General features: G+C 38.7%; 7 protein-coding genes across 9 annotated transcripts in view; 2 read left to right on the top strand and 5 right to left on the bottom strand.

The window, feature by feature from the left end:
- Positions 1–3747: 3747 nt before the first annotated feature.
- On the bottom strand, positions 3748–38143 carry LOC135477878 (transmembrane protein 98-like). Its single transcript, XM_064758088.1, has 7 exons — positions 38018–38143; positions 29987–30161; positions 13899–14119; positions 7620–7757; positions 6710–6919; positions 5488–5608; positions 3748–4421 (listed from the first exon to the last, which is right to left on the bottom strand). The coding sequence occupies exons 3-7, from the start codon at positions 14045–14047 to the stop codon at positions 4248–4250; spliced, it is 792 nt and encodes a 263-aa protein (XP_064614158.1). The 5' UTR covers positions 14048–14119; positions 29987–30161; positions 38018–38143; the 3' UTR covers positions 3748–4247.
- Positions 38144–38408: 265 nt separating this feature from the next.
- Positions 38409–63397, top strand: LOC135477933 (uncharacterized). Its single transcript, XM_064758155.1, has 13 exons — positions 38409–38637; positions 41999–42077; positions 44116–44303; positions 45165–45427; positions 46135–46369; positions 53436–53628; positions 54630–54973; positions 56291–56446; positions 57313–57407; positions 58249–58382; positions 59652–59741; positions 59882–60034; positions 60353–63397. The coding sequence occupies exons 2-13, from the start codon at positions 42014–42016 to the stop codon at positions 60502–60504; spliced, it is 2067 nt and encodes a 688-aa protein (XP_064614225.1). The 5' UTR covers positions 38409–38637; positions 41999–42013; the 3' UTR covers positions 60505–63397.
- A 19308-nt stretch (positions 63398–82705) lies between these two features.
- On the bottom strand, positions 82706–100745 carry LOC135477523 (glycoprotein-N-acetylgalactosamine 3-beta-galactosyltransferase 1-like). Its single transcript, XM_064757660.1, is given in 7 exon segments — positions 82706–86402; positions 86780–87006; positions 87985–88008; positions 88010–88028; positions 88030–88201; positions 88204–88656; positions 100500–100745. Coding segments are annotated over 7 exon segments (1236 nt in total). The 5' UTR covers positions 100738–100745; the 3' UTR covers positions 82706–86299.
- Positions 100746–103099: 2354 nt separating this feature from the next.
- On the bottom strand, positions 103100–114353 carry LOC135477658 (secernin-2-like). The gene is made up of 6 exons (XM_064757838.1): positions 114260–114353; positions 110888–111055; positions 109260–109447; positions 107939–108144; positions 106620–106853; positions 103100–106000 (listed from the first exon to the last, which is right to left on the bottom strand). Exons 2-6 carry the CDS (start codon positions 111029–111031, stop codon positions 105522–105524), a joined length of 1251 nt encoding a protein of 416 aa, XP_064613908.1. The 5' UTR covers positions 111032–111055; positions 114260–114353; the 3' UTR covers positions 103100–105521.
- A 5423-nt stretch (positions 114354–119776) lies between these two features.
- LOC135478063 (citrate synthase, mitochondrial-like) lies at positions 119777–130593 on the top strand. 2 transcript variants are annotated; one of them, XM_064758327.1, is made up of 9 exons: positions 119777–119874; positions 121950–122009; positions 122705–122812; positions 124435–124653; positions 125240–125410; positions 126557–126756; positions 127250–127481; positions 128163–128372; positions 128825–130593. In XM_064758327.1, exons 1-9 carry the CDS (start codon positions 119827–119829, stop codon positions 128987–128989), a joined length of 1413 nt encoding a protein of 470 aa, XP_064614397.1. In that variant the 5' UTR covers positions 119777–119826; the 3' UTR covers positions 128990–130593. The 2 variants fall into 2 exon arrangements, with proteins under 2 accessions (XP_064614397.1, XP_064614399.1); XM_064758329.1 differs by lacking the exon at positions 119777–119874 and adding an exon at positions 120460–120519.
- A 6441-nt stretch (positions 130594–137034) lies between these two features.
- LOC135477589 (mucin-5AC-like) overlaps positions 137035–144179 on the bottom strand; it is a 9720-nt gene continuing 2575 nt past the window's right edge. Inside the window, exons 4-6 of one of the 2 annotated variants that reach the window (XM_064757748.1) lie at positions 143055–143148; positions 140040–140805; positions 137035–138886 (exon numbers count right to left, since the gene is read on the bottom strand). In XM_064757748.1, the coding sequence (XP_064613818.1) occupies positions 137173–138886; positions 140040–140416 (2091 nt within the window). In that variant the 5' untranslated portion in view covers positions 140417–140805; positions 143055–143148 and the 3' untranslated portion in view covers positions 137035–137172. Of the gene's footprint in view, positions 138887–140039; positions 141516–143054; positions 143149–144179 lie in introns of those variants that run through there. The other variant, XM_064757749.1, reaches the window with a different exon arrangement.
- Positions 138604–144179, bottom strand: part of LOC135478275 (uncharacterized) — a 42461-nt gene continuing 36885 nt past the window's right edge. The window contains exon 5 of the mRNA XM_064758549.1: positions 138604–138725. The gene's annotated coding sequence lies outside the window, so the exon portion shown is untranslated. The remainder of the gene's footprint in view (positions 138726–144179) is intronic.

The raw sequence follows: 144179 nt of genomic DNA on the forward strand, positions 1-144179 counted from the left end.
TCACCTCCTTTTTGGCTAACTCTAGATTTGCATATCCTGTATGTAGAAATTAAATTTTTATTTTAAAAAAATCAAAGACAAAATATAGTTAAATGGCCTTTGAACAACATAATTCCAGTGGATGTTTTTTCTTCAAAGCTTTTTTTTTGTTATGTATGATCGCAGAGGAAATTGGGGACAGACCAATCTAAAATATTCATTTATTTCACTGGTATTTTACGCCGTACTCCAGAATATTTCACTTCTAAAACAATTTCAAAACCAGAATAAAAGATAGACTGAATTCGTTAACTGAATGGTGTGACATTCACTGTATACATAAATCTATTGTTAATACCATTGTATGTTCTCAGTGAAAACACTTGATTTTTTTTTCTTACTGAACGAAAAAGAAAACTAATCTTCTTGTGACACTTGATTAAAAAAAAAATAGTTCCATTTTGTGAATATGAACACACTTTACTCTATGTACAAACCAACTGCAAAGTTACATGTTTCAATATCAAGCCAATAAATAAAATACTTGAGGCCAGGCTTTCTCAAAGTCAAAACACCTACATGTGCATCTATACAAAGATAATATAAACGAGGGAAACGAGGGGAATGACACAGGGGAATGACACGCACATACGCTTGTATACAGATCTGTACAACATGGATTTAGGGTTCTGCAAGACATTTATAAGCTGAGTAATCTCCCCTTGATTGCCTAATACACTGTAGCATTGGTTTACAGCTTGTATCATGTACTCAGCCTGACAAAAGAGTTTAACCACCACAGTTAAGGGGTCCATCTCAGAAATCATGTGCAACACCATATGGCCGTGACAGTGTGATAGGTGTAATGTACATGTACACAGTGGTTAATATGTACATGTACTGGTGCATACCTGAGTGCCGTAAGAGTATTTCTCATCAGCTGATAGGTAGAATTTTGATTCTGATCTCCAACGGCGATCAGTCGCTTGTTCTGATAAGATGCAAGTGATCTGCCTCTTATCAGGAAATACTATACTTCACCTCAATTTTGGCGTGTAAAATGCATTTTTTTGAGTGCATGTTAAGGACTTTTACTGTATATCCTGCTGATGGGTATCTAACAGTGTAACAGTCATACAAATACAATGTAACCACAAGTTTTACACACCCTACAAAATGTTTTTTTTTAAAAGCTAACAATGTTATATACTTACAGTATTACATAAGAATCTTAAGACAGAACATTTAACTCAAAATAAAACAAACTTAACCTGAAAACACCAACTTTTTTCAAAACAACTGAATTTCTTAGCCATGCTGGAAGGCCTCAGTTACTCTAATAAATTCTCCTGTAACACAAAACTTGTGAAGTAAATCCATCATTACACATGCATTATAGGCCAACAGGATTTGGACTGTCACAGTCATAACAAACATGAACACCATGGACAGCACTTCACTGCTCAATGATACATGTACACAGTTTGGACACTTCAGGCATCAAATGATTTGAGATCGACAAATGAGTGGTGATGTGGAAAAAAAAATGCTTTTCCACCTTTAAAAGTCTAATCTCCTATATGCAGACCAAAACACTGATCAACATTTGTTCAAGGCTTTTCTCCAGTATTATAAGTTCACAAATTTTGAAAACACAACATTCTTTTTGTGGTTCATACACTGTGTCCCGAGAGAAAGTTTTTTGTTTTGTCTAAAATCTTTGTTCCAAAGCAAATTTTGATCTTATTCTGAACAATGCGAATAAGGAAACAATCCATCCATAAAACATTTCACTTTGTTCTTGGAACTCATGTACAATACTTTGACGTTTTTCGGAACACTGTTTGCATTGAGTTCTTTCATCACGAAGTACGTCCTCAAGATGTCTAGGCCAGCACCTTAGCAAGTATGGGAACAAGTCATCAGTAACTTTTTACCTATCTTTTTAACCTGTTCACAACACGCAGTTTTCATCCAGTTCTTGAACCTGCCCACAAACTCCTGATGCCAACATTGTACTGAGTTTGGAACAATCCATGGGCAACTTGTCACTCAGTTCTTGCACCTGTCCACAAAATGCCTACAGCAACACTGTATTGAGTTTGGAACAATCCACTGGCAACTACTCACTCAGTTCCTGAACCTGTCAACAAAATCCTGATGGGAACACTATACTGAGTTTTGACATTGGCAACTTTTCACTCAGTTCTTGAACCTGTCCACAAAATCCTGATGCCAACACTGTACTGAGTTTTGGAACAATCCATTGGCAACTAGTCACTCAGTTCTTGAACCCATCCACAAAATGCCTATGGGAACACTGCATTGAGTTTTGGAAAAATCCACTGGCAACTTTTCACTCAGTTCTTGAACCCATCCACAAAATGCCTATGGGAACAATGTACTGAGTTTTGGAACAATCCATTGGCAACTTGTCACTCAGTTCTTGAACCTGTCCACAAAAATTCCTACCGGAACACTGTACTTAGTTTTGGAACAATCCAATGGCAACTTGTCACCCAGTTCTTGAGCTTACCCACAAAATGTATACACGAACACTGTACTAAGTTAATCAATGCGCTTAACATTCTGTGTCTTCAGTAGTTTTGATAACCTTCCCCAAGGAGTAAAATCAGCATTTGCTGGTCTTGTCTGACACTACCACGAAATTTTAATTTCCATTATCTTGAACCATACCTGAATGTATAACTCCAGTGTAATGCCAGCTTTTACCCTTTGATACAGGAATTCTCAAAAATCTAGATATTCTAGACAGCTCGTTTGTACATGTAGCTTGTCATAAAATAATCCTAAAATATGCCATCTACATACATTTGAAAACTACATGACATGAATAAAATACTACAGCCACCAAACAATGGATGAACAGCTTATCTGACGCTTTCAATTTATACACAGCAGTGTCTTGCAATAATTATAACAAAGAACTTAATAAAGGTAATCATAACAAATTTGTTTGACACTTTGCTCACAAAAAGTTTTGTGAATTGCGCAACATTATCTCTATGCTGTCATGAGGGAAAATATGAAGAAAAAAATTGCTAAGAATTCGCAATGTGCTTTGTCAGGTCGTCTCCCCTATTCAACCTCACAATCCTACTTTACAAAGGTCCTTGACTGATCTGAAAATGAAATGCTAAAACAGCGAAACAGACAGACAACAATGACGAGATCTGAGAGTATGACAATCTTGCAAATAACTTCTGCAGATTAGTGATTTCCAGTGCATTGTTTTGCTAAATAAAATTACCACTCAACTTTCCACAAAGTATTCCACTTCCTTCACAAAGTCCAGAAAGGTGCTACAACACAACACAAGGGTATAATTCTCAGTCCAAAATAAAATGGAAAGTTTGAAGTGTATTAGGCTGAACTCACACTATGGGCAAAACATAAACCCATAAACTGATGGCATAATCTTTGAGTGTTCTTTGTGACTGTGCTCTTCCCATTGACGAGATGTAGGTAAAACTGACGGGTAGATGTAGTCTACAGTGCCTGGTTAAGGGTTATAAGAGGGATTCAAGTGGTAGATACCAAAAGTGGACCTTCTATAAAACCACCTGCAATGTTATCGCCATGTCACATGTAAATAGTATCTAAAAGTTGCTACATGCAGGCACTTGAGAACGCCGCAATATATGTTGAAGAACACACAGAAGGCTTGTGCATGCAGATGTAATGGACACCTGTCAGATGCCCGGCAGCATGAACTGAAATGTTGTTTAATTGAAGTCACAGGTTCCCTTCCCAGCTCATCATGATGACGTCATATATAAGACAGTATGGCGTTACAGTAGAAACAGATACGTTTTAACATTGTAGAGGTTGCACTACAATCTATTTTTGACGTCACAATGGCTTAAGGTCCTGCTTTACACTTGTGCCACATCACAGGATTAAAAAATACATGCCACCTTCCCATCATGAACATCAGCTGGCAGAGAGCCTAGAATTGCAACACAAGCTCTTATGTCTCCATGGTCCCTTATCTTTCGTAAATCTGCACGTTTTGTTTTCGTTCCAAAGACAAATGAACTACGAGGCACGATGTGCACAAAAGTGCCATCGGCAAGTTCTTGGCAGTCTTCTGGAATCCTGTACACGAAACACATACACGTAACATAGACCTTTATAATACTTCATCATCCTGCGGACAAAAAACATGCCAGTGTCACCACCATGAAAACTCCTAGACACACATCAACAGCCAATGCGCCCTCTTGCTATCCCACAATGCACCATCACTACACCTGTGATGAAGACTCGATCCGTTGCTGCGGCAAATTGGAATTATTGTTGTTGTTATTGGTGGGTGAATTCACGCCTCCGTTGCAGATGTTAGGCAAATCCCCTTCTCCTGATGCAGCAGCTGTGCTTGCCAGTGCACGAGCTTCATTTACGCTGGCTTCCCGTAATACCTGGAGAACAAAGAAAGAAACAGTTATTGCAGATTTATCCTTTAACTAACTTTTCTTTGAATCCAATTATGCAGAGCCGGAGGAAACCCAGGGCCATCCACACGTTACTGGCAGGTCCTCCCAGCAGAGCAGCAACTCACAGCTCACTGGGTTATTGTGCTGCACTAGCATGCTCACCACTTGGCCACAGAGGCCCCCGATCTAATTTGTTATTGAAAGACATATCGTCTTTCCTGCTATGTGCTAACTTAGCCTCTAAAACAGAAATGAGCCAAGGCCTGGAAGTCCAAAATGGACGAAACTCAAAGTGATGCTGGGAGATCTAATGGAGTGAGTAATAATTATAGCATCTCCTGTTTGTAATAATTTTCTCTTCAACATTTGCATTAAACTATCAATATTTAACAATTTTCTGATGCAATCTGATTGCTCCTGAAACATGTCAGGAAAGCCAAGATACTGCTCTAGTAAATTTAAATCAATCAATAAAACATATATTTTCCACTGAAATATGCTAAATAAAACCTCATGATAGCACATATTTATGTCATTATCCAAAAGTTGATTCATGAGTTAAGCCACTGGATTTACCTCCCTTTGGTAATGATGTAGCCAGCTTCCATACTACTTACAGTTTATGCTCTCTACTTTCACTTTACACAATTACCACCACATGACATGAACCTATTTTTCATGACCTCACCCCCTGAACCCCTAGTATCTTCTCGCCAAATATAAACCATTCATCTGTGAATCATGCCAAAACAGACATAGCTGTCACAAAGGAGAACACTAAAAGGACATTCAGAATAAAATACCTATATCACATGCAGCATCAGTTCACAGCTAACAGTAGATTAAACGGTATATTCCACGGCCAGCTTTGATCAGATAGCTTTTTATTAAACAGGTTTACCCCACCCACCAACAACAGCACAGGTCACCTGTATTTTTTTGTTTCTTTCTTACAGTGGAGGGAAAACAATTTATTTACTGAAGTTGAATAAGCAACAAGTAGGCTTTTTGTAATATGCGATTCTGCGGCTCCTTGCACGATTCAACTTACCACCAGGTGATCCTCCACATCAGCCAGTGATTGGTCTATCCAGTCCAGGCCACCAGACAGGTGGCAGGCATGTTTGGTGATTAACACCAAGTGACTGACCAAAAGAACCAGAGCTGAACACCTACAACAACAACAACAAGGATTGGATAATTTAATACAGGACAGGTGACAGGTGTGTTATTTGACTAACACCAGATGACTGACCAATAGAGCTGTACACCTACAACAACACCAACAACAATTGCGTTTGTTGGCTTGGGGTTTAACACTGTTTTCCTGATTATATAGGTCATCAAATGATGTTGTCTTTGTAGAGGAGCAATTGTCCCAAGGCTGAAAACAGTCAAACTCTGTATAGTAAACAGAGAAAGAGAGAGAGAGAGAGAGAGAGAGAGAGAGAGGAAGACAGACTCATTTCTCCTTAAGAAGGAGCAAGTGTACATGGATTTGACAACATCTGACAAACACAGATACAGACAGGCAACATACCTGGGTCTGAGAAGTCTAGCATCCAGTGAAGGGTGTACATGGATTTTGACATCTCACAAACAGACAGACATCAAACTTAGATTCAAGAAGTCTAGCATCCAGTATAGGGTACATGGATTTTCACAACATTTCACGAACAGACAGACATCAAGTCTGGCATCCAGAGGGTACATGGATTTTCACAACATATCACGAACAGACAGACATCAAGTCTGGCATCCAGAGGGTACATGGATTTTCACAACATATCACAGACAGACGGACGGACGGACAGACATCATACCTAGCCTCGATAGGTCAAGCATCCAGAGGGTACATGGATTTCAACAACATCTCGCAGACAGACAGACAGACAGACATCATACATAGCCTCCACAAGTCTAGCATCCAGTACAGGGTACATAGATTTTCACAACATTTCATAGACGGACAGACAGACAGACAGACATCCTACTTAGACTCCAGAAGTCTAGCATCCAGTATAGGGTACAAGAATTTTCACAATATTTCACAGACAGACAGACAGAGAGACAGACAGATATACGTCATACCTACCCTCCACAAGTCTAGCATCCAGTATAGGGTACATGGATTTTTACAACATTTCACAGACGGACAGAGAGACAGGCAGAAATCATGCCTAGCTTCCAGAAATCTTGCATCCAGTATGGGGTACATGGACTTTCACAACATTTCACAGACAGACAGACAGACAGATAGAGAGACGTCATACCTAGCCTCCAGAAGTCTAGCATCCAGAGGAGGATACATGCACTTGACCACCTCATCAACCCGCGGACTGACCCGCTTGGAGATACTGATGATGTCTGTCAGTGTTTCCTGGGTGCGAATCTGCTGGGAGTTCTCCATTGTCATGCCAACCAGACGCTCCGTCAGTTGATGACAGGTCTTCAGGATAGCAATACAGTGAGGTACCAAACCACTGCCAGAAAGAGGAAAAAATGTGTATGTTACACGAAATCTACAATTTGTCAAACCAATCATATTCAATACTTCAAATAACTGTCTCCAATGGTTAATTAAAAACTTTTCCTAAAAATCTCCTAAAGTAATTTTAGCTGAAGAAGAAGTGCCTTGTCGTCGCTTATTGTTCAAAGGATACTTGTCATATTCTGTTTGGCTCCTGGTGACATTTATTCAACAATACTTTTACGGATACTTTCGCATACTTCATTTTAATGAAGATCCATGGGTAAACTACTGTGTTTCAAATAAAGTTTAGCATTTTTCAAGTGACACAGTTTGCTTGATTCTGATTGATTCATCCACCTTATAAGGGAATTTAATGTTGTTTGTGAAGTTTGAGTTCTTATCAGAAAAAATTCAAGTGATGGCATCAAAAGCACTTCCACATAACAAATTTAACTTCAAATACATTACCTACCTTAATTCCTTAGGTTTATCAACGAAGAATGAGCAACTTTCATTGCTACATTGCAATTTTGGTTCGGTTTTTATGACATTGGTCAGGTGGTTAATTCAGGGCTTCATAAGGAGTATATTTTTCGCAGTCAAATGACACAGAATAACACCCTCAGAATAAGCTTCGACAGGCATCTTGCCAACAAGAGATCAGTAAACCTGATTGGTACAAAAGCACATTTTGATGATTAGAATCTTACGTCGCATCATCCACCCATCGCTCGTCTTTGAGTATCTCCTCCAGGTTTGGATTGGTTACCTGGACATCGGATAATTCCACGTCTGCCGTCTGCTCGGAGTTGCCCGTTTCCATAGAGTTGATTAACTGAACATCGGGCCTGCAAAATGAAACGATGATAAGTCATCAGGCAGCAATCAACGCTTATTTCTATAATAAACGCTTATTTCTATAATTAATGAAACTGTGTATAGTAAAACACCTATAATACAATAGAATGTTTCCCCAGGCTCTCACTGGTTTCCTTCCACCATAATTCTGGCTGCCATTGTATAAATGAAATAATCTTGAGTATGGCGAAAACACGAAGTAAATAAATAAATAAATAAATAAATGTGTTCTACAGTATGAAGTTGGCTGAAAAATCATGTGCTACATGATCAGGGCCATACATGTACCTACAGCCACTTTGGTTCCGGAAAACATCCAACTAATCTAGGTGTACTAAAACTAAGTTAACTGAACATGTGATGTTTTACAAATAAAAACTTCAAGTTTCATACAAATGTCTTTCATTCACATATTTAACAGTTCCCAGAATGCATCACTTTCAGTTGCTTTTTATAAAATTTCTTTATGCTAGAAACGTCAGCTTTGAAGTTTGGGATCGGAACCTTCCATTTTTGTTCTAGATATGGTCCTGGTGATTTACAGCAATCGCACGGAACTTCACATAATGAGGTCGCAGTTTCAAATCCTGCTAGTTTTTTCCTGTTTTGGCTCTTGTTTTTAGTGAGGAAGTTGGCCGGTACCTGGAGAAGGTCGTTAGTTTACACCAAGCGCTTCAGTTTCCTTTTTTTTTTTTTTTGTTATATCCGTCTGACCACTGTCACATACTTGAGCATGAAAAACTTTTGAACCCACAGAGTTAACACCAATCAATCAATCAGTCACCTGGGAAATATTCAACATTCTAAACAACAGTTTGTACAGCTGGGCAATGAGTTTGTTAAAAATACAATGAAGTTATGTATGTAGGTGACAGATCAAAGATTTAGCCAGAATTTGAAATCAGGTGATCTCACTTCCGATTTTTTCCTATGTTCCCTATCTCTCCCATGTTAATTTTGTCAGCATAGGGTGTCTGAAAGACATTGTGGCACCTCTCCTCTGGTCAAACCTATGCGGATAATACAGAAGTATTGTAACTCAGAAAAACGAGATAGCTCATTTTGACTTGATACTTCGGCACTTTATTTTTAAAACCGACAAAACTTAAAATTTCATGGTGAACATTACAATGGAAATACCTGTACTGGTGGTCACAACAGTCAGTTTTTGCATAGAGATAGATTATTTATTTTTCTTGAAATACTGTAATTGACCTGAAAATCACCTCAGAAACTCCATTATTTGAAGGCCATAAACAATTGATAAAAGGTCATAAAATATTACTTCTGGTGCTGACTTTCTTATTTACAATTGTCACCCTTACGAATAAACCTCAAACACCTATGTACGACGAACAGAACTTTCAGAATCAAGTAAAATTAGTATATGTATCATATTTGATGAGTTTTAGGTGAAACCTTATGTCACATGGTAAGCCATGGATACATAACGGTAACGTAAAAAGCCAACTGTGGAATTCATGCAAATACAGGCAAAGTTAGACCGTGGGAATAAATAATTACAGCCCGTTTACATTTATTTTTCTTCTAAATACACGCTACAGTGCCGGAGAACTCTCTAGAAGGTCAGAGTGCTATTACACATCATGGGACCCATCCATGTGTAACGCACTTCCTCAAACACAGGCCGAGACTTCCCCTGGGACATGTGCGCAATTAAAAACTTTTAAAAACTTTCATTTGTCAGGTGAAGAAAGGAATGCTCCAATTATCATGTGAGATGGGCTTACGCTCCCGTTATGTTGTTATATCCGTCTGACCATTCAAAACTAAGGCCATCTGGTACACTTGACTCTGTGGGGAAATCCTGAGGTGAATGCAATTTAATATATGTATTACGTATATGTCAATACACTTGCTTCAAAGTTGACGTAGATAATGGATTCAAGAAGTGCTTGAATGTGACATAATGTAGCTGTAAATATAACCAGTAACAGGACATCCTTATATAATAATGGCACATAAAGTATGCCATGCTTTTCCATTCATGCTTTACTGAAAGGTGTCCCTTCTCCTTTTTGTGGGAATATTTTTTTCTTTCTCTCACTTTATCTGAGAAGTGTATTTCAAGTAGAAAGTTTGATTTCTTTCACCAGATTTCATCATATCCATTCTGATCAAAAGTAAAAATGTTCAACAGCTTCCGTCATCTACATGTATATGTATTCACCCAATATACAGTACACATATATCAAACTTTACTCTTTCCACCTATCACAACAGAGAGCAATTTAATCTTAACAGAATGTACCCTGACCGCCATGAATGTAAAAATCATTATTAAATACGCCATAATACTTACACGCACATTTTCAAAATTTATACTAGTATCTCTTCACATTAACAATCTAATTTTGATTTATTTCTTAATCTGTTGGACTGGTGTTTTACGCCGTACTCAAGAATATTTCGCTATACAACAGACGGCCAGCATTATGGTGGGGGGAAACACATGACCATGCCACGTACTCCAAATGGGAGACTTAAGGACGAGCTACAAGGAAGGTCCACATGACATTGTTTTCTTCTGTGGCGTTGCAACGCATGTGCACTTCATATATGTTTTATGAGCATATGTACAAGGATATTTGAGACATAATAAAGAAAAGAACAAATAAGTCCATACTTTGGACCATCTTGATACAAGCAGGAAGGAGCTCTACGACATTTAGAATGTGGTTCAAGTTACTTCTATGTTACATATACATTTCCATGTACACTCTTCCTTGCTTTTCGTCTGAAGCGTCTTACTTTAAAACATTCAGAAACTTCTGGTAAACTCCTCAGTTCAAGGAAATATAACGTGCTTGTGCCTCATACATGTATATATTTAAACTACCTGCAGAAATCATCAATCAGTGTCAATTACTTTAGAAGCACGCTTAGACCAAACCCATTTACATGTATATATTACACATTTATGCATTTACAAGTTCCTACAACTATGAATCCTGCTCTGCACAGGTGACACGAGTAATGTATACTGACAAGAGATACATCTATTGTTTACAAAACCCAAGAGAATTTTAGTTTTTTAATAACGCAGGAAGTTTCCCCTGAAGCATAAACTGAACGCAGCAATACCCTAATTCTTTTCAAACCTTTTCTTAAAACTTTTCAACTGCCTCAGTTTGAGCAGCTCTGAAATTTCATTTTCTGAGCAAATTTTATGTCTCTAAATTACTCCTGTATATTTAACATACCTACATTTCGTCAACAAACAGAGATATTCGGAAACGATATCTGTAGTGAGCCTACCACAGTAGCATTTCATATTCAGACTCTTTACCTAAAACAGTTCTTTTGACAGCTATGACCGCTGACATCAAAACTGGAGACTACCTGATGTCCAGGCTGACTGCCAAGGCCGTAAGACAGCTGGGATTTAAAGCCAATTTTATGCCATCTTTGCACATTAACAAATTAAAACTACACATTTCATGTGTCTTTTTAGTGCAAAATACTTTGAGTCTGGTACTTTATCCCGGTGCATTACATTGTAACTAGATGTACATATATTAGAATACTTCTCAAATTTCACATTTCTCAACAAGTCATACATGAAACTCGCAATAATCAAGTACATGCACTACACTGTTAACAATGTTCCCGGTAATCTACCTCAAAAACCGTGAGTATTCAACCATAACTCTCAAAATCAGCACAAACGGGAAGTTTCAATATAATACTGTTTTTGTGAAGGGTAAAACGACTACCTACTTAAGACTCTGTTTTATTATAATCTTCAAGATCCTTTCACTTGAACTATATTTATTAAAACAGAATATATTGGTGAAAATCGGTCACATGCATTAAAATGATATTGCACAATTCTTGTGTAACTGTTGGTTTATTTTGTTTTTTCTATATACACAAACAGCAATAGCTTACACATACTACTGGTACACAAAAATTGGTTGAGTGAGTGAGTGAATGAATGAGTGAGTGCTTGAGGTTTAATGTCATACTTAATACTTTTTTAGTCATATGACGATGAAGGAATCCTAAGAGTGCATGTAGGTATGAAGTGCCTCCTTGTTGCAGGACAGATTTTCACTGCTCTTTTATCTAGTGCTGCTTCACTGAGACAACTCACCAAAGGCAAGTGAGCCGCACCGCCCAAGCCATTGTACGGATACTGGTCAACCGGTCGTTGAACCATCATGTATCCCCTTCACGCTGAATGCCAAACAAGGAATTTACAACTTCCTCTTTTAAGGTTTTAGGTGTAACCCTACCCAGGATTGACCTTGGATCTACCGCCTCTCAACGCAGGCGCTCTACTGTGCTATCGGGTCTGGTCACAAAGAAACTGAAGGCGACACGCACGATGAGCCCTACCCAGCCCTGTGAACTCTAGTGGAAGTGCTGGCTAGAAATGAGAAATTCAAAGGTGCCAACAACCTTTAATACAATTTTCAACCTTTTTCAACCTCTAAAACACTTTTTCCAGTGAAATTTATGCATACAGTCATTATGAAAATGACACTAACATGAAATATCAGTGTCATTAAAGATGCAAGCTTATTATAACAGTGAAAATTACACCCCATAGTTATCTCTCACAATAATGGTTGCAGAGTCGGTTGAGAAGGTTGAAGAATTAGGGTATGTCTAAATTATGTTTGAGGAGGCCCATGTATGGACATTACACCCATGTATAAAGACAAAGCTGACTGGCTACCTCATAAGGAATCAAAACGTGACATGCATTATGAAATTTTATAATTCTTTTTCTTACTATCCATGAATGAATGAATGAATGAATGAAACCTTTATTTTAAAAGGTCAAATTGAACAATTTGCCCTTCCCACAGGCCGTCAACAAGTACAAACAGGACACACAGTTCCGTTTTGTTTTGTGTTTTTTTTTACTTTTTTAACATACGGATACATATGGAGTCTCCGTGGCTCAGGGATATATGAGGTTGGTATTTTCTAAGGGTAACTTGGGCTGCCCATTTTTCACTCCCAAACTGCAGTGTAGCCTTTTTAAAGGCAAATGTAGCTAAGGTGAAGTCTTAAACACGACAATCAAGTTTCAGAAAAGAACAAGAAATTTGAGGCAGTATCCCTGAAAAGCATGTATATGTATATAGTTTTGTTTTGGCAAATTCTGTCTGTACTGATGCACCAAAGGTTGGTGGTTTTAGCCCTGGGCACTCCAGTTTCTTCCACACATCAAATTGACCAAAAAATCTGTGAGAAATTCTAAAGTGTGGCGTTATAACAACAATAAAAAAACAAAAATAATAATAAATGGAAAATCCCATCCCTAAAGTGGCATACCTAGTCTGTCTAGACCAGGATATTTTCTTAAATTCCAATAAATTCACAAGACGTCAAACAAGGTCATAAACAGGTTGAAAATGAATTTCGTAAGCATCTGATCTATTGTGGTTTGGTGTAATCTGGGCAAACCCAAACCACGATCTAAAACAGGTTCCTGAGTGGTCCACAGCTTTTTGTGTCTGTATCAGTGTTCATGTTTTTATGGAGTAAGACGATCTCTTACAAATCCTCCATTTTTCTCTGACCGTGAATAAATACCCCACCGGAGACATTTGAACTCCTATTTGCCAACAATATGTTAATCCTTAAAAGAGAACAAAGCATAAAAATGATGCCAAAATCAGATGAAAGAGCGTCAAAACTAATTTGCAAATATGATCTTTAATGTTTTGTTGGATTTTTTTCTTTCAAGAGAAAAGGGTATTTGAAAACATTTTTCATATGGTGGGTATTTGGGACCAACTTTTGGTATTTATTACTGTTGCATAATAATGCCTTAAATAAGGATGTGATGCTTGTCTAATAAATTTATTTAAATGTAAATTTGGTGTTAATCAAGACACAACAATACTTTCAAAATATGACAAAACAAAACCTTCTGTACTTTGGAAGCAAAAAGGCTGACTACATGTACTTTGTGTACAGACAATTTGAAATCTTTGGGACTTTAAGCCACAGTTTAGCCACTGCAAACTGTGTTTGAACTAACGGCCAACCATACAGGTACAGGCTGAAATATCCAGTAAAGTTTCACACCAAAGGTTCAGTCAGAAGATGACAATTTTTTAAGCTCAAAAAAAATTTATTTTTAAACTTACCTCACTTCTCTCTGATTGGCTGCTGAGATGAGGTCAAATTTCTGACAGTACTTCTGTCGGCACACAAACACCAGGGCCACCAGCGAAGCTACGAAGATCGTAGCTAGAATGCCTATTGCAACTGCTACTACAGTATCCATGGTTTCCATGGAAACACAGCACGTTCACTTATACATTGGTCACCTGGCTGGCGCTTACAGTCAGTACTAAGGGAGGTAAATCTGGAAGGAAAGTGAAAACGAAAGTAAATGTAATTTAATAGTAGCCACCATGGGATCCAAAGAAGCCACCTGCATCAATAAATAGTGATTCAATCATCAGGGATCATCCATGTGGCAATAAACTTGATGGCTGTCAAATAAAGTAAATATTTTTGAGAACCGTGTAAAACGTCATTAAAATAAAATAAATGGATAGTGATGACTCCCAGTATTCACATGCCTTTTCATATGGAAGAATTTGCCACTGAATAATTTCTGTAATGAGACATGCATTTCAGAGAAAAAATACAATTTTCTGGGTACATGTGACTGATTGGTGTTTAATAATGTCCTCAAGAGTACCCTAAATGACCATAAATTTCGTTCATGACTAACTTGCCCATTTTTCCTGACTACTGATTTTAGATTGATGTTTTGAGGTTTGCTAGGAACATGGGGTGATATTCTACTGGAAAATTGTAAGTTTGAGCACCAAAAATAAGATTTTGTGACATTTATTTGCCTCTAAATATGCACTTTTGTGGATGAAATTTTAGATCATTTAGGGTATATAACTCCTACAAAAACATTAGTGGAGGACACCAGAGGGGCCGCAGTCAGTCAGCAGCCTTTGGGAAGTAACTGACATACACACACACACACAGAGCGAGCTCAACATCTATGATATTGGTATTAAGAAATGAAGTTTCATAAATGTCATGTATGGCCACCTAACTAGCCCTGTCAACCATTTACTGTCTACCAACAAGGTCCCCATAACAATGTCAGCAGGCGAATACCAGAGGTTACATGTATAGACTATCATCGGACACGACAGATACACTCAAGACAATAATAACATTACCTGTGTACTGTTATATATAATAATAACACAGTTCATGTATCATAAAAATAACTCCAGCCACCAATATTTTCTCACCGGAATTTCAACATATCAAGTTGTACAGCAAACCACAGCTGCCTAAACAAAGCTCAGCTCTGTTGAGACATATCACAAGAACAATAAAACCACAACATCATAGCAGGATGTTCATGCACAGCTTAAGGATGTATTTGGATAGAATATATGTGAGTAATTCAGTACATGTGCACGTCCATGTGGGATGCCTAATGTACATGTATGTGTACAAATCCATGTGGGACCTCTAATGTATGTGTACAAATCCATGTGGCACGCCTCATGTACGTGTACAAATCCATGTGGCACGCCTAATGTGCGTGTACAAATCCATGTGGCACGCCTAATGTACGTGTACAAATCCATGTGGGACGCCTAATGTACGTGTACAAATCCATGTGGCACCCATAATGTATGTGTACAAATCCATGTGGCACCTCTAATGTACATGTACAAATCCATGTGGGACCCCTAATGTACATGTACAAATCCATGTGGCATGCCTCATGTACATGTACAAATCCATGTGGCACGCCTCATGTACATGTACAAATTCATGTGGCACCCCTAATGTATGTGTACAAATCCATGTGGCACCCCTAATGTATGTGTACAAATCCATGTGGCATGCCTCATGTACATATACAAATCCATGTGGCACACCTCATGTACATGTACAAATCCATGTGGCATGCCTCATGTACATGTACAAATCCATGTGGCACGCCTCATGTACGTGTACAAATCCATGTGGCACGCCTAATGTATGTGTACAAATCCATGTGGCACCCCTGATGTACATGTACAAATCCATGTGGCATGCCTAATGTATGTGTACAAATCCATGTGGCATGCCTAATGTACGTGTACAAATCCATGTGGGACCCCTAATGTACGTGTACAAATCCATGTGGGACCCCTAATGTATGTGTACAAATCCATGTGGCACCCCTAATGTATGTGTACAAATCCATGTGGGACCCCTAATGTACGTGTACAAATCCATGTGGCACGCCTAATGTACATGTAAAAATCCATGTGGGACGCCTAATGTAAGTGTAACAATCCATGTGACATGCCTAATGTATGTGTACAAATCCATGTGGCACCCCTGATGTACATGTACAAATCCATGTGGCACCCCTAATGTACATGTAAAAATCCATGTGGGACGCCTAATGTAAGTGTAACAATCCATGTGACATGCCTAATGTACATGTACAAATCCATGTGGCATGCAAGTACAGTCCATAAAAAAAACAGCCTCTCTCGTCATATGTATATGGTATCGCGTACACATGCCCAGTAAAAATTATCCATTTGTCCGTCTCTAACTGAAGCAAAAAATCAACAGTGTCGCATTGTGGCAATACTTAGACGGAGCTAAGCCTCCTTAAAAGAAAGCAAGATTAACTGACAATCAATTAAGCCGAATACATTCTAATTAGGTATTTCTAATTAACATGTTTGAAAAAGTATTAGAACTGTAATAATTGTTAACAAATTTATAACTGTAACACATGCTACATTAATAAATGACTTACATGGGTTTTATATTCCATGGTATTTATTTTCGCAGAAATGTGTTTGGCGCGAAATCCACGAATGTTAGTACCACACGAATGAAAAGGCATTTACAGTATTTGGTATAAAGCACCTGTTTACTTTTTCAAAATTATACTTATTCAGTATAATTAAGTACATTATTTAGTATATCTATTTTTTAAAACATATTTAAAATGTTTACAATGTGTTCCTTTAAGCCTGGCTCACACGGACAGCATTTGAAAATCAGATTTTCAGAACCCTGTGTCAAATAATCTGGAACATTGGTTAACCATACACTAGCAACATTTGTTGTCCATCTTTAAAGATTCCAGGTCCCATGGTGCATTTCAGGTCATGTGACCCTAAATAGTTGTGTCACAGCTTCCATTTTGTATGCACTCGAATGCCATTTCCATAGAAGTTGGTTAATGTAGACGCCAACGATCTCACAAGATCCAGATTGCCCGCAGACGAGCGAAATCTTGTACTCGGCTCATTTTGTTTCTGAAGTTTTTGTTGCAGAAAATTAAACAAGCTAAATCTTTGGATCAAGTGTTCCAGGCTCAGGAATTCTTGTTGTGGTGACCCGCAGACGAGTCAAGGATTTTTAGTTGTCTGGATCAAGAAATCTCGTTTTTCGACAACAAATGTTGTCCGTGTGCGCTGGGCTTAACATGTTAATGCAAGACTAGATGAGGTTTTCTAATTTGAGTACCATGTACCCTCTTTTGAATCCCTTAATTTGGGCCTACATTTATGCTGCAAAAGTGCTGAAATATATCTTAATTTAGAGTTAGTATGCAACTTGCTACCAAGGAACTGAAAAATGAATATAATGCTGTATTAATATACACTTCATTTTATTTTCATTTATTTCTATCATTTTTATCAAAATATTTAAACACAAGATCTTCACAATTTCAGTGTCTCTTTACGTTAGACATTTTGAGAGCACTGGCCATTCGAGATATGGGAAAAATCACCTGCATCAAAATGTTGACGTCAAAAATAATGAGTTGTTTTTCAAGGTCGTTCTGAGTTTTTTTCACATCTAACTGCCCTGTAATAGTGCCATATTGTGTTTTTTAAAATATCTAACTACCCAAGGCCAAAGTTAAAGAATTGTTTCTTGATGTTACAAATCCTTTATAACAAAACAGGGTAGGTAAATCTTTTGTTTTTTTTTTTGCATAAGGGAAGAACAATCATAAAATCCTGCTCAAATGATTGATCACAATTAAACTTTCTCAACACTGATCAGAACGTAGTACTAAGTTATGTCACCCAATATATGGCAATTCTCAAAATAAATTTTCTTAGATCTTTACAATAAAACTAACAAGTAAACATTATTTAAGCATTTTAACGAGTACAATTTAATCAACAGTTTGTGTGAGCATTTTCAGGTCCTGTACAAAGAGGGCGAGAGAGGATTATGTCCACGTTTTGTCAGTGTTGTAAATATAAAAATCAACAAGGTTATAATTCTCCTCCATGAGGTCAGCTTTGCTCAATAGCCGGAGAGGAAATTTTATATCTTTTATAGCGCCTGTCACCTGTAAACAGAATGAAACTTCAAACAATGGGTGAAATGGGTTATCATCTGCGCCGGTAACTCGGTAGAGTTTCCGCTTAGGAGCAATGAGATCCACCTTTAATCCAGTCAACTATTTATATAAGTGACATAATACATAAATAATATCAAATGTAATTTAATGATTAATATTTTAATTAACACTATTTCCTTGTTAACATTAATCAAACAATATTATTAAAAACAGTACATACATGTATAGATGAATCCCTACACATGTGAACAGTTTGGGGGTATCAGGGCACAAGCCGACTTCATAAGCTGGACATAAACATGTACAGTGTATCTACCTTAAGCTTCACCATGCGTAACTATACAAGTGTTTATTTCCTCCCCAAGTAGAATACTGAGGACTTTACACATACGATGACAGTACTGATAGTAGAAGTCTGTCCTACGCACATGTAGTACATGGACGACTCCACACGTGGACACGGGAATGTTTGAAGTCTCACCAGAGATCTCGGAACCATGCCACCCTACTGCTTCACACAAAACCCAGACAAAGTACTAGTTGAAAGGAAGAGCTACATACGGTGCACTTCCTCTGTTATCCTAAAAGTGTGTGTCGAGGGGGGAGGAGGGAGGTGGGGGGGGGGGGATTTTACCCCTGTAACCAGAGCTATGAGAATGCTTGAATTCCTTTTAAAAAGTCACATTCAACCTCATTGTTTTATCTGAATGGAATACACATTGCTTAAATGATGAAAATGGAATCCCACAAATCTGTTCACTTTTATATAGTATTAAAACCTTTCACCTGCAACCCTAGATTTGGACTACCTTCTGATGGACTCTCCATTTAAATTGCGGTAAAAAAACCATTAAAGTGATAAACATAGAATCCCCAAAACCTGATTACTGTTATAGGCATCAAAACCACTGAAACAACTTCCTTGTGGTTCATGCACTAGATTTGGACTGATTCTGGTGCATTCTTACAAACCAATTTCTGACCCCTGTAACAAAAAAAAGAGCTCTGACATGCTCTTTGTAAATGTGATACAAATACACATTTACATATTAGATAAACCAAATCATTTACTGCAGTCACTCTCAAAAACATGATGGTTGTTCTCTCTACACCACAAAGTCAAAGGGTCAAAGTTAAAAAGATAAGTGAAACAACTGACTTTGACTTCTGAAACAATAGTCAAAATTTGAAACACTTCCAACTCAGTCTGGCAATTTAGATGAAATGCTTGATAAATCTGTTAGGATCTATGTTTTTTTTCATGGAGTAATGACACCTACTGCACACATGTACACAATGTACTGTACTGTGACCTACTGTCCACAAGATCCATGTAATACCATGTTATCTTCTTGATATTACATCTTTTCAACGGTCAAAAAACTAGACTGAAACATTATTTAATATTACAATAAAATAGATACAATGAAACTTACAGTTTCTACAGTGCCCACAGTGTACATTAAACTAAAGTTTAATTATAGACACTTACCAATTCTGTGATTGGCTCAGTTTCCTCTTGTGGGTACATTTACAGTGTACATTACTTAAGTTTAAATTCATAGATTATTTATAGACAGCTGCCTATTTTGTGAAGGGAAGGAAAAAACAGATCAATTCCCTAGTCCAGACCAAAGTGTTTAACAAGAGTGTGCAGAGTCATCCGTAACGCATTCTTCAGGCCATTTTGACAAAACTTTTTAATCACCTACATACTTTTTCAACGGGAAAGACGATGTATAGGATGTAGCACTATACAGCACCAACATTTACAAGAAATATTAAAAAGACATATTGCCGACAGCTAAAAATTTGTGCTGCTACTTTTAACGTCATCTACATGAAATTAAGACTTTCAGATGTCTACTAACATCTTTGAGTGGACAATCTAATGTTCAGTTTTTTCTGGGGTTTCCCTTCGGCCATTTGCTCACTCCAGTCGCTAAATGACCAAAGACTGACTTTTTTGACTGGGTTACTTCTCCTTGTAGTGTAGACGACGGGAGATATTTAGTGAAATTCAAATGTAAAACACGGCACTGTAACTATTCAGCCAACCACGTAACTACAGTTCTGCCGTACAGATTGTAGGGAACTATAAATACTTCACAAAACATGACTGATTATAGAAAGGAAGGTTGTACTTGGTATAGCAGATTTATAAAACATGGCCGATTACAGAAAGGAAGGTTGTACTTGGTATAGCAGATTTATAAAACACTGCCGATTACAGAAAGGAAGGTTGTACTTGGTATAGCAGATTTATAAAACATGGCCGATTACAGAAAGGAAGGTTGTACTTGGTATAGCAGATTTATAAAACATGGCTGATTACAGAAAGGAAGGTTGTACTTGGTATAGCAGATTTATAAAACAGGGCTGATTACAGAAAGGAAGGTTGTACTTGGTATAGCAGATTTATAAAACAGGGCTGATTACAGAAAGGAAGTTTGTACTTGGTATAGCAGATTTATAAAACAGGGCCGATTACAGAAAGGAAGGTTGTACTTGGTATAGCAGACTTATAATTTGCTTTCAAATGTTATATTGTTTACATGTTGGATCCACATGTGAACGTTGCATTGTGGAAATCTCTGCTCAGCGTTATTTGCATGTTATCTCGTCAGACAGACAGTTTATGCTAGTGATGGCTTTTCCCTTCGTAACTCTCTTAATTGATATTTCCCCAAAATATAAGCCCAGGGAGTTTACTAAGGAGTCCAATGCAACTTTAGAAGCTGAACCAACTAAAAAATCTGACCTTTTTACAGTATGACGTACATGTACAAGGTTTTGAGAAATAGGTCCCTGGTTTACATCAATACATGTAGCTGATCATTATACCTGCTTCATTATAACAGACACTTCAATACTGTTATACATGAAGCATGGTCTTGAATGTGCCTCAAAAATTTTACATACAATGTTTCAGTTGCCCAGCGAACTTTTGTTTAGCATTGATTTACAGCCTCATAAACCATGTCATTATTCACGAAAGTCACAATATCATGCTGATTTGCTAAAGCCACGTTCACGTGGTCGTCGTCATATGACTGAAAAATTGTTGAGTACGACGTTAAACCCCAAGCACTCACTCACTCACATGGTTGGATCTGTCATATCAACTCAGCAAATTCTACCAGTGAAGTTATTTTATACGAGGCCAAACTCACATGCTGCGATTCATTGAATTCTAGCTACAAAGTGTACATGTATGATTGCACGTTTGTCCTGTTAACCTGCGACTGCTGGTGATCCAATTCATTGTGTCAGGTACACAAATTTTACCATGTGAATGTGGCTTCGAAGTTAACGTCTAGTATCAGACTGTGTCAATTCGTGTCATGTTACATGCAGATGTATATATGTACATGTATGTGACACATATTGTAAATCTAACACATTTTTGTATGTTTGTAAGGTGTTTATTCAAGCCTTTTCTGAAGGCATTAATCTGTGATGACTGATAAAATCATACTTTTTGTGAAGCCCTGAAACTGGCCAATCCAACCAATGTAGCTTTGCCTCCATAATCAAATTAAAAGTGTGCACAAAATGAACTGAAAGTTGCTCTTTCAAGCGAAAAAGTTGAAGAATTAGGGTACTATCAATAGCTAATAAACTTCATGTAATAATGAAGTTTGTTATCCTCATAAGGATTACTGACACCATATATCTGCGTATCCTATCAGTGAGTCACCATCAAACCCCATGCTGTGAGTTCAAGTTCACAGCCCCATGCTGTGAGTTCAAGTTCAGCTCATGCTGGCTTCCTCTCTAGCCGTGCGTGGGAAGGTCTCCCAGCAACCTGTGGATGGTCATGGGTTTCCCTGGGCTCTGCCCGGTTTCCACCCACCCCAAAGCTGGCGGCCGTCGTATAAGTGAAATACTCTTGAGTACGGCGTAAAATACCAATCAAATAAAATCATTGGGCCCCAACAAAGGGAGATAACCTGCTCAGTAGACACATTAGATGTCTGCAGGATTCCAGAATACTGTAAAATCCCTTTTTATTCGCAGGCATAAACTTTCGCAGATTTGGTAAGAAGGCACATTCACGGGAATCAACTTTCAAGGATCTTAAGAGAATTTTTCAAAACTGTTCAAAACTGACAACTGATCAAACTTCAATACAGAAACGTCAAGTAATAAAACAACTCAAGCATTCAAGTAACAATGTTGTCATTTAAACTTGTCTGTACCTGTAAGATGTGACAAAAATTCTATACAATACAGTAACTTGATCAGACAAAGAAAGTTAATCCTCCTAACCTTTTAATCCTTTGAAGACTGTTAGTCTTTATAAGGCGAAGCCCTTAACTGCTGTGTGAGTAAATATTCGTATCACTCACTCTGGGAGATGACGAAGGATTAAATGTGATATAAATAAATCCCACTGTTTAATTCTCATGCATCAGCAATGTGAGCGAAATTTTGAGTGAACTGTGATGGATTTGAGTAGATTTCTCAGAAATCATCATTATGAAAAGGAAGTTTGAAGTGCAGAATCCCCGAGCCATGTACATGTATCTGGTGCATTGAAAAGGTGATCTGACTGGAAGGCAAGTGCATTTGATAAAAAACACAGCCGCGGCAATAAATCAACAACAACAAAGTCGCATTGTGGCGATCCTTGAACGGAGCTGAGCCTCCTTAAAAGAAAGCAAGATTAACTGACAATCAATTAAGCTGAAAGCCAGAATACATTCTAATTAGGTATTTCTAATTAACGTGTTTGAAAAAGTGTTAGAACTGTAGTGCTTGTTAACAAATTTATAACTGTAACACATGCTACATTAATAAATTACTTACATGGGTTTTATATTCGATGGCAATTATTTTCACGGAAATGTGTTTGCCGCAAAATCTACAAATGTCAGTACCACGCGAATAAAAAGGCATTTACAGTATATCTGCACTCCAGGCAATGGACTTGTTGTCCATTGAAACACAGAGTATATTCTCACATGCGCGATAAACATGCATAGATGTATATAAAACCATTTACATACTGTACACAGTATATCCTAAATCACCTCAATTTTCGTCCATCATTAAGTCACTCATTTTTCCAGATTCTGAGAGATTTACTGACTTTATAAAGGTGCTTTGAGAGGTGTTTGAAAGGTAGGATTATATCCTACTGGGAAAAAGTAAATTTTAGCACCAGAAGTAATGTCTCATGACATTTATTTGCCACCAAAATGCTCTTTTGTGGTCGGATTTGGAGGTCATTTAGGGTACAAGTACATGTCTATTAAACATGAGGAAAAGCTCAACAGACTGATCAGATTGTGTGATCAAAACAGGTTCATGTATAATGTTATTGTTGAACACTAATCAGCCAGACAGCAAAAGGTAAAATGCAGAAGGATGGGTCATCAGTCTGGACAATCTACACATGACTGCTTCAGGCATTTAGTGCTCTTCTTTGTTTGAATAAAACTGTTTCTGTGGACCAAAGAAGTCACGTGTACAGTGAAAGCACATATTCTGGGTGGCCCAACTAAAGAACATTACTAAGGAGATACACAAGGTTTACTAAGTGGATTCCTTGTATGGGAGTTGGGAATGGCATAGCAGTTCACATGCTAGCAGACGTGTGTATAGGGGTGGCGCCAATTCAACATGTTCTAAGACTATCACCTATGAATTACTTGTTTTCTTTAAAGTCTTTTGAAACTTTTCCACACGGCAATAGTCATATAAAGTGTCAATAAATTGTTTAGATCACATGAAGTTTTGAATCGCTATGTTATTCACACCCCAACTTCCGCCACATACGCGAGTGCAACCACGTGGAACGCCCTTGAACTGAGGAAACCGCTTCAGCCCTATACACAGTATAGTAAGTCGTTAAATGACACTTCTGATCACTTCACAAGTTCAGCTTAATCAAAATGTAAAGCTAGATGAAGTGCAATAAGAGTCATGCACGTAAATGAGGTATATGGATCCAAACAGACTAATAAGCTGCAAACATTCTACAGGTATTATACCATATACAAGCTACTTAACTGTTACTGTACATGTTGATATAGGTACGAAACTATCCCCAAAATACCTGTGTACAAACACTTGCACTTTATATACAATATATGACAAATAGACCGGAAAGCTCATCAAAGTTTTTACAAGGATTTTAATAAGCACATGTACCTGGTCAATCAGGCGAAAATTTATGGCTACAAATAGTGGTGATGGAAAATTAATCTGTCACATATCCAAGCTCATCAGTGTTCCACAGTCGGTTATCCTGACTCCAACTGCCTCAGGGTGTGTGTGTGCGTGTATGTTAGTCTTGACTTAGGCTGTTGAATAAATGGATTTCTACATCAAGCCTAATGGTGATAAATGGGTCCTGCTTTACGATGCAGTCGCAACTTGCGCCCTGGAGTACTTTTCATGGCAACGTATACATGTATGTATACTGAAGATATACCTGGCTATGGTAATTGCGCTTGGCGTAGCCCTGCGACAACTTTGTAAAATGGGCCCCTGTAGATCTATTGTTGGATCTGCCTGCATCCATAAGAAAGGAAGAGTGATATAAAATCAATTAAAAATGTCTTTTTTTTTTTTTTTCACAAAAAGGAATTCAAGTTTCCACTATAAGGTGGATGTCATGAATCAATAAAATAAGTCACTTGAAAAAAGATTAACTTAAGGTAAAATACAATAAATACCTGACTGCACCTCCATTTATAGGCAATATTAATTTATTCTGAGCTTTAAATTTCAAAAAATGGAATAAAAATAAAACTGAAAATCCATCTTTTTATTTTGTCCCCCCTTGATGTTTTTTATGATTTTAAAGCTTTCTGATCATGCAAATATGTGTTCAATAGCAAAAATTACCACCACAGGCTAAATCATCCACAAAGAGACGATTTTCAATGCTACGTTTTATACCTTCCTCCAACACTGAAGAAAAGATTTTTTCTGCGTGTAAAACACAATTTAAAATTAGCGTAGCCTTACAGCATGTCAGATCAGCGTGTTTATGTCCTGATAGCAAGATGATTTCAATTCCCTGTAAACAGTGGACAAGCATGTGACTAGGGGAAACCAAGCAGACATTCCAATTTGTTATCTCAGATGTTGCCAATACACATGACTGGGAACTGCAGCTTGAGTTTTATCACCACATTACACAATATACCTGTACATGCAGGTTTACTTGTGACTCTTTGTAGAAAATGCAGAGCGCAGCTAAGAGCTGCATCACAATAAAATACAAAAGTTTATTGTTTGACTATACTCCTCGATGCGTTTGGAAATGTTTTATTGTTTACAGGTTTGCTCTTAACGCAATGATATAATGCCACAAAATGAAGATATGCAGACCATGTTTTGTTTGTGGTTAGTTCTTTTAGGCTTTCTTTCATTCAACCGTGGACAATTTGCCCGTTTGTGAAATGATATGTACATACATGTAAGTTTTTCCTCCGATCTCACAGAAATCAAAGCAGATGAAACCCATTCGACTTCAGTGTTGCAACTGAATAGGTACAGTACCAGAGTACTTGGACCCAAAATTCAGACAGCTAAGCCACCACAGATCTGAACAGGCAGTAGCCTGAATCATTGCTCTGAACTCCACACTGTGCTGTAGCCAACCACACCTACTGACACATTCAGACCTCACATATTAAACATAATGACCAGGTTCTCATATCAGTACATAAATGCATTTGGTGTGTAATATGCATGATACCTTTCCATTCAACAGTGTTCATGTCCACTTGAATATCTTAATGGAGATGCCTATTTTCGCCCTCAGTTTTCAATGCTCTGCCACGAATTAATTCTCAATAAAGAAACACGCTTTTATTACATTTCTCACATGGAACTTAGAAATGAAAGACAGAAATTCTATGTATTTCTAGAAATAAATAAATGTCGTAGAATATTACAGTTTTGGTTGAAACTGATTTCCAAAGAAAATGATCTAAAAAAAATAAAATGGGAAAGCTCCAGGTTAACTGCTTAGCTGTCACCACAAGCTAGCAAAGAGGGCTGAGGTCATATTCTTTTCACCCTAAAGACCCAACAAGGAGTATTAAAGGTAGAATATCAGCAAATGAATTCACATACCTGTGAAATGACTGACCAAAGTCTGTTACCTCAGTGCACTATGAAAATTGGCTTTTCACAATAGTACCAGTTATGTCTGTTTCCACCGGCTCTTCCAAAATAATCTCATATAAGTAATAGAAATTTTGCATTATAAAATAAACCACTGCATCTCACCAATGATCCGTCAGACATTGGTGAGCTGGATTTGAACTCGCAAGTGCACTGGTCCAACGCTAGCTCTCTTAGGTGTAGTACAGGCATCATTATCCTTCATGTCAAAATTTGAAAATGAAAGTTTTCAGCATTATGGTGGCAGGGAACTGGGCAGACTCCGGATGAAACCCACAACCATCTGCATGTTGCTGGCAAACCTTCCCACATACGGCCGAAGAGTAAGACAACATGAGCTGGACTTGAACTCACACCAACCACGCTGAAGGGACTTCTGGGTCATTACGCTGCGCTAGCGCTCTAACCAACAGAACCATGGAGGCCTCGTTATTGCCATAAGATTTTGTACATAAATATATATACCTTAAATAACAACATTTGCTTGTATGTGTATAAATCTCTCAGAAAACCAAAGATTGACTTTTTGACTGGGTTACTTCCCCTTGTTTTTATTGGGGTATTGGGTAATTTTTTAAATTTTTTTCTCTTAAACTTGCTAGCAGTATATGTGTCAGACTGCATGCCTTATAACCGCTGATATGATCTTGAAAACAGTAATTTAGAAGTACTATGGCTTGAAATCAAGCCAGCAAAGTCCAAGCCATTCTTAACCTACTATGTACATGTATGTAGACCTCCAAACTCTCTTTCAACATTAATGCAAGAATTTGAAACAAACTAAGAAAATGTATATTATGAACAAAAAAAAAAAAACTGGTTCCCCTGGGTGATTTAATATAGACTTCAATAATATATTTAATATAGTAAAATCACTCCTAATGAAAGGTGGACTAGTATGGCAGAATCTTTAAATCTGCCTCAACTGGTGAAGTCTCCCCCCTAGTCACTTCATCCACTTCAACTCTCATCGATCATATATGTTACTTCAACTGAGAAAGTCGTATCCATTCAAGTCCCTGTTCCAGCCATATTAAAGTGATCATTTTCCAGTCTGTATTACTCTCAAATCAAAGATTAACTACAGTATGAAGCATAACACTGTTACAATTCAGTAAAAAGCATGTGAAGATTTCAACAAAAATCTTTTCCAGCAAGACTTGATGGATTTGCCCTGGGAAACTATACATCCCATAATAAACCCTGAAGTGGTTGTGAATGAATGGTCAAACCCATTCCAAGATGTTCTACATAAACATGCCCACATGAAAACAAGACAAGTCAAATAGCTTTCAAAACCGTCTTGGGTTACAGGAGATATTCTAAATTTTATGCATCAACGAGATACATGTAAGTATAAACAAAAAAGGAGCGGCAATTTGCAAATGACTTATAAGGAAATGCATTTTCTCCTGACAGAATCTGGGAGATCTTGAGAAAATGTAATCCTAAGCAAAAGAGTCTACAACATGATGCTATCACTGATGAAGATGGCAATGTAATAAATGATCCAGCTGAAATTAGCCATATTTTCAATACCTTTTTCTCAAATGTAGCCCAATATTTGACGGATATTGATAACATAAACAAGGACAGTTTTGTCCAGAGTCTCCAAACACTCTGAACAAGTCGAAGAAAAATATCCTTTCACTTTATACCAAATATCTCCTATGTTTCTGTATTGTAATAACTTTTAAACCTTGATAAAATAAGACCAGTGGTCTAGACAATGTCAAAGCTAGATTTCTTCCATCAGCTGCCCCCATTATTGCAAAAAATATGACCATGTTAATAAACAAATGTCCTATGACCAGTTCTTTTCCAGATATGTGGAAAATTGCTTAAGTTATCCCTCTTCACAAAGATTGTCCAAAGGACAAAGTTGAAAACTATCTTCCAATATCTGTCCTACCTGTTGTTTCAAAAATCACTGAATGATATGTACATAACTGTTTATATGAGTATCTCTCAAACTTTAAATTATTGCATGAAAATCAATTGGGTTTTCGCTCCTTATATTCTTGTGAAACTGCACTTATGAAAATCGTTGAACACTGGCATAGGGCAACAGATAATGGGGAAGTTATTGGAACCATACTTGTGGACTTCAAGAAAGCATTCCATACTGTAAATCATGATATATTATATGACAAACACCTCATGTTCATTAACCCTCAAAAATCTAAATACATGATACGGGGCTCCAGGCAACGGCTGCCGTTTTAATCAAACATGTTCCTTTCTCTGTTATGCATGATGAAGTACACTCGAATGAGTCAGTTAGGCTGAAATGACGGGTATTTATACTGATGAACATCGTTCCTGGAACACATCAATCAAAAATTTGTATAAAAAGGTTTCTTAATTGTTAGGGATTCTACAAAGGAAGGGGGCTCCACTAAAACGTCATTGTAGTGGTATTTCCTGTAAGTGTTATGTTCTTCCTCAGTTTGGTCATTGCTGTTCAGTATGGGGAAACTATTCAATTAAAAACAGAGAAAGGATAGTCATGTTCCAGAAAAGAGCTCCTTGTTCAGTTCTACAAGAAGGCATTAACGCATCTGGAAAAACTTTACTTTTACGGAAATGTATGCAGTTTAATAAAAGGGTAAACTACAGAATTCCTTGTGTCATATATAAAGCATTACATAATCTCTGTCCAAACTATATAAAACAGCTTTTCCCTCCAAACAAACAGCTGCACAATACTGTTCTCAGAGCAACACAACATAATATCTATCTTCCAAAAGCAAGGACAAATTACATGACAGCAAGGTTTTCACTTTCGATAAGCATCAACTATGGAACTGCCTCTATAGCCCCTTCTCTGTCAAGCTTTCCATCATACTACTTAAAATCACAATTAGAGTCAGATAACAAATGAAATGTACATACATACATACACTGTATCAATTATATTTTGATGTATTACTATTATTATAGAAAATCTTTTCAGAAGGCTATGTCCCTGTAACACGCTTGCACGCATGTGCGTCGTTCAAACCAAACAGATGTACATCAATACATTGTATTCACCCTAATTCCTCAACCTTTTCGCATGTGAAAGAGCAACTTTCAGTGCAATTTACAACATAATCTAATTTCATTATGGAGACAAAACTACATGGTTTTAAATGGCCAGAATCAGGTTCCAACACAGAATAATGCCTTTGGAATATGCTTGGATAAACACCTTGCAAACATGCGAAAAGTTTGAAGAATTACAGCACGTTATCATATATGTATGTACATGTTTGTAACCTACTTCCTCAACACCTTAGCATATGAAAGAGAATCTTTCAATGAAATTCATGCTCATTTTTAAGCTGACTTGGGAGACAACACTGCGTTGGTTGCATTGGCAAATTTCGGGCTTCAAAAAAAGTGTAATTTTATCAGTCTGCACAAAATAATGCCTTAAAAAACACCTTGCACACATGCCAAAATGTTGAAGAATTACAATAGTACACCAAATGTCAATAACAAGGTCTACATGTATGTACCCTCAGAGTGATGTAATTACCATTTGACTGATCACCAGGCAAGGGAGAACAACTACCATGATTAAAATTAGAACTGAAACTAACATGACACACTGTAGTCCTCTAATAGCTGTATCGCTCATGATATAAAACGTAAATCTCCATCTGTAGATGTATACCCTTCGTATCTTTAGAGCATAATGAATACATTCTACAGACTTACCTTAGTATCCCCTCTGATGAACCAGCTGGCACAATTCATCACACAGTAAAATCCAGATTACAAAGATACCAGGCGGCACTAGGGCATGTATAAGATCCAGGTAAAAATCCTGGTAGTAAGTCCTTAACGAGAAGTCCTCCGCTGTGCGTTCACACCAGATACACGTAGCAGAGACCTTGAGAAGAGAAGAAAACAGGGTCAGACCAAGACGGTATGAGACAGGAATAGCCTTTGTCCAGTCGTTCACTCTCAGGTCAGGGTTTGATTCAGCGACAAAAAGGTCCAAACATTCCTCGTCTTAGCGAGGCCACTTGTGAGCCGTTTTATTTCTTTTCGGTTAAAGTGTTGTGTAGGATATGACCTCACACTCAGCTCTAACATAAACACATACAAAGTGTATATAACTCAGCTTACATAGTCCAGCCACCTGGCTAAAAACTCTTATAAATATAATTGTGTGTGCAGAAAAACTTTAGTCTATGGCTGAGTTACCTGGGTTGTACAGAATACCTGGAAAAAAATGAAGGGACCTGCACACACAGGTTAAGACACCTCTGCCTGAGTTTACCTGCGGTGGTGGTTGGCTCTATTGCTAGAGTAGAACAGCAGAACAGGTCAGCCACTGAACAGCTAAGAGCCAAGCCGGCAGTGGACTCATAGCCCAGGATTGGCAGGACAATAGAAAGCTAGACTAGGAAATGTTTACACAGTAATTTGTCAGAGTAGCTCAGCACTATCCAAATCACACCTGCCTGTTTTACACAGAGCTCTCTCTTTTTCTATCGCAACAAAGGGGCAATACTCTCTGTGTTCCTTATTTCTCAAAAAACATACATGAACTGTTTACTGTTACAGCAGAATTGTTTTAAATCTTGCTTTAATTCATGAACAATGTATGTGTCAACATTTAAATCTTGATTTAAAGGCCTATCATGTAATCCTTCAGGCACCTACTAATCAAAGTGATTCATACATGTGCATCAAATGAACAGGAAAACCCACAGACTTAAGTCTGAGATTAATTCTAATTGTCAACTTTGCTTTAAACGTTTTGGAAAACAGCAGTAAAACGCTTAGAGAGTTTATAAGCCTATTATATTTTAACAAGTATGGGTCTGGCTCGCATTTCCCACTGAAAAAAAATTCCATTAACTTCCACTTCCATTAATTCACTTTTCATGTTCTATCAAAAAAAAACAAAAAAAAAAAAACAGAAAAAAGGCGAAACACTTTCATTAAGTTCTGTATTTGCTACATTCTGAGCTGGGCACTAAAACTAGCCATATTTCAATACTATGCAAAACAAAAGTTTCACCATCATTACCATGACACCTACAAAGCCAGTCCACTTGATCAAACAGGCACTCATAGACACTAAATTATGATCCAAATAAGACAAGAAACAGTGACACCAATGAATTAGATACCAGAAAATTAACCACATTTAGGCATGTATAACAGGGAACGACCCTCTACCCGCACACCACATCAAGGCAAGCAGTTTTGACTACATCGAGGTAAATGGTTTTGACACCACATCAAGGCAAACGGTTTTGACACCATATCTAAACAAAAAGTGTCACTTGGAGCCTTTCCAGTCTTGCAAGCCTAACCATTGTATTCAATGTACATGTGGTGTCTAGCAGTGAACTACTATCTACTTAAATGCAGGAGTTAATCTTTGTACAAGATTACAACCTTTGATATCTAATGAGAAAACTGAGACAAGACTTGTGATAATAGCTGAAGTTGGGCATGTACCATAAATACCCTGCAAATATGTACACAAGGGAATCATTATTTATTTATTTGATTCGGTGTTTTACGCCGTACTCAAGAATATTTCACTTATATGACAGTGGTCAGCATTATGAGAGGAAACGGGGCTTGGTGAAACCCACAAACATTTACTAGTTGCTGAAAAAAACATTCCCACGTACTGCTGGAGAGGACGCCTGCATGAGCTAGACTTAAAATCACAGCAACCACATTGGTGAACTGCTCCTGGTTCAATGCACTATGTTAGATGCTAACCACTACGCCCACGAGTGGCCAGACGAGGGGGTAATCATTCCAGCTACCCAGAGCAAACTCGGTACCATTCCTGATGTCTGAGCATATCCCATGAACATGTCAATTTATGACGACAGTCTATTACGCGTCGAAGAAGTAAGACTTTGGGCGAAACAGACTCCAAGGGAGCTAACAATACTAGATAGAGCCTTTATAATTACTAGTTTGTCTGTTTTGTTAACGAAGGATGAAGTTTATTCTGCCTCTATTCTGATTGCGCTCACTCTTCACCACTTTCGACATTGTAGCTGATACAGGTATTATCAACCTTAATACTATAACAAGCAATAAAACAATTCAGCGAATAAAGTGAACTGGTAGGGTTTGAAATATGATGTTTCAACTCAGGAGCCAATTATCTATTTGATACCAATTTTGGGTAATTGGTATAAGTCCTTAAGTGAGACTCCTCAAGCTTTTCTAGGAGCCAACACTGATATATAGGAGAATTTGGTTCCTAAAATACCTTTATTTCCCTCTCTGACTGCTCGAGGAGAGATTATCAGTTTCAACTTTAACCACAACGGGGAAGGGATGAACTCAGTAAAATATAATTCTAGCCGAAAGACAATGATGACATGGTGCACTTGTACTCGTAACAGGCTTACCCATATTTCCTGATCACGTCTCTTTTTTAATGCAAAAATCATGAATCTTGACACTTGCTGATTGGCTGTCGATCTCAACATAAAATGCATACATGTACACGTATCCTGATGTAACTTGATCAACAGGAAATAAATGTCATGATGCACCTTCACAGAAACTGAGAAATAAACGGAAGTGATGGTTTTCATTTTTATTTTGAAATAAAGTCTGAATGAAATTATTCTATAGGGGCTTCAGTTCAATTTATAAAAATCCAATTTTAATACCGACAGCATTTTCAGAATATAAAGATATAAAGTTTAGACAATTACATGTACACGAAAATTTAATGCAGATAATTATGTATAATTAATTAAAATATCAAACAAAGCAAAATTAACAGAGTACTTTAAACTTTACAAAACATCGAAGACTTCTTTGCCTGAGAACATTTCAGTTCAAGCAAGCCTGCCATGCTGCTTTGAAGGGCAACGTGTGTAAACAAGCCCACACACAATCTTAATGTTTCTCTAATTAGAAATGTTCTCTCCTTTCTTTCCACCACCTTTTTTTTTTCAAAAATAAATACCATATTAAATTTACTTCTGAAATATTACTGGACATGTTATGTTGGTTATCTGTACAGGAAGAAAAAAAAACAAGTAATAACCCTACACCGGAGACACAGTACAGCATAGTAAAGAACACCAATTTAGGGCCATTCCTCATATGCCGTTATCAACCCTTCAAGAAACTTTGAATAGAGACCTACCATTAATTTAACTTTTCCTACCCCAGTGACCATCAAAACGAAATCAAGGTCACTGAAATCTGACATGGTTAATGGATATTAATTCCGTATTACCATCAATGCGTCGAAAGGAAATGGATATAACAGCTCGGATAATCTTGAAGAAAAGAAAAACTGTCAAGGGTTTTTCTTTATGACTATTCATGTTGATGATGAGTTTTGATAACCTTAATTGACAAGAAGAATCCAGGAGCTCAAGTTGACAGCTGGACGAACTGACGCTACCTTCTACAACAATACACTTAACACGAAATAAGAAAAAATAAATAAAACAGGAAATTACAGTTCACCTTGACATGCTTTAGGAACTTGATGGTATCTTAGGTGCTGACCTCCTTCTGTAACAATGTTTGGTCACACTTTACGAGTTGAGATCACAATGTACACTGTCACAGATCCTTCAAAGGGCCCCTTGTCTTCCCGTCATGAATAAAATAACACTGGGGTGTTACAATCATTCAGTGTCAATATTTTTGTCCTACATAACACAGGTATTGTAAAGTCTGGGGTCAAAGTACTTCCTATTTAATACTAGATCACAATTCAATACTTCACTGACACAGAGAAAGATGCACATTCACATGGTGCTACAATAAAACTCCTGGTAAACTGAGACACGAGAAAAAGCTTTTCATACTGTGACTTTTACAGTTTTTAAAACAGCTTGGTCAAAAAAGCAGGTTATAATACACACACCAATACTTTGCATGTGACATAAGACCTCAACTTTTGCAAAAAAAAACTCATAAAATATTAGTTTTGGTGCTGAAACCTATGGGGCAAAACTTTAGGTCATTTACTATAGCCTTTTAATAGTTTTGCGTTGTACTGGAATATCAGGGAAATTCAAAGACGGTAAATTTAAAGTCGTTACACACTACTGGCCTTACCTGTATGTAGAATTAAAGAAAGGGCTCCCATGTGAAAGGCAGGGCCACTAATTATTCAGGCCTTAAAACAATGTTCATAGCCCAGCCAACCCTCCAAAAAGAACCCCATCTGTTTAAATTTACAATGTATACTTGGCTTGTGACAAAATCTTTTTTTTTTTTTTTGCAGTTTTCTCTCTGGATATTAGTTATCTCATTAAAATCCATACCTTTTTCCTGGCCCCAGAATAAAAAAAAAAAATAAATAAATTGCCCTTCTCTTTTGACCCACCCTATATTTATTTTTTTCTGAACAGGTTGGCTCAACTATCATTATTTTTTGAGGATGGCCTCGGCTATCATATAAATGCCATGATGTAACTTAGCAACTAAAAATATACCAGAACATCAAGTGTGATTAAAACAGCAAACCTTGACTAATATCCTAATGTCCCATACGTATATATATATATATATATATATTTATATATATATATATATATATATATATATTTCATCTGATTCCTGAAAAAGCACTGCATGTGAATTAAGCAGGGCCTTCATAATGATTTCACTCATTCGCCTAGAACATTCCTTGCATCTTTGCACCATCACTGACAAACTGCTTCTCTTACATGTGGCATGATTCTGTACTAATACTGTTCTTTATATTCTTTGTTAATTCTTTGGTGGTTTGTGTAAGACATCATTTGGGAATTGGACTTGCGATTATTGACCTGGAAGATCCATTTTGGTTGATGGCTGGTACACGAATGTCTGTTTTCACGCGCAGATTTACTATATACATGCAGATCATCTCTTTCTTTAACAATTATCCACATTTCCTCCTAATTTGATAATATTCAATTCACAGAAGAATTTTTTTTCATTTCCAATGGGGGTAAAATAAACAAACTCAACGAACCTGCACATTGTTTTAACATGTAAGGTGGAAATATAACAGTTTGGCAGTAGTATAAACATGTAAAGATATACCCAACAGTGCTTACCCAAAGACTGTCTAAAAGTTACACATAACACATACATGGGCGCTAAACCAGATTAACTTTCAGTGCCTTCAGCAAGCTAGAATCCTCAAGACTTTAAATCTATTAAGCCTTATTTGTTCGCTCAGTCCCAAGCTGCCAGCATTGTCACAGTCATGTCCCCCTGATTCGGGGAATGTCACAGAGAGGGTGCATTGCAACCCCAATCTTCACTTGGAGTTGTCGAGCAACATTCTCTTCATTTACCGAACACACGCACTTTTAGCCGTCTAGTTCCGCTCAATGAAAATTACATAGTACTGGCCACAGGAAGCCAGACTTATTTTTAGACAACAAAGCATACAATTTTATCCTTTTAATGAGAACTTAGGATAACCCACACTTGTCCACCCAAGAACAAATGCCCAGCCAGGATCACCTCTGCACCCTCAAATATCTCTCCACCCAGAAACACCCACAAAGTGGTGAGAGCCGCCAGAATTCTGAATTATACATGGTACTAGCTTCTAAAACCACTCGCCCATGGAGAGATATACACCTGTACGTATATATATTAGCCATATTAAACAAGTCTGCATGTAGAACCGATTAGCAAGAAATGAAAATACGAAACCACATGGATGTAAATATATGTGACTTGTACAAAAACACAACAAAAAACAAAAACAGAGGAAGTACATGCTGAATGCAGTTGCCTCTCCCTGTTACACTGGACATGCTGCAAGCTCGCTATAAGGAGCGAGTGTGACATTCTCCAGTTTCCTGGCCAGTGGCTCCCTCGTGTTAGCACAAACAAGTGTTTACCTTTGCGGATGCTGAAAAACTGTATCCTACCTCTCTACAGGTCTTCAGCAATCCTGGTAATTTATACATTCTTGCTTCCATCAACTGTGCTGCCTGTGCATGCAGTACAGAAGCAAAACGCTTTCTTCCCAATTACACCTCTACATTTATGTACGTTTGGTGAATTTTCTCTTTTTTCTCTTTGTCTTCTGCCACAATTTTTTTCTTCCTTTTTGTCACCTTTTTTTTTTTTTTTTTTTGTCTATAATTTCTTTGAATTTTTCTGAATCATCACAAAGGAGATGCCATTTTCCAGTAATAACTCACTTTTGGCATTGAGAAAAGTTTACTTTGAATACTAAACTAACTTATTAAAAGCATTAGCATCACATGAGATATATTAGCATAGACATGCTGGATGTGCTGAGCTAGGACTTCAAAATTCAGTCATGTAATTCAGATACATATCACTTAAGTCAGATAAATTAAAGCAACAATAAGTCCAATAAGCTTAATTCCACTCACAAAGAAAAACAAAAAAAAGCCAAAAAACAGAGAGAGATAACTATCCTGCATCTTTAATTACCACATTCTGATTCTGGAGCTTTTCTCCTAAAAACGTTATATGCTTTACACGTGTACATCAAGATGAGAAATATTTAACCGCTATTACGTAAACTCGTCATGCTTGCCCTAAAATCCTTGTCCCTGACTTTTTGTGGGTTGCATGGTTTAAGTGAGGTCAAAGGTCACATCAGAAATAGCTTAGGTTGGAGAACAGGTAAATATCACACGCTTGAAATAACCTGGACATCACAGAAATGTACATGACCCAACAACAAAGGCACTTTCTCTTCCAAGTGGCGTTAGTCATGTTAGTAAATATAAGGAATGCCATGGAGTTCTATGTGGCAAACTTCCAAGTTAACAGCTATATATTATACACACACACGATGATCTATAGAAAACAAAACTCAAATTTAAAATGTCAACAGATCATTTCATCAAGCCCCTTAAAATGGAGAAGTAGACCTCAAGGCAGATTGAAAAGATGGTGCATTCAAGATTTTAGGTACAAATCCTTTTATTATGTTTACCTTAAACCTGATATTAAATATAATAGTGTAATTTGGAAAATACACCTTAAGGCAATTGGAGAGGTGGGGGGGGGGGGGAGAGGGTGGTGTGGGGAGATTTGGGTTAGAGAATCCTTCCAAAAGCTCCTCTAATGCTTACCATTTCCCAACGAATTTATACGATCATAAATGTATCCATACACATACAGGAAAATACAGCTCTATGACAGTCAGAATGGGCAACATACATGCATACTATATATGTAGTTCAAGTTAATCTGATAAACTTTGTTGTCTCATCTGATATCACACAAAACGACAACACTTAACACATATACATGTAAAAGATAATGTACACAGGCCTACATGTTTCATATAATAAGCCTACATAAAAAAATTCAAGCTATGCAACGCCAAGTTTCTACAAATAAATCGTTGAAATTAAACAAAGTCTACTATTTATCAGTGACTTAATAAGTTACCAGTAATTCAATAATTATCGAATAAAAATAAAAACTCTTTCGAACCTTTGAAGACAGACTGCAACTAAAGAATGCAAGATGTATCTGAGGGTACAAGTAACGACTACTAAGCTGGGGTACACTAAGCTTAAACATCAGGCATGACAAAACCGAAATTGGAAATTAACACACATAATATGGTTTTTATCATTACGATGATGTAGGCCTATGTACACTGTAGTTTGTTGTAATGTGACTTGTGTCAATGCACTGATACCCATGCACCGATACACGTAACTCTGTAAACAAAATTTGCACAAAACAAGGAGATGGTTATCTTAAATATCATCCTTAAAGGCTCACCCGACAAGCAGATTTCACGGAAGACAATGTCCGCTAATCTGCAGTAATCACCGGCGATCCGCGGATGCAAATCGCAATGCAAGCGAGAAAGTTTAGAAACTTTTTCACTGTGACCTGTTGATCCGATGAAAATGGCGAAGAGGGGCAGACTGACCTAGATTTGACAGCAAACGTCTTGAAGATGACCATCACCTTACATGCAAGACCACTGCTAAATTGACACACCTTTCTACAAAAGATATTATTTTTAAACTAGTTTTTTTTTCAAGTTATTCTATTTAGTTTACGTAATAACCTAAATTCTTACTCTAACGAGACTTCGTCTAGAGAGTAACAAAAGTTCTTTTCAGGTCACTAACTGTCACGTGATAGGGCTTCAAGATTTGCGGGAAATTTTGCTTTTAATTTGTGAAAATCATTGCAATGTAATTGCGTGGTTTTGTTACTTTAAGCGGTAGAGGAAGTGGTAGTTTTATTGTATACAGAAGGGTAATGATCAAAGCGGATTCATGTCCTAATTTTCGTCATTAAACAATTCGGGTGCGTTTCTTTCACAGCAGACGACGGATTTCTCAGTTGATTGAGTCAGACTCAAAGTTTGACGGGAAGTTCGCTCTGCGGTAAGCATTTGTACTTGCAGATTATTGGTGAACTTGTGATTTTAAAAAGTTACATTATGTACATTTCTGCTATTGGCAGCAAAGAGTATTAATTGTTTGCTCTTCACATAACCCTGGATGACTATGTTTGTTTTTTATTATATTTGAACTGGCGCTCGCATACAGCATAGCCTGCCTTGTTATGGGACGTCTTCCCTATTGCAGCAGTAATGTTCCGTTCAACAACGACGTATGTATTGTTACAGCTAGGATAAATGCTACAGTAGTCCAGGGGCAGGACATGATATTGGGGTAGGCCTACTACCTGAGGTTGCCAATCGTAATTGGTACTAACATGTTTATTGGGTCAGTAGAGATAAATTAAGACATGATAGTCTTTCTGCAGTGGTAGCTTTATCACACATTTTGATGAAAGGAAAAATGACCTTATAAGGTGTTGCGCAAAATACAAAAAGCAAGAGAAACGTCAATATATCGTGGGCTTGATGGTAATAGTATAGTTAGACCAACTTAAAAAGGTGGTTTGGATTGTTTATGAAACATTTTGTCTATATTTCATGTACACTATTAGCTGAATATTCAGTTGACCTGTACATTTATATGTATGATTTGCAAGGTTTTCAGCTGGGTTTGTAAGAGTTTATCAACAGTTTATATGCCCAGCTATGTATTTGTTTAATTTACACCCATTATTACTGTGAGTTAAGGCACATTAGCTCAGGTAAGTAAATGTTTGTGTCATTTCCTTACCTGTGATCTACAGGACTGAAAAATACAATGTTAGCAAACAAAACCCTTGATCAGATTTTTTGACTTTCCATCAAGACTGCTGTTAATTGAAAGTTCTGCCAAACACTAAGATTAAGGACTAAATTATTCTTTAATACTCTCTGCATAGTGTAAATATCTACTTTGAAGTTAGACAAAAAAAAACAAACAAAAAACAGGAAAAAACACTCTTATCAAGTGTCATTTGAGGTAACGCGCCTTTCTACGTGATCCTAAGGTACCAAGACAAGGCTCATGTATAGATGGGCACCATCAGCGCAGTGATTTCCCCCAAAACTTGGGGATAATTGTTGATAGAGGAGTATGAGATATTTAATAAGTATTTTCAGATTCCTAGAGCCTAAATCTGTTCCAATGGTATAAATATCAAGCAACTACCTGCATCTGAATTAATCAAAAACATTCAGAATAAAAATAACTATTTACTCACGTGTTAGCTAATGAATATTATGTTATTCAACATGGCAGCTGTGATAAAAGAAAGCGTGAAAAGTGAGTTCAAAGAAGTAATTGCGTATGCCAAGGCAAGCGATGGCTTTTCTGTATAGCTAAAGGCAAAGCAGGTCACAGCTTTTCATGTGGCATATAAGATGTCATTGCAATCGACTGGATGTGGTAAAAGTCTTGTATATCAGCTTATGCCTTGGGTCATCCAGCGTTGAAAACAGAGTGAAGAACTCATGATAACTATTCTTGTATCCCCTCTGAATTCTGTTATGCAAAATCAAATGGTAAGTGTGTAAATCTATTTAAATTGCTGTGGTTCAGCTTGAGCACGGACGGAGATGATAATAATACCCACGAAACCTGTAAATAGTGCACTGCTAAACATTTCGGTACGTTCTCCATCCTGTGCAGTTGTTGACATAAATGAGTACGAAAGTGGTCATCTCAGATCAGATGACGTAATGCACGAGCCTCGCTCTTGACGTCGCTGTTGTAGAAAGTATGGCGCCCAAGTATATTAGAGATGTAATCTCAAAGGAGGGAGTAGGTACATCTCTATTTTAGAATGATGAAGTGTATGTCAGACGAAATACTTTTTTTTTTTTTCAAATTTTTTGAATTGCCATTGAAACAGTGGATATTTCAGCGGACTTTCCTGGACATATTGTGAACAGTGACGTCATATAAGGTCGTTGCCACTTGATAAATGTAATCTGCTAAACTACTACATTAAAATACACAGATATAGTTGTATAAAGGATTTAATGGATTAACTGAATGAGTCCTGAAGCGAATTATTTCTTAATGGATATATCATTCATTGATGAAGACACTACTATGCAAATGGAACAGCCAGGCATCATTCATGGTTTTCATGATGAATCTGAATCCTTGATATCACAAGAAGATTAGGTTCGCGGAACATTCTACAATGAGGCATGGACATCAGGCAACAGGACTTGAACACGGAACAAATTTCCAAAAGGTAACATGACTGCCAGTTCAGTAACATTTTCACCATGATGAAGACTTGACTGTACTATCCAAAGGTGCTTGTGATTAACCTGTAACTATCGCTTGTAGATTTTTTTAGGGATACACCAACTACTTCCAGACCGTTCGACCCAAAGCTCTTCAGAGATAAAATTGTGCGCATATTCTCCCCCAGCAGTAAAGCAGACAAAGATGTTCAAGGATTACGAGATAAAGATTGTTCTTTAATGGACAAAAACAAACGAGCCTCCTATCCAGTTTGCTGTGCTTGGTGCAGATGGCAGCAGACTTAGAACAGCAATCCAAAAACTTGACTGAAAAATCTTTGCCCTGCATGAGACGGACCTCAGTGCTGCAGTTGTGCATTAGAAGCTCTAGATTGTACACAAACAGAAGTCTCCCTACAGAAATAGCAGTGTTAACCCATAATCATTGATTTATATCTCCAGAAGTAGTGCAGGCGAGAAACAGAAACAGACAGTAGGAGCTAATGAAAACATGCAATGAAAAACTCTTCTTAATATAAGGAATGTTCTTCTTCTAAATCAAAAATTGGTACGCTTGACAGATTTAACATCAAGGTTAAAACATCAACAAACAATCATGTGTCAGAATGAGTTGGATGAATCAGTCTACTTTGGTTTTCGGATGAGACGAGAAATCTTCTATGTCCAGACAGCTTGACCCTACAATGAACCAATCACTGCCAACACCCAGGGTTCCATAATTAAAGCCACCATGCAATTAAGACATCAAAGTAAGGAGCATGATATTAGTTAAACATCCATTGCACCGGCTGACAGATAAATAAGAGTGAAAGAATCAGAAGTGTAGCCATTTCCTTTGGTGTTCATGTGCCATTTGAATATTTAGACTTGAAAATTGGTAACAAAATTGGATGGTTAAATTTGCTGTTTAGCCACACATTGGATCCACACATACATGTAACTAATCATTACAGAGAAACACACACAAACCAACTTGTGGAACTGCCCAATTTCACTAGCTCTTATTTTGTTAAGCTCTCTGTTCATCTGTTTTTCAGTAGGAGAATTTAGTAACGTATTACTCTACGGTATCTTATATGCCGGTATTTATTAACAGATATGGGTTTGACATTCTTTTTCAATAGAAAGTGTGAAGGAAGATGGAGAAAAGCCTTTTGTTATCTACAGTAAACACAAGAAGAAAGACTAGAGAACTGGGAATAGGTAAGCACATTTAATTCACAAAGTTATGTTGTAGGGATACAGAATAGTTGCTGGCTGGCACTCTGGCAGAGATAGGCAAGCACATGTTACACCTAAGCTAAACCTAAGTTTACATGTATAGGTATGTTAGTGTCAAAAGATTTGTTCAAGCCTGACCAATGTGGATGGCTTTAACTCATAAAATAGTGTCTCAAGCATCGTCAATCAGCTTCAGTTCTTTAAGAAGATACATTGCATGACTTTTAGTTTCCTATGTAAAATTTTATCAAGACAAACCTTGTTTTGAGGACAGCTTTTGACTTCAAGATATTTTCTAAGTAATGGTGTCTTCAGGGACACGATTTTCAAAAACAGGTTTGTCATTATACATCAAATCATACATGCTTTATGATTCAGGCATGTTTCAGTGCTGCCTCAGTGAAACTCCACGTCTCGACTGACACCACGTCTCGACAGACACCAAACATGACACCCCACCCATTCACATCATGATGACACCTATCAAAATCTACCCCTTACATTTTCTTTTGCATGGCATGTAATTATTGTAAGGTGAAATCACACATTAAAGTCAAATTTACACGTTAGCTGGCTGTGTCAGTTGTATCATTCTGTTCAAAACTTGTGTTCAAAAGTAGGGATGTAACGATACACCGCTGTACCGGTGAATCGCGATTCGTTGCCCACGATACGCGTATCGATACACCAAAACACATATTGCGATGCAGAGTTCATATTGGTTGTTTTATTCTCAATAAACAGTGCAGCGTCAATGTATAACGTAGTTTGCGAAGGTGTGAATGAACTCACAAACATTTAGTTTGCCAGGTTTAAATCTGTCTTTCGGCTACCGGCTTACAGCGGAAGTCAGCCCGTTTCCAGAACTATTGCTCTGATTGGCTCTGGGTCAGCAGTACAGCTAATCAAATGACCGGTACTATGTCTCCTTGAAAGATCAACAACCAAAATGGCGTCGTGTAAAGAAGTTGATACCCCAAGCCATGCGAGTGGTGAGAAGTACAGATCTGCTGTGTGGAAGCATTTTGCTTTCCTGGCAGGTAACCGCTCGGTAACTACATGTCAGACTTGCTACATTAAAAGCTAGGAACAACCTCACCAAGAGCAAAATTAATTACCAAACAGTTTGGGGTGTTTATTGCGCTTGACTTGCACCCATATCCTGTGGTCGAAAACACTGGATTCAGGTGACTTTATTTATTAAGAATGACTCATTCACAGGTGGATTTATTTAATTTAACCAAAGAAAATTAATTATGTTTTATTTTTGGAGATTCAAAGAAGATTAATAGAGTTATGTTTCATTTATAAAATTGATATAGCTGTGATGTGATCTGTTTTCTTACCAAATAATGAAATATGCAGGGCTTCACCTAGCTAAAATTGAATAATGATTTATTCTCCAGCCCAATGGTCAGACAAGGCACTGTATAAAGCGGGTGTATCATGAACATAGTGTATTGAGACTCCTGTATCGTGTATCGTATTGTATCGTGACAGAACTGTATCATTACATGCCTATTCAGAAACAGGATTTTATATGAACTGTATGATATCCCCAGTGACCATGCTCCGAATTGAACTCAGACCTTTATTATGAGGAGACAGAGGCGCTTTGCAGCAATTGACAATTGCACTCACCATGATTTATTTATATGTAGTCAAATGTAATTAAGAATACAAGTGCCACAAATGATCAGGGAGAATGAGACTGACCAAAATAGTCTGATATCCATGCTGCCTTCCTCTCTTGCCCTACATGGAAAGGTCTGTCAGCAGCCTAGGGATGGTTGTGTTTCCTCCAACCATAATGCTGACTGCCATCATATAAGTGAAATACAGTGTATTCTTGAGTACTGCATAAAGCACCAAATAAATAAATAAATAAATACTAGGCTACATACTAGGTATATGCACAGAAAGAACATGTACATGGATGTATGTGTGTGAATGATATATATCATGTTTTTAAAGTGGCTCCTTTTTTTTTTCTAAACTAAAAGCACCGTAATATTTTCAGTTCTCCCCAAACTGTTTGAAGATGAACCTAGAGGTTCTTCAGAAAAAAAGCGATCAAAGCTCAGAGAGGAAGCAGAGAACACCTGTGACGAGCAGGACTGTAATGACAGTGAATATGATCTGTTCAGCACTTACTCAAGCATGACTGGGTCACAGAACTTTCTTAAGGATACAGAAGTTCGTCAGCAGGTAACCTGCTTTGATGTGTTTATTGATACATGTGTATATACCTGAGCTTAAATGTCAATTACACACCTGATATTTACCTGTTTGTTTATATCTAGACGAGCGTGCAGTCACGTAATGCATCCACCGCTCTTTTATGTTGTTTGCTTCTCCCTCTTTGGGCGTTTTCGTTCATTACAAAGTTAGAAATTTTATTGCTTTTTTATTATTGCGTTCAGTTGGCCCTAGAAAAATTTCATAAAGTGTGACATTTCTCCATTAACAGATTATTATTGGAACTGTAATTCTTCATCCTTTTAGCATGTTTGCAAGCTGTTTATTCAAGGATATTCTGAAGGCATTCCTGTGTTTGCTGATAAAATTACATTTTTTGTGAAGCCTTGAAACCGGCCCATCCAGACAGTGTAGTTTTTCCTCCAAAATCAAATTAAAAATGAGCATAAATTACACTGAAAGTTGGTCTTTTGTATACGAAAAGGATGAGGATTTAGGGTATTTCCATATCAGTGTAATTGAGTAATATTCAGTGTAAAAAACTTACTATGGTAAATAACCTAAAAATTTGCATTAAAATGTGGATTTTAGAGGAAAATAAATGTCATAAAACTACTGTTTGTGCCGAAGCTTACATTTTCCCAGTAGGATGTCATTCTGCTTTCTAAACAAACCTCAAAACACCCCTTTGTAAGATCAAACTTCCTTACTTATCTACCCAATATTTGCTGATATGGTCAAATTATGTCTAACAAAGAAGTTTTTTTGAGGATGGTCTTGAAACTTTGAAGGTTTCTACAGTGTGTGATATAACAGTACAACATATCTATTGCAGTTTTGGTATAATGCTTTTTTTAACTGTCCTATCAGATGGAAGATGAGACTTGGGTGCAGTGTGACAGTATACATTGTCAGAAGTGGCGACGTGTTCTTAACCACGAAATTAATGACATTGCCGCCAACTCCAAATGGTTCTGTTTCATGAACTCAGATCCTGCTCATAACACTTGTGAGGCATCGGAGGAAGATTACGCCTCTTACGACAAACTCGCGCGTAAAATTGGTTTGAAGTATGTGTTCTCAGAGCTGGAAGAAGGAGCATTGGTCTGGGCCACAGTGGTGGGCTACTGCAGGTCAGTTTTGTACAAGCTTACAGTGTCCGGAGGATTTGTAGCAAGGCTTTAGATACTAGAAAAGCCTGGAATTTGAAAGTAATACCTCCAGGCTTTGAAAACCATGGAAAATCAGGGTGTTTTATCTGGGCGTGGAAACCAGCCTGAGCTGGTCATTTAACATTGCCTTCATAGTGTATATTCTGGGGTCAAAATATTTTGTCATTCACTCATTTTTAAGAGCCCAAAATAAAATTGATGACTTTTGTATCACCCAAATATTGATAATTTGAGACACGTAAATGGCTCTTTTAGTATTAATTTTGTCCAGTTTGACCTTCTTTTACAATGTTATAAAGGGAGTGTAATGCATTTGAGAACTTGGAATGACACCAGATGATCTCAGTTCTGCCTGCATAGAACAATGCTGTGTGAATATATAGATTCTTGAATACATGCAAACATCTTGTAGACATGCAATGTGATAGCCCCTAAAAGATTGTAATAGGTTGGTTTTTGTCTTTTACTTTTATTCTTATCTACCTGATTACTTCGATAGGTCTGTTGCGCAGCTGTGGTGTAAATCATCCCTCTTTAGGAATGGCACTGCAGCCACCATCTTTGTAATGAGCCAATATCATCATCTCGTTAATTGCCAAAAATGTTGAAGATCAGTTTAATACAGTAGAAGTTCTTATCTGATTAGTCTTAATCTTCTCTTTCTACAGGTGGCCAGCCTTGGTGACTAAAGACCCGTCCTGTGGGGTGTCGATGGATGTGGACCAGGAAGAAGACCCGTTGTTCTACCACGTGGAGTTCCTGGGGGAGCCACGTAGCCATGGTTGGGTCCGCAGCCATTTCGTCACTGTGTACGGACACAAGAACCCTGAGGGCCCCAAAGAACCTGACTCAAGCAGTACCTCAACCTCAAAGAGCGAGTGTAGGAGTGGCTTACAGGCTAAGGTACATGGAAGCACTTGATTTGGTGAAAATTTCAAATGCCGATTTCACCTAGTCATGCTATTTTCAAGTGAGACATTTTGCTTCATTCTGATTGATTCCACCTAGAAAGGTCCCACCTAAAAGGTTTCTTGTAAAAATTTGAATAATTTCTTATCAGAAAAAATAGGTTTTGGCATCAGAACCATTCTAAGGCCTTTATTTGCTTCTGAAAGGTCATTTTTGCAGGCAAAACTTTAGATGAAATACTGTATACTGTACATGTATTTGTCCCAAAACTGCCCAAAATCCATGACTAAGATGCTCGTTTTGCCGGTTTCCGAGAAAAAAGCTCTTAAAAAGGTACCTGTGTAATATAAGGTTTATCTGAAAGGTAGGCGGATATCCTACTGGAAACAAGTTTCAGGACAAAATGTGTTATTTTTGCCTCTCAAAATGCATTTCGGGGGGGGGGGGGGGGGGGAGCGAAACTTGAAGACAGATATCGATTATGTATATATTGCATCTAGCCATATGTTATCTCTGAGGAATTGCTGTAGGGTTGACACCATCCAGCTGCTGCTCAAATATTTAGCCCATTAGTGATTGTATGGAGCCAGAAAGACCTCAAAAGTCCTTGAAAATGAAAACACGCATAATAATGCTAAGCCCTGGGAAAATGTTGTAAAGTATGGAATACGGACTCATTCCCGAATATTAGTTTCTTTATGATATTGTCATTAAATAGTTTATTAAATTAAAATTTTATCTAAGTTTCTTCCCCAGGAGAAGTGTATTACTCTCTAATTTTTTTCCTATTATTTCATACTATGTAGGACGGGAAAAGTCCTTGAAAACTCAACTAACTGGACCCAGATGTCTTTGAAAAATGTATCAGTTGCTCTCAGTGATCTCAAGTTTTATGGGTTTGGGGAATCATTCGGCCCTTGGGCCCAGATGTTCAAAAGTTTAGCCAGGCTTAAATCTTAACACTAGTCTCATTTTTATACAAAGTAATTATTCTAATACAAAGTAAATGACACTTCAGTGTGGACTAAAGTTAAGCAAGGCTTATGTCTTAATACCAGTCTCATTCTAATACAAAGTAAATGACACTTCAGTCTAGACTAAAGTTAATATCAGGCTTAAGTCATTACCTTGTTGAACAACTGGGCCCTTGGTAACAGTGTAGCCTAGTGTATTTTATTTTATATTTAGAGATACTGCAGCGTTTAAGTCCACATGTAAGTTCAGGAACAATGCAGTAGTTAAGTTAAGACTAACTTAGACTACTTTAAGACAACTTCTGGGGCCAGTTGCTCAAAAGTGTATTAAAGTTGAGCTAGGCTTAAGTCCTAAGAGCAGTCTCATCCTAATACAAGGTAAATGACACTTAAGTCTGAACTGAAGTTAATACCAGGCTTAAGCCCTAATATGCTGTTGAACAACTGGGCCCTGGAGCATATTTTATTTTAAAATATACAGAAGAAGCTTAACTGAACTACCTATTACATTCATAATATTAGTGGCGTATCTCCTCGTTCTTTATTGTTGTTGTCTGACTTTGAGTCGATTGACAACGCAAAAAGCACAGTGGCTGTCCACTGCCAGTCGGCGAACATGCAAGCTTATCTGTTTTCAAATTCGTCATATTTGCCTGACCAACCATTTGAAAAACTTATGTTTCAGTCTAGTGTTTCAATGTTGACTTTTTTTTTTATTAAAATACTTGATAATTCATTTAATTGTCCGGCAGTCACGTAATGTCAGTCAGCTTTCAGTTGGATCACATGACGTAAACCATCCAGTAATATTTTGTGTATGGATTTTCCCTGTCTACCAGGCATTTTTTTCATTTGCTTTAAGCTCTCTGATAACTGAGTCACAAAGCTGTTTTAACGGAGAATGCATCTATGTTTATCAGAGGGTGAGCGTGAAAAGAATGGACGTGACAAGCCCCTGATATTCTGAGTGTAGCTAACTGTATGCTCAAAAGTTTCTGACAGAAATATTAATATGCATGTACCAGAAATGGAGCCAAATGAAATGCACTTAAGCACTAAGGAATACCAAACTATGGTGAATCAGTCTTTCTATTGCGCTTTGTTTACTTCCTTGCGCTATACTCCATATTCCAGAATGACGACAATAGTATTTAAACATCTGGTGTGGCTAAACTAATCCAGAAAAGTCTTTGGTGAAAAAAAAAATTGTTGCCTTTGAGAACTAGACTGGCTAGTTGAAATACACGTATGAAATAGAGAAGGTTAACTTGTTAGGTTATATTTTCTATCACTCATGAATTGACGAGCATTCAGGTCTCTTGAAAAGATTAGTGATGTGGACTGTAAGCTTTCCTTATCCTGAGGGGTGAAAATATATCATGCTTGTTATTGTACTAATTAGTGCACCCGGGCATGAAGTTTCCCTCCCAGGCCTTGCTCTATACCGTATATACCTTACTTTCATACCTGTACTCTTAAAAAAGGCATTTTAAAAACATTGTGTATTTGTTGAAGAAACTGTTTTAGACTTGAAAGTGCATTTTAAGGATTGGTATACTTGTAGTTTGTTCAAAAGTGTAACCTACATATGCTTTCATAGCATAATATTTTTTTTTAAATGCAGTATGCCATTGCAACCTCTGAAATAAATATCTGTTCATAATTAATGGCTTTCTTTTTTTTTATATTTTTCTGGAAGTATTTAAACTTGTTTTTAAAAACTAAAAGGTATGCAAATAGGAAGTTATTTTTTTAACCTGTTTGGTGGGCCTGGTTATCCCTTAAGGTTAGATTTTATTGTCTGTTAAAAAAAGGCTATAAATAAAAACAATTGAGTGTATGTCCCTCTGTATAAATATACATGGTATTATCTACCTGTCCTGTATAATATTAATCAAGGCTTCTAATTATCTGTTTCTGATTTCACTTTCATCCCTGCATATAAAACACTTGACAGTTAAAGGACACGCTGCAATTTGTCACTAATTGTTTTGGTTTGTAGTTCTTGAAAAAATCATTAAACCAACTCAATTAGTGTGATAGTATCTACAGTAAATGTTCAACCTTTTTCAGGGGCCTCCATGGCCAAAGTGCCTAGCATGCCAGTGCGATGAAATGATCCAGGACCGTCTCACCAATACGGTCACTGTGAGTTCAAGTCCAGCTCATGCTGGCTTCCTCTCTGGCCGTATGTGGGAAGGTTTGCCAACAACCTGCGGATTGTGGGTGTCACTCAGGCTCTGCTTGGTTTCCTCCCACCATAATGCTGGCCGCCATCATATAAGTGAAATATTCTTGAGTAAGGCGTAAATAAATCAACCTTTTAGACCTTTCATCGACTTTCCTGTTATTATGAAAATGAAAGTAAAATAATTCATTTTAATCAATATAAAGATGCAGGCTTCATAAATCTGCGCAAATCATTTCTCTGCCCCCTATAGCTCTGTCAGAATTTGCTTCAGATATTGGTTGCAGAGGTTGTTGAAAAGCTTGAAGAATTAGGATACATACATGTATGTTTTTACTCAGTGAAATCTTTTGTTTAGACTAATTAATACCATATTACCTGTGAAGTTTTAAGTGATACCTTTATATTTCAAAATCAAAAAAATGCACAAAACGTGTTCATTTCTTGCCAAGTTGCCTTCTTCTGTTTTTAATTACCAGTACCGTAATTCACAGTAAGTTTAGGGTGTTTCAGATGACATATTTTGCTTACCGGTACCGTAATTCACCTTAAGTTTAGCATGTTTCAGATGACACATTTTGCTTACCGGTACCGTAATTCACCTTAAGGTTAGCATGTTTCAGATGACACATTTTGCTTACCGGTACCGTAATTCACCTTAAGGTTAGCATGTTTCAGATGACACATTTTGCTTACCGGTACCGTAATTCACCTTAAGTTTAGCATGTTTCAGATGACACATTTTGCTTACCCGTACCGTAATTCACCTTAAGGTTTAGCATGTTTCAGATGACACATTTTGCTTACCGGTACCGTAATTCACCTTAAGTTTAGCGTGTTTCAGATGACACATTTTGCTTACCGGTACCGTAATTCACCTTAAGTTTAGCGTGTTTCAGATGACACATTTTGCTTACCGGTACCGTAATTCACCTTAAGTTTAGCATGTTTCAGATGACACATTTTGCTTACCGGTACCGTAATTCACCTTAAGGTTAGCGTGTTTCAGATGACACATTTTGTTTGATCCTCAATGATTCATTTGCCTTATAGCGTCACTTAAGAATTCATGTGAAATTTAGAAAATTTCTTATCAGAAAAACGTAAGTGTTGGCATCAAAAGTACCATTTTAAAACGTTTATGTGCTTCTGAATGTGAATTATTTACATACCAAACATTGGGTGAAATACAGTGCACCCCATAGTAATTAATCAGCAGGTCCATGCATGTATATAACAAGGCACATGTTGATACAGTTATCCTTCTTTTTAATTTTATTTTGTGCATATGGCGGAGTAAAGTTGATTTGGGCAGTTTAATTATGACACATCTTCCATCTCAAAATACCTGTGTTTCTCCTAAAGTTTACCATGTAAAAACGTGCTTTCAGAAACACATAATGACTTTGTAATGATACTTTTGAGGCTAACACTTAAGTTTTTCCGATGAGATATTAATTAAAGAACTCTTAAATGTCCCTATAAGGAGGATGAGTCACGAGAATCAAGCAAAATGCGTGACTTGAAATTTAAGTGCTAAACTTCAGGTGAAATACTATTATATGTATTAACTAATAATGTTTAGTGTAGGAGCACTAATGTTTGGTGTAGTCTTCAGTAGGTTTTGTGTAATTTATTCCAGTATATCATGCTTAACAAAAGATACATGCTTTTTTGTCAAGTACCTAACTCTTTGAACAGCCTGAAGTACCCCTGAACCATGCTTAAGTAATGACAGTTTTTAGCTCATCTCCCTCTCTCTGTACTCACCCTAGGTTTAGCCAGCGAGGTGTCTCGGTGTCTTTGAGGCACCCTATTCTGACAAAATAAACTTGGAGAAAATAGGGGAAAAAAGGAAATGACACTGCCTGATTTCCAGCTCTGGCTAAATCTCTGGCACTCACTGGGCCCAGTTAGGAACCTTCAAAATATGCTCTCATATCCTGCAAGTATTAAACATGTGCCATTTGAACATACAAATACTGAAGTAGATGAGTTGCAGGACAGTGATCTGGAAGAATTGTGTAATGTGGATTTCACAGTTTGAACCTGTTAGACTGGATATTAAAGTTAGAGATTAGAGTTTTTGCTCATTTTGCCATATTAAAAGATCACAGTCATTTGTGAAACTTTCTGAAAGTATCAGCCTTATAACAGCAACCACCATCATCATGTAGTCAGTCATGCATGAAAATGTTACTCCGTTTGAATTTTAACAAAAAGGCTGAAGAATTTAATTGAACAAAAGTAACTCATGGTATTTATTTGATGGTGGACATGCAGGCCGCTTCATTTGAGGATGCCCAGATGACCAAGTACAATTTTTTTTATTTTGTATCATTTTATCTGTACTTTATTATTTTCTTTATTTCAAACTGATGATTAGCTCATCTAATGTTTACACTAAAAAATTATCTCAATGTGGAAGTGAATGTATATGAAGTGCAAGCCATATCATATATAGATTCAAACAAGTTCTACAGCTTTTCTTACTGACCTACAAATCTTATCACAACTTTTGTATATTTTGCTGGTGGAATTTTATCTTTACATTCTTCCTCATTTCGTAACTGGTCTTGCTAATTTTATTCATTAATTTCCTCTAATTAAAAATTTAACTTCTCAACCATGACCAACCTTCCTCTTTTGGGCAGCAACAATTTTACATTCTAGAGAACAAAGAAAAAAAAGAAAGGGAGCAAGAGAGAGAGAGAAAACAGAGAACATCTAGAGTGTATATATGTAGTTTCGAAATAAGCTGGGTTACCTGAACTCCGATCACAATATTTTCATAATACATGTATGTACAGACTTATTTTGATTTATTATATCTTCATTGTTTGTGTAGAATTGTGAATGGGGCACTAGAGGGGGTTAAAGACTTTTTCTTCTCTTGTTTGAATAAATCGAAATGAAATTGACATGCAGGTTCTGTGAAGTCTTAAGTTGGATTGAGAGAGCGAGTGAGTGCTTGGGGTTTAACGTCGTACTTAACAATTTTTCAGTCATATGACGAAAAAGGAATCCTTAGAGTGCATGTAATGTACCTCCTTGTTGCAGGATGGATTTCCACCCCTCTTTTATCTGCTTCACTGAGACGCCTTATTGAAGGCAAGTAAGCCAACCGTCCAAGCCATTAGGCCGATACTGGTCAACCAGTCGTTGCACTTTCCCCTCTTTAGTTGGAAGATTAACTTCAAGATAATGTGTAGAGATGTGACAAAGACATGATAATGCGGGGGGATATAGTATACATGTAGCTATCCTCCCCTGTTCAATCATCTATTCTTGTCATTGCATCTCCATGGGTTTTCATCAAACATTGCAAATGCACAGAAAAAAAGACACTTACCAGCAGATGTGAGTAGTCGTGCTGTCCCACAGTTACAATCTGTTGTTTATGTAGCAGTACTTTAATAATACCAAACGCTGTTGCAATTTATTAAGGCAACTTGAATTGATGTGTTATTGGTTTAGTAGACATGGGCATTGTCACAAAAAATGCTTGATTTATTGGTGCAGGACCAGAGGGGTTGGTTCAGGTACATTTATGTTCACAAAATAATTCTCTTTTTTTCTTTCATGAGTGTAGTTTTTTGATGAAAATGTGTGTATTTTTTGGATAGCGATTGTTTTATGAAATACATAATGAGCAAAGTTACTAAATGTTTTATAAAATAAACAGTAAAAACAGAGTACAAGGCAAATCTTCTTATTGGATTCAGTTGAGTGGAGATACACAAAAATTTCCCCAAGCCATTTTCCACCCACTATCATGCCACCATCACATAAGTGGAATATTCTTGAGTACAGCATAAAACACCGATTAAATAAATAAAGGTAACCTTGCAAAAAAATCTCTTTGTGTTACGTTAATTTGAATAATAATATATTTTAGTCCTTAAATAAAAGACGAGGAAAAAGGATAACAAATCAGACTCAGAAGCCCAAACTGAAAGTGTACAGACGACAGAGTGTGGACGTGGCTATCAAAGAGGCGGAGACGATGTTAGGATGGAGTGAAGAAGAGAGGCTGAAAACTTGTGTGTTTAAATGGTTAAGAGATGAGACCCAGGAGCACTCAAGGGCAGGTAACTATCAATTATTATTTTAGAGTTATTCCCCCCTGGTTGGTCCAACTGTTGCAGTTTGTTTAAATGTGGTATATTTGTACCACAATGGTGAATCTGAAGATAGTTTGTTGTCCCTTGAAGAGAACCACTAGGGAGTGTTGGGATTTGAGCTATCCATCATTATGTGGTACAAATGATGTCCAGAAAATAAGTTAAGAATGCTTTGATTGATTGCTGATCATGTGCACAGTGGTGTGACATCAATAAAAGGACATTTGGGATTGTTTTTAAGGCATGGATGGCCTTCGCTATCATCTTAGTTTTCCATTGCTTAAAATTACCAGGACAACAACTCCAGTGCATGATTTGACCGGATTGGCTTCAAACTAATACGCGGTATAAGGGGAAGAGCTGACCCCACACCTCCACTCCACACACTACACTCCACACCCCATCCAACTGTCCCCTACCCCCAACACCCACACACGCACTCACTGAAATCTTAAACTGTTTTGTGTAACTGTGAAAGTTCTGCGCACTTAATACCCTCATTACTGGGGGAATTGATGGCCTTGAAATGTCAGTTTTGTTTATGTCCTCTTTAAGTAAATATACATTGTGTTCCTGAATGTTCAAAATGTGACATTCTCATAATAATGCTTGTAGGAGTGGCTAAAAGAACTAGACACTGATTTGGGATTCTATCGATAGTTCATGGTAAAGTTTTAATCTTATGTTATTGGGCTCTAATGACAGAAAATAAGGATGACTTGTTTTAAATCGTCTTTAAGATGTTTTCATGCTGGTTAATGTATGTGTTTGTGCTTGGGATTTTACATCAACATACTGCGTCATCAAGTTTCAGTCATATGACAGTGACAAGTCATTCCATGTGTCTACATATACTGTGTCTTTTTATGGCACGGCGAGTCCATGCCGTCAAAGTGCTGCCACCACTGAAGTAGTACATGCTGGTAACATCTACTTGTGTGATGGTCCTGGTTTACTTTCACTTTCAGAACCAAACAGTGCGTTTGACTTCACGGATGAGGACGAAAACACAGTGTTAAGGCATAAATCAAAGGGACGAGGAAAGAAGCGTAAAAAGTCTAGACAGGGTGATGTGAAAGAAAAAAGCAAACATCTACCTGCTAAAAGTGAGGCTCCATTGAAACGGAACTTTGAAATAATGTGTAACGGAGAGGGAGACAAATGTCAGCATCGAGCTGGGAAAAAGGAGATATCCTTTACTACAAGTAATGGACAGATCCGTCACAAAACATCTAGTTACAGGACAAACTTTGGTTTCAAGTCCTCTCTGGTGAATACAACTAAAGAAGAAAGACTTGCTTTTGATGTGGAGGTATGTGCACAAGAGTTAATAACGGGGCAGTGCCCTTGTGTGAGGGGAGGTAACTCCGAACTCAATTTTGAATTTTGTCCTTTAGAGTTACCCTCTTACTAAGTTGTTTCATTTGTGGTTATATTACTGTGAAGTTTACTCCAAACCTTATCTGAGGATCACATCAGGGGGGACGAAAACTGGGATATACCTAGGTCCAAATCCCGACTTAGGTCCTGAATATGAAAAACATTATTGAACTGACCAAGTAAACTGGCCTTGATCTGTCACATCTCGAGTGGGGCTTAAGCACACTCCAGTCAAATAAATGTCATGTCTACTCTTTGGCAAGCAGAAACCAGATGCCATGATTTGATTGATTGATTTATTTATTTATTTAAATTGTTGTACTGAACACCGTACTGAAGAATTTTTTCAGTATTATGGGTTGACTCGAGGAATACAGAGTGGGGGCCTCCGTGGCTCAGTCGGTTAAAGCGCTAACGCTAGCGCAGCGTAATGACACAGGAGTCTCTCACCAATGTGGTTGCTGTGAGTTCAAGTCCAGCTCATGCTGGCTTCCTCTCCGGCCGTACGTGAGAAGATCTGTCAGCTACCTGCGGATGGTTGTGGGTTTCCCACGGGCTCTGCCCGGTTTCCACCCACTATAATGCTGGCCGCCGTCGTATAAGTGAAATATTCTTGAGTACGGCATAAAACACGAATCAGATAAATAAATAAATAAGAATACAGAGTGCCCAGAGACGACCAGCGGACCTTCGGCAAGTTTGTGATCATCTGACATCCAACATGTAACATAGAGATAGGCAGAAACTAATGGCAGAGGACGAGTGTTCTTCAGCAATCGTTAAAGTGTGCACATGACCACACGAGCATGGTCAGCCAGTTATGGTCATCAGGCCCAGTGAACAGTGGGATTGAGTGCTAGGCGGAAACACACCTGAACAATAAATAAACCTGAACAAACCATCAACTTAACCCTAAATTTTCTCCATGTTTAACTTGCCCATTTTTCCTGATTCTGAGTTCTATTGATTTTAAAAAGGTTTTTTGAGGTTTGCTTGAAACTTGGGTGATATGCTACTGAAAAATTGTAAGTTTCAGCAGCGAAAATTGTATTTTATAACATTTATTTGCCTCTGAAAATGCACTTTTTTGAGCGAAATTTTAGGTCATTTGGGGTAAGTCCGATATAATCCAAACTGAAGAATATTGAAACCTAACAAGGTGTTTTTAACTTTGATTCCATCTTTGAGATGCATTTTTAAAAGAATCATCATGCTTTCGGTCAGTGGGCCTCTCTTATTTCTTCCTCAGATGTACAGAAGAAATGAGAAAGCGTTTGAGCATGATGTTCGTCGTTTCATGGATCGTCACAGCATGAAGATTGGTGCATCTCCTGTCTGGCAGAACACGCCTGTCACACTGTTTCAGCTGTTTATCACTGTCTTTGAACTTGGAGGCTTCCACTATGTAAGCGGCCTTTTATATAATTATAATGTTTGGAGAAGAGGAAGATTACAAATGAAAGCATTTGCAAATTTTAAAAACTGTACCAGTAAGTCAAAAATAACTGGTACTACTTGTCCATTGATGTATTAAAATAAATGTCAACATAAACAATCACCAGTATCATGTCGGTGGCAAGGCAGTTTTGAGACAATGAGATATATTCTTAAAAAGCAGTTTTTTGAGAGGTTGTCAAGACATTTTGAATGAAAATCTGGAAAGTAAGATTAATTGCTTTCTAACCCTGTGGTCAAGAACTTTTGAATTTCATGGATATGAATGAAACAGGAGTACCTGGAGTACACCACTGACCCTCGCCTGGTACGTGACAAACCTCCTGACTTAAAGCAGCTATTTTAATTTAATTATTTAGGTGCTGGGAGGGTGATTAATCAGTTTGACCCTTGACCACTGAGGTTAATTGTTCATGTCTACAGTAGATCCTAGCTGCTGATTTGTCTGCGATTTCATGTCAATAGGTCTGTCGGGTACGTGATGGAATGCAAAGTATTTTTCATGGCCCAGCGTGCTTTCCTCCACCCATAAACTTAGCCACTGATGCATTTATAAATGAAATTTCTTGCCTATGACATAAAACACAAATAAAGTAACACCCTATTTCTTCTAATTTTTGAGACACCTGGCCTGCTCATTTTAGCCAATATATATGTCACTGAAGCAGTTTCTTTTTTCTTACATGGTTAGACCATCTAATGAACAATATACTCATATGTTTACATTTCCATAAGGCTGGTAAAGAAATGTAACATTCTACTAATATCTGTCCCAAAAATTAGATGTATACGAATACATCTTCTGGTTTCGTTCAGGTATGTAAACAGAAAGGTTGGGCTCGCGTGTACAGGGAAGTCACCAATAGTCCCAGCTCAACCAGTGGATCGGTAGCCAAGTCCTTCTACCTCAGGTAACCGTCTTATGTTGTTAACAAGGCTATACTGGAGAGTTTTTTGGCCAAAAATCTGTATTCAAATCAAACTTTTTTAGTTTTTTGCCAAGTATAGCTGAAATTATAACCTTTTAGTTAATATTAAACTTGAACTATTTAAAGCATTAAAAAGATTCTAAAGTTTGAAAAAGTTATAATGCAACCAGCAGTATACATTTTAGGAACTTTATTACCAATTTTGATGTGTAAGATATGCTCAGACATATTTTGTGAACGGTCATTACATGTACTCTGGCCATTTTAAAATAATAGCAAAAATTTTAATGGATTTGCCCTGATCGATTTCTTGCCAAAAATCTCCAGTATAGTCTTTATAAATTTGGTGAAAAATGTTCACTTATTAAAATGATACATGTTGTATTTTCTCTTGTCGTGCTGTGACAAAAAATGCCATGGGCAGAAATTGTCATTTTATGCAAGAAAATTTATTTATTACTTGTTACACAGCAGTCGGTTATAATTAAGTGATGGAAAGCAGTGACAAGCTTTTGGCTAATTACAGATGAAGCTAATTTAGTAAAGTGACGCACGGATTTTAATCCCAAAGTCTGAGGGATTCCCTGCTGAGACTGGGATTGAACTAAGGCTACATCAGTGTAGATTTTTGTTATAAGAGCAAAATAAATCTCTTTGTAGGAGCGTATAAAAGTAAAATCATCCACTGTGTGGGAAAGGCCAATTATAACAGCGATTTTTCCTGTTAAAGACATATAATGTTAGCTTGGCTGTGAAACACAAAATGAAATGTCAAGATGACATCTTGACCACCTGTGTTCTGTGTCTTTGTTTGATGTTGTAGAAATCTTTTGCCATATGAGTTTTATATACGAGGACGAGAGTATGACGAAAGTATGATGCCAGATGTCATCAGGGCCAACAAAAGTTTGGCCTCGTCACAGCGTCAGAGTGATGAGGAAAAAGAGGATACTGAAGGTCTGTGCAAGCTTGATAATTCATGTGTTTGTGTTTTCATGTATGGTGATGGAGTTCAAATCTACCATTTGTTCATGTTTCTTCTTTTGAAAAAGGCCTGTTGTTTGTTCAACAATTAGTTTTAATTTATCTTCACATAAAGATTTTTACCTACGCTGAATTTTCATTGAAAGTGCTCGGTTGCTTAAATTAGAATGTTAGGTCCTGGGACGTCGTTGAAATTTATTTTCTTTCACGGACGAAACCATATTTGCAGTAAAAGAGACTGCTTCTTTGTTAGAATGTGTCTAGATAAGTTATTAATTTCTGTTTATATCTGTTGAAAATACATATACGTGTACATGTATTAATTGTAAACATATGTTTCCTAATTTGTGACGGTGAAGTGATGTCTGTTCATGATGTGAAGTCACTGATATGAATTTCTGATATATTTTGGGAATCCAGATGTTCTCTATGAAAAATTAGAAACAGAATACCCTATACACTTAGATGGACTTTTGTTAACATCCCAAGTCAGCGCTGACAATAAAAATTCTAAAACATCTCGAGCCATCATTCGTATCTAATCATAAATTTAGTTTACAAAACCCCTTGTTAAGTTTGCAGAGATTTGATTCATATGGTCAGTGCGTTGTTATAGCCTGATAACTCATAACAAATTGACACAGCATAATTAATTGTCGTCTTTCTGTAGCATAATACACCTGAGAAGCTAAATTGTCATTTTGTTCACAGTTCACTCAAACATTAATATGGCAGTCTATTCTCTAATAGATATTAGACATCACATAGTCTAGGGAGTGATTACATTCTTTGTACAGGAGTGTAGTGCATAGTTAATTCCATATAAATAATCACGATCATATCTGTGTTTTCTTATTCTTCCTACTGGCCCAGATAGCACAGTTGGTAGAGCGTCTGCTTCGGGAGCGGTAGATCCAGGGTCAATCCTGGGTCGAGTCACACCTAAGACCTTAAAGGAGGAAGTTGTAACTTCTTCGCTTGGCGTTCAGCTTGGAGGGGATAGTGCAGCGACTGGTTGACCCATATCAGTATAATGTCTTGGGCGGAGCGGCTTACTTGCCTTCGGTAAGGCGTCTCAATGAAGCAGCACTAGATAAAAGAGTGGTAGAAATCCATCCAATCCAACAAGAAGGCACATTACATGCACTCCAAGGATTCCTTCGTCATCATATGACTGAAAAATTGTTAAGTACGACATTAAATCCCAAGCAGTCACTCACTCACTCACTCTTATTCTTCCAGCCAAGTCTGAAGGTTCAGAAGACCTGGAGGCAATGCTGGCCACTTTAGAAGAATCCAGTAGTCTGTTACGTTTTGATGATGAAGTTCAAGGTAATCTACTATTGCTTTACCTATTGCTTTACCTATTGCTTTTTTGCAAGAACATCCTACTAATAGCAAAAATAGATAAATGAACACTGGATGCTACCACCTGGTCACTTAAGCACATGCAGTTGTCTCCCTTGTTCCAGAGGCCAGCATTGACCTACAACCACCAGCAGAGGCCCCTGCAGGAACACGAGGACTGGACATACTGTTTTATGATGATAGCCCAGAAACCATGCTGAGTCCAGGCATCAAGCTGGCAGACACAGCCTCAGAGTTTGGCCTACCTAACTTACCTGGTACCAGTACATTTATTGTAGCTTTTGTTCTATAGAATGAGCTTGGATAAGACTTTGTTTGATTTCTTAGTCCGTTGATTCTTTCTTTGTTATTTCCTTTTTTTTCTGTATTGTTAATTTTCTGTCTATTGTCTCTATTCTCTCAAACTTTATTCCTTTCGTACTAATTTGTTAAACTTAATACCAAATATTTCCTTTCCGAAACCAGATTTCTTTAATATGGCTGACATGATAGCCATAAAATCTACACCTTTTGTTTTTAGATCTGTTTTTAGACAGGACTGGTAATCCAACTTAAGTCTTTCCTATCTTGTACAGGTGACACTCCACCATCCCCACAAGATGCTGACTCTCACCCCATGTCAGGAGCAGATAGTGAGGAAGATTCAGCAGAGGAGCTGTTACAGGAGCTACAGAATGTCCAGCAGCAGATCAACCTACTACAGGATCAGTTTGGCATAGAAGAATAGAGATCTGCAAATCTCCACCACTTTCACTTTGAGACATACAACAACAACCAGGCACTGATTCTCACCTCATGTGAGGAGGAGACTCTGAGGAAGATTCAGTAGAAGAGCTGTGGCAGGAGGTCTGCAAACAGATCAACAGGATGAGTTATTGACCATTATCATTTGTAAAAGACCAATGTTTCTAAATATAATTCAACAAACATTTTATATCTGTGTTTACTAACAGTAAACTTTGAATGAATACCCACAGCGCCATTATATGTACATGTAAGTCAGAGGGGTGAAAACATTGAGAATGGGTTTCATAGTGGAAGAAGCACTATTTATAGAGACCAGACCTGTACAGAAGTAAGAGATATTAATATCTCGGCGATTTAAAAAAAAAAACATTCATACACAGAGTGCAGCTTTATAAATGGATGTTCTGTCTAACTCCTATTACCATCGATCTATGCAAAAAGGAAAAAGAGGAGCTCAGCTCTGTCTACTTCAAGTACGCAGATTGTTATGAAAGAGCTAATTTTAACGTTATCTAAGCTCATTCTTTAAAGGAAAAACCGGTCAAAATCAAAGTATGGACATCATCAGCTAGAACACTTAAAACTCTTGCAAAAAAGTACATGTACGACCAGTTATATTTTTCTATTTTTTAAAAAGGCAATTAGGCATTTGAATTTAGAGGTGGGCTTTATTGGCCATACTACCACTGTTCAGGAACTCTGACATCACAGGAAGTTTTTCCAAATTTAAACCGGACATTAAATGTTGGAATAGATCTTTTTCTACATGAGTAAAAAGAGTTCTCAAACACCATCAGAATAACCAATAAGGCCCATCATAGAATTCAAACATTTGAATGTCTTAAGCACTTTTCAAAACATCTGAATCGTAAAATAACTGTATTTTTAGGCATAGCTTTCAGTTGTCTGTCTGAAGAGCTTACTTCAGATTGTAGCTTTTGTTTTTCTTTAATACTACTAAACATGAATGTTTTATACAGCAAGAATACTGTCAGTTATTGAGAGTTACAGTTCAGTATTGCCATCTTAAACTACATGTAGTGTAAACATGTATAAGTTTAAACAAGATTTTGTGATTGGTTTGATTCATTTTATAGCTCTGTAAGGCCATAAGATTTTTGAACTTATACAACAATGGGGGTCAGTTTTATGGCTGGAGGATACCGGACTGCTCGAGGTAAACCACCGTTCTTTGGTAAGTCACTGACTCACATTCTCACTTGTAATTGGTATTACTTTCTTCATCTGTTTGTTATACCTTGGGATTTGGACCTCTCGTATCCATTATCCAAGAACATCATATCCTTGAGTACATGGATGTGCGCTAAAGTGTGTAGCACAGCTGTAATGACCTTCTGACGTTCGCAGCCTCTCATACTACACAATTTTGTATTTTTTCAACAGAAAGGCACATTAACATCAGCTATGCCACCTTAGTATCAGAGAATAGGAGGCACACAGCAAACGATATATGAAAGGGTACTATAAAACATAGAGTATGGTTCTAAGGAACACAAAGCTGAGTATGCCATAAACAAAAAATGAGAAAATGATTTTCTTATAATTTATATTTCATAATAACCTCTATTTTATGCAGATTTTCTGTGAATTGTTGAAAAAGTTCGGAAATGAAGTCATTAATGAACATAACAGGCACTTGGGACGAGATTAGAGCTACCATAACGGAATGTCGTCCCAATAAAGTTGTTTTCACAGCTGTCACCATTCACTTATGAAAACTGTAGTTTAGAGCCAATTTTACACATCAAGAAGAAAGCTGATAACTTTTTTTGTACTTTTATATGCTAGGCCACATTATATACTAGTATACATACTAAGAAACAGAACCCAAGCATTCCTTGTATTCACTAAGGAGCTGAATGAAGGGTTAATGTGGCTTGATATTTAAGAGGTTTCTGTCATCATACCACCTGTATTTGTTACCTTTCACCTTCACCACCTGACACTACTGGTAGTGAAATTACAGGTGTACGAGTAATTATATAGAGTCCAAGGTGTTCTTTCACAAAACTTGATAACTCTACCTTCCTGACGGTTTCCGTACACACAGCATGACCTTTATTACAGTTTTGCACTATTCATTTTCATTTTTGGTATAATCAACGATCAGGCTTTATAAAAGGGGACACATGTTTGTGTTGCTGTGAATACGCTCTGGAGATTTTAGTTTTGTCTTAAAACATTTTTTTTAATTAATTAATGTTACCCAGCATATTGGTTCATATATTATTTTTTAGTTATTTTCCCCCATGTGCGTATTTCCTTTTTTATTGCCATGAAATGTTGTATAATTGAAAACACCAGAAAGCCACCCCCACACAATTACTGGGCCCACAGTGTGGCTTGTTAGGGCACAAACATTATGACTGTCTGTAGTAATGACATTTTACAGACTGGGTAGAGGAATGCTGTAGTAATGCTATGATATCGCTATGGTATATAAACTAGGGTAAGTGTGATTTATGTGGGTGTCTGCACTGTACTCTGGTGGATTACTTTATTTTTTAAAGCCTTGGACAGGCAATTTTTGAGGTTACCCCATATCCTCCTTTTTTTTTTGTCACACGAAATTTTATGTTGTATTGTTGGCAGAAAGAATACCTTATTTGAACATAAAAGTGCTGTTTTAGTCTGACCATTATGTCTAGTGATAGTTGCAGAGATGATGGCTGTTGTGATCATAAATATGCTGTTTTGAAAGACTAGTCACACCATTGTGTTGTTAGTTGCAGAGACAATTGTTGTTGTGATGTGATGCTTTGAATGCCCTTATCTGGCCATTATTTTGTATTTCCTTTGAAGAGAATTGGTGGTAGTTGTGATCATAAGTGTCCTGTTCGGAATGGCCTTATCTGGCCATTATTTTGTATTTCCTTTGAAGAGAATTGGTGGTAGTTGTGATCATAAGTGTCCTGTTCGGAATGCCCTTATCTGGCCATTATTTTGTATTTCCTTTGAAGAGAATTGGTAGTAGTTGTGATCATAAGTGTCCTGTTCGGAATGCCCTTATCTGGCCATTATTTTGTATTTCCTTTGAAGAGAATTGGTAGTAGTTGTGATCATAAGTGTCCTGTTCGGAATGGCCTTATCTGGCCATTATTTTGTATTTCCTTTGAAGAGAATTGGTAGTAGTTGTGATCATAAGTGTCCTGTTCGGAATGCCCTTATCTGGCCATTATTTTGTATTTCCTTTGAAGAGAATTGGTAGTAGTTGTGATCATAAGTGTCCGGTTCGGAATGGCCTTATCTGGCCATTATTTTGTATTTCCTTTGAAGAGAATTGGTGGTAGTTGTGATCATAAGTGTCCTGTTCGGAATGGCCTTATCTGACCATTATTTTGTACTTCCTTTGAAGAGAATTGGTGGTAGTTGTGATCATAAGTGTCCTGTTCGGAATGGCCTTATCTGGCCATTATTTTGTATTTCCTTTGAAGAGAATTGGTAGTAGTTGTGATCATAAGTGTCCTGTTCGGAATGGCCTTATCTGGCCATTATTTTGTACTTCCTTTGAAGAGAATTGGTAGTAGTTGTGATCATAAGTGTCCTGTTCGGAATGCCCTTATCTGGCCATTATTTTGTACTTCCTTTGAAGAGAATTGGTAGTAGTTGTGATCATAAGTGTCCTGTTCGGAATGGCCTTATCTGGCCATTATTTTGTATTTCCTTTGAAGAGAATTGGTAGTAGTTGTGATCATAAGTGTCCTGTTCGGAATGGCCTTATCTGGCCATTATTTTGTATTTCCTTTGAAGAGAATTGGTAGTAGTTGTGATCATAAGTGTCCTGTTCGGAATGCCCTTATCTGGCCATTATTTTGTATTTCCTTTGAAGAGAATTGGTAGTAGTTGTGATCATAAGTGTCCTGTTCGGAATGGCCTTATCTGGCCATTATTTTGCATTTAGCTGTTGCCCTCGTACTGTTTACATTAAGTAATAGTTGCAGAGACAATAGTTCTTGTGAGTATAAATGTGCTGTTCTGAACGGCCTATTCAAAACACTGCCATGTAATATTTGCCCTGAGCGTATTGTATACCTTTGGTATGGTGAGGATCTCTTTCAGAATTGACTACATGTATAAGCTAACTTATTATAAATTGTATACTGAGCCGTCTGAATCCACAGAATGGTTTCATCTTTACATTATATATAGTCTTTCATGAACTTTTGGCAGCATTCAATGCATTATTGTTAAGGACTTTTGCCATAATTATTTCCGTTATTAAAAATACGTTCCTTTTTTGTGTATTACATATAGATACTATGTATTTAAAGATCATTATATTTTGATTTGTACATACATGTACATGCCTGAGTGTTAAAAAGTAAGTTTCGTTAAAATAAAAATATGTTTTTGGTGCCATATGAAGTCATGCTTCTCATTTGTGTTCTCTCAAAAAAGTATTTATTTATTTATTTGATTGGTATTTTACGCTTCTACTCAAGGATATTTCACTTATACGACGACCAGAATTACGGTGGGAGGAAACGACCGTCCACAGGCTGGTGACAGATTTTCCCAGGTACGGCCAGAGAGGAAGTCGGGACTCTCAAGAAGTATGTGTGTTTATGTAGTGCGCAATGTAAGCAAGAGGTGTATCACAGGTACACAATTTGGTACTCATTAAATAACTATAGGTGCATAAAGATGATGTATACAAGGTACACATTGATTTATTTATTTGATTTGTGTTTTACGCCGTACTCAAGAATATTTCATTTATACGACGGCGGCCAGCATTATGGTGGGAGGAAACCGGGAAAGCCCACGACCATCCGAAGGTTGCTGACAGACCTTACCACGTACGGCCGGAGAGGAACTCACAGTGACCGCATTGGTGAGAGGCTCCTGGGTCATTGCGCCGCACTAGCGCGCTAACCAACTGCGGCACGGAGGCCTTAGGTACACATCGATGTTCCTGTGCAAATTTGTGAAAAATTAAGGTGTGCCCTTGATACACGTGTGTGTTTTAGAGGGTGGCCTGTGATGTAATCACGTTATATCCCATCAAGTTCCTATGTACTTCACGCAACTGCAGAGACTGGATACCCTTGGAGACAAAATTGAAATGTGGTCGACGTACTAGTTTCTTCTGACAGTCATCACCTGAAGTCAACATTTCTATGTGGTACTAGCCTCGTAAGACAGTTTTCAAGGGAAGTAAAGATTGAAATGTATTTGTTTCATAATACGGTTTTCAAAGAAAAACAAAAATGTAACGTAATGTACTTACTAGCTTCGTAAGGTAGGCAGAATTGAACCATAAGCCCGCCTACCTACATGTAGTGATTGTTTTTCATCGGGGAAAGTCCGAGAGAGAGCCTCAGAAAGCAAACATGCAAGCTTAGATATCTGTCTTGTCTTATGTCGGCATACACTGGTGAAACCCCAAACAACTTTAATCACTGTTATTGCAGTACCTATTGTTGTAACGAAGTTTAACCATGAATAAATTTGTAAATAGTGTCCACATTGTTATAACGATGCGGCACAAATTACTTACTAGACAAACAGCTATAGGAAAGTACCCATGCCGCCGATTTTAAAATGTTTAGGCTATGACACGATTTGAGATCGAATCCCTTTCAGTGGGTCTCTGTTTTAAGGGAAATGGAGAGCTACAACAACAACAACAAAAAAGAAATGAAAAAAGTTTGTTTTCAATGCATATTTTATATGTATTAATAACCAATAATTGTTATGCATATTTTCCGTCGGTGGTCGAAAATTTTTGGAAGGGGAGTCATTGATGAGTTTAGCGCTCCCATTCGTTAACTCTTGTTTGGACTGCTATAATAGTTGATGTCACGATTGCAGGTTACTAATTTTTAGGACTGACCGCTGGGACCTTGGGAAGACTGTGGAGTAAAGCTATTTTTACGACCAAAGAAGAAAGCTGATGAGCTTTTTTGTCCTTTATGTAAGTCTTAGACACATCCTCAAATGCATATACTGAGAGATAGTATAAGTAAACGTTCCATGTAACCGGAAAATGTCTTCCAGCAACTTGGGGATAGTCGTGGGTTTCCACCGGGCTCTGCCTGGCTTCCTCCCACCATAATACTGATCGCCGCCGTATATGACTGGAATGTTTTTGCCTGAGTACGGCATATAACACCAATTAAATAAATCAAATAGGCCAACGCGCGAGGGAAATCACCAGCACGACGCTTATCTCTGCAACCATCTGACAAATATCCGGGAATTTGGATTCAAACACGTGATTTCAATTACATGAGCACAATTAAGCTCTGTTTATTGTAAATTGAAATGTCATATATTACAAAGCATATAGTCATCTGAATAATGAAATGGGAATTCAAGTTCTTAAAGAGCAAAGAAACAGAATGTGGTGTGCTTGATTTTCAAACTTCCTAATAATGGTTTGACGAACGCTTTAAGTATAGCCTACATACCCTGTCGCCTGACAGCTGTGAGGAAGTACGTCCCGGTCTATGTATAGCCTACATACCTTGTTGCCTGACAGCTGTGACGAAGTCCGTTCCGGTCTAAGTGTAGCCTACATACCCTGTCGCCTGACAGCAGTGATGAAGTCCGTTCCGGTCTGAGTATAGCCTACATACCTTGTCGCTTGACAGCAGTGACGAAGTCCTTTCCGGCCTGAGTATAGCCTACATACCCTGTCGCCTGACAGGAGTGACGAAGTCCGTTCCGGTCTGAGTATAGCCTACATACCCTGTCGCCTGACAGCTGTGACGAAGTCCGTTCCGGTCTGAGTATAGCCTACATACCTTGTCGCCTGACAGCAGTGACGAAGTCCGTTCCGGTCTGAGTATAGCCTACATACCTTGTCGCCTGACAGCAGTGACGAAGTCCGTTCCGGTCTGAGTATAGCCTACATACCCTGTCACCTGACAGCAGTGACGAAGTCCGTTCCGGTCTGAGTATAGCCTACATACCCTGTCGCCTGACAGCAGTGACGAAGTCCGTTCCGGTCTGAGTATAGCCTACATATCCTGTCACCTGACAGCAGTGACGAAGTCCGTTCCGGTCTGAGTATAGCCTACATACCTTGTCACCTGACAGCAGTGACGAAGTCCGTTCCGGCCTGAGTATAGCCTACATACCCTGTCGCCTGACAGGAGTGACGAAGTCCGTTCCGGTCTGAGTATAGCCTACATACCCTGTCGCCTGACAGCAGCGACGAAGTCCGTTCCGGTCTGAGTATAGCCTACATACCCTGTCACCTGACAGCAGTGACGAAGTCCGTTCCGGTCTGAGTATAGCCTACATACCTTGTCACCTGACAGCTGTGACGAAGTCCATGCTAATATATACTTGCTAATATATATTAATTTATGGTATACAATCATTATAGCGGAAAGTATGGTGAGATGAAATTTCCCTAAGGGTAAATATCGTAAATAAACACAACAAAAACGCAAAAGCCACGAAACATTTACCAAATGCGTTGGCATTCTGAAAATAGGCTTGGTACAACTTCGAACTGAGGTTTGATTGGTATCACTATATATTATCAACTAACTTAACCAGTTGCAGACATGAAATGCATCTACATATGCACGATTCTGACCTACTAGAGGGTGAGCCGGGGCACGTATAAAGCAGACAACACTGGTATGCAGTATAAGTCACTACATTACAAATACAATTATTTGTTACTTTAGTTTTAAGTAATTAGCTACAGTTAGTTAGTCATTGCTAGTTAGTTAGTTGATTGCTGCATAACTCATGTAGTATTCTGGGATCTAGATTTGTCATTTGGTATCGGGCTAACAAAACCGCATCTGCCAATTAAACTAAAAAGAAATAGAAAGACAAAAAAGAAAAAAACGCAACAATCTGTTAATTTTAATAGAAAATCTGTTGCCTACTGATGCTAAAATGTAGTCCGTTATTATGACATAGTGTGTCATACTAGTATTCAACATACTATCTGTGTTGAATTCAGAGATGGTGTGTATTATATTTCCCCAAGTGTGTCATACTAGTATTCAACATATTATCGTGTTAGTATAGTATAGCCTTTGTGTTGAATTCAGAGATCATGTGTATTATATTTCCCCAAGTGTGTCATACTAGTATTCAACATATTATCATGTTAGTATGGTATAGCCTTTGTGTTGAATTCAGAGATGGTGTGTATTATATTTCCCCAAGTGTCATACTAGTATTTAACATATTACCGTGTTAGTATAGTATAGCCTTTGTGTTGAATTCAGAGATCGTGTGTATTATATTTCCCCAAGTGTGTCATACTAGTATTCAACATATTATCGTGTTAGTATGGTATAGCCTTTGTGTTGAATTCAGAGATGGTGTGTATTATATTTCCCCAAGTGTGTCATACTAGTATTTAACATATTACCGTGTTAGTATAGTATAGCCTTTGTGTTGAATTCAGAGATGGTGTGTATTATATTTCCCCAAGTGTGTCATACTAGTATTCAACATATTACCGTGTTAGTATAGTATAGCCTTTGTGTTGAATTCAGAGATCGTGTGTATTATATTTCCCCAAGTGTGTCATACTAGTATTCAACATATTATCATGTTAGTATAGTATAGCCTTTGTGTTGAATTCAGAGATGGTGTGTATTCTATTTCCCCAAGTGTGTCATACTAGTATTCAACATATTATCGTGTTAGTATAGTATAGCCTTTGTGTTGAATTCAGAGATCGTGTGTATTATATTTCCCCAAGTGTGTCATACTAGTATTCAACATATTATCGTGTTAGTATAGTATGGCCTTTGTGTTGAATTCAGAGACCGTGTGTATTATATTTCCCCAAGTGTGTCATACTAGTATTCAACATATTATGGTGTTAGTATAGTATAGCCTTTGTGTTAAATTCAAAGATCGTGTGTATTATATTTCCCCAAGTGTGTCATACTAGTATTCAACATATTATGGTGTTAGTATAGTATAGCCTTTGTGTTGAATTCAGAGATCGTGTGTATTATATTTCCCCAAGTGTGTCATACTAGTATTCAACATATTATCGTGTTAGTATAGTATAGCATTTGTGTTGAATTCAGAGATCGTGTGTATTATATTTCCCCAAGTGTGTCATACTAGTATTCAACATATTATGGTGTTAGTATAGTATAACCTTTGTGCTGAATTCAGAGATCGTGTGTATTATATTTTCCCAAGTGTGTCATACTAGTATTCAACATATTATGGTGTTAGTATAGTATAACCTTTGTGTTGAATTCAGAGATGGTGTGTATTATATTTAACAGAATAAACTGCTCAAGTAACAGAATACATTCTAACATCACTCAGACAAAAGACTGGCTGTTCAATTTAACAGACTTTTTTAGATTACGAAGTAATCAATCACAATATACACAAATATCTTAAAACCGTGCGACAAAATTATTATTCTAAGTTAATTTTTTTTATTGCATATATATTCTTAAATAAGTAGGATATAACAAAGGTCAACTCCCACCGGTGACTAACAGAATGTGTTTCTGGAAAATTGTAATATCCGATGAACATATACGCTTGCACGATTGTAAGCCACATTATTCGTTCCATATGTAAATCAGGTTTTAACGTTACAGCTCATGTACGCTGCATGTAGGCCTGTACATATGGCATTCCTATCCGTTACATGAATATATCATTTTTGACAGCCTCACGCAAGGCTTCATTCATTCCCATCAACCCCACGGAGACGTCACATAAATTTACATCAAGCTGACGGCCTACCACAAAATCATTCATATTTAATATCTGCGTGAGGACTTGAATAAATATTTCGATATACATATGTAAAAATAAATGTTTGTTTTGATAGTGCAGAAAACAGCTATCCGTTCTGAGTCGGTTTGGTTGTATATGTAAAGGCCTGTATAGCTGACAGCCATGTAGCTATCTCTCTCTGTCTTTCTGTTTATCGGCATATTATGCCAATTATTCATCCAACATGTTTTTCCATCAATGGCCAGTCCCTTGAGCAAAAAAACAGCTGCGAGTACTTCTTCGTGGACGAATATACCCTCTGAAAAGGGCTGTGTGCAAATTTGCACATTCACATTGACGTGTACCACTGGTACACACAATTATGTGGATGTGTGTTTTTGCCACAGTATATTAATTCACTTACAGCATACAGAGAGCGAAACCAGAGCAGAGGGGATACTGTGATAATTGGTGAATGGTCACATGCGGGCAATCGGGGAAATACGGTCTCTTGTCAAATTACATCAGTTACGGTTTTAGTCTAAAAGTTCGCGTAAATGCTTAAATAGTAGCAAATTACACGCCCCAGGCACCAATACTATACACCCTTCGTGTACACAATAATATTTTAGAGATGACCAGTACTTTTCAGCAAGAACTACATGTACAAATGATAGAAATGACAAAAGGGGTCCAGCATGGATTCGATCTCTAGATCTGATTTGATGAAAGGCCACAAGTTGCAAATTGTATGTATAGTATACGTTGATGCAGTCTATTAAGCTCTGTGTATACGCGCATGTACACACATGTGGTATTTGGCATGTGTTTCTAATAAACTATACCGATATTTATTTAACACTATAAATGCCCCTTTAAATGTCTAAGTATGCTGCATTCTTAAGAAAAGCTGCAAGACCAGCGCTTGCAAAAGTTCTGTGCAGCTGTCGTTGGTATGTCAGGGCGCTCTGACTTTTGGATTTTTTTTTTAACTTTTATAATTCGATTAAGGTTAATTACCATATATATTAACTAACAGACGAACAAAATGGCAGGTTGAAAATTGAGCCCACACATTTGTTTTGCCTGTCAACATTGACAAATATGATATGAAATTATATCGAACAAAATTAAAGTACGTTAAGAAAAGAAATTCTTTATGACAGTGTTAAAAGTTAGCTGTACATGCTATTGTTGTTGTATAGCACAGAGAATGTGTGCATAACAATGCGCAATGCTACAGAAAAGAGAAGCTCATTTGCAATGGAAAAAGAGAATATAGCGCATCGTGAACGGACGAAATCGCAATGTACGATACGATCGCAATGTTATGCAGATGATCACATACGTTGTGACATTTAGTTTAACCAAATGATTTTTAACGCGATATCAAACAATGTTAAAAACGGCTATATGTTTACACAAGCTGAAACCTGTACAACAATATAGCTGAAAACTTGCAATAAATAACACGTTGTAGCTGAAACCTGTACCGCAATATAGCTAAAACTCGCAATAAATACTACGTTGTAGCTGAAGCCTGTATCGCAATATAGCTGAAACTTGCACTAAATGACACGTTGTAACTGAAGCCTGTAGACCGCAAAACAGCTGAAACTTGTATAGATATAAATAACACGTTATAGCTGAAGTCTGTGCCGCAATAGTAACTGTGCCGTATAGTAATAAATAACACGTTATAGCTGAAGTCTGTGCCGCAACATGTGGTGGAAATTTGTGAGTAATGTAGCTGAAATAGGTATAGATCCACTGTAATAGACACCACTTTCTTTCGGCAACAAATTAGGTGGGGTCTCTGTGGCCGAGGTGATTAGCGTGCCAGTGCGGCGCAATGACCCAGAGACCTCTAATCAGTGCAGTCGCTGTGAGTTCAAGTCCAGCTCATTTTGACTTCCTCTCCTGTCGTAACGGAGGGTTTGCCAGCAATCTGCGGCTGTGCCCGATTTTCTCCCACCATAATACTGGCCGCCGACGAATAAGAGAAATATTCTTGAGTACGGTCTAAAACACCAGTTAAACAATAAATAAGTAAATTAAGTATTATCGATGGCCAGCGGTAGACAACTCTGCATATCTACTATGGAAAGTTGCGCATAAAGATCAATACATGCTCGTGCAAGAGCCTTAAATTTATTCCTCCTCAAATATAATTAGAACGGGCTAGGCGCCGGCGGGGAATTCGGGGAATCAATATTTTCCCTGATTACAATTGATTAATTGTCAGCTAACACGACCTCGTGTGGGTGCGTTTCATCGGTAATGCCTTAAAGGAGTGAAGAAAACACGGTGCCATGAGCATTAGCTAATGCAGCCGGAGAACTTGGCGGACAGTGAAAGAAGCGTTCGTACAATAATGGCACAGGTCTACAGCAAACATCTGTATGGTGGCCCATATACGACATTATCCCTTTTTTGAACTTTTGTAACTTTTTGTTAGGTTTCTACCTGAGTGGTGGTAGCGGTTTCAATTCTAACGAATGATGCACGCCATGATCAGTTCTGAAACCAAGTAGTGTTCACATTAATGCATTACGGTCGCTGTGAGTTCAAGACCAGCTCATGCTGGCTTCCTCTCCGGCCGTACGTGGGAAGGTCTGCCAGCAACCTGCGGATGGTCGTGGGTTTCCGCCGGGCTCTGCCCGGTTTCCACCCACCATAATGCTGGCCGCCGTCGTATAAGTGAAATATTCTTGAGTACGGCGTAAAACACCAATCAAAAAAAAAAAAAAAAAAAAAAAAAAAAATCATTAATGCATTATAACATAGAGATGAGAATGAACTATACTCTAAATTTTCTCCTAGCACACGGAAGCAGGAACCTTACTGTAGCTTCGAAGACTCTGCCAGGCTTCTTGCCAGGCCTTAAAACATTGTCTGGGGAGGGGTCTTTAATGCCAGCACAGAGTAGTTCAGCATAATAGCGATGTTTCTGGAGAGTGTATTGTGGGCATCGGAACAACATATGCTCAATTGTTTCCTCAACTTGGCAATGATCACAAACACTCGTATCATGTAAACGAAATCTGTTTAAATAAGAATTCGTTTGAATGTGCCCGGTCCTCAGTCTGTTGTATAGGATTTCTGCTCGCCTGGAAGAAAGACTAACAAGGTGAGAATTAGAAACACTGTTATTAAAATTATAAAAATATCTCCCTGTAGTGGAGGTGTTCCAGTCTACCTGCCAAATTGAAATAAAATTCCGCTTAAATATATACATTGCTTCTGAAACAGACAAAGACACATGTTGAGCCATATGTAAATGAGACGGCGCTTGTTTCTCTAGCTTGTTTGTTTATTCACTACTTGCAATACTAGAATGACCTGGGACCCGCTCAAAACAGATTTCTACACCTTGGTAGAATAAACAGGTACATAAATGAATTTCTGGGACACAAAATGCACAGCCGGTTTTGTCAGTATCCAGATACTTTAAGGCATCTGTAAAAACCTGTAGATAGTGGCTCGACGTTCTGGCAATATAATCCCTTGAGAAAAGGGAGACAAACTCTGAGTTATCTGTCTTTTTCACTTCTCTGGGTAACGCTTGTGAAATATTCGGTTGACGTAACTTCCATGGAGGAAACGCAGGAATAAAATTGTACCACATTTGAATGATCTGCATTGTGTCGTACATACATATACTAAAGGGTTCTCTTTTTCTCCTAGTACCTTCAAACAGAATATCACAATGGCATGGTCTGAAAATGTCAGTTGCTGAGTTCCCATGTGAAGCCATGAACTTCACTCCAAATTGCAGTCAAGTCCATAATCTAATCGTGAACGATAAGCGCTCGATACATTAACAGCATGTACAGCTAACTTATATTGTCTTCTCCGGGAGAAGACTCCTTCTTAGCTGAAAGACCTTATTTAACTCAGGAAGTGAAAACTATTCATTTATGGCCAAATCATCGAATAAAACATTCTCAAAAGAATTGGAGTTTTCCATGTTTTCCTTGCGTTCCGGAAATTCCGGATCGTTGTTGTCCGAACTTGATACATATGCAAAGTTATCTGCTAAAACATCACATTTTTCTTTGTCTGTACCGGAGGCTGTCATACCGGTACTCAGTATAGGAATAGCTGAGTGCTTACGATTTCCGCTGATTGCTTTCACCTGGGACCACACGGTCTAAAGAGAAGTGCGATTGGTGATATTTGAGCAATATTTACGCCAGTGGGCTTTCTGTGTTTGCTTAATAACACGCTGTGCAACAGCCTTGCAACGTTTATATTCAATGATATCTTCATAAAGACGCGTACGACATGCCCTATTCTTTGTCGTTTCCTGTCCCTACGGACAGTTTTCAGTGCAGCTGCATAAGACACTCTTTCAGTTGCTTTTATGAACTGCGCTTTGCTCACCTCTTTATAGCCTTGGTATGCAGCACTTTGTTCCCCCCCCCCCCCCCCCAACAGTAACAGCATTTTGGGGACTCCAAATTAGGACAATTGGGAAACTCATGTGCCCCACCACATCGAGGACACCTGTCTGGCCCTTTACAACGCATTGCTATATGCCCTATTCTCTGGCATTTGTAGCAACGAACCATAGCAAGAATAAACTGTTTAACTGAAAATACCTGATAAACCAATTTTACTTCTTCTGGGAGTGATTTATGGTCAAAATGTAGTATCATTACGTTGCTAGGAGACTTATTCTTTCAGCACTTTAGCCTTTCAACTTTACAAAATTTCTCGGATTTCAGGACATCCAAAATTTCGTCCGGAGATATATCGTCCCAATTGCCGTATATAACAACCTTTAGCAAAGACTTGTTTTGTACAGTGCAGGTTATATCTCTACCCATGATACTTTTTAGTCTCAGCAGTTTGCTACATTGTCCTCAAGAAATACATGTCACAATCAAATCCCCCGACCTCATTTTTCTAACCGACTTTACATTATCCACTGCCTGTTGTAATTCTACTCCTAACTTTATAGGACTGAAGGCCGCGATAGGGACATTACCAACAGCCGACATTATAACATCCAGGCTGCTATTTATACAGTCCTGGCTGAGAGTTGTCTCTTTTGGCTTTTTACCTCGAGTATAATTTTCGCGAGTATCATCTTAGGGAGACCGGCTTCGTTTACTTTCGGCAACAGAAGTTTGAGTTTGTAATACGTCCATGCCTTCCACTTGCATCGACAAGTGAAGTTAGTACACTGACAGTTATTGGGATACTCCACCCGCGGGGCGCCTCGGGTAAGGGACAAGACAACAGGAGCAACATATTTGCATAGTTAAATGTTTATATACATACGTACATACAATCTGATTCTAAGTGCGAGAGCTGTCTGTGTGGCACGTGACAGAGCTGGCTCAAAACACCTCCGTACTCTATGGCCTCTCAAACCGGCCTCCGCTTCTACCTGAGTGAAAACGGTTTTCAGCATGACGGAGAAAGGCGTGCATGAGACAAGTCACATGGAATTCCACACGACCTCCCTATAGAGTACAGTTTCTGTAGCCAAAATGATTTTATCTTCCATTAATAGCTCGTCCTTAAGAAACGAGAACGAGGCTTCTTGCGTCACGTGAGTTTCCACCTGGGTGAAAACCGTTTCCACCCAGGTGAAAACGTGGTGGAAACCTAACAAAAAGTTACAAAAGTTCAGAAAAAAAGGAAAATGTCGTATATGGGCCACCGTACATCTGCTTTCATCACCCTATATATGTTTCCAATCTTTTAATTTCTGTGACATTTTGAGGAAGACGGCAGAGAAATGGAAACAATCTACTTGTTAAGGGTCGAGGATGTATATAGCAATTGTACACATATGGTTTATTTATTTATTTATTTATTTTTTTTTTACGCCGTACTCAAGAATATTTCACTTATACGACGGCGGCCAGGGTTATGGTGGGGGAAATCCGTTACACATACATATTACATACGGATATTTGGTTACGTCTACGGATATACGCCGATATACATATAAGTAGGAAACAACATACAGATTGGCTAAATGACTAACCAGCTTCAGTAACGGATGTATTGCATAACTCACTGATTTGCTCAATAATTACTACATTACCACTAATTATAGAATAAAGGAAGATTGACTGACGTACAGACGGATTTTGATTCAATTTTGAGAGTCAGTACTTCTGCATGCAAAGCGTATTGCAATTTTTTTTTATTTGATTGGTGTTCTCCGCGGTACTGAAGAATATTTCACTAATACCACGGCGGCCAACATTATATGTTTGAAGGAAACCGAGTCAAGCCCGCGGGAAACCCACGACCATCTGCGGGTTGCTGGCAGACCCTCTCACGTACGGCCGGGGAAGAAGCCAGCATGAGCTGGACTTGAACTCGCAACCACCGTATTGGTGAGAGGGTCTTGCGTCATTACGCCGCGCTGGCACGCTTATGACCTTGGCCACGGAGGCCCCTGTAATTAGATAGTCCAGATATAGGCCTACATAAGGATCAAGAAAGTGCAGAGTTTTGCTCACGTATTAACTTGCTTTGTCACAGGCCTTAACCACTTATAATATTTTGAAATATACCTATTTGCAGAAACAAATGGCATAAGAGTGCCAAGAGAGTTGAAAATGTTGTTGAAGGATGATACAGCCATACAGAAACTCAGCATTAGACCTCAAGTGTAGGATGAGTTCATGACAATTGATAACACATGCACATGAATTTCGTGGATGAGTGGTTAATATGAAAATTAAAGATGCTCGTATTGCCGTTTGCGCAACCCCCATCAATATGTCGTGCTTGACTTCGGCATGTATAAACATGCCAAAATTCGGTCGATCATTATGTATGCATGTGAAACATTTCTGGATATGGCGTTAGACAGCAACCCATAGCAATCTAACGCAATACAGTGCATCATTTAGCAGGTACCTTGTTAAGTGTGGTGGGTAAACTGGTTTCCCCACTTTCATCAACAAACCACGTGATTACCGTTATATTATGTGAAGTACCCTGGAGTGTCAGGTAAAACACCGATCAAACCAAACTGCAGGACGGGACTTTCTTTACATATACGCCCATGCTACAGCACTTATTAACTAAATGGAACAAGTAAACGTTCAAAAGGCGTGCTACCCTAATTCGTCAATCTATTCAACTACCTCTGCAACCAATAATTTGAGTCATTCTGGGAGAACTATGGGGTTTAGAGAAATAATTTGCGCAGCTTAATACAGCTTGCATCTTTAGTGACACTAACAAATCATTTTAGCATCATTTTCATTATAATTGTGTGCATAAATTTCACTGAAAAAAATACTTTAGCGGTCGAAAATGTTGAAGATTTACGGAATGTTTACGGTTACAGCTACACGTTATGCTTCCTGGATAAATCTGGCGACCTCCAAGCTGATTTTTTCTCCCAGCTTTCAAGCATAATGCTGACATTTTCTGTCTGAGATATTTCACAAGTATCTATTTTGGGCTAGCACGAGTTGGAGACAAAACGCCTATTTTAGTTTACATTAGAATAAAGAGCTAGCTTGTTCCTTGCTGCATTACGTACAACTGCATGTATGACATTTCGCGAACTCCCGTTGTTCTGCAGACTTCACACGCCAACCTTTGACGAAAACGGCCATCTTTACGTGTCAACATCGTAAATGGTTATCTTAAGGCCGTGTCAAAATTTAGCCAGGCTTTTTTGGCTCACGGAAAACACATCGAACTTTTGAACTGCGGTGCAGCCGATTTTTTTCTCCGTAATGAAAACGAACCATCGTCTTTTTATGTCCACCCAGGAATGTTTGCAGGGGATTATTCTTACAAGGTGCGAACATTTTGGGATTGATCTGACTATTTCGGCTGCCGGTGTTTGAGACAGACCCAAAGCTATCCCTTTATTGATGCGTTAAAACTGACGTCATTGACTTCATGTTTCTTGCAATGCAGTCCTTTCGACCAAAAGGCCGCTCCAGTTCAGTTTTTTGGTTTATGGCTACATCTTGGAACCACCGTCAAACATCGTTAAACGCTGTTGTTTGCCTCAGTTTCCTCTTACCATATCCCGACCGCCGTCATACATGGTGATGCACCGATGTTTTCTCAGTTTCCTCTAACCATAACCCGACCGCCGTCACATGGTGATGCACCGATGTCTTCTCAGTTTCCTCTAACAATAACCAGACCGCCGTCACATGGTGATGTTCCGATGTCTTCTTGGTTTCCCCCAACAATAACCCGACTGCCGTCACATGGTGATGCACCGATGACTATTTGGTTTCCTCTAACTATAACCCGACTGCCGTCACATAGCGATGCACGGATGTCTTCTCAGTTTCCTCTAACCATAACCCGACCACCGTCACATGGTGATGTTCCGATGTCTTCTTGGTTTCCTCTGACTATAGACCGACCGCCGTCACATGGTGATGCGCCGATGTCTTCTCGGTTTCCTCTAACCGAAACCCGACCGCCATCATACATGGCGATGCGCCGTGTTTTCCCTAGATTTCCCCCATCAAAATATCAACCGTCGTCATATTTGGCAAGCCGCGATTTCTTTGTTGTTTTTTCAGGTTTCCTCCACCCTAATCTCCTCCCAGAAAACCCACCCCCGCCATACATTCACCATGAAGTGCAGTTGTTTCCTCCTCTGGTTTCCTCCACTCACAGCCCCATTCCTCCCATAAAACCGCCATACATTCATGATGAAGTGTTTCCCCTGGTTTCTTCACCATATAAACCACATGATCCGCAAACCAATGAATACAATTGAAATCGCCTAACAGTTGTTAAAGTTCCCAAAGAAAGACTTCATTTTTCGGCCTTACGCAAGCGAGAAAAGTAAACACAGTTTGTCAATAATTATCGAAGCCCATGCAAGCTTCAAAAAAAAAAAAAAAAAAAAGAAAGAAAGAAAGAAAAATTGCGCAGACGTTTTTATCGAGTCCGCTATACAACATGTTAGGTAATGCCTTTATACATATAACACCATTATAACGCTAACGTCTGAGGTTCGAATCCAGATCTGGCTGACGGCTGGCCTAGATGTATACTTTTATGTCTGGGATTTTATCTGGTAGATAGCAAACTACCTGAACGACTACATGAAGGAAGTCATAAAATGCTCCATCGATTATTTCTTATTTTTTTTAAATTTTTTTATTTATTTATTAATTAATTTATTTGATTGGTGATTTACGCCGTACTCAAATATAGCTCCAATATTTCAATTATACGACGACGGCCGGTGAGAGGAAACTAATCAATAGTGAAGAGAGGCTCATTAGACAGACCGCGGGAAAATATGCTCAATAATACTCATTTTTTTCCCGTTGGTGCATTGAAATGTTTGATTATTTTGTAGATCAGTTTCTAGAGTGTAAGAGTATATATTTTACTATAATTATATGAGGCACATCCAAGGATAAAACTCTACCGGAATAAAATTATATAATCCATAAAATGATTAGCAGTTTGCATGAGGTTCCAAGTTTAAGTATTGGGAAAATAATTTAAAAATAGATCTACATTTATACTAGCATACAAAAATTCAGAATTCAGAGAACAATCTTGATTTTGTGACATTCTTGTGTACAGACTGTACGAGTAACATAGAAACAATAACCCATTTGATGCATATAACTGTGTTTGATGGAGTGACGTTGATCGTCAAATTAGCGCACCCTACTGAGCGCTGGTCGTTATAAAAGCCATTGTACTGGAGAGGACATGAAAAAATAACCAGAAATGTAAAAAAAGTCTTTTTTTATTTTAGTAAGGCAATTTATTAAATGCTAGTTCGTTCTGTATGGCATCAGCGTACAGCTGCTACTCCTCTAAGTGTGTTTGAATATGCATCGGTACAGTATCGAAAAGCACACATAAATACACCTGTATGCTCTAATTATTTGACCTTTTCAACCACCACTGCGACCAGTATTTTGAAACATTTTGAGAGAGTTATGGAATGCAGAGTAAATTGCAAAGTTTTATTAAGCTTGCATCTTTGGTGACACAAACAAATCATTTTTGACGTCATTTTCATAACAATTGTTTGCATAAATTCCAATGAAAAAAATGCTTCAGATTTCGACAAAAGTTTGAAGATAAACAATAATTATATGTATATACGAACGCTTCCCGTACATCTCCCCTGAAATATCCTAATCAGCACATGTAATTTGCCAACAGTAAATATAAGGCGAAATCATTTATCAAGACTAAGTACATTGAGTACTTTTTCTTTGATTCTACACACGTCGACATTGCATGGATTTTTGTTTTTTCTTTTCGTCTTCAGGTCTGGGTTCAATGGGGGTAAATAAGTAAAATCTCCATGCCACAAGGCTGACCCCACACTCGGGAGCCTCACCCTTTAAACCCCAGGCAGTTACACACATATATACATGAATATATGTATACAACTGCTGATCTATACATATTTCCGTTGGTTGGTAAAGCAGCCCACCGCGCTCAGCTCAGCAGATTCTCTGGGTGCATAGCCGTCCACACAGAACACCACTGACCTCGGTGAATGGTCAATATTCAGCCTTGCTCAATCAATGTCACCCGCCGGATAAATTCCTCTTGCATAAAAAATTGACAAAAGAATTTGCCACAAAAAAAAAAAAAAAAAAAAAAAGATATTGTTACGTGGGCTAAAAAAAGCAAAGGTGGACACAAGAGTTAAGGCTGTGTCCACAAGCTTTCCAAGGCTAAATTTATCTTATTTGCTACTTTAACAACGCGAAGGTGAAAGGGCCATACATGGATCCCAGGCTGGTGCGGCTCGGAAGATGTTTGTTCTCAGATCAAAGGCAACGTTCCACAACTTGAGGATTTTCAAACCGTAAAAGTGCAGCCCGCGAACAGCGTCACAGATGACAGACAGGAAATGAAGAGCAGTTTTGTTCACGAATCCTGAAATCTTGTATGGACGCAGTGTTGTCTGGTCCTGCGGAAGTCCGAGAGTGCTGTGAGATTAGAAAGGTTGCGCAGGCCCAGGGAAGCTGTATCTGTTGATGGATCAACTGGCTATTTAATTTATATGTTACCTTGTGTATATCTCCGTCATATAGGTCTAGCTATACTATATAGATCCACAAAGATTTATTCATTTATTTCATTGGAGGTTAACGCGATAAATGAGGGGTTAGGGAGCGTGTGCCCGGGTTATGAACGACCGACCGGCCTTTTGCATGTTAATGACGAACACTGCCACGTGACGTACAAATTTAGTCACCATTACCCCAATCACAAGCAATCAGAGTGGATGAACTGACAAATTCACGGCCCAAGACCGGGTTTGAACCTGCACCTCGTGCGTTCTAGAGTTTAACAGGCAGCCAGCTTACAGTGTATTTATTTATTTGATTGGTGTTTTATGCCGTACACAAGAATATTTCACTTATACGACGGCGGCCAGCATTAAGGTGGGAGGAAACAGGGCAGAACCCGGGGGAAACCCATAACCATCTGCAGGCTGCTGGAGGACCTTCCCGCGTACGGCTGGAGAGGACACCAGCTAGAGCTTGACGAGCTCACAGCAACCGCATTGATGAGAGGCTCAAGGGTCATTGCGCCGCGCTGGCACGCTAATCACCTCGGCCCATCGAAGACAACATACATCTACATTCCCGGCTATACCCTGTGACAGTATATGCTAACTAGTACCTGACCTACCGTATTTCACCTAAAATTTAGCTACACACCAAGGTGTTTTCAGGTTTGTTTTGAATGCAAGATGAAATCCCATATATTGCTAAATATAATTACGTTTCTGCACCATGAATATTTATGACCTTTATTTGCCTGTAAAAATGCACTTTTGGGCCGAAATTTCTCGGTCAAGCACTGCACACCCCTTTATGCTGAGAACAAAGTCGGGGAAGAAGGGCCTACAAGTTGTAGATGTATGATTTGCATGTCTCTGAACACGTGTCCCCCTGTTTACCATGCGGTATGCGGTCGCACTAACCGGTCACAAAAAGAGTACTTCCGTCACCCGCACCTTCATAATGTAAACGTTTATTAAGCCGAGTCGCCACTTCGGAAGTCTCGTCAGTTCGCGCAGGATTGGATGAGACTAGGCGGGAGAAAAAAAGAAAGTCAGCCCTGGAGAAATAAAGGTATAGGATTTCTGGTATTCTGATAGACGTCCCGGAAGTTAGAGCGTGGGCGAAAATGGTCTTCGTAGTGTTATATAATAGAAAAAGGCTCAATTTTGAATCGCTGTCAATATGGTGTATTGGTTGGATTTGTATAACTTTCAGCTTTTCAGATTGTCTGAGGTATTTCTGCAGAGATAATCTTTCTTTGCACATCCACGGCCTACCCGTCACTGACGGAATGGAAAACATGGGCCGTTTTCCCTAGGCCTCAACATGAGGTGGCCATTTTGATTTCGCCCACGATAGGGCGATCACGTGATTTCCAACTTCTGGGCCGTCGTACAGAATAGTGAGAATCGTCACCAGCAGTTCGGTCAGTAAAAAAAGTAACCACCACTCAGTATTGTGAGGCAGATTATTTTTCTTGTTTTATTGACACAATGTAATCTAAACTGGCATTTTGATTATCAGACACACAGACACGGCGTCATGTAACGTGACACGAATATACAAGACACTGGTATCCACACAGAGCACAAAGATATGGGATGTAGACGATGAAACCACAAGGTTTGTATGACTTTATATCACAAGACAAGCTTTACACGAAAGAAAACAAATTGTGAACACATTTTTAACATGAAAAGGAAAATCTTAACATCTGTTTTAATGAACAATGCTTAACCTAAAATTGCTGTATATAAACGACCGACTGTGACCAGCGCTTGACAGCAAGGAAACAGAAAGGCTTTTAGCTCCATTCTTACACGTGTAGGTAGTACAAGCAATGTGAACATTCTCTACATGAAGTATAGACACACGTGCAAAACTGAATTTAAAAAGAAATAAAAGTTAATAATATTGGCTAACTTTCAATGACTTGATTAACTCATTTTAATACTTCCTTGGTACCCTGCTTTCTGTATTTCAACTTCTGCGGTGGTATTTTATTTGTAGCACAGTACAGAACTTTCACTAGCCTAACGAATTAGACCTAACAATTCGATACAAGGTATCATTAACATACTAGGTCTAATTCATTGGGCTAAACTATCACCACAATTATTATACAAGAACTAAAAAATCCTGGAAAACAAAAAAAAAAAACATCAGTTATATGAAGAAAGGCAATATTTGTGCAGCACTCGCAATATTCAATATCTGACTATCAAGCTATACACTAGCAGCATATAATCAATGGCAAAAAAGGAACAAACAAAAAAAAAGGAATGAAGAAACACTGTCAGGTGCAGGACTAGGAATTAAATCCTGATGTGACATTGATGATTTTATAATATCTTACGTTTTCCAAGAATGTTGATGCCATTCTTTCCCTATACATTTACTTCTGCCATAAATTGCACATAAAATAATACAGTGTTAATTCACCTTCTGTAAAGAGTATACATAATTTAAAAACTCAGCTTTTGGGGCGAAAAAAGGACAAAGGCCACAAATACGAACAAAGACTAGATCCTGATTTGCTTGATACTGTAATAAATATATTGAAAGTAGACTGATTTTTGTTTACAATTAAAAAAGTTAAAATTACTGCTTCAAAACAATTTAAATGTCTTAATGCAAGCACCTATAAATAAGATAAATATAAAGTACATAAGAAAGGACTTGTTTGCTTTCGACATCAACTGAACACACAAGTATATAAATGAACACAGTGGGATCTGTTACCAGACTTTCAGATATATGACTTCGAGGTCTTCCTGCATTCCTGGAAGTTGCACAGGTTTTCCCATGCATATACTTGAGGTTGCACTTTGCAAATGCTAAAATTCTTCCTCTAATCTAGATGTATAAAATAAACTACTGAGACTTACGCTTATTGCCAAAAAAAGACTCAAAAGACTTTACAGAAAACAAATAAAGCTTACTGTTTTTATATATTGAGAACATACTGGATTTGCCCAACTTTCCGTATGTGCATGAGCGAGACCACACAGAACTTCCATGAATAAAGAAGCTTTCATGAGACTACACATGCCCAGATACAGATCTCCTCTCAAAAGTACTTCTGAACAAAAGGTAAAAAGAATATTTCTGAACAAAAGGTAAAAGGAATACTTCTGAACAAAAGGTTAAAGGAATATTTCTGAACAAAAGATTAAAGGAATACTTATGACAAAAGGTTAAATGAATATTTCTGAACAAAAGGTTAAAGGAATACTTCTGATAAAAAGGTTAAAGAAATATTTCCTAACAAAAGGTTAAAGGTTATCCAAATCGAGACAATTTTGTCACATACAAAACAATTTAATGATTACTTAATTAATGAGAGATTTTCTGTAATTTTACAACAGGCAAAAACAAAGAATGACATTTCAATCAACAAAAGGCTACTCTAGACATGCAATAAAATCACAAATTTCATTCTGAAGGTAATAAAATTAAAGGTAATTTAAGGATACACACCGTTGTAGTTATTTTATTTGAATCACAGTGGATTTAAGTTTTCGGTGACATTTTATACCCTGAACTAAAGATAACCTGCCATCATAAATAAAATACAGTCAACCCAATAAACTGAAGAAAACTCAGCTTAACAGCTTAGCAGAACTCATCTGTTCATGCACCTGATTATTTGGCTCAAATTTGCATACATCTTTGTTCTGCATTTCACCTAAAATCTGGACAGTAAAATGTACAAACACAGCCCACAAAGGAATCAAAAATGACACCTTTGATGCCAACACTTCGGTTTTTCTGATAAGAAATTTAACTTCACAAAAAAACACCATTTTTTAAGTGGCCAAATAAGGTGGATGAATCAATCAGGATCAAGCAAAATGTGTCACTTGAGAAATGCTAAACTTCAGGTGAAATATAGTGATTTGTTTGGTGGGATGTGAAGTAAAGCACGTATACAAATGCAAAACCCAGGCATTTTACAAAATAAAATTACGCAAAAAGATAAACATCTGTGTGCGAGTATTCCTTTTTAGTTTAAAGGACATTCTAGTCTGTAGCTCTCTTGTAAATGTTGCTCTGCTTTGAAAAACAAACATTTCAGCAAAACCATGAAGATCAATGGCTCAAAAATGACAATTTTTAACATGGGGTAGTATATAAAATACAGAAAGTTAATCAAAAGGATTAGATTAAACTTCTGAATTATAGTATTGGATGGGTTTGGGTATTAAATCTTAAAAGATTAATAGCATTCTGCTGGTAAAAAAAAATGTGAAAACTGCCAAGTTAAAAGATGCTGTAAAGCGAAGACATCACTCTGCGCTGTGATGTTACTCTGCACTGTGACATCACTCTGCACTGTGACGTCACTCTGCACTGTGACGTCACTCCATTGTCGTAACAATGTACGCGCCAGCACAAGGACCAGTGACAAGAATGTATAAAACAATTTATTTATTTTCTCAGAATGTTTTTTCTCTGAATTAAATGCGTTCAAATGCTGTCATTCTAATGTGGAATTTATGGACCATTGTGACAACCGTAGAGGCCAGTTACATATACATGTATGTGTAGAAAAGATACATGTTTTTTACTTTAATTTTCAATTTTGTAAGAAAATATTGTGAGGTTCACGTGTAATGTGTATTCAGGTATTATTCTGCAAACATACAAAAAGAATTTCCCAAACACTGAGCACTGTTTTGTCTACAAAAATCTAAACCTTTGACATGTAATGTAAATGTTTATTGTGACAGTCATAGAATACTGTAGAATTTTTCACTTCAATACGATGGTAGTCAGGTTTATCAGTGGGGGACAATGTCTTTATCAACAGTTTTACATAAACAACGAAAATGACACAACAATACTCTCGCAATGCATCCAAATAAACTGCATGTAAACACGACAGGAAAAGACTGGGCAAAAATCCTTCGTAGAATTCACACACACACGTAGATTATGGAGGTCAGTTGAGAATATACTGTGAGCAACCACTTTTTTATCTCCTCAGAAAAGTGGCCATCTTAATTTTTAGGTCTTACACGGTCGTTGTTTGCAAACACCAAAAATCCTGTACATTTACACGTGATTTCTATTCACAAATGGATCATACACCATCAATGTCAAGTGAAGTGGACTTGGTAAACCCATCGGTGGCACAAAATTCTTAAAATATCTTAGTCTGCAGAGTAAAAAAAGTTCTGAAACTATTACGTAAAGTATTGCTAAAAAGAATTTGCACAGTTTCTTTTGATATGCAATGACAATTAGCATTTCAACTTTCCTTTTAAAACTTACTAAGATGAAAAAGGAACAAACAATTATCAGAGGAAAAGATCATTTTGAACTGTGAGTAGTGGGTCACGTTTGATTCAATGATTTAAATATATCATTTACATCGTGCAAATTTATCTTTACAAAAAATAGCACGTTTCTGATTTGATCAAATCAATCATCACAGGCATTTAATCACATTTTCAGGTTTTTGATCTTTATATAAATATGTACAAGTAAATACATACACACGAGACACAAAATATGGCAAAAAGCTTGTGTTACCTCCCTTCATTACCACTCTTCTGTGATGTTTGGTTAGCATTGGTTTCTTGGGTGATCTGTTGGACTGGAGAGAGTTTGTCAACCTTGTTTTCTGGAGATGCACTGCAGTATTTTCCCACACTGTGGCCGTAAGGTTTTAAATGATAGACAAAGTATTCAAGAACGTACATCATGTTTGGCGGGACGTAGTGAAACGTGATGGAATGATCACTGCAGCATTCCGGGCCCTGAAACAAAAACATGAACAACCAATTACAACACCATGCTTACATTTTTACAACAACGACAATTTTCAAGATAATAGATAAATTCTGGGTAAACTTTCGCACAACTTAGTCTGCAAATTTTCCTGCATAAATACCATACTACGGAGCTACAGCATGAAAAAATGGCTAATAATCTTTGTCCACAAGATACAAAGTTTCATGAAAGCGCCGTACCATCAGGGTCACTCTGATATCTGGTATGTGAGAGGTTTGAAAGTCTCAGAAGAGATTGTGGGCCACTGACGACTTGTCCATTTCCAAGACCTTGATGTTAGTCAATGGCCTGTGTTACAGCTTCTTACTGACTTTTGGCAATTTTCCGAGCAAAAACTTATAACGTCACACTGATCCCTAAGGAGTATAGGGCTAGCCAGCTACCCGTCCATTAGTCTGAGTGGACGGGTGAAATAGAAAACTGGTGCTATCTGGACACCTTGTTTTCAGCACTTTTAACATGGAAGAGATAGGAGAAAATAAAATCTGGACACCCTGTTATAACAAAATAGCATCAAAACGGGATGTTTGGATACCCTATTTCACATTTCTGGTTAATCCCTGCTGTGGAGTCCACTGAATCTTCCCCCAGCGGCCGCAGCTGACCAGATCAAAGAACAAACTACACCACTGATAGCCATGACCTACATGCATGAACCACTTTTAACAAAACAAGCAAATTATAGAATTTATAGCTCACCCTATAAATACGCAAAACCCATGCACAGATAAAGCTTGTTTTCGACCATGGGCATCAAAACAAATCTGTACATATAATTTTGTTGCAATCGGACTAGATTTGGAGCCATTATTGCACAAAAATCAAAAAAAACTCATGTACTGATAGTCTCAAATTTAATATCCCTCCCTTTAACAAGTTCACAATAGTGCGATATGAAGAGTTGTGAGAAATATATGCGGGGTCAATTTTAAAAACTGACTTACATCTTTCGGAGGGTAGTAACTGTAAGGTCCAATACCAGTTTGTTTGGAATGAGACCATGGATCAGGTGATGTTCAGGAATGAATGGGTGGAACCTCTCACGCCCAAGCTCATCCCGGCTGTCCTCTGCAACAACACCCGCCTTCTCAAGACATCGTCCGATTTCCACATCCTCCGAGCCACCAGTGTCCTGGCGACATGTCGAACCTTCGTTCAAAGCGTCAGAAACTTTTCCACAGCGGTTTTGCTCAGGACATATCCAGCACCGCCGCTCATGTATCCTTGCTTCACATACGGTTTAAACCGCTTCCCAAAGTACACCGGTTTCTTGGGATCCCACTTGCTTAGGAGCAGCCTCAGATTTTCCACGATAACATACGTATCATCGTCTGCTTTCAGAAACCAATCGGCTTTGTCCTTGTAATTCTCGTAGACGTACTTGTACGCTGCTTTGGTCTTGCCCCAGAGATTATTTCTTCCCTCGGACACCTGTAAGCTGACGGCAGGAAGATCAGGATCGTCCACCGAACTCATGAAGACCAGCAGATTGCACCGCTTGCCCCACGTGGCCTGGACATGCACCGCCTTGGTTTTGTGGTTCTTTGGCTGAGTAAGAACCCAGCAAAGAACCCGCACCTCATGAGACAATCTGACAGCTTCTGCTGAGGACTCTTCTGCAAAAGGGTAAAAAGAAAAGAAAATACAGAACTCTTAATGACTCTTAATGTGGCTTATAACGCCAAGTCAGCAATATCCTGAGAACATATTTGAAGCAAGCAATGTTCTTTTTGATGTGACAATGAGAATATATCCAAATTCAAATGAATAGACATACATGTTTTAATCTAGTTAAAAGAATAAAACCTCAAGTTAAACCTGAAAAACCAAAACATCTCTGACCTATATACAATCCTACAAAAATCATCTACGTACAGTGTGTATATAACATAAAGAAGAACTAACTTTTATGATATACATGTAATTAGATCAATGGCCCTCAAATTTTCAATGAAAGCATCATAAGCAATGGTGTCAACATGACCCATTTCACAATAAAATGTAGCAAAAGGACATATAGTATGTAACTTGCTTGTTGATATATAGGTACATCTCACCATTTATCACCATCTGTGGCATAAAGATTTTTATTACATGCCTCCTAGCACCATGTCTTGGTGCAAAAATGCAGTGATGTTCATTGCTCTTCATTCAACGTCACTGGTCACACTTTTGCTTAATCCTGTGTAACAGGGGTGTTGACAGGAATGCAACAGGGGCGTTGACAGATGTGAATGCAGGGGTGTTGAAAGATGTGAATGCAAGAGGGGCATTGACAGATGTGAATGCAACAGGGGCGTTAACAGATGTGAATGCAAGAGGGGCAGTGACAGATGTGAATGCAACAGGGGCGTTAACAGATGTGAATGCAACAGGGGCGCTGAAAGATGTGAATGCTGAACACCTGTCAGATCTATATGTAAATACAAGCTGTTGTCTAAAAATACATCCACAAGTAACAATTGCTCTCATCAGCAATAAGGGATGAAATGTGTAACAGCTTGAGGGAAAAGGCATCCAGAGAATACCGGTAGCGCCTGACTGAGCAGTATGCAAATGTTCAAGTCATGCGATACATTTAAATATTGATCTCTAACCCCCGCCAAAAAAGTAGAATGATTGACACAGTCATATGCAGATATTATCCTCTAATTATACAGTGCCAAGATCTTGCCAATAAACAACAAGAAGGACTAAAATTATTATACTGTCACAACTATGGCTGTTTATTGTATGGGTAGGACTTGCAGACCAGCGGCTTCATATGTTATGGAGTTGTAAATCACTTGTGGTGGACAAAAACTGTAGGTAGTTACTATACAAATTTACCACAGATGTCTGTGATAGGTAAATCACGAGCTGCATTTGGCAACCCATGTACTATGGGAGGCAATCGCAACACCTGTGAATAGCTGAGAAACATGGTGGGCTATGAGGTACATAAAAGACTTCCCTCATTCAATGATTCCCTATCCTATGGGTGTACTAAGGGTAGGCACTGCAACCCTATGATTGGCCAAAAACTTAAAACCAACTCGACACTGTCACTGAGACTACCAACGACAGCATCCGACCCCTCTCATAATACCCTCTCACCTTACTCCATCACACAAGCTAAATAGCTGTTACATGTACCAGTGTGCTAATAGGCTATTCTTGATGGTCACCAAAATTAACTTATTTGTTTTACGCCATAAATCAAGAATAATTTCACTTGTACGGCAGCAATCAAGCATTACGACGGGAAGAAACTCGCATGCAGGTTGCTGACAGACCTTTACATGTACAGCCAGAGGGAAACCAGCATGAGCTGGGTCTTGAACTCACGGCGACCACATTGGTGAGAGGCACCTGTGTCTTTGCGCCACGGTGGCATGTTCACCACCTGGGCCACAAAGCTCCCCTCCTACCTGTATAGTGTACCTCTATCCAATCATCCGAAGTCAGGCACAGGGGTTCACAAATAATCCAACAGCTGAGAATTTGGTCATCGGGAAATAATAGGGGAGTTTTGTGCTCAACCTCTTTTATCATTAAAGGTAAAAACCAGGTCCTACTGTATCATGTGGCCGTCAAATATGCTGCACAGCTATCTTCATCACATTTACTACAACATGGGCCTCTGCAAAAGTGTTTCAAAAAAGAAAACAGAAGAAAAGTGAGGAGATGAACATTGCAGGACTAAGAAATTCCTAAAGAAAAGAGGTATAAATTGTACCTCTAAAATTGTACCTCTGGAATCTCATGATGAGACTGGTGATTGGAATTTTGATGTCAACAAAGGTTGTCAACATAAATGTAGCTGATTACATGCAGAGGTAGCCTGTCAACATCATTTAAGTGTTGTACCTTCAATGTCATTGTTACTACACAGATCCTCGATAGGGGAGTTTCAAGTTCCAACTCTTTTTTTTTTTAGCTAAAGGTAAAAAAAAGTCCCACTGTATTACGGGACCTGTCAAAAATGTTAGGCAACTATTGTGTTATCCACATTTACTATAACATGGAAATCTGACAAAAGCTACACAAAGAGTTATTTGGAGTAGACAAATGATGGTGAAAATTGAGGAACTGAGCATTTGTGAACTTGCGAAGTTTCTAAGGAAAGAGGAGTTATCTGTGCCTCTGGAACACGGTGGGACAAGTAATAGGTAAATTTAAGTCTATAGAAGTTGCCTAACAGTTTTCCTCGGTCACATCATACACAAGAACTGTTTTTACCCTCTACAAATTAAAACTCGAAACTCCTGTATTAGTGTTCATATTAAAGCTCAAACCTGAGTTAAACAAAGGAATTTCCTTAACGCCACTCTAGGTATAAAAGCTTGGTATGGTAATTTTGTTTTTTTTTCATTATATAGGAGGATAAAGTTGGAAATTGTAATAGGAGGGTCACCAGAAAAAAAAGGCTTAGTTGCTGCCTAAAAAAATGCAAATCTGCATTTACACACTATTATATGTGTATTTAAAAAATGGGAGGGTGGGTGGTATGGGTTGGACAATTTCACTGCTCTTAAAAAATTCACGAAAAGCAACTCTAAGTTTATGGTCAATGTGAGAAATAAAACAAATTTATACCCCCAATTTTCTTTTCAAATATTCATTTTGGTGCACATGTCTCAGATTACCCTTTATCTAAGCACACATGTACTTTCCATAGGCTATATGTTGACTTTACAGCCAGGAAAAAAATCGGCACCTGGCATTGTATTTATCACAAAATGATAAAAACTACTAAACAAAGCATGCATGATATCTACATGTACACACCCTGATGCTTGCTGTCAGGGATGTGCATAGACACACCCTGTAGACAGATGTTTAAACCTTATCTGACCTCAAATCCTCTAATGATTCTCAGAGCACAGCCCACCCCACAGAACTCTGCCCCACCCTACTTGTATGTCTTACCAGGTTTCACTGGCATGTTAAAGCTGTGTTCCAGCCCACCCCTTCCTTCAAACAAGATACATAGAGGTATAGGCCTCTGTCCCTATTTGACCTGACCTCACATACAGTACAAAGACACATGTGTACCAACAGAGGCCACAAATCAAATAAACAAACACTTGGGTTTGGATTGAATTAGCATCTGTCTTATAGGACTGGGTGCATATTGGATCTGTTTATGCCCTTGGAGGAGTCTAGTGACCTCCAAGACCGTCTATGTTCCTCTAATGACAAATTACGCCTTCTGTTATTCACTTACTACATCTCATTTTCGCTTTGCTGCTTTTTTTCTTCCCACCCACCATAAACCAGTAATTACCGGTTTTCTTTTGTTTCCGGGTACAGTAACATCAAAGAGATCTTTGGAAGAGTTTAGCTTCAAGCTAATACACAGCTTGGCTGCCACTGAATCAAACTATTATTTTAGCTTCAACATTTACCACATTCTCAAGTTCTCTGTCTGATGTGGACTCACAACAGATTTTTTCAATGAACTTTGTTTTTGTAACAGACATGTACATGTAGGCCATTATGGGTAACTATTTGTTGCATCTTCAAAAGAGTACTCTGTTTTTTTAAGTTAACTTTATTTCTGTAGCAGACAGGCAGGCCACTATCGGTTAATTGCTTGTTTCTTCTTAAGACTGTTTTCATAGCAGGCCCCAAAGCAGTCATTACCGGGAATTTTGGGCAATCCTGGCAGCTGATAAACAAGCCTAAACTTGCAATAGCTGCCACATACATTTCTACAAAAAGTTGATGGGTTCTTGCACATGCCAAGTAATTCATTAAGTGAATGGCCAAAGTCAAAAAATAAAATGCCAAAAATGGACAGGCTGACAGGCAGAGTCATTTAATATAAATTCATAAAGATTCCTATCACAGGTAAACAGGGCCATGAAACACAGTCCTAACATCAAGATGTCCTGAATAATCGAGAAGTCCACAAAAAGGCGTCCGTTTATGTCAAATAAAGAAATTCATTTGTTAAGGTCTGAATAATTTACTTTAACAAATCCTCTAGTGACCAACTCACTTCGGGTTATCATCACTAAATAAAATAAAATTAAATTAATAAATCAATGTTCATCTGTCAGAGCTGGGATACAACATGCTCTTTTTTGTCCGTCTCTGAAGTATGGAAAAACATCCTACATACATGTAAAAAATGAATTTCACTGGCATTACTTTATTCCTCTACAGTGTGAAGCTGTTCAAGAAGTTGTTTAATGGCTTAAAACACAAACAGATTTTATTTATTTACTTGATTGGTGTTTACGCCATACTCAAGAATATTTCAAAAATGACTTCAGCCAGCATTATGGTGGGAAGGAACCAGGCAGAGCTTAAAACACGAAAGCAAATTAAATCCATAAAGAGTTAATGATTATATGTGGTATAAAATTGAACAAGAAAAATAGGGAAGAGTAGCACATAGAAGAGAATGATACCAGGAAATCCTGTGTCAAGCCAGCCTAATGACTGAATCAGAGCTCTCAAACATGTCTGTTTTTCTGCTAGACCTTAGGCCACACCAGTTTAACTTTGTGCTTTATGGGAAAGTCCACATTAAACACTCCTACAATCGAATAAAAACAAAACTTTCAATGAACCATTTAATTCTGTAACGAACTTGATATTTTTATGACTTTCCTAGGTTTTTTTCTCAAAGCCTTCTGATCAAATAAATCTCTTCAACCCAAAAAAGTAGTCCATGGCCCAGTTTCATCTGTCGTACGATATTTTGTACGTGACCATCACCGTACCATTGTTCTACATGTGCGATTATCAAACATGTACAACATATTTGTGAAACTGGGGGCAGATTATTTTTAGATCGTCCTTTAACACAGGAAAAAGACATATTCTGCCTGTAAATCAGCAATTGAAATCGATGTGGCCTTATGGGGAAAAAAAACAACCTAGTCATAACCCAGATCTGTTTCACCTCTCTTCCCCATCATCCTCCCGCCACCCCCCAACACCCCCCAACACTACAGTCATCAGTTGACAAGAGTCAGGTCGTGAGAAAAAATCATCAGAAGCTAAGAGAACCATTTTCTACAAGCAACATGTACACAGGCGGCTGTATAATAAGCCTTCTACACAGACCTTGACTTCCAACACCAGAAGGATTCTTCTTGTATTCACACAAAAAAGAAACAGGGCCCAATACAGCTTTCTAATTTGAGCACCCACTCAGTAGGCTAATTTGGACTAAAACAGTTTCAGATTGTACCCCATATGAAATCAATATCTTCTCTACCCGACATAAGTTTTAAAATTAATGAGGAGTCTTTGTACAGTCAGTATGGACGCAGTGAAATGTTTCAAACAATGAAGTTAAAACTTATCAGACAATGTTCCCTGTAACAGGAGATTTTTAAGGGTATGCTGTAATTTGTGCAACTCTGAAAGGTATCAAAATATCCTTATATTTGGCCCTGCAAAAGTATGCTGAATGACCTAAAATTTTTTAGTTATTTATTTATTTGAGTACACCGTACTCAAGAATATTTCACTTATACAGCGGTGGCCAGCATTATGGTGGGAGGAAAACTGGGCAAATCCCGGGAGAAACTGACAACCATCCGCAGGTTGCTGGCAGACCTTCCCACTTATGACCTAAAATTTCATCCATGATTAAGTTGCACTTTTTCTTGATCCTGCAAATGGCTGAAAATGGCTGATTTTCTTTCTTTCAGATTGTTTTAAATTCTTTCCTGTTCCCATCACGCACACAGAAGTGTGAAAAACTCAGGACAGTTCTTGATCAAACAAACTACATACGTACAGTGCAACAGTGGACAGGACTTGAAAGTTGTTGAATTTAATTTTTTATTTATTTATTTATTTGATTGGTGTTTTATGCCGGACTCAAGAATATTTCACTATACGATTGCGGCCAGCATTATGGTTGGAGAAACCGGGCAGATCCTGGGCGAAACCCATGACCATCTGCAGGTTGCTGGCAGACCTTCCCATTTGTTAATTTAGCAACATTTACCACTACATGTATCAATCTTTAATAGTAAACAAGAAGTTTAATCTTTTATTAAGATTGCAGAATGAATGATTATAGACAGTTTTATGCCATATCAGCGATATTTAGGAGACAAGATGTGTCAACCAGAAATCCATACAGTTTTCAGTAGCAACATCCAAAATCAAACAAAACCTCTACAGAAATATGTTCTTCAGAAGGAATCTCAAAAAAAAGTTTTTTCAGAACAAAAATGGCTCTAGATATAGTGCTGTCTGATTAGCCACAGACTGATGATCTCTATCTGGAGTGACACTATATTGGAATTATCTAGAAGAGTGGCGCATAACAGAACTGCTGATACAGTTTAAAAAAAACAATGGGCCCTGTTAAATTCTCCATGTTAAAAAAGGAGCTGAGACTGCATGTTTCTCATTACATGTAAGTATCTACTGATTTGTGCAATATCCGAATTCCAAAAACACACACAATGTTACCATTACATGGCTGGAATATTGCTGACGTGGCATCGTGGCCAAAAGCATTAAGATAAAATGAATGAATGACTGCGGTTTAATGCCACATTGCCACATTTCACATTGCCACATTTCACATTGCCACATTTCACGTGTTTGCCTACATTCTGAATGGATGTGCATTACATGTATACTTGTATAAAATCGCAAGTTAATATGCATGACGTTTAAATCATGCGCTATCATGCACACGTACACGCTGATGTAAAAATAAGTTCACAGTTTTGTTTGTGGCTGTAACAGAGTTTTTGATCGTACATATTCATGTACGGTCATTTGCATGTAAAACAAGGGCTGGTAAGGGCGTCATGACCTGACCCAGCCTATGCATTATTAATGGCAATATTGTTACATTATAATATTACAAACAGCTGTAGAGCTGATTAAGAATAGAGTCTTTTTTTAGCCATTTCGTACACTGACAGCGATAATGTAAAAAGCATCCCATTAATGTAATATTTTACGTGAAGTTTTTCACACGCACACCCAACTAAAAAGTATCAATCATATATAGTCATATAAATCATGTAAATACTGCAGAATTTCTGAACTAGAAATAAAACCCAGAGCAGGTTTTGCTTGCTACATGTGCATGGGTAGCTCAGCCTTCTGGCTCCATTTTCTGTTGCTAAATGTTTTGTATGTGCTTTTTATAACAAACCGCAGTCTAAGATGTTATTTACTCTTTCTCGCTTCTCATGCCAGATGAATGTGAATTAATATGTTTAAGTTTGGGAACACATTTAGAAAACTCAAGTTTTTGTTGAGATTATTTGACTGATCACACTGGAAACTTAAACACATGGATTATATACATCATGTACCTCATTAAGTTGTGTTTTTACTTGAAAAAATGTTATTGTTCTCGGCTACGGTTTCCTTTCACCCCACCCTTCCCCCGAAATACTTGTACTGTCAATGGAGCAGGAAATGCTGCGTCAAGCCAGGTGCAGGTTACCCACTTGCCCTGAAGTCTCACAAGAGTTGGAATAACAGACTGTGAGAAGGACAGTCATGCTACTCTGGGGTGTATCGCCAACAATGAACTGACATACATGTTATCAGAGGATATTAACCATCCATCTTCATCAAAATGTACAACTGTCCTTCACGAAAAATCCAGTCCAAAACATCCTTCAGCAATCTGTTTCCCCTATTTTCAAATTCCCACAAGTTTTGAAAGGGTTTTGGTAGAAAATACAGATTTCTTATTACATTAAGTGAATTCTTATTAATAAATATCAATACCACATCACCAATTTCATAAAAACAATGGAAGTCTTGTCTAAGACATAACAGTTAATCCAAGGCTTAAGCCACAGCAGATTATTGACCAACATGACCAAGATCTGATTTACTAGTAGATGTAGTCAGTACAGCAGACATCCAGGCGCTTTAGTAGTACACGTAGTCAGTACAGCAGACATCCGGGCACTTTACCAGTACATGTAGTCAGTACAGCAGACATCCGGGCACCTTAGTAGTACATGTAGTCAGTACAGCTGACATCCAGAGGCTTTAGTAGTACATGTAGTCAGTACAGCAGACATCCGGGCACCTTAGTAGTACATGTAGTCAGTACAGCTGACATCCAGAGGCTTTAGTAGTACATGTAGTCAGTACAGCAGACATTCGGGCACCTTAGTAGTACACGCAGTCAGTAAACCAGACATCCGAGCACTTTACTGGTACATGAAGTCAGTACAGCAGACACCCGGGCGCTTTACTAGTACACGTAGTCAGTACAGCAGAAACCTGGGCGCTTTACTAGTACATGTTGTCAGTACAGCAGACATCCGGGCGCTTTAGTAGTACATGCTGTCAGTACAGCAGACATCCGGGTACTATACTAGTACACGCAGTCAATACAGCAGACATCCGGGCACTTTAGTAGTACATGTAGTCAGTACAGCAGACATCCGGGCACTATACTAGTACACGTAGTCAGTACAGCAGACACCCGGGCGCTTTACTAGTACATGTAGTCAGTACAGCAGACATCCGGGCGCTTTACTAGTACATGTAATCAGCAAAGCAGACATCCGGGCACTTTACTAGTACATGCTGTCAGTACAGCAGACACCCGGGCACTTTACCAGTACATGTAGTTAGTACAGCAGACATCCAGGCACTTTACTAGTACATGTAGTCAGTACAGCAGACATCCGGGTACTTTACTAGTACACGTAGTCAGTACAGCAGACACCCGGGCACTTTACCAGTACATGTAGTTAGTACAGCAGACATCCAGGCACTTTACTAGTACATGTAGTCAGTAAAGCAGACATCCAAGCACTTTAGTAGTACATGTAGTCAGTAAAGCAGACATCCAGGCACTTTACTGGTACATGTAGTCAGTGCAGCAGACATCCGGGCGCTTTACTAGTACATGTAGTCAGTACAGCAGACATCCGGGTACTTTACTAGTACACGTAGTCAGTACAGCAGACACCCGGGCACCTTACCAGTACATGTAGTTAGTACAGCAGACATCCAGGCACTTTACTAGTACATGTGGTCAGTACTGCAGACATCCAGGCAATTTACTGGTACATGTAGTCAGTGCAGCAGACATCCAGGCACTTTACTAGTACATGCAGTCAATACACCAGACATCCTGGCACATTACTTGTACATGTATGAGTCAGCGGCAAACAGATGACCAGGTGAAAGATAACATGGGAAGGAATAGGGAAATGAGCAACAATGGACGATATTCAGAAAAGTACAGCTGGTAATAACCAGAAATGATAGTGTGTATGACAACAGAACAAAGTGCTCAATACACATATATATATAAACATGAACTTTACCAAAACCAAAGGCTGTCAAGAAGAGATTTGCATTAATGCCCAAGATATTCAGACAATCTTTTCACCGCTGTGCGTGAGCGAGTAAGTTTGTCAGCAAATACCCTGATGTCTGCGGTCTCAAATACAAAGAATTATTAAATGTGATAGGACACTGCCAAACCATTATCTCTCTTGTATATTTTCAAAAATTAAATTTTTTATCTGTCTCTGAGTGGATGATACATTTTTTGGGCAACTGAAAGTGAAGTTAGTTGGCAACATTTTAGGCCATCAATTTGATGATAATTGTATACTGGTAGTTTCATTATCGGAGTGTAACTGTGCAGTTTAAAGCTTGTATCCAGGCATGCATAGCTCTGCAATGCTGTAGCATCTGGTCAAACTTGCAGCGTGGGGAAAGGGGATATTGGAGGGTGGTGCGAGGAGGCTGAACAGGGACTTACTGTGGTTAAATTCCAGGTGGGTGGGATGAGTTTAGCTAGGGCTTTTTGTTTTACGCAAATTGGAATACTGCAGGGAAGGGAGGGGATTGTCACTTATCTATTTGTTGCAATTGTTTAAAGGGAACATGCAAGTAACCCAGATCTATGGAAAAGTAAGTTTTATAGGATTGGGAGGGGAGGGTATGGGGTGGGGTCAAGGGTGTTCTCTGGTCCAACCAAAAAGCAACTCTGAAGCACTGCAGCTGCTTGTCCTGCAGACGGCCAGGGATACAGGGTAATCATCAATGGAGTCTTAAGAAATATATGTACATGTAAGCTAGGATAAAGAATTAATACAGGCTATACAGGATATTTTGGGCGAAAAATTGATCAGCGCACACACTTGTACTAACAAATTTTTGCTATTATAGGAGACCAATAAAATAATTACCGTTCACAAAATATCCCTCTCATCTGTGCACATGTTACCATTCGAACTCAGTGATGAAGTCCATAAGATTTATAATGCCAGATGCATTGTAACTTTTTCAAACCTTAGAATAATTTTATTTTATCATTTCTTCCCCCATAAATAGGACACATGCAAGTCTGATTTTTCCTGACAGGCAACGATTTAAGCTACATGTATTTGATATGATTAGCAAATATGGATTTTTGGATACAAATCTCTGGAATAGCCTCTGTTAGGACGATGGGTGTTAGGTATGGTGCTGGGGGGTTAGCTTCTGAGGTGGGTAGTACTGTCTTCCATCAGAGGTCAGGGGTTAGAGGTCATCAGGCTAATAGGGAGAGACTTGGACACCAACACATAACAATAGCATGTACTGTGGGTTGTAACCCTTGTTTTCCAAATATACTCAGGCTCTTCAATATGCACTCTCTGTTTCCAAAAGTTCTATATTTATGATAAAAATCACATACACTACCATTGGTACTCAAGATTTTAATATGTTTAAATTATTTTTAAAATCTAACTACAGCTACCTCGACCAGCAACGCTGTCAGACACTTTTAACACAGCTTAAAACCATGCATACATCTCCATCAAAGTCCATCAAAGTCCACAAAAAAGACATCCACACGACATGCTTGATTGCACACCAGACATCGCATGGAACAAACATGGGACTCATATGCCCAAATAAAATTATATTTAAATTATTACAAAATTACACCAGGTACACAGGGCTCTTGATCTGGACAAGTGGTTAGTCCCTAACTAGAGGGCTGAGGTGTTATTTTTTTCACCCTGTAAATCCTATGGGAAAGAGGGGACAGACGTTATCTCTTAACACCCTGGCAAGGCTAGTATTGAGCAGCTCTAGCTAGATGGACTATGTCTAACTCTGGTGTAGGCCTGCATGGCTTGCACTTAATTCATAGTTATAGTACTGCACAAATTTTGCACTCCATTTATATGCAGAAGTGGCTTGAACAGCTGATGACAGATCATGTATCCGTACAGGAAACACTGCTCCCATTGTCAATGCTTCAGAAACAAACCCACGCCCACAAAATCAAGGCTTCAAAAACGGAGTTATCATTTCTTCCCCCATTTCCGCCACTGTTGCATTTTTGTTCAAACTTTCGCCTCCGATTCGACACCCAACAAAATTTCAAGAGTTTTAACAAATCACAGGTGTTTGGACACTCAATTACAGGCAGCTAATCGTCCGTTTGGCCAGTGGTCAGATCAAACAAGAAGACAGACACTGAGACAGTGATGAAGTTTACCTTCGTGCGCTACTGCGTTTGAATCTTCCCAGCGCATGACGGTGTCCGGGCCCTCAGCCCCATCCAAGTGCCCGTGAACATGAGGGTTGTCCGGCACGAACTGAGCAGCACCGAACCCTGCTCCGCGAGGTTTGGGCGTCACCAGCTGGTTACTCACGGCCAAGAAGTATGTAATGCTGATACCCAGTGATATTCCAACCGTAAAAGTCACCAGACTTCCTTTTGGCATACTTGCCATCTTTTCTTCGTTTTTGTGCAGAGACAAAAACACGCACAACGCCTATCGCTACAACATCGCGTTGTTCAAGTGCTGCTCTCCTATTGCGACTATTCCCTGCCTCTGAATGTAGAGAACTCCACAGCTCAGGAAGAGGGTCTACAGGGGAGGGTGTCGACTAGCGAAAAACTTCTCTGGGTTTGTACTGTGTATGTATTTAACATTACAGAGAACTTCATTTAACATTGTAGTGCTCACTCAGTTTTCTCCCTTTGGAGTTAAGCTGAAATGGAAATTGTTCTCTTGGAACATTCATAGACTACTTCATCACATCATCTGCAAACTGAAATGAAAAATGCGAAATTAGCCTGCGCAATTAACTTACAGCCCAGCTACTGTACCAACTCTAGCTTTTCATGTTAGCTTTAAAAAAATTGCGATTTCTCTATGATTCAAATAATCTGTTACTTCTTGATGAAATGATGGAGATATATCCCATGATCGTTCATACTACTCCTTTACATGTTTTCAAATTCAGCAGGGAGCCGCGGGGAGGGGATTGAGGGGAGGGGGTTTGAGGGGGGGGGCTCAAAGGGCGCGGATCCTTTAAGAAGGACGCGAAAGGAAGGACGCTTTCCGCGTCTGCCGCGGACGAACGAAGATTGCGCTATTGTTACAAACTCGCATTCTGCGAGGTCGCGAAGGTCGCGGTCAAAGATGGACGCTATCCGCCACTGACAATAATTAAGCCTGAATATGTCTCCAGTCTCCACTCCCACGCTACCGCCGGCATAATATGTGACGACAATACATGTACGTAACGGATTTACCACCGACACAATCAACTGTATGTATTTATTTATTTCATTGCTTGTTTTACGCCGTACTCAAGAATATTTATCTTATACGACGGCGACCAGCATTATGGTGAGAGGAAATCGGGCAGAGCTCTAGGCAAACCCACGACCATCCGCAGGTAGATGACAGATCGTCCCATGTACGAGATCATGACTCAAGTTGTTTTCTCGGATATCCATCATGACAGTGATGTGGCCATATATGCATATACGTAGGTATATATTTCAGATGTCTACCTTACCAACCGGCCCCGATGGCTCGGTTGGTAAAGCGTCCGTTTCGGGGGCGGTAGATTCGGAGTCAGTCCTGGGTCGGGTCGCAACTAAGACCTTAAAAGAGGAAGTTATAGCTGCCGCCGCACGACTGGTTGACCCGTATCAGTGTAATGGCTCAGGTGCGGCGCCTTAATTGCCTTCAGTAAATCACGCCAAGCAGAAGAACTTCCTCCACTTTGGATTTCTAAAACTTCTTTGACTATAATTCTTCCCGTGCACTTCAAAGCTGAACGTCAACTTTGTCTTTCTGTATAGAAGATATTAATGACGTAATGTTATACAGATTATAAAATATTAATCTCTTCGCTGCTATTTTTGTGATATCGGAGTAATATGAATTGAATGGCGCAATGAGCCAGGAGCCTTCCACCAGTGCTGTCGCTGGGAGTTTCAAGTCCAGCTCATGCTCACTTCCTCTCTGATCGTAGGTCTACGTGGGAAGATATCTCAGCAACATGCGGATGGTCGTGGGTTTCCCCGGGTTCTGCCCGGTTTCCTCCCATGATTCTGGCCACCGTCGTATAATTGAAATATTCTTGAGTACAACGTAAAAGACCAATTAAATAAATAAATACCGTGAGTCAATTTGATCAACATTCGTTTGGCTTTTTAATAAATTGTGGCGGTCAGTTTAACCTTTGGTAGGTTACTGACGAATTGATGCTGGCCTACAGATATCCATACTTGGTGGAAGTCAAGTGGTCTTCAACGAACGGTTTATTACAAACGGTCACAGGAGCATCGTGCTATGGTCACCTATATAGGTGCCTCCATGTAACTTCAAAAGGAATTTACCTTTTCTGACAACTTAAAATTAATAAAACCTTTCTGCTGTCCTAAACTATAGAACTACATGTATATACATGTACGATTGAGAAGTTTCATATGAAATTTCATTCATAATGCCCTTAATATTGTCGGTAAGAATTTTGATCATGCTGGCTTCCTCTCCGGCCGTATGTGGGAAGGTCTTGCAACAACCTGCGGGTGGTGGTGAGTTTCCATCTGGCTCTGCCCGGTTTCCTCCCACCATGATGACGGCCGCCGTCGTATAAGTGAAATATTCTTGAGTGCTGCGTAAAACACCAGTCAAATAAATAAATACATAAATAAATAAATAAGAATTTTGAAACTATTTAAGTTTTACACCATTCTAACCCAAAATCGTCAGTGTAGGCATTCTAGCCTTTGAATATAAAACTTGAAATTAAGACATTATATAAGGTCGACAGTGCTTTATTAGCTGGTCCTTTATGACATGTACATCAAAGCCGCACGTAGGCAAATATGCATACATCCATACCAGCATTCATATGCTGAACACCAGCCTGTTACAAAGCGTCAACTTCGGCTCACCATTAACTTGCGGCATAGGCCGAGATGCAGTCTATACATGTAAAAATGCCGTGGGGCGCAAACCGTGCTGATACAGCTGGTATAATTGCTAATAGGGCACCGGATATCACTTTCATATTAATAATAAATAACATTGCGTGTTTAGCACTGCGGTCACATACATTAGCGATACATTGTTTGGACACGAATATGTAGGCCTACCGATTAATACATCTATTTTGAAGCGTGACAAATCTGTGTTCAAGAAAGACAAATTAAAAAAATTAACCATATAAAAAAAAGAAATAAAAAAAAAACCATACACAAACAGATATTAATTTGCGAGCTCCATTGTCTACGACACACATATCGCTACACCTCGAGAAGATATCGGACGAATTCCCATACGGTACATTTTTACAGCGTTTTACGTTAGATTTACATGCATAACTAATGCGGGAAAGTCACTCTGGATGCAATAGTGTGTCGAGTTACCTCCCCTGTACCTTGCGACGACATTTCAGCCCAACTCACATTCGCCAAAATAGGCCTATCTCATGTTTACTCATGAAATATGAAGTCCAGAAACTAATCAGGATATCAGTAAACAATTAAAAGCAATATAAAAAATCAGAAAACTCCATATAGTTAATCGAATGTTCGATATCAGCATACGCCGCACCTAACTATATCACAATGCATTCCTATCACAGCCAAATAAAACATTTCCAAAAGGAAGTGAAAGAAGACCTCTTTTAGGTGAAACAAATTCAAGGAATTAGACAAATATATGAGTAAAACGTTGTTAAGGTAAGCAAATTAAACGGACAATGGGAACAAGTACTAAGCCACAACCTTTCATTAAATATGTCCACTTTCATTTCAGTAAAGAAAAAAAACTAAAAATGCGAAATACATTTAACCCTTCCAGATTTGATTTGATGAAGGTTGTAAATAAAAGTAGGTACAACATGTCAAACTATCTGAATAACGTTAAAATACATATAATGTCACGTGTACCGTATTAAAACGATTTTGTTTTTTATTGTAAACTTTTAGCGCCATTTAAACCTATATATTGTTTTTTTTTCAGTACCGGTAACCGATTACTGATTCAGATTAACACTTCACTTTTTTTTTTGGAGAAAATTTTTTTCTCTACATATATAATTATAAAATAATGGTGACGCGAATAGAATCAACATTTTTATAAATAACCAAGATTGTGACGAGTATAGAATTTTTCTTGAAGTTAAGCCGTAAAATGTACTAACGCTTTTTCAATCGTTTTATTGAAGATACAGAGGATATCGGACTTGCTTTTCGAGTAAGGAAAATGTTCAGGTTCACATCTATATGTTTAACTCATAAATTGGTTTCATCTCTTAAGGCATCGCCTTATGCTTCGATTTGGTTTCCTCTTAGGAGCCATAAATACAACCACACTCAGAACTGGTTTCCTGTCTTAAGCCTTACCAATCCCGCTTTATTCTGAATTAAGTTTCCTCTCTTTTAGATCGTATATCAGTAACACTTTTCCAACTATATTTGCTCTTAGCCCAAAGAGACAGAAGTTTAATTTTAAAATTTAAACTAAAATGTAACTCGGAAGTATATTTATTAACATATCGCCAGACTTTGCTTCATGCAATAGACATATACAAGTATATATCGTACAACAATGTTTTACATTGAATTATATGGTCCTCAATAATAATACATAATAATACTCTCAAAAAAATAATCTGTTAAATTTAACAGTATTATGTTATAACAACAGAATACATGCTAGCATCACTCAGACAACAGACTTTCTGTTAAAACTAAGAGATTATTTTTCGAGTGTAATAAACTTAAACATTACCACCACCACTATCATCACCACAATCGTAGCAATGGATAAGCTGAATAATAATAGCAATAATAATGATAATTAGTACAGCTGTATAGGAATTATTTAGGTCAGAATGTTTTGAGCGTGTATGTAAGATTTGCGCAAATAAAGTTGTATAGTTTACTGACTCAGGAAAATACATACATCTTCAAACATACCAAGCCATACTTTTAAGCAGCCATATTGGCTTCATCATGGAGGCATGTTGGGGGCTATACGTACAATACAACTATTAATGACGAATACATCAAATGTACATTTCCATACACGATGCATAAAAAACCAAAGCACGAAAATGGCAATTTCTCCAAAAAATTTACAATTTTAAATCTCAATTCACCTGAGATATAGATATATGTATATAGAGCATTCACAGTTTACATTGCAGTCCGCACGCATAAAGCTGACGGATTTCACCAAATATTTAATGCTTGGAATTCAAATCACTTGTAAAATTTTATCTCGGTGTCGACGACGTCCTTAAACAAATCGACGATTTCTGGATATTTGGCTTCATTGAAATTTTTAAGGAATTCTTGCACGTCTTCAATGCATTCGTTTTCCAGATGTTGCATTGTTTCTCGCAGCTTCTGGCCTTGTGGAGACCCTTCCGCCATAAGTTTCCTCCCTTTCTCGTGCATTCTGTAAAGTAGGTGGCGCTGGTCTGAGGTTTCCTGCGAACCAGCCTCGATGCCGGATAGAGTGCCCTTCCCTATCACAGGATTTGGGCAAAAGACAAACGGCTTGAAAACAGACAAATTGGGGTCAGGGGTCGCCGTCAGCCAGTGAGAACACGGGACACTGGAACTACGTGGTGTGAGAACAGACACCTGGCTGGCGGTCGTCACTATGTCTCCATGGAAACTTATACTGCTATTTACATCACGTAAGACTGAAAACATACTCTCCAGACAAAAGCTTCCTGTAAAACAAGTAAAAACGTTTGACAAAATAAGTTAAACCAAATCAGCAATATCACTGTGATAGTTGGTGATGTATGTGTGCTGTTAACAATATCACATCTGACCTTAAAGTCGTCTTCCGACTGTTCAAGACAACACTTAATTTATATCACCATGGAAGGAAATAAACATATCTGGAGCGAAATAAATGATTAGATTGTTATCATTTATTTCAGACCAGTTTACGCGATAAGATAAAAGAACACTACGACACTTTGGGACACAAGCAAGGTTCGAGACTACTAAATAGTATTAGTTTATTACGCTTCGTAAATCCGGGTGAGCGGAATGTTCCTTTTAAGGTAGGTTTTTATTGTAAGAGTTAGGGACACTTTCTTCTGCATTGCTTTTCATTTTGGGAGGAAACTATAATTTAACACCATCTGTTTGAAGGAGAAATTTTCGATTTCGCGTTGATAAGCCATTGCTGAACTGTCTAGGGAACGTGTTTGGAGTGTGCAAAGAGTTCCGATCTAAAGGGAGGCAATTTCCCTTTCTGAGCATACCAAAACAGAGCAACCTAAAGCCATGGCTGGCTTAAAAGGCTGCATTATCCATATTTAGTAGGGAGCAACTCACCATCTCTGGACAAAGATTCCATGAGTCCCTTCCCGCTCTGCAATCTATTTTCGGGTTTTTGAGCGTCCGTGAGCGTCATGCCGGAGTACTCCGCCGAAAACGCCTTCGCAAAATCAAACTCTCCATCTTCGGGTTTCCAGAATCCCTGTTCTTGAGCCGTCTCCAGCAAACCTTGGGACATCGCGTCGATTTTTGTGGAAATGGACAGCGCATTAGATATATTCCTCACACCGTCTGTGGCGAATAAACAAGAGTACAAGTATAAATCCACTAGTCGCCATGTTCCATGCTCATAACCTAAAAGCCTCCAGGCTTCTTTGATGGCGAAGAGGCTAGTTGTTCAAAACTTACCCATTGACTGATTGTTAATTTTTCACTTACAACGTGGCTGCCAGTATTATGAGCGGAAGGAAACACGAGTGCCACAAACACAAACGAAACCAGCGATATTTGGCAAGTTACTGTCAGACTTTCCACACACGTGACACACACATGTGCACATATATTGCTGGTCTTCAACAAAACCAAAGTTGCGCAAACGCTATTTGTCGCCAGTGCCACACAATGGACTACGATCCGATCCTTGGCTTTCACAAGTACAATGTGGTGCGCAGATATCGAGATTCTGTAGGATCTGCTAGATGCTGCAAAATTTCAATTAATTTCACAGGGTATGACTTCAAAAACGAGGGTATCAAGGATATTCCATCAAATCTAGATCTAACAGCAGACATTCGAATACCAGTCGTGAGCCATAATGTACGTTGCAGATCAAATATCGCAAGAGCAACTTCAAGCACATCGTTCAACACAACACAAGGAACTAATAAAAAATATGTAATGTAAAAAAACACCCTCCGGATCGAGTCGCGTATAAGAAGAGACCCTCCACATTTTTCAGAAAGTTATACCAACGCGATCGCTCTAGTTTACAATGAATATACTTATCCTGTGAAAAATATGCAAAGAGTGTGTCAAGAATCTTTGGCGCTCTGATTTATTATTGTGTGTAACTCCCCTGAACCGCTGGCTAGAGGCGATCTATGCATCGTTTTTAATAAAACTGACACGACGGGTATGTGAGAAATTGCACTCTAGGCGCTACTGAGGTACAAAATTTTGATTGACCACAATTTTAGCTATATTCTATCATGGTTCACGAATTTGGTCAGCTGCAAAAACTGACGTTCAAAACAAATGAACTCAACGTTCATTTCGAGCGCAAGCTTAAACATTTAACCCAGACAAAAACATGTATAGAGCAAGCCTGGTTACACGCGCCAAAAAAAAGGCAATTTTCGAAGAGTTTTTATACGTACTGGTGACCTGTTCGGCTGCCCATTGCTGACCGGCCGTCTCTAACACCCAGGCCTCCTGGCGGTCGGCGATGATGAAGCTGTTGTGGTAAGTCCACTGACTGAAGGCTTCCTCTTGACAGCAGGGCCCCGACTGACCGTACTTCTCCAGGAGGGAGGTGATGATGTCAAGGGCGCCTTTAGCGGAGTCGCCACGCTCGAGGCCAAGCCTGTGGAAACAAAACTGGTGTAAACGTAACTGACTCGGTAACTGATAAAGTGACTGTCTGCCTGGATGACTAACTGAATCATTTTCTGACTGACTGTCTGTTTCGATTAATGCCTGAGTCACTTTCTGACTGACTGTCTGCTTGGATGACTGCCTGAGTCACTTTCTGATTGACCGTCTTCTTGGATGACTGTCACTTTCTGACTGATTGTCTGCTTGGATGACTTTCTGAGTCACTTTCCGACTGACTGTCTGCTTGGATGACTGCCTGAGCCACTTTCCGGCTGACTGTCTGCATGGATGATTGACTGATAAAGAGATTACAGGATAGAGGGGAAAACACGTGAATGACGACCTGACAGTGTGCTAATTGCCAAATGGTTACACCTAACCGGTGAAATACGACCTCTTATCAGTTTACCTCAGTTGGGGCCTAACTCTAACTGTTCATGTAAATGCCTATATAAACAGTAGCAACTTACACAGCTCCTTGCAGCATGACTTAAGCAGAATTAGGTAAAACCATGGAGTGATGTTGATTGCAATTTATTACATGCCATGTGAACCTCTCAAAAATTCTGACAGGCTGTTTTACTAACTGGCTGACTTACCAGCTGCATTGCTAATACATATTTTGCTTAACTGACTCATATACTAGCTGGCGGTTCGAGTGAATGACTGATAGAATGCCTTGAAATATTTTCAATTCTGGCGCTATGCTTAACTCAACTTAAACCCTTGAACCCATCTACCAACTTAAACTCATCCCTCGGGCTGTATAAACATGGCGCACTTCTTATATCGCCGTTGTTTATTATTTATTTACGTATTAATTTAATTGCTGGATGGAGTGGATTGACTAGAGTGCTGTGAATCTAGGTGTCGAAATAGACATTCGTACACCAGCCGTCAACCGAAACACCTGACAAATCCCATCACATAAAGCGAGCCTCAGCAGAATCAAACTTGCTCTTTATTGTCTTTGAAGGTACCGACCACAGCTTAAAGACTACAGAATAAAAATTATAGCCACGAGAATGACCCAAATGTTTCGTCGCATTTCATTCGTCATGATGTATGTATTACAGCTTTCACTGACTGTCACGTACGCTATACCTGACAAAGTCTGCACCAATCAGCTTCTTCCCCTGGTCTCCTTGACTACACAGCTTGGTCCAGACAGACGTATTGCCGATACAAACCCCGTGCTCATTGGCTCCCATCTCTGCTCCCCAGCTCCAGGTGGGTTTACTGAGGATTAGAGAGTGCGTGTGACCCACCTGCTCCACATCCAGAAATGTACACTGAAAATCACCCAGATTCATTGATTGATGTATTACGTGTTAAGACATGAGATTCATGGATATTTGGAATATATACGACAGGTTTATGACTTCAAGAAACACAACAGAGGTCAGACGAAAATTAAAAAAAGTATATAGCCTAATAAACATTACATATCATCTAAAATGTCTAGCTTTGCTAGTGTTTAATGCAAATTTTACTACCACTTGAATAATGTCTGCGAATGTATTTTTATGGTTTAACGTCGTAACATTTTTTCAGTCAAATCACGACAAGGAGACATTCGATGTGTGTACATATACTGTGTCTTCTTGTGGCAGGGCGAGTCCATGCTGCCAAAGTGCTGCCGCCACTTAAGTATCATGCGGAAGACACCAAACATGACACCCACTCAGCCACATTATACTGACACAGAATCAACCAGTCTGTTTCCTTGCTCTGCCCAAGCGATACAGCAAAACAAGTACCATTTTTATAGTCTTTGGTATGACCCGGGTCTCTCGACATCGTATAATGTCTTCCCCAACTGGACAATGCAGTGCACTCCAACGGTATTCAGTGTAAAAACCATTCGTCAGCGACCTAGCGCCAGTTTGAAAAACGATCTATTATTAGAAGCTATTACAAGATTACTGCCTCAGAACCAATCGTAATATTATAACACGTATTTAAGCGCTGTGAGACATTTCTGTTGAAGTATAAAGTATATTGCATGCGATTTAAATCCCATTTTGTCGCGAACCTCATGATACTCCTGACTTTGTTTTTGGTTGTTGGGTGAGGCTAAGTGTTAGACTTTGCCCTATCCTGTATAGTCATAATAAAAATATACAAAAACAGCATCGGGTTAAAGCCTTCGGCTAAAAGAAGGTAAAAAAAATATAACCCTTTTCGCTTGTGTGCTTTTTTCCTAGCCAATTATCCAAGAAAAAAATAAACTGTATGGTGGTCACTCAAGGTTAAATTTGTTTTACATTCATTATTATCGGGTATAAAGTCATGTGTAAATCACCACCCTTGACTGATTGACTGAAGAAGGAATGTCTTCTAAACAGATTAAACGAAGTATTTTGGAATTATATATATGTAGCGCAAAATACCAATCAAATGAATAAATATAATATTACACATTCACACCATAATACCTTATAGAATGTTCGAAGACAGTTAATCCTTCCTGCCTTTTAAGGAATTTCTGCAGTTCCTTACAAATAATGAAATTTCCGAAGTGCAGATTTCCTTAAGAAGAAAACACATGTGCATTTAAAAAATAGACCCCACAATCAAGAAGAACATCTTCACCAACAACTTCCCCGATGTCACATGAGCTCCTCATTTCTGCTAAAAAAAACGTTACGTATTATAAAGTTATGAGAACGAGAACTTTGAACGCTGTCACTCTATTAAGTTTGACCTTAAAGAGGTGTATAAAGATGTACCTTGAGCTTCATGCCTGCCGCATTGTCCTGAGCAGGGACATAGACAACCTCCTGCACCTCCGTGGGTGGTCGGTCCGAGTTTTTCCCGAAGATCACGTTACCACCCGCAGTCGCTGGGGGAAGGGCCACGAATACGTCAGACATTATCGACAAGGTGAGCTTGTGTTTCTGCAGAAAACAAACAGGTCAGGAATACCTCAGACATTATCGGCAAGGTGAGTTTGTGTTTCTACAGAAAATAAACAGGTCACGAACACGTCAGACATTATCGGCAAGGTGAGCTTGTCTTCCTACAGAAAGTAAACAGGTCAGAAACACGTCAGACATTATCGGCAAGGTGAGTTTGTCTTCCTATAGAAAATAAACAGGTCACGAACCCGTCAGAGACTATCGGCAAGATGAGTTTGTGTTCTTACAGAAAATAAGCAGGTCATGAACACGTCAGACATTATCGGCAAGGTGAGCTTGAGTTCCCACAGAAAATAAGCAGGTCACGAATACCTTAGACATTATCGGCAAAGGTGAGTTTGTGTTCTTGTAGAAAACCAACAGGTCAGAAACATGCCAGACATTATCTTCAAGGTGAGCTTGTGTTCCTACAGAAAGCAAACAGGTCAGAAACACGTCAGACATTATCGGCAAGGTGAGTTTGTCTTCCTATAGAAAATAAACAGGTCACGAACCCGTCAGAGACTATCGGCAAGATGAGTTTGTGTTCTTACAGAAAATAAGCAGGTCATGAACACGTCAGACATTATCGGCAAGGTGAGCTTGAGTTCCCACAGAAAATAAGCAGGTCATGAACACGTCAGACATTATCGGCAAGGTGAGCTTGAGTTCCCACAGAAAATAAGCAGGTCATGAACACGTCAGACATTATCGGCAAGGTGAGCTTGAGTTCCCACAGAAAATAAGCAGGTCACGAACACGTCAGACATTATCGGCAAGGTGAGCTTGAGTTCCCACAGAAAATAAGCAGGTCATGAACACGTCAGACATTATCGGCAAGGTGAGCTTGAGTTCCTACAGAAAATAAACAGGTCACGAATACCTTAGACATTATCGGCAAAGGTGAGTTTGTGTTCTTGTAGAAAACAAACAGGTCAGAAACATGCCAGACATTATCTTCAAGGTGAGCTTGTGTTCCTATAGAAAGTAAACAGGTCAGAAACACGTCAGACAGTATCGCCAAGGTGAGCTTGTCTTCCTATAGAAAGTAAACAGGTGACGAAAAAGTCAGACATTATCCTCAAGGTGAGCTTGTGTTCCTACTGAAAATAAACAGGTCAGGAACACGTCACACATTACCGGCAAGATGAACTTCTGTTTGTACAAAAAAAAAACAAAAAAAAAAACAGGTCACGAACACGTCAGGCATTATCGACAAGGCAAGCTTGTGTTCCTACAAAAAATAAGCACGTCAGACATTATCGGCAAGATGAGCTTGGGTTCCTACAGCAAATACACAGGTCACGAATACGCCAGACATCATCGGCAAGGTGAGCTTGGGTTCCTACAGAAAATACACAGGTCACGAATACGTCAGACATTATCGGCAAGATGAGCTTGGGTTCCTACAGCAAATAAGCACGTCACACATTATCGGCAAAGTGAGCTTGTGTTCCTACAGAAAATAAACAGGTAACAAACCCGTCAGACATTATCGGCAAGGTGAGATTGTGTTCCTTAGAAAGTAAACAGGTCAGAAACACGTCAGACATTATCGGCAAGGTGAGCTGGTGTTCCTACAGGACAAAACAGGTGACGAAGAAGTCAGACATTATCGGCAAGGTGGACTGGTGTTCCTACAGAAAGTAAACAGGCCACGAATACTTCAGACATTATCTTCAAGGTGGGCCAATCTTCATACAAGATAAACAGGTGGTACCGTCTGCCTAACCAGCCCAGTTAATATTTGTAAAATGTTTTCGCCCATAGTCAAGTCAATCAAAATGGGTTCATTCAGGGTTCATTGTTCATTAGACTCATTTTGCGTATGCAAGCACATTATACAAAGTAAAGTCTTAAAACTGTATTTAGTGTCAATATGTTGTTGTTCATTTATCTAAATAAATAAACCAATGTAAAAATGAAAAGAAAATAATAAATGTAAATAGTACGTGAAATGCATATGGAAAAGTAGCATGTGTGTTGCAGTAATTTGGTATGACTTTCAGCTGGGACTCAAGTAAAAGAGTGCAACATTTTTCGTATGATTCTCACAAACAATACAAAACCTGCTCTGGTATGAATTTTTCAAATCTATAATTCGAACGCGACTTGATGAGACGCACGCTTCAATGTTGTTGGTACACTCCGAGGCATGACACGTAGTATAGCAATCTAAACTCATTTTCTTATACTGCATGGTGCTTTTATACTGTGTAAAGGAATGTTTACACTGGATGTAACGACATGGAATGGGAATGCATACAGTTATATGTTTACATAATTAACGTGAAGAAAACATCATGCAGGCATATACCCCGCTCAGTTTTCACTCTGCTTGTGTCCAAATTTTACAATTTGGACTATTATCAGTGAGACTTTAAATATGTAATTTGCGATCTGTGTGCATAAATCGGGATAATACAGGGAAATGCGGATCAAGATTTTCATGTTTTTTTTCTTGTACATGTAGCATGAAGCATGTCGAAACGATATATAGTGACATAATTAAATCCGCCCCATGCAATATACATGCACCTAACCCAGAACTCACGTAAAGCTTATATAGGTATATTCAGAACACGATAGTATATAGAACTCGTCGATACGGAAATGTAGTATGCAGTAGAATCAACTTTTCATGTCCACTAAATTTCCGCAGATTTCGCTCCTTGAGCACGCATAAATGCATTGAAACGTGATACATGAGAAAAACAAGAGAATAACATTTCGTAAAAATCACGTCTTGACGCACTTAACGTGTTCTTAATGTTGTCGGTAGCTGTCACTCAGGGTCATGCTTGGGTCTACAGGTGCTTGTGACTGTGATGGTCATTACAAGGCCGCCGGCAGATGTACAAGAAACATACAGGCGATGAACATGCATAGCCTGGAATGACATCACTGACCGAGAAACAGGCCACATTCCGGCCTGACTGACAGCTGCACAGATGGATCAATTATGTCGGATTTCATTCAAGCCCAGCTGGAAATGAACAACCCGCTGCATCACGCGAAACGGGCAGTTTGCCTAGACATATATACCAAGCCAAGCCGCCATATAGGAGAAACGCGACTTCCTGGAGAATAGCTTATATACGTACATGATTCATACAGTGTCGACCGGTGTAGAGAGTCTAGGTCTGTTATACATCAGTCTAACGGAGTATTTACCCTTATGGACAAAAACAGAAACTGACATACCTATATATTACCAAAACACCGGGTGTTGATAAAGATGGCTGAGTGCTGGTTATAACCGGTAGACCTAGGAGTCTTGACGCGCCGGCGAAATCAAGATTTCCTGTCTGTATAATGTTATGTTAATAACTGCATCAGTTTCGCAGACTACCTTCCGACTCGATCAGTCCCTTCGCCAACATTCGGCAAAGTTCGGCTTCGGGAAAACCAACCAACATCGGTAGGCAGGCAGGCAGGCAGGCAGGTCATAGATGCAGCATTGATCCACGTACTGGTGTAGATCCCGGCATCCCGAGGCTTAACGAGATCATCGTGACCTACTGGTGCCATGCATTGCTGCTGCGGCTGCCTAATGCTTCATTCCGTTCAGTTATACCGTTACCATGCTGGCTGCACATCAAGCAGTCGCGGCAAAAGGAATAAGACAAGTTTTGATAAAAGAAAATAAATAAGAGAAAAACAAAAAACATAATAGAAAAAAAAATATAAAATAAATAAAAAAAAACAACAACAATTGGCGGAGGCTGGTTTGGACTCATAGTCAAAGAGTTGAACAAAAGAAAAGAAAAAGAACTACTTATACATGAAAGTATGGTACGTTAAAGGGATACAGAATCGATTCTGATTGGCTGATGTGAAAGGTAGGCAACTCCAGGCTATGACTAGGCTTAGCTGAATTTTAGGTATGGTGCATTTATTCAAGCGCGACCAAGGCTGCAGGGTTTTAACTCTGGAAACTCTATCCCCATTCTCAGCCAATCAGTTCCGATTCTGTATCCCTTTAATATGACAAAAAAAAAAAACATTGTGTGTATACATGTATATATCCGGGGAGACATAGTGCAATCCATCTATGTCGTTTATCTAATTTCGGTGTATTTTACATACACACCGATATATCCAATAGTGGTTTGAGCCTCCATCTCGTGAACACGACATGCTCATGGTTCAAACCCCAGTCGGGTAACCCTATACCCTACCAATAACCCTAGAATAGAACAGTGCTTGTAGCAGTAAGTTTGCTTTAATAAATGTAAATGGAAGGTCTGATTGACCTTGAGTGTGTATGTAACGTCATTTAACCAGGTGTAATGTCTGCCACTGGACCGATTCCACAGGGCGAATTTGGACTTAAGTTACAATTCAAAACATCCGTAATTTTTACACACATTTGTCTTAAAGTAACACTTTTCCAGTGGCCCAAATTTTAACACCTTCAGTTAAAAATTATACGTGTTTTATCCACATCATTCAAAAACGGCTTTGTTGAATCGGCACCTGGTGTCTTCGGCATATCATGTATCTTTTCTTCAGGTACAGCACTGCAGATTTGACAACATCAGAGACCCATGCCTATTACGTAAAGGCGTCGTCTACGCTCCTCTCTTGGAAGAATTATATATAGGTAATACTCGCTGCGAGATCGAGGAACGTTTATAGGCATCGTCGTGATTTGGTTGAAATTCCACTAAAAACCCGTTATTTACTCGCCGGGAGATAGGGAACCATGACCATCTAGTGTGTGAAGGAGCTTGCCTGTTAATCGCTAGAACACACGTATGTAGGTTCAAATCCGGCCTTGGGCAGGGAATGTGTAGAGATTAGCTCGCTTTCACTGCTTCTGGTGACAGTAAGTCGTCGACGACGCTTTTGTAGCCGATTGTGCAGTCTACACGTTGGAAAGTTCGTCAGTAACATGCCAAAGGTCGATAGTTTACCTCGTCACTCAGGTTTCCTCCACCCAAGAAGCTGGACGCCTTCATATAAGAGGGAAAATCTTGTGAATAATGTTAAATCACAATCAAATAAATCAATAAACTCCAAACAAACAATTAAACAAATCAACAAAATATAATTTAAAAAAAAAAATCCGTTTGTGAAACTATAGTAAGCCTTCATGTTATATTTACTTTAGGGTCTTATTTATTTATTTTTTAATTTTATTTGATTGGTGTTTTACGACGTACCCAAAATTTTTCACTTACACGATGGCGGCCAGGATTATCGTGGGAGGAAACCATCAAGACCATCCGCAGGTTTATTTGGCGTTTAAGCCATACGTCGACACATGTCCATATCCAAGCTCAGTGATAACCAGAGTATTGTGGAATCTTATTACTCCAAATCATTTTTACATATTTTGCAAAGTCTTGTGGTAATTGAACCTACAAGTCAAGCGGCAGATGTGAATAGGACAGAGAGTGCTGGTATATAGCAGGACAAAGGGGTGTGGATAGAAGGACAAAGAGGTGTGTATAGAAGGACAAACAGGAGCGATTGGAAGGACAGAGAGGCGAGATTAGGAGGACAACGGTGTCCAAATAGAAGGACAAAGACGTGCAAATAGGAACACAAAGACGTGAGAATAGAAGGGCAAAGAGGTGCGAATAGGAACACAAAGACGTGAGAATAGAAGGACAAAGAGGTGCGAATAGGACAAAGAGGAGCAAGAAGATCGACAGGGGACGGAGTGCGTGCGTGGGTATGTGGTGGAGAATGAAACCAGCAAGTTAGATGCCATGCAGGCAAGCATGTGAATCTGCTTATATCAACATATATACGTAATGTTCTTCGCTGCCTAGGTCTGAGATCTGTTTCATTCTTCTCAGCTTAGCTTTCAAAAAGACATGTGTGTTAAGGTGGAAGCTAAGCTGGAAACTTGGCCAACCGATCTCAGAACAAATCGCTGCAGTTAGTTTTACTGCAGTCAGCTGTCATTTTACGTATATTTATTTATCTGCATGATTTGCGCCATAGTCAAGAATATTTCACGTATGGCACGGCGGCCAGCATTATAATGGGAGAAAACCTGGTCAGTTAAGGTTGTTGCGCACATAACTGGTTGTACTTATGCCTTATGTTCTATAAATATATCGGTAAAATACAGGTGGTCTTTTTTCGTCTTTTTCAACGGAGGAATTAATTATTCGAACCAAAACTCACTTTGGTGTGTTTATACACGCGCGAATAATTTAAAGTCGTTAATTTTATATTGTTTGATTCTCAAGATCTTACATACTGTAAATATACATCAATGATCTTTATAGTAATGTAGAGCCTGCCATCGTGCATAAACCAGTAAGGCAGTCTATAACACACGGGATACTTTGACCGATGGGTTGTGTCTTTCAGCCTGGTGATGTCATTCAGAAATGTATTTAAAAACATTCAAGATAGCACGTACTTCATCGTCGACGCACAGATTCTAGCACTTATAACTGGCCACCCATGGTATCGAACAAACTCGAGCGTCCAGCAATATATGTTAACCACATATATGAACGTTGCTTCCTATATAATAGATGAGCTAGAGATAAGCGAATGATGGCATACTGCCATTGCATTCTTGCAGTGGGAAGTGCCTTGGTACATACACGGTATACTGTAATTCTTCAACCTTTTCGAACCGGCCCCGACAGCACAGTTGGTAGAGCGTCCGTAGAGCGTCCGTAGAGCGCCTACTCTGGTAGATCCAGGGTCAATCCTGGGTCGGGTCACACCTGAGACCTGAAAAGGGGAAGCTGTAACTTCCTCGCTCAGCGTTCAGCATTAAAGGGATACTGCAACGACTGGTTGACCCGTATCAGTCTAATGGCTCGGGCAGTTCGGCTTACTTTCCTTCGTCTCAGTGAAGCAGCACTAGATAAAGGAGGCTCATAACATGCAGACTAAGGATTCCTTCGTCGTCATACGGCTGTAAGATGTTAAACCCCAAGCACTCACTCAACCTTTACGCATGTTTGCAAGATGTTTATTAAAGCATATTCTGAAGCCATTATTCTCTGGAGATAATGGCTTTTATATATATATATATATATAGATATATATATATATATATATATATATATATATATATATATATATATATATATATGCAAATCACGTCAAGTTTTAAGACTAAGTATATTTGGATTGTAGATAAGTTATGGTTTTTGTCTCATGCATCACATTGTTCCACGTGACTCCAAGTAGTCTATAACTAATTACGTGAAGATCCATAGGTTAGCGATCACATGGATACATTGTTGTAAAAACCACTGCACCCAAACTGCTGGGTGAAACTTCTGCATGCATGCCTCCATGCAGTACAAATGTCTTGCGAGTCGAGGTGACATTTCTCTATGCTTGGCTGCACAAATCTTTTGCTTGGCCCATACAGTTCTTACAAGTAGATGTCGCAGGCATAGAACTTGCTATTGATGCTTGAAAGGGTTTAGGTCCATTGAAGTTCATTGAGGGCTAGAGACTTAAGCCTATAATTCTAGTGTATTGTCAGCTGGGGTGCATATATTGATGGCCCACTGCAAGACCAGAAAGCTGTTTTTTCGATACTGTTAAGTCTGCAAGACTATTTATGTATATAACTAACATTTTATTATGTTCACAACAACGTTTATTAAATTCGTATTAATTATTGCTGTACTAATTACAAATGAACACCTCATAAAATAATATACCACTTTTGTGAACTATATGATACGAACGGATGAGCAGATTCCCGTGCAGCTGCACATAGAAACATTTTCTGCTGATTTTAACAGAAAGTCTGTCATCTGAGTGGTGCTAGAATGTATAGTGTCATTATAACACAATATTCTGTCATATTCAACACAATATTCTGTTTGTCATATAGAAGCTTTATGTTGAATTAACAGAAAATGTGTGTTATATTTAACAGAATAATCTGCTGAATATATTCTACCATCACTCAGACAACAGAATTTCTGTTAAATCTAACAAATTATTATTATTTTTTGACAGTATAGATGCATGGATGTGATATATTAATTACGTCTCAATCATTTAGTAAACGCGGAGTCCGATGGATTAATTATTGTAATAACCATTACCAATATGCAATTAATACAGTATACTTTACATTATACATTGAATAATTTATTTATTTCATTGATTTCATTAGTATTTTACGCCATACTCAAGAATATTTCACTTATACGACGGCCAGCCAACATAGTGGTGGAAAGAAAATGGGAAGAGCCAAGGGGATACCCACGACCATTCGCAGCCCTTCCCACACACCGGGGACTAAGCCAGAATAAGCTGGCCTCGAATACATTGAATAATATTTAATGTAATGATTGTGACATAACCAATTCTATACACTTAATTATACTGAAAGCATAAAAGCCGACATATTTGCTGTATCGTACATTTCACGTCAGCTAAAATAGGGGTGTTCCGGCCGAACAATATGACTGAAATATTTGACCATATGCCCACATAGGCCCTAAAGATGTTATACCGGAATTGATTTTTAAAATAACGTGAAGAAAACACTAAGCAATATTGCCGACATGATTAAGATTTACACTCGATAAAGAGCATATTTTTAAAGTATTTAACGATCAATGAAGCGTGCAGTCACAGAAGGCTTTTGTAAAATAAACCCCGCGCTTATACTAAACACATGTCAACCGTGGCCAGGTTTTCGACCTTTGACCTTTGAAAGAGCGTTACCAAGCTCCCATAATGCATTGCGGGTCTTGTGCGTTCGTTCTTCCTCCCACAGACTCCTACTGGCACGGCGTGCGCTACACTTCGTCTGCAAAATGTCACTTGTACGAACATTGGCGACACGATGCATGCTGTATAACAAAGTGAGTATATCTTGTGTCTTTAGGACAGGAGACCTCCGATTTATGAACCGTATATGTATCAAAATGCTGTCTAAAATGCAAACTTATAGGTCAAGATCTGTCGACTTCGATCTTGAGTGGGCATTTTTCACAAGTTCAAAGTCATCTCGACTGGCAGATTTGCCGTTCATTTTTTTTACATCTAATTGTATTTAAACATTCTTTAGTTTTCATGCGAAGTAAGCAAACATTTTGATTTGTTTGCAGTAAAATGTTTAACGCATATTTGCTTTAGTGTTTGATGTGATTGTTTGACAGCTGTCGTATTCATGTCTGAAATGATGAAAAGATCTCGACATCTTTGGGAAAGACATAATTGATGGTGCTTCACTTGGCGATTGTTCATTTAAAACTTTAATTTATAATTACTTAAGGCAGGCCTATATTTTGAAACAGATCGATATTTCAGGGAATCCCTCTCTTCTGCAATGAAATGGAATCCAAAAGGTTTCCCTTCATTCTTGCCCATTTATTCTAATGTAGGAAAAATACTTTTCTCTTGCTCACAGCTGCGAGCCTGACTCTGATTCGAGTGCCACAGCCACAAGAGTTACCCTAAGAAAGACATGCAATGTGTCGTAGTGTATGAAGAAGGATATTGCTTAAGTAATTTCTTCAAATAAATGCAAAATTTTCATCCACAACTGTTACTGGTAATCTGGGGCAACTTTCACAAAGTGGTGTAAGATATTTTTTTTTGCTTGCATATTTGTCGTACGGTATTTTGTACGTTGCTATTAACGTACCATTGTCCTATATGTGCGATATCGTACCGGTACGACATCTTTGTGAAAGTGGCCCCAGACTTACTAGCTGAAAATAACTCAGCCCTTGCAGAAGTATTTTTTAGTCTAGTACCTTGGGGGTGCCTCTGTGGCCAAGTGGTTTGCACATCAGCATACCGCATAGTCTGAATTTTGACAAGACCTTACCTCAGACATTGTGATAAGCCTGATGGTATGCTGCAGTTCTGATGGAAAGTCGCCTCATTTAAAAGGATCACCAATGCCGTAGCTGTGAATTCAAGTGCTGAACTTTTTCTCCGAATTTATGTGCGAAGGTCTACTACCAATCTGTGGATGGTCGTGGGTTTCCCCCAGGCTCAGCCGGGTTTCCTTCCACCATAATCCTATAAATGAAAGATTTTTGAAAATGGCATAAAACTCCAATCAAATAAATATGAAGTAAAATCTAGCACCTTGCCTTCTGGCAATTCTGCTGATGTAGGACAAGGAATCAGGGCACCAGACTAAAATGATCTCTTCTGTGATGGCTGTGCACAACTGTGATGAATTCTCTGGGATAAGTCAGTGTGTATACTGCAGAAAAAGGCGGTAACATGAAATCTCACTTCACATGGGGCCTCCGTGGCTCAGTCGGTTAGCGCGCTAGTGCAGCGTAATGACCCAGGAGCCTCTCACCAATGCGGTCGCTGTGAGTTCAGGTCCAGCTCATGCTGGCTTCCTCTCCGGCCGTAAGTGGGAAGGTCTTCAGCAACCTGCGGATGGTCGTGGGTTTCCCCCAGGCTGTGCCCGGTTTCCACCCACCATAATGCTGGCCGCCGTCGTACGAGTGAAATATTCTTGAGTACGGCGTAAAACACCAATCAAATAAATAAATAAAAAAATCTCACTTCACATAGTAATTTTCATGGTTGTGCCACTTGGATCAGTTACATTTGTACTTCTCACAAAGAAATGATCGTATAGTGGATAGAAGTGAAGATATGATAAACAATGTCTGTGTGTTCTCTGGTCAGATCTGGGTGACATGTTGGACTTTTTAGGAGTCCACTGAAAAGGCAAGGAGATGCACAATGATACGTGCACGACCATAAAATCCAAGAAAATAGTCCCCAGTTCTAAAGCTTTCAATTGTTTTTACTTGTATAAAATATCATGAGTTTTGGAAGATAATTTACTGGAGGACTAAAAACGTGTAAAACAAAAGCCATCAATTGTTGTCTTGTTTTGTTTTAACATTTGTTGAGAAAAGAAGTTTGTGGCTATTACAAGTCTCTTTGTTTCCTCCCACAGAATGCATTACCTTCAGCTTTCAACATTAGCAGCAGACAAGTCAGTGCAAGCTCATCAACAGTAAGTTTACCCGCAAATTGTGAATTTATGACAATTGAACTTTATATTTAATGTTGCCACTATATATTTCTGTGTCATCATATTGGTAACATGTTTATTGGAAACCTCATGTTAATTTAAATTGTTTATTGGCACTTGGCACTAGTCAGAGGCATGTGGAGCACTCCAGTATTTAAACAAGGATCATGTGAATGAAGCAGATAAATTTTGTGAAGAATTTTGACATAATTGAAATTGTTGACATAAATCTTCATGAATAACATACACACTCATGACCATATAAATGATAAATTTATTGTTGACATGGGTTATGCTGTACATGAACTGTACAAATTTTCATGCATATTGCATGATTGTTATCAAAGGACCTCCCCTCTGTTTCATCAAAATGTTCCTGAGGATTATGTAAAGCTCTAGTGAATTGCATGTAATATCTGAATAGAACTGAACAATTGTGAGATCATAACTTTTATGACAGATGGATACTGCATGTTTCATTTTCTACTATTCTCATTTAGTGCCCTTTATTGTTTCCCACGTGTGGTTTGATGAGAAAGAAACATAACTCATCTCTAAATCAGTAGTTTTAATATCTTGAGATTCTTTAGAATTCAAACTTGAAACTTAGATATACATATATGTAGCACAGTGTTGATCAAGTTCACAAGGACCTATATTATCTTCTGCAATTGCAGAATCTCAAAGATGTGCTGTCAGATTTGATACCCGGCAAGCAGAAGGAGGTGGCAGAGTTCCGTAAGCAATATGGCAATGCAAAGGTCGGAGAGGTCACACTGGACATGGTGAGAGAAATTTGGTTATTGTGGTTCAGCCAGTGACATGTTCTGGTGTCCAGAGCAATGGAACATTTTGAAAGTGGTCAACTGTTCAGACAATACTGCCATGTAAATCACATGTAACATTATTAACAGTGTTGGACATTAGACATTTGCTAAACCTGTCCTCCACCATGTAAAAATTATCTCAGTGCTCGGTGTATTAAGTTCTCCTAGTATCTCACATCTGGACGTCTGGCAAAGACTGGACAACTTTTAACGCCTTAGATGTTTTGTTTTCAGTGCAGAAAAAATAGAAATACAGCTGTAAATTTGTGTTATGTAATGGTATTGTCTGTCCAGAATGCTACATTAGTTGAGCGGCTTTACTGTAGAGTTTTAAACTTGAGGTGCCAGGGCCTAATCTGGCAGAAGGGCAGAGGGGCGCTGAAGGTCACATCATTGTTGAATATTTTGATTCTCATACATTTTTAAGGTTCTCGGTTCCTACGGTTGACCTCCACCCCACGTGCACACCACAACACGTAACTAGCCCGAAAATTCAGTCTAAGGATGGCTTGTATTTGTTGATATGTGCAGAACTCTGCCATCCCAGATGACATGTGCATCTGATCATCACATTGTATCATAGCTACCCCAGGCCATCATTAAAAAGTTGTTTGTTGCTGTTAACAAACCCTGTTTTTTGGAGTTGAGTCTGTCGGTCGGCATTTTTTTTTTTTTTTCTTTTTTTTTAAATTGAAAGTAATTCCCGGCTCGCATAAGCTAACTGCTAATTGTATTATCGCGGGTCCAATTTTCGTCACCTGCTTCAGGGCATACATTTCCGATTTTAAACACTCTTTAAAAACTTTGTTGTTTTCATAACCAAGTTCTTTCACACTGAAGTCAAATATTCTTCTTGATTCTGAATCCAAGATTAAATTCAAGTAAATTTACGAATTTAAACCTAAACAACTGAAGTTGAAAGGCATACATTGCTTTTGCCACTGTGGCAAAGGGACGCAAATCTGCTTTTACCACACAGAAATTATATTTGCCAAAACCATTGTGGCGAATGGCAAGCCAAAGCCTAGTGACTAAGTAGATAATCCGAGTCTTATTGGGGATTTTACCTTTTTTCTTTTTTTTTTTTTTTTTTTTTTTGACGCAAAGGGCACTCTACTAGGGAACGCTGAGAAGGGCTGGATTAGGCCCTGGGTGCTTCTGTACCTAGCACAAGCATGACAAGTCTGAAGAATATGGATCCAGACAGCAAAGCCATTTATACAGAGTTATTTCTCTTTTGTGATGTATTGATTTTTCACCAATATCTACTGACCCTTGTTATGCTGAGCTTTTCAACTTCAAGTACTTACTTACAATAGGCCAAGAAGCCTATTGAAAATGGATCCCAGTGGCCATATATGCATCTTAAGGTTCGGAATTCATTCTGACCGAATGGACAGTTGTACAAATGGTTTGTTCTTGCAGATAAAAAGTTCAGTTTATTTACAGGTGTATAACACAAGATATGTTAAATAATAGCTTTATCCAGAATTTTTACATAAAAATTTGGACCTGCATATCGCACGAAATCAAATCATTTTCTTAAGTGCTCTAAAATGTTTGATCCTGGCTCATTCAAGGTGTATGGTGGAATGCGAGGTATCCGCGGCCTCGTGACAGAAACCTCCGTTCTGGATCCCGATGAGGGTATCCGTTTCCGTGGTTACAGCATCCCTGAGTGCCAGAAAGTGTTGCCCACATTTGGGGGTAAAGGGGAGGAGATGTTACCTGAAGGGTTGTTCTGGCTGCTTGTCACTGGCGATGTCCCCACACAGGCTCAGGCTGATGCCATCACAAAGGTGAGAGATTTGGTCAGATTTCAGGAGTCAAAAACACTCAGGAGTTAGTTTCTGTCTCATTGTTTGAGTTGTTTGTCTTGTTTTTGTATATGAAATGGCAACAGTTTCTGAAAAATATTAAGTATTTTTCCAAGGTCGGCTTATGGATTTTATCCATCATGAAAATATGCTGATAATAACAAAGAGAATGGGATACCAAGAAAATTTTTTACTGGGACATATTTCATGATGCTGACCATTCTGCTGTAGCATCAACACAACACAGGGGAATGTCACTATGTGTAGACCATACACGTCATATAGAAATGTGACATGTTTGACATGGTGCAACAAGAGACTTGAGACCTGGAAGTCTGCAGGGTCAGCTGTTGTGAGGGTACCCGCCAGTACCGTACTAGTTTACCTCTACATTTGGCTGTTGGCAGAATATTTGTAAATGGTGATGTGCACTATGTGTTATATTCTGAGGATCAGAAGAAATTGTTTTGGTCTTCACACTAGAAGTGAAATAATGTTTGAAAATTCAGTCACAAATAAAACTTGAAAGGATAAACCCCCAAAAATGAAAGACATATTTTTGTTACAGGAGTGGAATGATCGTGCTGCCTTGCCTAACCACGTCATCACCATGTTAAACAATTTCCCCAGCAATCTCCATCCCATGTCACAGTTCAGTGCAGCAATCACAGCCCTAAACAGCGAGAGTAAATTTGCTCAGGCCTATGCTGATGGAGTTAAGAAGGCTTTGTACTGGGAGGTAAGTCCAAATTTGTCTACTCCAAGAGAACCTGAAAATATTTTCACAACTGTTGGGTCTTTATCCACCAAAAAGCATCTGAGAGGATGACAGGGGAAAAAACGGGAATGTCCAAATTTTGGCCAGTTCCAATTTTTGGGTGGAATGAGTAGGGAAGAAAATTTAACAAAGGAATAAAGAGAGCTCTGAAGTTAGGATGGTCTCACATTCTCAGCAGTGAAACGGTGAAAATCTTTCCAGTGTGAAATTTAAGGCCTTTCAGAAAGAAATGATTGTCTGCAGGGGACTTGGGTTATCTCCCTTTACTGCAGAAACCAGTTTCAAAACTGCAATTTGAATTCTGATGTGTAGAAAGGGAGAAAGCTATTCTGATTTCCCTTCATCCGCAACAATTGATATTTTTTACATGGACATTACATAGAGCATGTTTTTGTGTGTTTTTTTCTCTCTCATACTTTAGTGAAATAAGCACTTAGTTTCAATTTTCCATGTCACACTCAGTAGCTATTCATCCTAGTATTCAGTGGACAGTGTGAGTGCATTTGCTAGCAAGGGATTCAGGTTCAAGTCCAGTTCACATCAAACCTAAAATCTACCCTTTTGCAAAAAAAAAAAACCAAACCAAAGAACAGCTAAATCTTGACACTTCCTTGCTTCATGCTCAGGATAAGGGAAATAGGCAAAGTACTGGTTGGTTTTGTGTAAGTTTATGTTACTGGTCTGTTCGTAATACTTGATTTCTTTGCTGTGACTTTTAAAGTTTCGGTTTTATAAATATGTCCACATTAGAACCATCCTCCTGATATGACTATCGTCGTCATATGACTGAAAGATTGTTAAGAGCGACGTTAAACCCAAAGCACTTGCTAGTCCCATCGTCAGACTAATGTTCCTGGGTGGCATGTCGTGTCTAAATCCCAATCTAAGAAAGACAAGAACCTAAATTCAGTGATAGAAGTTGGGTTTTACGTTAATAGGCTGCAAGCATAGATCACTGGTTGAGTGACAGGTGATGGATGTCGTCAGGTATTGTTATGTATGTGCCTATGTAAGCTGTGGCTAGCAGGTCTGTGCTACTTTTACACGAAAGAACCCGACCTGTACATAATGGAGTGTAGCTTTTAAACTCACTTGGTCTGTTTTCAGTATGTGTATGAGGATGCTATGGACATGATCGCAAAGCTTCCCACAGTGGCTGCTATCATCTACCGTAACCTGTTCCGTGAGGGCACATCAGTGGGAGCAATCGACCCAAAGAAGGACTGGAGCTGGAACTTCACCGATATGCTGGGATATGAAGACCCTTACTTCACAGAGCTGATGAGGCTGTACCTTGCCATTCATAGGTCTGTAGCTTGGCATGAGTTCTGTTTTTTTCAGGACGCATTCACAGTTTCCTTCACAGATTCGTACGAGGTATCTGCCTATTTTAACATAGTATGGTATAAACATGTAGGATTAGATTACCTTCGTTCTGAATTATGTTGCAGGATGGGGTCGAATATTGCCAAAATAATGACAATCTGGCAGTATTATCTGAACAAAAACACTGCCTTTTTAGACTGTTAGCACTGAGCTTCCATGATAGGTATTGAGACTGAGACTGTATTTTGCGGTTGTCTGCTGAATGTTTTTGTAAACGACCTCAAATTTCCCTATGCATTTTGCCGAGTTCTAAGTTTTAATAATCTTCAATGGTGTTTTAAGGTTACATTGCAAAAGTAGGGTGATGTCCCTTTGGAAAAATGTATGTTTTAATCTCCAAAAGTAAAAATCTCTCTTTCAAGGAGAAATTTTAGGTCATTTTACCAATGACATGAGTTGTTGTGTTGGTTACAGTGACCACGAGGGTGGTAATGTCAGCGCACACACCTGTCATCTGGTCGGCAGTGCCCTCTCAGACCCCTATCTCAGCTTTGCTGCCGGGATGAATGGATTGGCCGGTCCCCTTCACGGGTTAGCCAATCAGGAGGTATTGGTGTGGGTGACCAAGCTGAGAGAGGAGATCGGAGACAATGTCCCACCGGAGAAGTTGAGAGAATACATCTGGGATACGCTGAATAAGGGACAGGTGAGTGAATGAATAAATGAATAAATCCAGATGTTTATGCAAACATTAATAGCTGCAGCCATTACTGCACACATGAATAAATCCCGGTGAATGTGAAAGATTTAAATGTTAACGCAAACATGACTGAATCCTGACATAATGCAGATGCCAATAGGCCAGATCTTAATGCAAACATGACTAGATCCACATACAAATATAAATGCAGACAAAAAAAGATAGATGTATCATTGCATGTATGATTTTAATACATGGTCTCGACTTCTTTTGGCATTACTTTTTGACTTGGAAAATTAATTTATTTATTTGATTGGTCTTTAACACTGTATTTTATAAATGACGGCGGCCAGCATTAAGGTGGGAGGAAACTGGGAAAATCCCGGGGGAAACTGATAACCATCCCTCCCACTTACGGCCAGCAAGGAAACCAGCATGAGCTGGACTTTAGCTCCCAGCAACGGCATTGGTGAGAGGCTCCTGGATCATTGTGCCGTGCTGGTGAGCTAACCCCCTCAGCCACAAAGGCCTCCCTTGGAAAATTGTGAGTCGGCAGTTGCAGCTACCCGAAATGAATTTATTCATGAATCTGACCACAGCATATTCATACATGTATAAACGCAACTTCTTGAGTGCAGTGATGGACACCACTCAAATAAGCTTTAAGTGTGCATTGTGTGACTTCAGGTGGTGCCAGGCTACGGCCATGCTGTGTTGAGAAAGACCGATCCCCGCTACTTGGTACAACGAGAGTTTGCTCAGAAGCACCTGCCAAACGACCCTCTCTTCAAACTGGTGTCAGAACTGTTTGAAGTGGTACCTGACGTTTTGACAGAGCTGGGAAAAGTGAAGAACCCTTGGCCCAATGTGGACGCTCACAGTGGAGTCCTTCTGCAGGTATGTGCTACAGTGCTCTGTTATGATCACCTTGTGCTAGTCCTTGATCAGTCTTGTAGCTAGTTATGCTGGCAAATCTTTCTGTGTATGACCGGGATCTTCATGAAAGACCACACAAAAACACCATCAGTGACTTATCACCGAGTCCTAGAGAAGAAAGGAAGGAGGAAAATCTTGTCCTAGAATGGGCATTGGTTACTTGTCTCAAGTGAAAGGCAAGCACCCAAACCACTGGGAACGCTCCGGATGTGGTAGTCTGAATATAAAAGAAAAGTTGTTATTTTTGTTTGACTGTATTCATAATGTCATAAATTCACTTGGATACTATCAAGAATTTGTACTGAAAAAATATTGAGTTCTCCAAATTGTCCTCTGAGAGTCTGACATGTCACCTATGTGGATTTCATGAACAACCCGTAATAAATGCTGTTTTTTGTCTGTGCTGTTTCCAGTATTACGGAATGAAGGAGATGAACTATTACACGGTGCTGTTTGGGGTGTCCAGATCTCTCGGGTGTATGGCCTCCATGATCTGGGACCGGGCGTTCGGACTTCCCATAGAAAGACCCAAATCTTTTGACACACCAGGCTACAAGAAGCTGGTCAAGGCTTCATAACGATAACGAGTCCCTAGTAAATGTTGTTTTTACAATTTAGCCTCTTTTTTGGGGTATTTTTTCTTGTTGTAGACTAGAACTGTGTTAACAGGTATTTGATACCAGCGTTAAGTTATATCATACAAGGCATGAGTTTAGCAAAGACAGAAAGTAATATTCACAAAGAGAGGGAAAAAAAAAAAAAAAAAAAAACCCCCAAAAGAAATAGAAATATGAATTCTTGTAGAATCAGGTAAGAACAAACTTAGACTCAAAAGAATATTTGTGGAGATTGAAATCAATATGAATACTAAACTTCATAGTATAGAAGCATGAAACATCTTGTATTTAGCAAGTAACAGAACCCATAATGGATGCTGCTTTCATTGATATTTATTTCGTCCTTTTAGAAAGTTGGCTAAAGTCATTGACCGCTGCAGTAACCATCATACATAGACTGGGTCTCTTAAAGTTGTAATACAGTGATCTACTTTTTATGTTATCTTGTTGTCTGTAAATTTAAGTTTTCCTAAGATTTTTTGGAGATTTATGTTTTTCTTTGAGAAAAGACTCTTTTTATGGTAGTAAGCTTGTGTAGTGATGTGTAAGTTGTAACAACAAACATGGAAAGAAAAATATTGCCTACAGGTGTCTTAGTGACAGGGTATCTAGCTGTCTTGAATTTGATGTAGCAAAGGTTGATTTTGCTTAATAACTTGGTAGCTAACCATGCAAACATTCCCTTATTTGCAACAGGATTTTTGACTTTATGTGCTAATGTTCACCTGGTTGTTAATACCTGGATAAGTAGTCTAGCATAATTGCAGCTGAGCCTTCTGGGGTATATGTTTATTGCTGTTTAGCAGAGTCAACCTTTTGCTCTTTTTTCTATTAAGAGAGTTAGCCATCAATGGATTTTTTTAGAAGCTATTGGTGTCACGTTTCTATCACCATTGTCCTTAAATATTTTTTTCGTTCATGTGTCAAATAGGAAGTCAGTTTCCCAGATTTTAACTGGTTAATATTGGTACTGTTCAGCTGATGTGTTTGTTTTACCGGTGTTTGTATTCCCAACAACTTTCATGACACAAGGTTATAAATATGCAAATATGATAATCAGGGGCAGGTCTCTCTATAAAACAAAAAAAAAAACTCCAAAAACAAGGTATGCTGTAAACCTTTTCCTGGTTGCAATTTTTTGTACTGAAGTAATAGTTATGAAGTTGCTACTGGAACACATGACCCCAGATTTTCTCCCAGAAAGTAAGAACAAATCTTAGTGTGCAGTGTTAGTGCAATTAACGACGAATTACAGTACACGTATATGAGTAAGTACAACCATTTGTTAAGGGGTTTTAATTTATAAGTGCTTGACTTATGAATTATCTTGTACAGTTGTTGGTTTGTAAAATGTGTGTATAGTTGAAAAATGTGATCCAAAGAAAGTTGCATTTTCCAAACAGACTGGAGTAGTGTTGTGTATCCAGTGTTTTACAGGTGCGTACACTGTATAGTAGCAGACTTGTATTAAGGAATGGTCGTGTGTACCCCGGGTTTGGTCCATTTCCTTAATTGCTATTCAAGTAATCTGTACTACGAAGTGTATTAAAGGAAATGTGATATTACCAGTTGTTTGTAGTGTTTATCAGTATACTGAACTTTTGTTGAAAAATTGCAAGAGAAGGAGCTGTAAAAAACAGAATACTTTTCTAGTGCGCGAATTCACCGGGATTTTTTATACAGAATAAGTGTTTCATACTGGAGTGCATGTTTGTTTTTGTACTTGATACAGTTGGTGTTATGGCATTTTTGAAGACGACAATGGATGTACCAGTTAACCCATGTAAAGTCTGATAGACAGCGAAACGTTTGTTATTTGTTGTTGAGTGGATTCAGTAGACGCCCCAGCGTGAACATGTGACATACTGTTAGCTCACAGAAAAGAGTGAGCGAGTGCTTGGGTTTTAACGTCGAACATAACAATTTTTCAGTCATATGACGACAACGGATTCCTTCGAGTGCATGTACCTGCAAGGTGCCTCTTTTGTTGCAGGACGGATTTCCACCGCTGTTTTATCTAGTGCTGACGACAATTTACTGAAGACAAGTAAGGCGCCCCACACGAGCCATTAGACTGATACGGTCAACCAGTCGCTGCACTATCTCCTTAATGCTGAAGGCCAGGCAAGGAAGTTACAAGTTCCTCTTTTTTAAGGTCTTATGTGTGACCCGACCCAGGATTGAACCTGACTCTACTGCCCCGGAAGCGCACGCGCTACCAACTGTGCTATCGGGGCAGGTCATAGAATAGAAAGGCAAGGTTAAAACTTGCATGGTTTTATTTACCCCATCACCCCTATTTACATACCAGTATACAATCAATAGGAAGTAGATGTGTGTGTGAGCAGTGTTAGACAGAAGTTTAAGGTTGTCTTACACATGTATAAGCCTACAGCACTCACCGTTAGAAAACCGCATTTATGTATATGCAAAACATATATGGTCAGTACCTACTAGAGTGAAAGTTTTCCAATCAGATTTCCTTCTGACTCGAACCATAACATAACCAGCTAGCTTTGTAAAACTCAACCCAGATGTATGCATGTAGTGTAAATTTCAAAGTAGGGTTTATTTTCACAAGTTATCCATTGGTACCAGGGAAGCTAGCAACTTTGAGCCTTAAGTCGGCATTTGGCAATAAAATGCAATGAAATAGTGACGGTGTAGCGAATTTTTTTTTAAAATATATATTTCATGCATTTATAATTTTTAGAGAGATAACGGATTTTATAAATGGGATTTTGTGACGGTGTGATAAAGAGTCCATAAGACATCCTTAATTGTTAATATTTTCTGAACTCATGGTTACACAAGTACTTTCTCTTTTTGATCGGTAAGAAATAACCTTTGACCTATTTTCAATGTTATTTGGGTCGTAAAAGGTTGCTTAAGTCAGCTGGCATGGATTTATCTCCTAATACACTCAACAAATAATCTTAATTTTAATAGATTTGTGGGGGCCTCCGTGGCTCAATTGGTTAGTGCGCTAGCGCAGCGTAATGACCCAGGAGTCTCACACCAATGCGGTCGCTGTGAGTTCAAGTCCAGCTCATGCTGGCTTCCTCTCCGGTCGTACGTGGGAAGGTTTGACAGCAACCTGCGGATGGTCGTGGGTTTCCCCCGGGCTCTGGCCGGTTTCCACCCACCATAAGGCTGGGCGCCGTTGCATAAGTGAAATACTTGAATACGGCGTAAAACACCAATCAAATAAATAATAGATTTGTGTGTTGTCTGAAAGAATGTATACTGTTATTATAACATATGCTTTGTCCCCTTCATCATAATGTCTTGTTAGTATAATGCAACTATTTTGTTGAATGAATAGAAAAGGTCTGCTACATTTAACAGAATAATCTACTGCAATAACATAATACATTCTAGCTTCACTGAGACAACAGACATTCTGTTAAATTTAGTAGATCACTACATATTTTTTCTTTTTCTTTTCTTTGAGAGTAAGATGTCAACTGAATCGAAAATTAACAACCTTGACCTTTTCATTCAGCATCGTCCTTAACACAGTCATGTGTCCTAGGAGAGGCCCTGTGCCAGAATTTAGCTTACACTGGTTTGGCGGCAGGTTTATTCGGTGGCCCAGCACTCTGTACTTGGACGCCTGTTTAAATCGTTCGGTTTTTGTTTTGTTTTTTAAATTATTTTTCTTCCATTTTCTTGAAACCTTTTTGAAAGCTTGAAGAGCTGTAAAAGGAAAAGTTTTCATTGGATATTGTTGAAATTTGGTGATTTTAGGAACAAGGTTACGAGGCAAATTTTAGCAGATTTGGTTAACTTTTGGTCGCGTAACATGGCGGTCGTCTTAGATGTTGATCAAAACCTTTAAAAATCTTCTTCTCAAGAACCAACGAACAGATTCTTTGACATTTGATGTATTTGTAGAGTGATTCCAGTTAAAGTAAGTTTGAAAAAAATCTTGGACATTCACCGAAAGCTTTGGAAGCCAGCCATTGGTCGAATTTATGACACCATAAAAAGTGTCTAACTTTGATAATGTTTTCATGTATTTGGTGTATTAGTTACGTAATTTCAATGGACTCTAACTTCAGAACTATGGTATCTAGAAATATGAAACTTGCACCAAATTGTAGCCCAAGACATACAGTTTCTGGTGGTCTTCAAAGGATTTAGGATCAATAGTTTTCTCGATAGACATGTTTACACAACACCACCCTACTTCAGAAATAAAATGTAAGCCCGTACATCAAACATGGACTTGCCAACTTGCAACATAAATTGGCTGCCTGTCACTCAAACCGAGAAACAAACAACTTTCCTTCCCCTCCAAAGCTATCAACGGACAAATTTGAAGGTTTGCACGTGAACCAGCCCTGTTCGCAATGCATCATTGGTAATTCTCAACAATCTCGACGGCATTCCCCCCATATCCCCATGATATCACCACTAAAAGTCCAAATCCATAGCCAAATATACCAATAATTTCTATCCACACATGTACGTTGAGTCATGACGAGCCCCCAAAATGTAACTCTTATTTGACCAAATTCAACAGTTAAAGATATATTGCGGTTTCCAGTTTCTTTTCAGGTCTAGATCTTACATACCGGAAGGAAGAGACGAGCTTTTGGATGGCGCACAGGAAAGTAAGTACGAAACCGTACGCCATGGCTTTTGACTGGGGACTGGGACTAACGAACACACAACACCGCTTATTCCTTCTAACAACTTAGACCAAAATTTCATATCTTATAATCTCCTAACTTTTCATGTCAGCTATACATGCACTTTGTTCTCGCCAGCTGTCAAAACTGACCTGGGCCCAAGGAAACCAGATGGGATACTAGAATGGGGTGACTGCACACCATGTGTTGAACAACCCGAGATGACAGCCGACATGACAACCAATGCGATATCCTTTCCACATGAACACCATCGTATAAGTGAAAAATTGTTAAACAACGTTAACCATCAACCTAATCCATCGGTTCGATCTGCACGTGACTGCTGAATCACTATTGGAAACAGTCAATTATCAGTGCAGGTTGGTGTTTTTATTCATGTTCCTGTCATGTCCGAACACTGTATCATTTAAAACGCATAATATTACCCGTTTCTCACCTTGTATGTCTGATCTGTCGTCTCCTTTTGCTCAAAACTAAAACTAATCCATTTTTATCCTCCATAGTCCTGCGGCCTATTGTTAGGAATCTTGTTTAAAAGTGCAGTGGATTCCTTCATTCACACAACGCATGATTGTTGTCATAATGTAACACGTCAGGAAGGCACTACTCAAACAGTCATATCCAAAAACTGATCAGTTAATTCTTGTATGCTTGCAAGAAACCACTTAAAGAACCGATTGTAAAAAAAGGTGAGGATTGACACGTCTTGGGATTGAACCTTGTTTATCTGGCTACAAAACAAAATGCACAACACATCATTCTTTTAGTTTACATAGTTTTATTTATTTAAAACAGTTCGTATACAAAACATGTACAATATATAATAGCATACATACAAATTAAATACAATAAAAAACAATACGAAAATATATATTTATAGATGTATGTTATGCGGCAATTTGAAAAATTGCATACATCTTAATGTCATATTGCATATTCTGATATACATCAGAAAGGCATATTGTGTACATTCTATTGGCATATTGCAAATATCACAATATTAAATTGCATATATCAAGAAACCATCTGTGAGGCTTCGTAAAAAATAGAATTTGCTGTAAATACGTCTATAAATTCCTCAACATTGCTCTTTAGGAGCTTATATAATAACAAGATATCGCGCCTTTTACAGACAAGGCGTTCTATAGCCGACAGAATCAAGAAATACACTTAAAGACTTTGAGCATATCGCAAGAAACCGATATTGAATGACAGATAAGATGTAAAACAATAAAAAAAATCAATGTTCAAACAAATGCCCGGTACAGGGTTCAGTGAAACAACGAGTTGTCAAGTCACACTGATAGAGAGCGATTGTGGCATGGTTAGGCCAACAGTTGTGGGCCACATTGGATGTGTTAAAATGGAAAACAAAAATATTTATACAAGAAAAATAATAATAAAGAAAGAAAAATAGAAAAAAAAAGTCTTGGTGTAGTTTAATGATATAAAGCAGGAGTAAGTGTTACCATTCGGACATGAATTCTATCACTTTGGTTGTAGAATAAAAGCCACGTATCAGGTTGGAATGTCAGTCACTGGATCCCCGTCAGGTGTTGGCTCTCCTGGTTGTGGGAACAATACCACCGTCACGTGAGATGATGTGAATAGTTCCACACGTTGGCGTACCAATGTAACCGTAGCTGAGTAGGTGAGTTTCATTGGATCGGTATAAAGTGTTGGTGTGCTAGGCATTGTATCCGTATAATGTGTTGGTGTGCTGGTCATTGACTCCGTATAATGTGTTGGTGTGCTAGGCATTGGAATCGTACCACGTTTTGGTGTGCTAGGCATTGGATCCGTATAATGTGTTGGTGTGTTAGGCATTGAATCCGTACCAACATCGGTGTACTTGGCATCCGTAACATGTGTTGGTATAATGGACTCGGGATCTGTACCACGTGTTGGTGTACAAGTTATATGATCACGTATTGTTGTACGAGTCGTAGGAGCCGTGCCACGAGTTGGCGTACAACATGTAGTAAAATATTTGTACTGTAACCTAGGTGATAGAGCTTGAGTTTGAGTCTTAAAAACGTTACAACGCCTGAAGTTTGGCTCCTTAATTGTACCACCTGTTGTGTGTTTGTATAAAAAAATAATTAAAAAGAAAAAAAAAACAAAGCTAAAAAAACAGTATGGCAAAACTAAACCATGTTTTGGTATATTTGGGTGTATAAATATACACTTTGGTGTAAAAGGTGGCTGTATGCCGTTTCTGAATGTTGTAGCATTTAGATGATCCGCAATAGTTTGTTACAAATGCTATGCGCAAATACCTGAGAAAGCCTACGGAGTACGGCAAGAGAAAGTTTGGGAAGAGCCCAAAGGAAGTTAAACCCTGATTTAAAATGCATGCAGTAGCATGTTAGAGATATTTTAAATTCTATATTGCTAAATATCTAATAAAAAGGTATTATTATAGTACAGATTTTTTAATTATTATATTTTATATAAAATAGTACCATTAAGATACATACAAAAAGTATAGACAGTATATAAATATCATCTATTTCACTTTACAATAAAACAAAACCACACACTTTGTACACCTCTATACATGGATTTTTGTCCTTACCGTGAATATCTTGTTTCTCTTCTTGTTGGATTCGGACACTATCGTCGACTTTAGAAATGAAGCAACTTGTATCACATCAAAGTCTGCCAAATATCCTTGGTAAACATATTTCAGCAAACTCATATTTCTTTTTTGAGAGGTTCTGTAGCCAATCAGAATGTTACATGTATGTTGTAAAACAAAGGTCGAATTAATCCAGATGAGAAAAGGTAACTGATCCATCAAACATCCCAAATTGTTCAAAGCAGTCCAATTTCTAGCTTTCTCTGTCAATCTCGTCTGGGTTTTCAAACTCTGCACTGCATTGCCTTTCTAACTCGAGAAACTCTTCGCCTTCTAGGTCTGGTTCATATTTGCTTGCTGACTCTCCATCAAATTGGTCATTTGACTCTGGGTCAAACTGGACTTTCCTTCTGTTTAGAGCAGTCCAGCTCTCAAGGCCCATGGGGACGAGCCTTCGAGGCGCCATTTGACGATAGAAGAAGCGATTCAAGATTTTGGCACAATGGCGGGGTAGTCGTTTGGATGGTTGTTAGCTTCAAACATGGCGTCCATTTCTCGAAAGTCCATCCGCTCACACAATGTCTTGAGAATCCCCCTGGCTGGTTTAATAGGACAAGGCTTGTCGGGGTCCAAGGACGGAGTCACTACACGGATTGGCCGTCTGCCGTCTTGAGGGGGCGGAGTGCTTGGTGGTTTCGGGCATAGTAAGAGCTGGGTGGGTGATTTTGCCTGAACCGGTTGTTTTGACTGAACCGGTTGTTTTGGCTGAACCGGTGGTTCTGGTTGTATGGGAGATGTTTGCTGAACGGGATGCTTTGGCAGAACAGGTGCTTTTGGCTGAACCGATGGTTCCGACTGAACGGTAGGTTTTGGCTGAATCGTCGATTTTGGCTGAACCGGTGATTTTAGCTGAAGCGGTAGTTTTGGTAGAATCGGTGGTTTGGGCTGAATTGGTGATTTGGCAGAACGGGTGTTGGCTGAACGACTGGCTTTGGTTTAGCTGCTGGTTCAGGATGAAACGGTGGTTTTGGTTTAATTGCTGGTTTAGGTTGAGTCGGTGATTCGCTTAGGAGCAGCTTTACGGGAAGCGGGATTTTCGATCCGTTCTGTCTAGCTAGCATTCTGATGTCGGGTTTAGGTGGCTTCAAACTGTCTTGTTGCTTTGTTTTTCGAATTCCAGTTTTGGGCTGAACTGGTCTTTGGCTGATATTGGTGGAGAAAGAGAAACAGCTTGTGGCTGCATAAAACTGCGTCTTCACTCCAGGTTTAGATTTTCCATAGCCGGTAGAGGGAATGTCATTGTACAGGTTGGAACGCAGGTTGACTCGTCGGATAGGCTTTTGAGGACGATTTGTCACTTGAGCCGGATGTCTGAGGTTTGTTGACATAGAAGATGTGCGCTGCCTTATAGACACCAGTTGAGATGTACTCTGTACTGACTTTATGGGAAGTGGCAGTTTTGATCCATTTAGCCTAGCCATGGTCCTGATGTCTGTGGTAGGTGCCGATGAAGCATCCTTCGACGCAACGGTAGTTGTGGAAGAAGTATCCTTTGATGCAGTAGCAGCTTCCGATGATGTGGAGGATGTCGTGGGTAGGCTAGACGCGGATAGCTTGACAGGAATTGGGAGTCTGGACCCATTGAGTCTGGCCACGGTCCTGATATCAACTTTGCGTGTTGGTGTAGGATCTTTCTGCAGGGTTTGACATGTTTGTCCTCTAAGAGATGGTGCTATATTGTTTCTGGTGGACACAAACGATCGGCTTGTCTGCATGATACATGTTGGTTTTGGTTTTGTCTTACATCTCCCATAACCACTGGAGGCAATTTTCTTGTAGCGGTTGTTATGTATAAGCCTTGGTCGAGGGGACAGCAGGGGAACTCTTATCCTTCTGGGCACTGGCTGGGGGTAAGTCTCATTGGCTGTCGCTTGCGTGACACTCTTCTTGGCTGTGGCTTGGGTGACAGTCTCCTTGGGGGTCACTTGGGTTACATTCTCCTTTGCTGTTGCTTGGGCGACAGTCTCCTTGAAAGTGGCTCGGGCGATAGTCTCCTTGACTGTCGGATGGTTTGGGGTTCCCTTGGCTGTCGCTTGGATGACATTCTCCTTGACTGTGCCTGGGCTAAACCACTGATCAACCATCGTGCATAACCTGCCATATGCTTTGTGCAATCTTCTGATCAAATCGTGAATCTCTGGAGAAATATCTGATCTCTGTGATCCTGTGACATTAACTTTTGCAAACTGATAAGGCAATGGTATGCGAGATTGTTTGAAGCCTCCACCGTAGGATTTAGGCGCTGGATTCTGCCACATATGCCCTCTGATGGGCCTAGGAAGGTAACACGGATGGGGTAAGTCTATAATTGGTCTCACGTTGAGCTCGGAATATCCGTCTATCTTCGCTAGCCGTTGAAGCAGGTTGTAGCCATCATCAAGGACTGGTCTATCCGTCTCTGGAATCAGCATGGAATAATCCTTGTAGTCTGGTTTAATGACGTATATTACCTCAAACACACGCCATTCCAGGTCCTCCATTTCATAAGCCAGCATGTTTAGGTCCATGTCATGTAACCAGCCCAGCGACTCGGGCTTTGGTAGGATCTCCTTTGCGTATCTGGAGGAAGAATAACATGATATGGGCAATTTTAGAATCAACTGAAAGAACACGTGGTAAGCCAGCCTACATGCATGATAGAGTTCCTTGTTTAGAGGACAAAAAGGCAATGATAGAAAGGAGATTAGAATGTTCAATTTTAACAATCAACAATTTTAACGTACAGAAAAATGACAAGACAATGCTGACTTTGGCAGACTAAACACAGAGGCAATTTCAACCTTCGGGAGAAAGGGAAAGATACAGTTCACTTCTACAGAAACAAAGCCTAAGCCATTTGATTTATTTATTTCATTTGATTAGTTTTTTACGCCATACTCAAGAATATTTTACTTATATGACGACGGCTAGCATTGTGGTGGGAGGAAACCGGGCAGAGCCCGGGGGAAACCCACAACCATCCGCAGGTTGCTGCAGACCTTCCCAAGTATGCAAAGCCATATCAAAATGAGGAATCTAAGCATCGAGTCCAACATTCGTATACCACTCATAAGCTGTATAAGAACGTTGCAAATTGATAGTTGCAAGACTCATTTCCAAAAACACCACAAACCACAACTTCCCAAAAGAAATTTTAAGAAATAATGTATAAATAGTAACTAAAGCTGGTAATATGTAACCGAGAAACAGTGGAGAGTTTTCACTGGGGCAGTGTAGACAGTGAGTTGACATTGAATTCTAGCAACGATATCGAATTAAATTTTCAAACTCGTTACCAGTAAATAATTTTCAGGTGGGATGAATATAGATAGCTCAGTCAAGCTTTGGTTGCCACCGTTCATAAAGGCATGATGTTGACGTAATAACCATGAATACTAAGCTTATACAGCTCTTGATGCCGCGGTTGCGCGGAATTAGATACAACTATAACACGTGGAGATTGGTATATGATTTGAGCATTGGTATGAATGATTAGAATGAACAGGGGTTAAAATGTCAAGAGGCCATACTTCTGATAACTTAATTATGTATGGCAATATACCAGTCAACTAACGTGGTTCTTCTGCTTCAACTCACTTGTCCATGGTCTTTTTCTGCATCATACAATCAAGCAAATTGAAAGTTTATAGAATACAAAGATTAAAGAAAAGCATATAAGTTGATATAGCAACAGGTGTGTGTCAGAAATGAACAATTTAAAAGAATAACTTACCTTTTGGGATCCTCTGTAGCTGTTTTTTCTTTCTTCTTAGATCCCCCATAGCCACTTGAGGCAACTTTGTTGTAGCGATTGTTATGTATAAGTCTGGGTCGAAAAGATGACAGAGGAACTCTTAATCTTCTGGGCACTGTCTTAGGGCAAGACTCATTGCTTGACATTGGGGTAGCAGTCTCCATGCCTGTAGTTTGGGGTACAGTCTCCTTGGCGGTCGGATGGGTGCGAGCACCTTTTGCTTTTGCTCGCTTGACATACTCCTTGACTGTGCCTGGGCTAAACCACTGATCAACCATTGTGCACAATTTAGCGTAAGCTTTGTGTAATCTTCTGATCAAATTGTGAATCTCTGGGGGAATATTTAATCTCTCCATGACGTTTTCTTTCGCAAATGGCAGTGGTATGCTTGATTTTTTGAAGCTTCCAGCACAGCTGGGTTTAGGCGATGGATGCTCCCACAAATGGCCTTTGATGGGTCTAGGAAGGTAACATGGACGCGGCAAGTCTGTGATTGGCCTCACGTTGAGCTGGGAGTATCCGTCTATCTTGGTTAACCGTCGCAGCAGTTTGTAGCTGTTATCAAGAAACAGATCTATCTGTCTCTGGGATCAGCATGGCGTAGTCCTTGTAGTCTGGTTTAATGATGTAAACAACCTCAAACACACGCCATTCCAGATCCTCCATTTCATAAACGAGCATGTTTAGGTCGGTGTCCTGTAACCACTCCAGTGACCCAGACTTTGGTAGGATCTTCTTCGCATGTCTGGAGGAATGAAAACAAGAAGTTATGGGCAATTTTAGAATCATACATTTTACAGTCATAGAAGCATACATGCTGAAAAAGTTCATCCTTGACACTGTTAATTTCCGAAAGCTTTTGGAAAACGTCGAGAGTTTGTGTAGGGAACTAGAAGATAATGAGAGAAAGGACATGGTAACGCTGATTTCCACAAAATAAACATACATTCAATTTCAGTGTCGGGAGGAAGGCTATGCTGACGACCACAGACAAAACATAAATACAACTTCAGCATCGGACGGAAAGGCTGGTGATCTCACTTCGACAGACAAACAGTTTGGAACAAATTCAACACTAAGAATACGGGCTGGATCACGTTGACTCCCACAGAAAAAAAGGAATAATTTTAGCATCGCGAGGAAGGACAGACAATGTTCGCTCAAAAGACAAAAAATAACTTCAACATTGGGAGGAAGAAGTGGGCAATGTTGACTTCCGCAAAAAAAAAAACAAAAAAAATTATCAGCACCGAGAAGAAGAACGGGGCAATGTTGACTTCCAAGGATAAGTCATAAAAACAATTTCAGAATCGGGAAAAAAAAACAAGGCAATGTTGGCTTCCAAAGACAGAATATGGAAACCATTTCAGGACGCACAGGCAGGACTGAGCAATGTTCACTACCACAGACAAACCATAAACACAATTTCAGCATCAAGGCGAAGGACTGGGCAATGTTAACTTAAACAGAAAAACTTGATAATTTCAGCATGACGAGGAAGGAGAAGACAATGTTGACTTCCAAAGACAAAATATAAAACAATTTCAACATGTCATGTGTGACATGACACCAGTTAACACGTCGCTGTCAAGCGGCCATATGTCTTGTTATGTCTGACAAGATACTGTCAACACATGTCGCTGTCAAGTGGCCAAATGCACTTGTTATGCGTGAAAAGATACCAGTCAACACATGTTGCTGTCAAGTGGCCACATGTCTTGTTATGTGTGACAAGGATTGTTAGATTCAGGAATTTTTGTCGTCCTTGATTTGATTTCGTTAGAAGAATTAACGAAATGGCGTATGAAAAAATAGGTATTATTCAAGCCTGAAATTTGTGAACATGGCATTTTAGTCCATCAGTTTTAACAGTGTTCGCACGCCTGACGGCCAAAAAAATGCAAGGACTTTTCAAGTACTTTTATGTACTTAAAATACAAATTCAAGTACCTCAAACGACAATGACAATCTCCGCTTTCGAGTACAAACTGAGACAACAGGCGCAACTTTTAATACTTTTTTAGGCCATTTCGAAAGTGTGGTTCAGCAATGACGTGGCATTCGACCAGTACGCAGCCTTGTGTTGGTGCCACAGCCGTCAGTTGGTGCAGACATCACTGATAATCAGATAACCCATCATTGATTCTTATAAATTTTCCTCTGTCCGTCAGAATAAAAAGCGCAGCTTAAAATTTTTCCGCACAACGCATGTGTTTGTAAACAGCGCCACTGTCAGTCATGATTAGTCCAAGGCGGACTTGCCCATACTGGAGACATCTATACTTCGGGGACACAATCGGCAGTATGCCCGATTGACACTGCTGGCGTCGCGCTCAAAACAGTCCTTGAAATCTACGAACTGCAGCCATTCATCGCTAAAACGACAGTTGCCAGGCATCTCCAATGCTTTTCTTTACGCACCAAATCACTCTCAATGACTACAGCTTAAGTTCTTACCGCCAAATCAAAAAATGGCGGTCTTAGCGCCCTGTGGCGGAAAAGAGGAAGTCTGTAGTGGCGCAAAACTATGACCGCGTACATACCACTGGCGGCCGCTTTAGGTGCTTGCCTGTTGTCAGTTGATTCACACATTCTTACCACCGAATAACTTTCTTCACGTGACACAAACAAATCAAGTACTTTCAAGGACCTCCACATAAAAATGGTCAAATCAAGCACTTTCCAGTCCTTGAACTCCCAAAGTAATATTCAATTACTTTCAATATTTTCAACAACCCGTGCGAATCCTGTTTTACAGCACAGAAAACATAAAACTGCTATGTCCAAATACAGAACATCATTTGAATTTTTTTTTATAAATTTAAAAATTTTGAGGTATTTGATTTTTGTGTCGAAAGCAAAGGGCGGTATCCAACCATGATAAGATACAAATCAACTTCCGTAGCCGCTTATTTAATCAAACAACGAACTATGTCCCGTTTATACCACAACACACAAAGAGAAAGGATTGCAGATGTGATAATGAGAACTTACCGATCGAAATCCTCTGCCCTTTCTATCCGTTTTAACAAACTAAGTTCAGCCACATCTTGGCGTCTTTGCTCTATTTTCCTGTTCACATATTCATCTGAAGTAGACGAAGTTGTATCAAAGTACTGCCAAACCCAATCAGAAACTTCAAATTTAATTTAAAGGAGAACTCCACAATACAAGCTAACTCGCTGACACCATAACTTTATGTGCAAACAAAGACATCTGTATATGAGAAAAGAAAAAATCACATTGAAATCAGCCCGACCACTTTACTCAGTCAGGCCGGTAAACCACTATAGTAGTTAAACTGATATGAAGTAATGTCCCCACTACCTAAATATATTTACACATGTCCGAAAGTGAAAGCTCTTGGGTACAATCTGACAGATAAATCATTACATGTCCGTATATTATAGGTTGGATCCTACAAGTACGTGCGGTTCGTGTCATTTCAGAAGATTAGCTTCTTCCTTTTCTTGAACAACGTAAAACACCAATCAAACAAATAAATAAATTTTGGCCTTTTCACTATATTGTATGTGTCATTTTATGTTGGGAAAGATGCACAAAAAAAGACCTGTGGCAATCTAACACGACAACTTGGGTTGTTTCATTCAACACAGAAATGTGTTACCCCAACACAAACGTGTATATGAAGTACACATTTTTGTGTTACAAAATAATAAAAACAAAAACAAGATCTTGAGTTAATTAAGCACAAGATAGAATTGTTCAAATATGACACAAGACTTTTGTTGTAAAGAACTAATGTTTGTGTTCATTCTTTACAAGTGTTTTTCGTGTATTTCATTAATTTTGAGACAACTGGGCGTAAACAAACATCGCCGACAACATCAACCGCAAGTTACATTTCAGAAGGTTTCTATTTGCATCGTTAAATGTGAAAATAAAATATGCATTTAAGTTTTTATTATTCACTGAATACTATCAGAGTTGTTGTTTGAACTCATACTAAAACAAGAATGGCTGAAATTAAGAGGTCGACTCGAAGTTTCACGAAGCTGTCATATCCTTAGGCACACCAAGATTTCATGCAACTAGCCCGATTTCACGAGGCGTTAACTGAATTATTCGTGAAAGTTCAAATCTTTCTAAAGTCTTCTA

This window comes from Liolophura sinensis, chromosome 11 (genome assembly GCF_032854445.1).
Source record: "Liolophura sinensis isolate JHLJ2023 chromosome 11, CUHK_Ljap_v2, whole genome shotgun sequence".
Classification (NCBI taxonomy): domain Eukaryota; kingdom Metazoa; phylum Mollusca; class Polyplacophora; order Chitonida; family Chitonidae; genus Liolophura; species Liolophura sinensis.

Coding starts and splice junctions, on each gene's coding strand:
- LOC135477658 (XM_064757838.1), bottom strand. CDS start 111,031: ATGTCTGACGTATTCGTGGCCCTTCCCCCAGCGACTGCGGGTGGTAAC. Junction 109,448..110,887: donor CGGCAGGCATGAAGCTCAAG/GTACATCTTTAT, acceptor GGTGATTTTCAG/TGTACATTTCTGGATGTGGA. Junction 106,001..106,619: donor GGAATCTTTGTCCAGAGATG/GTGAGTTGCTCC, acceptor CTTGTTTTACAG/GAAGCTTTTGTCTGGAGAGT.
- LOC135478063 (XM_064758327.1), top strand. CDS start 119,827: ATGTCACTTGTACGAACATTGGCGACACGATGCATGCTGTATAACAAA. Junction 122,813..124,434: donor GAGAGGTCACACTGGACATG/GTGAGAGAAATT, acceptor GGCTCATTCAAG/GTGTATGGTGGAATGCGAGG. Junction 128,373..128,824: donor ACAGTGGAGTCCTTCTGCAG/GTATGTGCTACA, acceptor TGCTGTTTCCAG/TATTACGGAATGAAGGAGAT.
- LOC135477933 (XM_064758155.1), top strand. CDS start 42,014: ATGGAGAAAAGCCTTTTGTTATCTACAGTAAACACAAGAAGAAAGACT. Junction 44,304..45,164: donor ATACAGAAGTTCGTCAGCAG/GTAACCTGCTTT, acceptor CTGTCCTATCAG/ATGGAAGATGAGACTTGGGT. Junction 60,035..60,352: donor TGGCCTACCTAACTTACCTG/GTACCAGTACAT, acceptor TATCTTGTACAG/GTGACACTCCACCATCCCCA.
- LOC135477878 (XM_064758088.1), bottom strand. CDS start 14,047: ATGGAAACCATGGATACTGTAGTAGCAGTTGCAATAGGCATTCTAGCT. Junction 5,609..6,709: donor GCTAGACTTCTGGAGGCTAG/GTATGACGTCTC, acceptor TTGTTGTTGTAG/GTGTTCAGCTCTGGTTCTTT. Junction 4,422..5,487: donor ATGTGGAGGATCACCTGGTG/GTAAGTTGAATC, acceptor TTTGTTCTCCAG/GTATTACGGGAAGCCAGCGT.